Raw genomic sequence first — 121,896 nt, forward strand, 5'->3', positions numbered from 1 at the left:
TGGATGTGGAGGCGTTTTATATTATGCCTCAGGGACAGCTGGACCATTTAATACTGGTTACATAAAAATAAATATCATGACATAATGACAACATGAGGAGTGTTGTCGCCTGTGTCAGTGACTTGATGTCTGTATCAGTTTCGGAAACAAACTTTATGATTGCACATGTGCGCGTGCATGCTTGTGTGTATATGTGCTCACATTTGGCTCCGTGTGTATGCGCATCCATCGGCCTCATAGCTGCAATACAAACCTCAGCAAACTATTTACAGCACAGGCCTCTGCATCTGGACTGGTGCTGTTCTTCATATGGGATTGTGTTATTCTGATCGAGTACAGTAGTCACCATAAGCTATCTAAATTTGATTAGTAATGCAAAAAGACATCTGGGTGTTGAAATCATGTGTCTGCAATAAAAACGCAGATGGTATAGAAATAAACACATTATCCACACTTAAATAGTTCAGTATATCTACTCACCTAGTCCTCCACTGTTGCTCCGAAGCACGTTGTCTCCAATACAGAAAAAGTGGAAAGCGTCTGAGTAGATGAGTGTCTTGGGTCAAACGTGGAAAATGAAACGTGTCCTGTACCTTGAGTGACCTTATGTGATATGCGTTCAACATAACAAAAATCGGAAATGAATGAATAAGTTAAAACAAAAGAAAATAAAGGTGTACATAATATGCTATCGTTAATGTGCTTTACAGGACAAAGAAGAGGGTGAAAAGGAATACCAATTTAAAAATGGTGGCATAAGAGAGTGAGGAAAACAGAACAAGAATGAGGATCAGCAAAATAATGGGCTGAAACATCTTGATGGATCAATGGGAAAGGAAAAGGTGGGAAAGAGGGAGCAAGGGGTAGATTGGAAAAGCAGTGAGAGAAAAGTGCGTGTTAGAGAACAAAGAGATCATAATCATTCAAGTCATGCACCATACATTTATCACCAACAATCTGTCTGCCTCCATTCATTTCCACTCATGTATTTGCCTGAACTCACAGACAGTGGTTCCTCTGCATTTTTGTCCTCCGGCTTGGGAACATCCAGCCGGTCGATGAAGCTCTGCAGCTCCTTCCTGAAGGCTTTCATCTGGGCGTTGATACGGTACAGCAGCTCATGCTCCCTGATCCTGTGAAGCAGAGTGAAGGAGCGTTTTTGCACTATGAGCGACCATTGTTATCCATATTCACCTTTTCCCCCAAAGTATGAGAGTTCCACTTTAAAGGTGCACACCAGGCAAAACTGCCAAAGGTCGATTTAAGTGAGGACTTGTAGCCTCAACTGACAAAAAATGTGGAATAATAATTTGATGGTTGAGTCTTCATAGTTGAGTCATCAGCGGATGTGTTTTGTCAATATGTCCTCACTTAAATCAGCCCAGGGCAATTTTGTGTAGCGTAGCTATGTTTCATTATATCCTCCCTTACTCATGTCTATTGGAGACTTTATGGAGTTTCTCAATCCCTCTGCCTGCATCAGATAAAAGCCTTGTATTCACTACAAGTCATCTTTTTGTGTAATTATGGTTCTTTTTTAATCATCAAAGCCTTTGAGTAAGAACCCAAAAATCACACAAATTGAAATTTTTGAAGGTTTTTAGATTTTTTTTTTTTTTTAGATAACAGCAACAATATATTGAGCGAGAGAGCCAAAGAGGGACCAGTGTCATTTCTGTCATACCTGCCCCCTTCCTCATCTTCATCAAGCCGGGCAAACAGCTCCCCGTTGGTGACGTAGACACGGGCCTCGGCGATAATGGTGCTGGTGTCAGCGATGAGCCTGTCGATGGTCCGGCCCAGCCTCTCTGCCTCGATGCGGATGTCGATCATCTGCTGCCGGTCCTTCAGGCTTCGGGATAAAAAACGGCTGTCCACAGGAGAGTAGAGGGAGCGTGTCGGGGTGAGGCACCGGATGTTCCTGACCTCATCGGAGTCACTCTCACCTCCAATGGGGCCCTCACGCTTGCGGTGGGGTGGGAGGAGGCGAGGGGAGGAGGCCGAGGCCGAGGGCGTGTCGTCATCCCGTCCTCCATCGCTTTCGGCGTCGCTGTCTCGCGGGCTGCCGCGGATCCCCAGGTGGGAGGCCAGGTCATAGCGCTGCATGTTGGAAAGCAGCACACGATTCTCGTACTGAAGCTGCATCACTTTGCCACTCAGCTCATTGATCTGCAGACGCGCCGCCTTCAGCTCCTCCTGGAGGGCCTCCACTTTAGCAGGGTCAGCTCCTCCTGGGTTTGAGTGGAGACAACATTGGAAAGTGGAACACCTCGGCAAATGCCACTTTAAAATGCAGCTCTTGAAGGCTTTGTGAAACTCGTTTGTTATTTGCTACAGATTTATTAAGCTGAACCACAAGATAGATTTCTCTTTCTGTTGGAGGAAGAATAACTCAATACTTGTTAAAGGAATAAAGGTAAACAAACAAACCTCCTCCTCCGTGTCTTGACCCAGCTTCATGGGATCCAGCCTTGTATTTCAGCTTGTTAAGCTCACTAGTCACCTAAATATGAAAATGAATGTTATTTATCATGTGTGTTTAACGCTGTAAAATAGTCTGAGTAGCTATAAGGTTCAGATGAAAATATCTTTTACACAATGCTAATGATGATAACAATATCTGCAGTAGATACACAAGGAAAACAGAGACATAAAATCATAAAATTACATCTTGATTAGCTGTAATTAATGCAGCATTATGTAACCTGATAGTCACATTTAATGTCACACAGCATACTTTATGAATCATGCTGAAAATAGTGAGAGTCTTGTGCAATTTTGCAATTAGAAGGGGAACAACAGTGATAGCTGCCCCAGGCACAGGAATCAAAGGAACTCAGTTTCTGAGTATAATCTAAATAGCATCTACCTTTTTATTCTCCTCCTCCACATCAGCCAAATTCCTGCGGAGAAGCTCTGCCTCGTCCTCCACCAGCTGGAGCTGCTGCCTCAGCTCTGACAGGGCCTCCCCCTGCTCCCTGGACTGATGACCTCCACTGCCAGAACCATCCACGCCTGCTGCCGCCAAGCTAGGAGAGCAGGGGAAAGGAGAACTTGGAATTTGGTTTTTCACCCACGTTTTTTTTTTTTTATTATTTTTTAAACATATGCCAACAATGCCTTTGTATACATGTCAAAGAAAAATCAATTACTATGCCTGACATTAATCTTAATCAAAAGCAGTGTTAGATGTGCTACATTAAAAATGTGTTCACTGTAGTCTTGCACTGTGGTAACAAAAAAAGATACGTCATAATTGTGGTGAGGAAAAGACTCATAGTTCACAGCACATGTAGGCTTTAGTTTGTTGAACCAAGAACAATATAATCAATAGAGGGTTTTTTTTCAGTTTCAGAAAAAAAATACTCACAGTCCTATATAAAAAAAAGTGCCACACGTTACATCAGATCAACAAATATCAAACCCTTGATATCAATGCATTGCCCGTCGAACCAGCACCCTCATCATATTTGCAAGTAATCATGCTCTGGTAATGAGAAGCGGTAATAATGAGATAATGAAAGCAGTTGCAAAGTACCTGTCCTCCCTCATGTCGTCCAGCTCGGCCTTCAGCCCTCTGTTCTCCACCTCCAGCTCCACAATCTTCCTCCCCAGGATGTTGGCCTCCTCCTCCACCAGACGTAAGCGGAGTTTCAGCTCAGACTCGCGGGTGGTGGGAGGCCCGCCGGCCTCCCCTTTAGGCAGAGGGCTGTCCACATCCCCGTAGAAGGAACGGTACTTCTGCAGCTCCTGCTCCAGACGGTCCTTCTCCTTGTCAATCTTGGCCATCTTCTTCCTCATTAAGATGGCTTCCTCTTTGATGAAGGCAAGCTGGCATTTCAGGTCCTCATTTTCCTCCTGTGCAAGGGGAAGAGTGTTTTTGGATGCACCAGTTAACTTCAGCTTTGTAAATAAAGATTATTATTGAGATTATTTGCTCAAGGCCATCATGGGAAAAAAAACACTATTTCAGCCTAGTCAACCCAGTCACCAGAGTGAAATGTTGCCATTTTACAAATACACTGACATGACAACATTTATGAACCAAAATTACATTGCATATCAACATTTACACTTACAGTGAATGTGTTAGAGAATGCATTACATGACTGCGCTATCTAATGTTAGCTACTTTAGCCTCTTTCATTTGCTTCATTAGCTTTGTTAGCCACCAAAGCTACATGGCTAGGAAATGACCATGGTTAAGGTTAGGAAATGGTTCAGTGTCATCATTAACGTTACAAAATGTTAGGTAACATTCTCTAATATAATTACCTAGCTAACACCGGCTAAAAATAAAAACGGCTCGTACTTGAAACGGGACTCAAACCCAGGACTTTGCCCACAGTTGATTGTGCCATCCACCATCCCACCTACATCCTAATGTACTGTTTTTGCTCACTTTATACTATGTTACAAAACTTTAAAAAGTGATAAAGGTTTCTAAACAGTTTGTAGAAAGGTAAAATGCCATTAATTTTTTTCCTAGGAACTGGGCCAGCCCAAATCTTCATCAAGTTTCTGATCAATTGATTTGGGTGCTCAGTATTTTATGAATACTGGTTATCCTTCTGTAACTGTGTCACTGCCTCAGCACCACATCTTGTAAGAGGGTGACAACCAAGTTCTCTTTTCATTTCTAATAATAAATCAAACTGCAATGTGCCTTTTCTTTCATGACAAGGTAGTACGAGTCCAGTGTATTATGTTCAATTTTAATTTGGTATTACGCAAGTATTACGCATCTCTGTCGTGCTTTATAGCTTTCTGATCTGTTTAAATGTTGACTCACCTCAATTGGCGTCTGTGGTGTCTTTCTTTCTGCTTTCTGCCCATCCTTACTTCCTTTTCTTTTCAGTGAGAGCTGCAGGGAAACAGTGGTTACATCATCAGTCCGCTATTTTCTGACAGAAGGCAGTGATATCATGCAGATTTACGGGACAGCGAGAACTCAGGAATGGAAAAACTAGACTGCCTCTGGTGACATATTTAAATGATCACCCAGATTACCAAGTCTGTTGATTTCACAGCCTTCATTTATAGCCTAAAAAAGGATTCATGTATTACCTTTTTACTGAATAATGATATATATGTGTATATGTGTGTGTGTGTGTGTGTGTGTGTGTGTGTGTGTGTGTGTGTGTGTGTGTGTATATATATATATATATATACATACATACATATATACATATATATTTCAAACAAATATCATGATATGATCTATGTTGTAAGCACCTTGCAGGACTTAAAAGATGGGAAAAACCTTAAGAGAGAATATAGTATTGTGTTTACAGCTATGCTATAATAAACTGTTTTTTAACTTTTATCAGAAGTATCATATGCAGAAGTAGAAATAAAAAAAAAGATACAAATGGAAAAACCAACCAAAAAATAGTGTCTTAAAATTAAAGTTTTGTCTTTGAAAATGATTTCCAATGCACACACGTGGGTACACACAAGACATACACAAACACAGAGGCACACACTCCCACCCCCACTCACCTCTTTGGCTTTCTCCAGCTCATTCTGCAGCGCCTGCTTGGTGACCTCCACCTCTATCAGCTGCTGCCTCAGCTTCTCATTCTCCTCCTCTGTCTTTGTCCTCTTCTCCTCCACGTTCTCCAACTCGTGGTGCAAACGCACAGACACATCCTTTGCCACCTGGGAGAGGGATTAGCATGAGAGACAGAGAGATAGATGACAGAGAGAAAGAGAGAGACATAAAGGGACAATTAGGGGGGCATTATCGTATTTATTTCTGTGTAAAAAGTGAAATAGATGTGATGTGCTGTGAATGCAACAACCACCCATTTATCCACCCATGAGGTCATGCTGCTGATGCTGACAGTAGCAATGGTATTGGTAAGAATAATGGTAATAACCTGGTAATGATGAATGACATAAAATTAGATTCTAATAGCAGGAGTGCCTACATTTGAGTTATTCCTCAGTATTTCAACTGATGGATCAAATGCAGGCCTACCAGAATAGAACAGAGATAGGAAGGCTTGGTCACCCCCTATTACCTCACTTCACTCTTTATGTCATGGTCTGCTGTGTAATATGATATGCTCCCACCTTCAGGTCTTGCTCCAGGCTCCTGAGCAGCTCTCCATCCACCTCGCCAGTTTCTGCGAACCTGAGCCTCTTCCTCTCCGCCTTCCTCAGCCGGTACTGGAGGATCCGACAGTTCTTGTTGGCTCTCTCCAGCTCTCTGCGCATGTCCTGCAGCTGGCAGGCATCCTCCTCATAGAAGGTGTCCCGCATCTCATCCATCTCTGCTCGCATCTCTTCGATTTCATTCTAACAAAACACATTCAGAAAATTAGAATGCGTCACCCAAAAAATAATAAATAAAGTTGGGTATATAAAGCCTGCTTACAAGGCAATACGCCTACAATAATAGCATCACTAGCAATTATGCAGCCTGCAGCTAGGCTACAACAGGTGCGACCATGCATGGCGCACAACGGATATCAATAAACACTGTCAGTTTTGGGCTATCATGCCTTTACCTTTAGGTCCTCGTTTTCGTCCTCCAGCTTCTCAATCTCTTCCTGCAGCCTCTGGTCTGGCTGGGGAGTCGGCTGTGGACTACCGGGCTCCGGGGACAGCTCCGGCTCCGAGGACGGCGGGGATGCTGATTTGGCCTGCATCTTTGTCCCTTTCTTCCCCAGGCTCTTATTCAAGTGAAACTGTATCAGCTCGGACTGCAAGCATCCCTCTTTCCAGAAGCCGGGTCCGCAGCCTACTGTGCTTTTGGAGCTCTTCTTGCCGCCGCTTGTCGCCGCGGCGGCCTCTCCTCCTTTTGGGTTTTTGGTCCTCAGTTTGGGGGATTTAGAAGCGCACGGCTGGTCGGAGACGACGCGGCTCTGCTCTGCTCTTGAGGGCGGCGAGGCGTCTGAAACCGAGCGGGAGGAGTCGTCGGATGTCTGGCCGCCGCCCCGCTCCGCCGCCGTCGCCCTGCTCAGCGTCGGGCTTTCAGCACCAGCAGCCTGGACAGCAGCCGCACCTCTCAAGGCTGAAGCCCCGCCGGCCTGCCTGTCTCTGCCTGTAGCTGTGGAGACGGGAGAATGACCTCGGCTACTTCTCCCTCCCCCTCCTCCCCCACCTCCCCCTTGCTTTGACGTGATGGGCTTTGACGAGTTGCTGCCCTTCTGTGAAGCCTTAGATCCGCCGTCTTTGAGGCCGGCCGGAGACGAGGCCCGATGCTGCTGCTGTTTCCGGCTGCTATTGTCTGGCTGCCGCGGCGAGTCGGCAGAGGATGGGTTCATCATGGTGTCATAGGCGATGGCTCAGCTCATCCACAATAACATCCATGCCCTTCCCTTGTAGCCCTGCAGCTGAAACATAATTAGTCTATGTGTCAGTACTGGGGAGGGTGGATAAAGCTCCAAATCACACCAAGAATAGCTACCTCTCTGTTTATCTGCCTGGTCAATTGTGGAACTTTATTGCTTTGGACGGATATCAAAAGCAGGTGCAGGCAGGAACGCATAGCGCATCTTAGATGAGGGATTTTACACAAACGGGGCTAATCACTATGGTGTCACTAGAAGAGACTGAAGGAGGCTACGTGACCACCAGTATGCACGTAGTAATTAGTGATACCTGGTCGGCCATTCAGTCCCGGCTTGATCTGATAATTGTGAGATCAGCTGCAGCTAAGGTAATTACAGGCATTTCACATTTGCAGAAACTGCAGCTTGTGCACAGCAGAGAGGACAGTGGGCAAACGAGAGCGCATAGAAAAGGCAGTGTCATTGGCTGTGAAATCTGAACCGCCAGGCGGCCAATTAAACAGCGCTGCTTGTTCAGTAAGACACAGTCGGGTCTGAGTGGCCTCTCTGGTCCTCAAATAGAACCAAGCTGAAAGAGAAACTGGTTTGGGCTCCAGGATTAGACCGTTTCTTGGAGCTAAAAGTGTCATGTAGGTTTATGAAAGTGAGAATCCGTTCCTGTCAGCCATCACCTTACTCCACTTGTCCAACTTGAACGATGACTCATTAGTCAAACGGATGAAAGGGGTCGGGGAGCCATAAAGTGACGGGAGGGACGCGCACAATATCATCCAGCCTATTTCACAGTTGGCACAGTTGCTTTTGCGCCTTTTCTTTTGTCTATTTGGATGTAGAAGAACGAAGGACAGATTTTCTGTCAACAAAAAAAAATCTCCCAATCACTGCTGATTAACATAAACAATACAAGAAAAATGCACAATTCACAGTAAGCAGATTTATAGGCTGTAGTGTTTTCCTCGTGCAAACTGAGAGAGCAGCAACAGTAAATCAAGCCACGGCGGAGGCCCAACAATGAGCTGAGTGGTGGACCACATTCAGACATTTGTCCTTTATACAGGTTACACTTGCCACATTCAGCCAAGACAGAGCCACGTGGTCAAGGAAAGCGAATAAACACATATAAACTGTGAACCTGAGGATGAATTTCTTACCTTTTCTGGCTGTTTTGTCGGATTCCGAAGGGTAGTGTTGATGGGGAGGCAGAGGGATGCTGACTCCGAGCGCCTCCCGACCACCAGCCAAACTGTTTCAATATTCATGACATTACATCATCGCTGGGGAGGAGGTACTGAACGGAAATGAAGTTGCACGCAGCAGGCTGTTCTCATTGGAAGAACTGTTGGGCAGCATACATGCAGCGGGCTACATACACAGCTCTCTCTCTCTCTCTCTCTCTCTCTCTCTCTCTCTCTCTCTCTCTCTCTCTCTCTCTCTCCCTACCACACACAACAGACACTGTGATCAGCTCTAAATCAACCTTGAATTCACTCTGTTGAATTGACCTTGGAAGCTATTCATGGACTTAAATGACCCCTATATAAAGCATCTGACTTATCATAAATAATGCAATAAGCAGTTCCTGCCAGTAGGACATTATGTCAGGTCATTATGGCTGAGAGCTGCACACACAGTCCTTGTCTGATGAAGGCCACACAGGAAGCATCCTTGCTCTTTTTTTCAAGGGCTGGGTCGTGGACAATTACCTCAGCCTACTGTATCAATCATGAATTCAGATTTTCAGCAGGTCACGCAGGTGCAGTTGGTATGCCTCTACACCCACTCCTTTAGTCTCCATCTGACGCTAAGGCAGTTTGTTATGGATGAGGCAGTTCAAGCACCAGATTTCATCAAATATACCGAAAAAGAGTTTAAATATGTTTTTGTTTTCCTTAGTTTGAAGAATAGTCCCAGGATAAATTTCTATCTGTGGTTTGGTATTCCTTCTTCTCACACTCTCTTGCAAGGAAATATACCCAATCTTGACTTGGAACCTACTTCAATTTTTCAGTCATGGGAGGTTTTATTTAACACCCCGTGGCTCTGTGTTTCAAAACAATCTTCCCCTCACCTAGCGTGCATTTTTTTTTTTTTTTATTGTTACTTGGCTGCTGTCTTCAACCTCCCTCTCTTCCCCTCTTCTCACTCTCTCTCTCTCAGTTCTGTGTTGGTTGCAAAACCCTTCCACGAATGCCCAGAAAGCATTTATCAGAAGGTTTAGTGTTTTTCTTGAGAGAGGGAGCGCTAATGCTGTCAGGGAATGAATAAGAAATTTCATTTGGAATCCTGCCTGGCGACGTATTCCTCCCAGAATGTGGTTTTGTCAGGAGATAGAAGGTTAGAGTAAATTTGGATTTGGAACCAGGTTCCTGTGTGTGTGTTTCCAAACAGAAAGGGTTTCTGAGCACCATGGATTTAGTTTGGAAATAGGCCCAACTCTCCTAGGCTACACATAAACCCAAGGCATCTTCACCTTGGTTGAATTATACTTGAGGTGGACCAGGCACAACTTGCTTGTCATTTGGGGCTTTTAATTCTTGGCTGTGCTCCAGTGGCTGTCTTGTACCTGATTGGATAAATCACACGCACATTTAAAGTTTGGTGACTGTTTGAAATGCATCATACATGAGGCGGATTGTTCTTGCATGTATCATCCCCGTGTGAAGCCAAGCAAAATGACAAGTAGGTTTGTGGGAAACGCCAGGAATGGAAAGCGATGCTGGATGGAAAGCTGGGATTTGCTCTGCTCTGAATGTCTCACGGCACAGATTTCAAATTTGTCAAGGCTTCAGTAGCTCCTCTGCTTTCTGCCTCTGTGCAATCCATTAGCCTCTGTCGGTGCTGGCTTGTATAACACTATATCTTGATCCATCCAAGGACAAGACTGTTCTTCTTTGTAATCACAGTTTAATTGCCAGACAAAATGTTGCAGGGCTAATCAGCCAGCTTTGTTGAGGGGATGTGGTCCATTTTCTCTAAATAGGATCACAGATGTTTGAGGTCTTGCACTGTCTTACGTGCGCGCGCACACACACACACACACACACACACACACACACACACAAGCATATACACATACACACCATTGCCACCACACCACTTCCCCCATCCCCCCTCTCCTTCTGCCCTGGGACCATTCAGTCATTTGTTGTGGCATTACAGTGACAGATGTCTGCGTCTCGGGGGCTCACATGTGCTAGACAAGATCACTCAAATGTCTTGAATGTCTGAGGCAAAAACACAAAAGTGAGAACAAGGAAAAGGAAGAAAGAGAGAAAGAAAGAAAGAAAGAAAGAAAGAAAGAAAGAAAGAAAGAAAGAAAGAAAGAAAGAAAGAAAGAAATGGAAAGAAAAACAACCAGCAGAGGAAAGAGGTGACTGTCATGTGAAAGTGTCACATCCTTATCAGAATAGAAAAATCAGAATAGAAAATTCACACAAGATCCTCATCGCATATCAGTTGAATGAATTGTATAATTTTCATTTTGGAACGTGATTTATTATTGAGCTGTAAAATCTTATTTTTATAACCCATAAAACTCTGACTTTATGTTCAATTTCTCTTAAATAACTTGAAAGTTAGACAAAAATATGTTTCCATATTGTAGGATAATGTCATATCCATATTGTGTATATGCTGGTTGTAGTGCTTCACTGAAGCTCCATCACACTTTCATTGAGTGAAATATTCAAAGCCAAGGTCCCATCGTTTTATGGCTGCTCTATTACATCAAATAGAAAATATCCATATGTTTTGTGCATCATTTTATACACATTTCACTGTAATTCGGCAGGGCGTATTTGGTATCTTTGGAAACCATGGGATCGGCACTATAATTTAAAATAAAGTTCTGTGGGTTTAAGCAATAACAGATTGACCAATGGAAGCGGCAGGACTGAAGATGTTAAAAAATCAAAATATATACCAAAAATAATTGCTGTTTTGAGGAAATGTATTGCATTAAGAGTCATTTCCCCAATACTTAGGGTCGTTTTGATGATTAGTCTGTCATGCGTGAAGATAATGCTGAGGCAAGTAAAACTTTCCACGACAGGCAGAATTTTTCACCTGTGTCATAAAAAAATAAAACATTAAGACTTGATATGAGACTGAATGACTTGTTAAGATGGACAGGTGACGGACAGTCCTCACCACTCTTGTCACCTTTATTTACTAGGTGGTAGAGATTGAGAATGAAGGCCTCTTACTATCACAAACACAATGTGTATGCATCTTTGTGGAAAGCTGAACTGCTCTCACCTCCCACCCCTTCATCAGACACCGTGCTCGCTGTGGTGTGAGCACAGTAAGGGAAGCTACAAGGACGAGCTGCATCAGCACAAGGACGGAACAGGAAAGAAGAAAAAGTGAGAGAAGAGAAAGACAGAGAGAGAGAGAGGCCTGGGTGAACTTGCATCTAAAAATAACAGCACATCCACTTATTTCTCACATTTAAGTCTCTCTCTTTCTGTCTCTGAGCCCGCACACACACACACACACCCTTCCCCAAATCATCAGAGTGACATCATGTCCAGACAGAGGATCCCAGGCGGCGTTCTTGTCATTGTAAAAGATTGGAAGAATAATTTGCAGTGTCATTCCCTGGCCCTCACCCTGAGATTACATTATGTGGTGTTACTTAAAGGTGCATGTGTGCCATTCCAGTGTCAGTAAATCCTCAGCACATTAATGTCGTCATATTAGCATAATTACCATAATCAAGTTAGACCAGCGCAAATAGAGCTACAGATTTTCTCAAAATGGAAAATGAAAGGCTTATAGAGAAATAATTTACATCACATTCCCCTATTCTTCTTCTTCAGCAAAAACAGAAAGGTCCATGCAATAGAAAGCAATGGTTTTATGCAAAATCTTAATTTTGAGGAAAATTCCTTTAATGCCTCAAAAAATTAGGATCCTTGATCGTGTTAAAATCAAATTATGTCTTTTAGGTGAAAAGCTCCTCCAGCTTTTTGCAAGATGACAAGCTGAGCAAAGAGAACCACATCACATCAGATCATTTCATTTTCCCAGCTCAATTATTTGATAATGATATTTCTTTGCACAGTGATGTTTTGTGGATGGGGTAATGCAAAATCATCTTTCTTTGAGTGCTTATACTGACAAGCAGGCAATAGAAAGCATTCTCAAGTTAGTGCTTTGTGAGCTGTTGGTGAATGTAGGTTGTCTCATGAGGCATGAAGAGAGACTCAGCTCTGCAGTCTCAGTTGCTGTGCTCCAGATATCCACTGGGTTTCTGACAAGCAACAAAATCATTACTTTGCTGTGAGTCCGTGGGGGATTTTTCTGAAGGAAGCAGCTCTGCAGCACACAGACACATACAGACACTTATTCAAATAGACACACAGGTGCTGGCACACTCACGGAAATGCTGTGTGGATGCATAGTACACGTACACATGCATACACACACACACACAGACAGGCTATGGCTCGCCTATAGTTTTCATCCTGATAGTGAAAGTAGGAGTTTGGAGGTAAAGAGTAAAAGTCCTTTCGATTCCATTCTGGATAGATAATCGGCATGTTTATTTTTATTTACCAGTTTTTGCCATTTTATTTTCTTTTTACTGACGTTGTGTCCAATATCATATAAAATGTAATAAGGGATAAAGCAAACCATTGTTTATACACTTGCCGCTAACTTGTCCCATCTCCTTTGCCTGTTGCCAGGCGGCCAGCTTTGCATGGCCTGGGTATGAATGGAACATCTCCCTGTTCTTTGTTACAACAGGTCCACCAAGCCACATTAGATACACTGGCCATTAAAAATACTTGGTTAAGGTTAGGAAAAGGTCTTGGTTAAGGTTACGAGGTCAGCTAACATTCTGTAGGCATTAGTAGCTACCTATGCCTAACACTGCTCTCACTTTGATTTGAACTCAGATTGGCTGAATGAAACTTGTGTTGAGTGACTCATCCACCACCTCACTACCTTGGCACCCTCATGACATGGACTTTGTCGCTCCCTTAACACTAAACCATAGTGTCATTATTTACACGACCAAGTCCACTACAGGTCACTACACTTCAGAATGTAACTATAAGTTGTAATAAGCTGCTGTATAAACAAACTATGTTTTATTTTTGGCAAAACTTAAAATCAGTTATCAGCACTCCACACCCAAGCAGCTAAAAGGAAAGCCAACCTCATTACACAGGATCCCACCCCCTTCACAAGTCCTTCCAACTCCTGTCATCAGGCCACTGATATAAAGTCCAATTATTCAAGAAGAACATCTACAAAAACTCATTCATACCCACAGCCATAAACATATTAAATAAAATGAACAATGGACAAAATAACTCTGGCGCACTTGGTCACTTTACACATATCCAGATCTTTTACCTCGTCCGTTTTTATAGTTTTAATTTTATACCTGCTTTTAAGAATCTATACACACTGTGTGTGCTTTCAGAAATCTGTGTTCCATGACTGTTTCTAGTCAGTGTATTGTCTACTGTTTTATATGTTGAGCCACGTCGAAGAAAGGTTTCTGTTAGGACAGACAATAAAGCTTTCTGAATCTGAATCTGAATCTGAATCACTGTACTTTCTGTTTATTGCTGCTCTTCATGTCAGTATGCATCAGAGGATGGATGTGCTCAGTATTGCTTGGCTGTGTTTTGTTGCTTTGTGCTGCTTACATGGATATATGTGCCAAAATCCCATTGCTGTAATACAGTGCTGATGTTTTGCTGTTTCCTGTTGCTCTCTATGGCTTGTGCTCTGTCTTGAGAATTCTGGTTAGCTGCTGTTGCCGTCTTCATGGCGTCTTGTTGTCTCCGCTCAGTATATTTTAGCACTTCATAGGTTTCAAAACATCTCGCCAAAGGACTGCATTTGAAAATTACCCATGTGGCTAACACTGGCACAGTTACAGAGGTGTTGACTAATGTAGCTTGTCATTTGTAAATAAATAATTAAATGATGCTTTTAAATGCTGAGCCATGGAAAAAGCGGTCAATTGTGTCCATTTCTTATAGCATCTTTCTGCAATTTCTATATAATCATATTCAGCTGCAGCTGTCTGCAGCCATCTGGTAAATCATCTGAGAAATCACATTCATAGAGATTTTGTACTGTAGAGACTTGTCTCTCAAACAGAGGAGACAGTGAGAAAAGTGTAGGAACAGTTGGGAGGATGTGGGGACGAAGGGGAGGGTTGTTGATAAGGCTGCACTTCTCTGTTACCCAGTTGTGAAATTATTGCTTTGGGTTGGAGAATAACAGACATCATTCATATAATAGCCCTCTCTGTTATTAGAGGCCTCCCACTTGTAAACTCTGCAGGGGAAATGCACACACACACACACACACACACACACAGTTTTTCTCAATCTCTATTGATTACACAAGCGCATACACAAAACCTTCACTCACTCACATCCACCTCCCCCACCCACACTCCCATATACACACATATGCACTTGTGCGTGCACATGCATGAGCACGTACACACACTCTCACTCGCTAAACGCCTGTTTAATAGTTTATCCTGTCAGGGCAGTATTTCACCGGGACCGCAGCCGATTCAAAAAGAAGAAGCAGGAGGAGGAGGAGGAGGAGGAGGAGGAGGAGGAGGAGGAGGAGGAGGAGCGGGGGGGAAGAGGGGTGGGGAGGTGTCAGACAGCTGCTGTGTACAGTTACCATGGAAACCTTTGTCTAATGTTGTCAGGGCATCAGATAGGAGGTGGGTCTAAGGACTCAGACAGAGATGAGCAGGGTCATGAATTCAATTCAGTTTGAGCTGGAGAGGTTTATTGTTCATATCAAACAGGTTGTCAGGAAATTTAATTTGATAGTTTTTGTTCTTTTTTATACAAGAAACAACATATAACACGAAAATATGACAGACATGACCTCACCCCACCTGATTCACCCTTCGATATTGCTGCAGAGTCTGGTATTTATTTGATGCACGAAAGTAATGGAAGTGGATTGGTGGAGGGATATGAATCTGACTGGTGAAATAAATATGTACCTTGTAGAGGCAGACACAAACTGACCCCCACAGTTGCAGCTCACATTTGGTTTGCCAGCAGCAACAGCAAAGTTTAGCACAGCTCGAGCTTTGGCACGTTTTAAAAACTTCAGCCCATTTCACAAGCAGTCTCTTTTTCCTGGGATCATAATGTAAAACAAATGTTTAGTGTGTTTAAGTCTTGAAGTGGAAATCAGGCTGCTGACATGTGAGTTATATAATCTGACAGAGAACAGCCTGATGATGCTCAGGAGAAAATACTAGTATGCTAAGAATAACACCAACTAAACACAGGTTAGATTTGTGGATAGAGTTGATGATCGGAGATTAGATCACAGATTATAACCCCTACCAAAAAAAAAAAAAAAAAAAAAAAAAAAAACACTTGTGAAAACCACCATGTTAATCAAAAGCACATTCTAACTACTTTTTGGACACACTTTTTGGTTTTCATGAACATTTTTTTCTTGTCGTTCTCTGATATCCTATGTAAACATTTTTACTTCAGTATTTTTCATTTCATAAGTGAAAGTGTTATCCCCATTTTTTTAATTTAACATTTCATCTTCCACTGATGACAATATTTGCCTCTTACATAACACTTATGTTCACACTTCAGTGTTCAGACGCAAGAAAACCAGCAAACATATGAGCTGTGAATTTAAGCACAGGTTTCACATGTGACTTCATTTTTTCAAGGCCACCTCTACGTGACTGTAATAAATCTGCTTACATGAGGAATTCCCCATCATTAGTCAAGTAGCTGCTTGAAAACCCAAGGAACAGCTGATGTGTTTAACGCTCTCATGCTGGGCCATGGCGGCCTCTAGTGGTACTCAGGAGGATAGCAACACTCTGCTGGAAGGCTACAGGATGTGTATTCTGCTGTCAATAATGTCTCCTAAGAACCACAAATCATTAAACCATCCAAGCTATCAGTGAACATCACATATGTCTTGTGCCATGAAGAATGCATACTAATCTATGTCACTGTTCAACTACCATGAAAAACACAGTGTGACTGAAAGGGCAAAATAATGTGACAAGGAAAAAGACAATATTTTACAGGCATTCAGTTTAATTGAGTCTGAAGAGAGTTCAAAGAAGTTATGATATTAAAAAAAGAAAAAAGACAGAAGCAATTTGGACAGATAAATGTCCAAGCATTATAAGCTGGGAACATTCCCATATGCGCAATGTACAAAATATCACAATATATTATGTACAACACAAAAAAGAACACAAATACATAGACAAGCACTTTCACCTAAATGAAAACTCATATTTACATAAAAATAAATAGAAAGAACCGATAAATAACATTGCATTGTTTGACTATAATGACATAAAGCCGGTTTTGCTGATATAGAGCAGACCACTGTTTTATACTCTATATACTGCAGGCAAAGCAAACTTATTCTTCATAGTAACATAGTTACATAAAAGGTCACTATAGACGTTCACCAGCTCTTTTTGGAGTTAAATCAAAGCTCTTATCTTTTAAATTCAAATTTCCCTCAGATAGATTTACATACAAGGCCAGTTCGCGACATGGATTAAACCTGGAAAATAAGACAAAAAAGATATTTTATTCAATGTTGGAAGATATCTCATGTTAAGAAGTAGGCTTAGTTCACGTCGGAAAAAAAAAAACTGGCTAACTTGGTGAATAATTCTGAGTTCTCCTTAATTACAGAAGCGCCCTGAACACAACCACTTCTACTTTGTTCGGCACACAACATTTTTCACCAGCATGTGAGACGAATGACGACGGCAGAGAGGACATAAAAAGACAGTAAACATCTGCAGACAGCTCGGACTAAACTCCCCTGGCTTCTCTGTCAGAGGGGGAACCACTGAGATAAAGCACATCCTTTCAAATTCGTAGATAAAGTGTCCGTTTTGTTCGTTTTTTTAACATTACATACAATCAGAGATATAAAAAAACAGTAATGATTGCATTTATACAGATATAGAAAATCAGGTTTTTAACCCTCTGTGCGCCATTTTTCAATGACACAGTCAGATTTGGGTCACAAAGGATTAGAAATCTGTTATTTTTCTAATCCTACATACATCTCACCATTGGATACTGACATATTTTCCATCTCATTAATATCACGCATACTTGAGGGCTTACTGAATCTCAGAGGTGTGTGGCAGCACTCCTCATGAGTCCATGAGACCGCTTCCTCTTCACATATGACTTAAGAACTGCAGGAGTGTTTATTCAATGTAAACTTAACTGTCACACTCTCTCAACACCAATAATAGCATAAACAAAGAGATAAGAAGGAAAATGACTTGATATATCACCACTTACGCATCCGTAAAAAATAAACGAGCTCAAATATAAATTGACTGATGTGTATGCGTTTGTGTTTGATTGTGTGTGTGTGTGTGTGTGTGTGTGTGTGTGTGTGTGTCATGCTGTGTATTCCTCTCTCAGTACAGCAGTGATCAATAACAAAAGTGGTATTTATTCTCTTTCAAGTGCTTCAGATGCACTGAATTTAGCTTTCCCAGCGTGCCAAATTCTTTGTCTATTTCGTTTTGAGGCTTTAGTTGGAAGCCACTGACGCTATCTGACCCAGATCTACTTTGCACCACAATAAAGAGAAGGAATACTAAGATCTATCCTGAACCAGAAACAGCTGTGTTTTGGGTTCTTTTCTGACAGTAGTCACCTTAGGCGTGACCTTTGACACCTCTTATGAACAGAAAAATCCCCTCTCTCCCCTAAAATCTCTCTCCTTGCGGGCCTGTCTCCATGTGATATCTACAAAAACCCAAATCATGGCTCAAATAAACTCGTTGCACATTAAAACATCCATCCATCCTCTCTCAAATCAAGTCTTTCACGTTTTTGCACTACCAACCTAGAATCCGAAGCAAGGCCTGTCAGCCGTACTTCACCTCTACCGCTCCCTGCCCTCTTCCTCTAATCTCTCTTAGCTCTTCCTTTCCTCTTCCTCCTCCCAGAATTCTCTTGGGGCTTGTCCTCCTTGCTCCCCGTCGCCACCGCCCCGTTGACGGCCTTGCTGAGCCCATTCAGGGTCCCGTTAGAGAGCGCCTTGCCTGGTTTGGAGGAGGAGGAGGCGTCACGTCTGGGCTGCTGGCGGCGGTAGGTCTGGTAGTAGAAGTTGCCGAAGAGGATGATGAAGGTGATGGCGTAGCAGATGAGGGAGTAGTGCATCCAGTGGGGGAAATCACAGTTGACGTAGAGGGACAAAGCCGTGTGGCCGATGGTGATATGGAACTGGATCTGAGAGACAAAGGCACATAATGGGAATTGAATCAAATTCACACACCACCGTGAAGTATCTGTCAACTTAAAGCAGGGCTATATGGGCAAAGGTAAATACTACAATGTCTTTGACCAAATGATATCGATATTGGGATGATGTGGTAGAGATGACTATTGGTGCTTACATGAGATATTGAAGTGTAAGAAATTTTTGATATTTATATTTTACCATCTGGATAATGGTCAAGTACTTCTTCCACCACAAGTACTTTTGGATCTTAGGTCCACACGAGGCCAGGCCATAATACAGATACATCAAGACATGGATGGCCGCGTTCATGTGTGCACCAAAGAATGCTGCGGGAGAAAAAAAACAAACAAACAATCAAATTAGCTCTTTCATGCTTATTGTGATACTAGAATATTGTTTTGTTTGGCATGCACTGGGGGTTGCATATACTGTGCCAATAAGCTTTATATAACAGGTAGCTCTGGAAACAGAGAGAACGGTATCACTGCAAGTTCATTTTTAAAAAGCGAATGGCTAATAATACTGCACACAATGTTACTCACACTGTCCTCCGGCCACCCATTTGATGCCAATCCACCAGAGGGTGAACATGGTGCAGTGGTGGTAGACGTGCAGGAAGCTGACTTGGTTGAATTTTTTCCTCAGGATGAAAAACACTGTGTCCAGGTACTCTATGCCCTTTGAGATGAAATACCACCACAGGGCCCCTGCTACCTATCTCAGGTAGTGGGCAACAGGATGGGGCAGGCAGAGGTGGAGAAAGAGAATAAACACACAGACAGACAAATAGAAAAAAACAATGTATTCGTTTATCTGGATACAGATTTCTTACTCTTTGTAAGATATTACTCCATTCTCTTCTATTCTATCCGATCACACTTTGACCTCAGGATCAGTGGAGCCTGACTGACTCATGGTTTCTGTGTCGGCTGTGTGACTACGTCATGGAGCAACAGGAAGGCAGGTGAAACTGAACACCCTCCATTCACCCTTTTCCAGCTTGCTCTTATTCTGATAACAGTCCCGGCTTGACATGAGTGGCAGCTGATCATGTTGCTAAAACATATCAGGGTCAAGTTTCCCTGGCAGGTTGGCATGAATTTAGCACGGCAGACTATTTTCTTAATGGTTAAGGAGCAAAACATTTAAGCAGACACAGATCCACATTTATCTTTAAAACACTGAGTTTGGAGTGGTGTTCCATTTCCTCCTGGCAGTCACATTTATAGAGGGATCATAGGATCATCAGTTCTTACTGTGTACTGTATATTTGATCCCTAAGAAACTAAATTAAATAACTAGCTAAGTCTAGTCATTCATGGTAGATTTTGTGCATTATTCATAATATGTGTGTGACTGCCTGGAGATGCAGCCTCCTGCGAGCAGCCTCAGCTCCAAACACTCACCCTGACTTCATTGGGGTCGTCTGAATAGTCCACCGGTTGACAAATGTAACTGTAGCCTGCCGCCCGCGCTGCCATAAACAACTGAAAAAAGACAGATCATCACTGAAACACTGCTATAAACTGAGAAAGACAGAAGAGACAGAGTGAGAAAGCACAGGCAGTGGGAAGTATGTACCGTAATAGGGTTAGACAAATCCCACGGGGGAAGAACTGCGGATGCTCATCTAAATGGTTTTTCAGGACCATTTTAGACTGGGAAAACTCTTTCACGCGTTGCAATCACTCACTACAATTATTTCACAGTTGCAACTGGACAAGGGTGCAGTATGTGGCGGTGCAACAGTCACAGTCCTCTTTGCTAAATCTGAATCTTACAGCGGCCTACCTCTTTGCAGATGAAGAAGTTGAGGAAGACCATGCTGAAGTTGTAGACAATGAGGGTCTTGCGGAGCTGGAAGGGCTCCCTGTTCTTCATGTATTTGGGCCCCAGCCACAGAAACAGCAGGTAGGAGGTGCTGATGGCCAGCGTAGGCAGGGGGTTGTCCATCAACGGCCATTTCTCCACACGTTTGTCTGTGGGACAGATGTTCTCATGGCATTACGTAACTCTTCTCAGAGATCGACTGTACCGGCACAGTGTGGCTGCAGTGTCAGTTTATTGTAAACGCAGCGTACATGAGAGCAGGCCTGACGGGTGCTGAGTTTGGGTGACCTCTCGAAGGGGCCATAGGACAAATTCACAGAGTCACCCTTGTTAAATGGCATAAACAGTAGTTTTATAAGCATGGGTCATACAGTATGTAAACAAGGTTTCCCAACACTCACTGAATAAAATATTAGCCCCTCCTGATCCCTCTGTGAGTAGACTGTCAGTGAATCCAGATGAAAACTATAATTTTTTTATTGATTCCACCCGTTAAGCTCAGTTTACTCAGGAGGAGGAAATATGAAAGGGGTAAAGAACCATTTTAAGCCGTAACACAACTAAGTCGTGAGTTGTGTTGGTATATTGAAGAGCGCAATATGTACATGTGCACATTCTTAATGCTATGATACAACTTTGAGTCATCTCATTACAAAATTATGGTGTTAACATCATCTTCACTGGAAGTCATTACTCTAAAGTGAGTATAGGATCATCCTTCAGTGGGAGGGTAACCTTTAGATGTAGGCCAATGCCAACACACAAACATGCACGTACTGTACAAAGACACACACATAACAAAAAACAATGCATTCAGTGACGCATACACAAATACACCAAAAGAAACGAGATTATCACCTGCAATAGTTAAGCTCCACTTGTAGAATTCTATGGTGTCGTTTATTAAATGTGTTACAATCTCCATGGCTGCAGCCGTGACCTGAAAATAAACACAGAGGAGTAAGAATGCCATTGCCATTGAAGTTATTACCTGGCTTTTTTTGTAGCCAGTGAGTCAGTGTTATATCATATTTTTCAAGAGACCAGGGGGGAGCAGTGAGCTGAATCTTTTTAAACTATAATGTAGATATCTTTTAATTTATATTCACTGCTGAAAATGGTTTTAAATGATTAAGAGTGGAGGAGAATGTAGGACTAAGGGGCATAGACCCGTACTGGAGCCAGTGTTAGTGGTCCACAGAGGCCCACAGAAGGCGGGTTATGGGCCTATAGGACACGTAAGCCCCGCAGGGCCATAATAGATTGGCTATAGGCTTCATTGCGCACAAAGGCTGGGAGGACCGGGCAGGAGAGCGCATGTGTCAGCAGATTTTTGGCTAGAGCACGACCACCAGCCGACCTAGTGCTTATCACGGGTGGGATTTCCTTGTGGCCCACTTTACTCACTGAAATAGGTCATCATCTATATGTGCCAGACGGAGGCATAGGATGATAATTACCACAATGCATAGTCAGTCACACAGACAGATTTAATGACACCAAAAAGATGACGCCCCCCTCTTTCCAGCCTGGAGCGGATCAAGTGCTTCTGCAGCATCTGCCATAGTCTGCCATGCGCTCTCCGCATAATCTGCCCTGTGAATAAACCATTCCCCTCCGTTTGAGCACATACTCGGCAGGACCTCATACATTTAGAGGAGACTTCCTCTGATTAGCCTACAATACGGAATTTAATTAATCTGCACGGCGGCTATGCAGTCTGCGGCATGTAGGCTTAGTCTGGCCTTCAACTGCGCTATATGAACAGCCCGATTTTATATTTAATATTTCCAAACCCGATGTGATCTCTCTATATTATTTGTTTAAAAAAAACTATTAGGCCTAGGCTTCAAAAAGAGATTCGGGTTATTATAATTGCCCCCCGCGAGCAAACGCAATATGCCAACACTGGTTTAAGCCTTCTAGTCTATGCCAATGAAGATGCTTATTACCTTACCGTGTCGGTGGATAAAAAAATCCGTCTATAATGACATTCAGTGCAAGGTCATGCAGTGTGCGCTATTCCGTCTCGTAATCGACGGAGCACCTTTTATAAATAAATGAAAAACAGACTGATGGCTCCGTAACGCCTGTGAAATCAACGGGCCGTTAGGATAAACGGCGATGGCATGAATTTCTTATCAAGGCACCATACAGCCTCTGCTGCGCTCCTGGATGAATGAACGCCCCTTCTGGTTCCCCCACAGCGTCAACACACACACAACCAGAGGACTACACTTCCATCAAACCTTCAGAATAAAACGCAAGACAATGGGTTGTTGCTTGTTATTCCGTGTTCAATGCAAAATTGGCGACCAAAATGAAAAACAAATGAGGCCGAAATTATGATAGAATTGCTTTTTTTTTCTTTGTTGTCTCATATGGACAGTTCAGACCTGGAGTGGTGTGCAAACCTCCCACCCTGAAAAGCTGAACATTATAAAAGTAGCTTTGCACAGTCCACATTTCAGTAGATTGCATTGTAGCTGGCATTTTTTAGACTTTACACAGAACTGAACCAGCGATATGGGTATGGTTGCACTAAATCATGTATTTTGCAGCTACACTTTTGCCATATGTCAAATCTTCTGATTCCATAGGGTAATTTAATTTTTTTCTGTAGGTCTCTATCTTGGTACCGTTTTCCGCTGATATTTTGAAGGTAGAAATCCTTGATTTCCGGTCTGTTCTGGCTAAATCAGGGAGATTTCACGCAGCTCTGCTCCTTTGATGCCACTTGACCGACAGGGATGTTGGAGAGATGCTCAGCGCATGCGCAGAGGTACAGATGGACGCAGCAAAAGCGGCAATCCCTGTTCTGTCAAGTCACCCAAAGACGACGAGAGCCAGAACGGAAAATGTCGTTTTTTACCTTCAAAATATTAGCAACGTCAAACGTAAACCCAACATAGTGAAGTCAACAAATCAAAATTATGAGGGAAATAATGAATATGAGGCACAAGCCCATCGCTGTAAATTGGACTTACGGAAAGGACTATTTTGTCTCGTAGTGCAGTGGGTGTCCTGTATGAGGAAAGGTATAAGACTTACCTAATGCAGTTTAATGCACCAGCTCTGCCATAAATTCTACCTTTTAGGAAAGTTCAGTTTTTGTTGACATTGTGGAGAATGTGTCAGTTTAATTCTGTGTTTATTATTGAGGATGTAGTTTGCAGAAGTCCTGTGCTGGACTACATTATATTGAGAGGTGTTTCCAATGTTTTTGTCCCTCCCTATTTATATACAAGAGGGGGACAGAAAAGTAGAAACACCCCTCAATAAAATGCAGTCCAGTACAACAGCAGCACAAACTATGAGCTCAATGCCAAACACAGAACTTAATGAATACCTCTATTGCTATGACACACAGAAAACCTGACCATTATTGGCATCACAAAAGTCAACTTTATGGCAGAACACCTGTATTGGATGGTTTTAGATTGTGCAGGTGGACCTAATAAGGTGGTTATCTTAAACCGTAGAAGTGGCAAAAATATACCCAAGTGTAGGTGATGACTAAGCTACTACCAAAATACTAATTCCAAATATTCTGAACAATAACAACAATAATAAATTACTACTGTTGTTAGTGTTGTTGTCGATGTTTTCATTATTGTTAGCATTATTATTAACTGTATTATTATAAGAGTTATTGTTATTATTAGAAAATAAAATGATAGACAATGGGAGCTCCACCGTCAAGTCAGTTAGATTGATACGTTGCGACGTGTTCATCAATACGGTATTATTTTGAAAGTCGCAACCGGAAATCGTATAGTTTACAGTGAGCGCCTTGACACCCGCGCCTCCGTCGTTACCGGCGTCTGTGCAGCAGCTGTCCGTTACATCCTATACATCGCTTTATTTCTGCTTGTTGTGCCTGCGCCACCCGGGCCGAGCGGAGCGCGTTGCGCAGTCTGGACGCAGCGCTGATATGCAGAGAAAAGCGGAGAGGCGCAGCGGGACTCACTTCTTTGATGGTCGTGAGGTCCCATCGCAGGCCTCCTCTGTGACCACCGAGGCTGTTTCCTCCTAGAAAAATGGCCCGGGTGACGGATCGCTTCGGATGGGGCTTATTTCTCTGATCAGGTGGAGAGTGTCGCTAACAAAATGAAGATCTGGAGCACGGAGCACGTTTTCAGGTTGGTCACGATCACGGTTTTCCCGTGTTGATCAGAGCGGTATTCAGTATGACCAGGCGGCTAAATTGAGTGGGCTCTGTCATTGTACCAAGTTGGGCCTAGGCCGGAGCAGGACGGGACATTCAACTTGGTGAACTCATTTTGAACCGGAGCATGACTGCCTCTATTACAGGCCTGAAAATCCACCTGCTTTCAGATTCATATTATAGGCCTAACGTTTCACCAACTGTACATAACGGTTTCAGAAAATACACCAGACTCACACATAATTATGTCAAGTCATCCCTCTGGTTACAAATTAGGCCACAAACCCCCATTTGATGCATTTTGCAGTTGTTTATGTATTGATTAGTATAACTGTCAGTTACATGGGAATCATAATGGTGATGCGAGTGAAACCTTTTCTTAGAATAGTCGGTTTTGTACTGTCTATTATATGGATCATATCTAGTGAATTAAATTATAGTGAAAGTCAACTCCTTCGCCCCATCAAGAACCACTGAAGTGCACCTGTCAAGTGAAACCGGCTGTAAACGATGATGCACCTGTCACTCATGTCACCTGTCCTCTCCTCTTCAGTCAGGCAGGGGACGTGTAGAAGGAGAGGAGAAAACCTCATTTTTAACGCCTGTGGCAACAAGAGGGGCTGGATTGTGCGAACAGGGCTCCAGTCTGTGCTGAAAGGATGTATTGTACACTGAGTGTGTGCTGTGTCAGAGTCAGGATTTTCAAAAGGTCATTCTTTGTTAATACTGGTGAGACTAGTTTCTAATACTTGTTGTAATTGCGTGTTTAATATCTCCTGGGGATTGGACCGTTCCCAGCAGCCACTACTCCTCCCGGGTGAAACTCACTCACACTTCTCAGATGTGATGCTGCATTGATGCCAGTGTAATGAAAAGGTCGTATCGAGTGTGATGTTACATATAATGGTGCTTGCTGGTCCTTTAGTCAGTCACATATAATTGACAGGAATGTGAACATATGCTGATGTGCAGCTAGGGTGACTATTGACTGATATTTTCTGGGTGACATGTCTTGGACTTTGGAGAACTCAAAAACAGAAGTGCCTCAATATGTGTAATGTGTCATCTGCTGAAAAGATATTTTGACAAATGTGTTCATGTTGTTTCATTTTGCAGTTACCCCTGGGAGACGGTGATCAAGGCTGCGATGAGGAAGTACCCCAACCCCATGAACCCCAACGTGGTGGGGGTCGACGTGTTGGACCGCAGCCTCGACACAGAGGGACGCCTGCACAGCCACCGACTCCTCAGCACAGAGTGGGGCCTGCCAGGCATCGTGCGAGCGGTCAGTTGTCAGCAAACACACATACACACACGTTGACATTACACACACACACGGCAGCATGTGCATACTCATGCATGCAAACTCAAAGACACACAGACATATTAACGTGTGCATACAGACAGCAGCAGTTTCCAAAACTGTGTCCTGGTAAAATGATGGTATTTGCTGGACTTCACTTAATTTCATTCAGTACACAAATATATGATGACTATTCTGGTCAATCGCTGCTATTTTGCCACTTACACTAAAACAAGAAAGAAGTGTTTACCAGATGAGGTTCTGTGATTTCAAGCATATCATACTGAGGGCTGTTGCATGAAAGAGTGTGAGAACCTCTGTGTTAAGGCAATACTAAGGCATACCTACACAGCTACACACACAGCTCAATGCTGTGCACATGCATGCAGTGTGGAGAGACAGTTGTTTCTAAATGCCCAGTTGCAGTTTGAGGCTGTTGTGTGGGACACACAGGCACAATCACATACAAAAATTCTTAAACCAGGGATGCACGATAATATCAGCACGTCATTGGTATCAGCTGATGTTGGCTTCAAAATGAAATATCGGTATCAGTCTGAAAAGTTTTGCTAATATGACGTGCCGATATGTGAAATAGGTCAAATCTGCCCTGGCTGTGGCTGTTGTCAGGATTTTCTCAGGGAGAGAATCACCCAAGCCTGTTTCAGTAGGATGAATCTTACAGTTTTGTTTCAAAGAAAATGTGAATGTGTGAATGTGTCCATTTCTGTATTTTATGTCTGCATCAGATAACATTAGGCATCATAATGTTAATGCCACTACAAGAGAGACTTCATGTTCTCTGCAGTCAGGTGGAAAACACATGTGCATGTGCATATATCAGTATCGGCCAAAAGAGGTGGGAAATATCAGCATGTTGGATATCGGCAAAAATTCCAGCACTGTGCAACCCTAACATGAAGGCACACACAACACATCCAGTGCTGAAATGATAATTCAGTTAATCAATTAGTCAATCAACAGACAATTTGTGGATTGTAACTGCGATAAAGTAAAAATCCCAAACATTTTATAAAGCCAGCGCACCCCTTTCCCTTGCAACAGTGCACTTTGATACACTCATGTCTGACATGCTTTTATTTAAAGTTCAAGGAAATCCAAAAATAGACATTAAATAAGCTCAGTAAATGCATGAGTCAGTGAGTAATCATGTTAAATAATGGTGATCTCAGTGTTGACCAAAATAATCGTGATTGGTGTAATCATCCTGCTTACTTCCCGTGAGCATTTGTCATCATGCTTCACACTTCAAATGATTAACTGAAAAAATGATGAATGGAACAATCAACAATGAACATAATTATTAGTTGCAGCCCTGCACGCATCAGTCAATGAATATTTGGGCTCTTAAGTATTGCTTTTATACACACGCTGTTTCCAAGCAGACTGTTGCTCTGCCCTCAGATCCTGGGGACCAACCAGACGAGGACCTACGTGAAGGAGCACTCCATCGTCGACCCCGAGGAGAAAAAGATGGAGCTGTGCTCAACTAATGTAAGATAACACTCGCCTCAGCAGCCATCATTACTTCAATCAACATTTCTGATCTGAAGTGAAGGGAGCCCTGGGCTTCAGGGTGCCCACGCTCACTGAGCTTCAAGTGCACATGACTTTATTCTTCTAAAGGATTTAAGGGATTAGATATTTTCCAATTAGTGGTGTTTATTACCATCTGTCAACTATTCTGCTGCCAACAATTCATTCACTTTAAGGTGTGATGTCAACATAGTTCACTGTAGTAGCTGTTACTATTGCCATCCAAATAGTGTGCGAGATATTTCCTGTAGATATGACCTGAAAATGCAGAAATCCAAGCTTCTGTCGTCCTCCAGATCACTCTGACCAACCTGGTGTCCGTGGACGAGAGGCTCGTTTATCGCCCGCACCCGGAAAACCCTGACGTGTGAGTACGCTGCGGGATTCACCTCAAGGATCCACGGGATCACAAAGGTTTTGTTGTCACTCTGATAACCAAGTCTTGGATCCTCATGATAGGGGAGGTTCGTTGGGATTCACAGAAAGGAGTGTGTAAAAGTGAAAATGTGAGATTATACAAAAAGATGGGAAAGGGCTGAGACGAGAACTGAGCAATTATCAATGTAATATAGATATCCTGATATGGGACTGGATACTGTCAGATTTTGGATATCTTTATATTGTGATTTGACGAAAGTGTTGTCTTTTCCTCCTTTTAAAGGCTTCATTACAGTAAAGGGATGCAGATTCTTGTAGCTGTTCTGTTATTTGTCTCTGTTTGGTCATGATATTCACATTACTAATGATTGTTTATCAAAACTCTCTGGTGTGTAAAGATTTTGTTAAAGCACCACTACATGATATGAAGCTATTTGGTCAAAGATATTGTGATATTGGGGTTTGTCCATGTCATCCAGCCCCAGCTGAGATGTAAATGAGATGTAAAGGCAAGAGAATGAGGTTGAGCCCGATGCTGCTCTGGGTGTGACAGCAGCACGCAGGACTAGGTGTTGCACACTCGGCTTGCATTATCATGTTTACTCATTTAACAAAGCCTTGTGTCTCCTTGTCCTCTCTCTCTCTCTGCCCCTCTGTGTGTCCAGCACCATCCTGACCCAGGAGGCCATCATTACAGTGAAGGGAGTCAGTCTGAGCAGTTACCTGGAGGGAATGATGGCCAGGAGAATGTCGGCTAACGCAAGGAAGGTAACAAACACCAAAATGTACAATTAGAAACAGTGAATGGATAAACTTATTCCATCTCTCTGATGATTTCTCAGCATGCCCTCTGCCCCCATGTGCAACTGTTGCATGCTAACATGAGGTTAATTCTTCCGTCTGTATTTGAATGCCCGACAGGCACTTTCCAGGGCCAGTTTCCTTGACATACCGTCTCAAAGTCAATATGAGCGATTCATCCATCACATCACTGCTTAGAAATTGTGTCGATTCAACTGCCTCAGTCTTAGAGAAATAAATAGAATGAATCGCTCTGACTTTGGCCTGAATCAAAACAAAACTGAAATATTGAATTTAATTACTCATTATTCCCCTGGAATTTGGACTCTTAGAATTAAATTAATAATGTTTAGGTAATTCTGTTGTCTGATTTTTTTTCACCTTTCAGAAGAAAATGGACTATCTTCCATTTTTGCATGTGATTATTTCATAGATATAAATTTGGACTAAAAATTGAATCTTTGACTCGAATCGTAACTTTACAAACTCGAGTTTGATTGAATCTGCCCACTCACGCAAAGAATAAATCGTTCTTTAATCGAATTGCCTGAACACTGAATCACAAATTGAGCTCACATCCTCAGTTGTCGTGCATGGTTTTCACCTTTGAGGATGGACTGCATGTGTCGTGTGTATTTCTGAAACGACACCACTGGCTTTGACTCATGCTTTGATCTTCTGTTTCCTCTGTGTGGACCTGTAGGGCTGGGATGCTATTGAGTGGATTATTCAGAACTCTGAAAGAGAGAACGTACCGCTGTGTGACATTTACTAACTCTGGTAACTTCTCTTCTCTTGCCTTTGCAACTTTGTCCTTCAGCCTCAGCCGTTAATTATAAGCACGCTGCTCTTTTCTCTCCCGAAACGTAGCGAGCTCAAACTGTTATTTGCCTGTGCGTGTGTCACTTGATGCTCAGCGCTCGTTCTTTTTCCACGTACAGGACTTACAGTTCTATAGCGTCGGCGCTGTCCCCGGCTGCACCTCACACACACGCGGCCGGGGGTCCTCTGCAAACCGGGGTCCCTCTGCAGTTGGTACACACCCTGTCAGAGAGGTTTCGTGGATTTTTCACCCCACGCCGCCTCTCTCGCCTCTGTCTGGGATCAGCTTGGACTACACACACCGGAAGCCTGGACAGCTACAAAACGCCTTCAACACAAAGAGGCCGAATGATGAATAGAAAGCATGAGAAAGAGAAATTAGATGGATTTCTATGTTGTGAACTTGGAGTAGGAGTCAAGGATTTTGGGCCCTGAGCACGGCGGGACTGGGTCACTCTCCTCTCCTTTACTTACCTCCTTGTATTTAACACGGTGTAATGAATTTCGCCAGAAGGTTTAACAGTTAAAAGTCAAGGATGCTACCATCAAGCCCACCACCCATAAGAAGCTCAGCCATCCCTCTGACTATTTCTGAGCATCACGACCCCCTCGCTCTTAATTCCTCGGTTTTTGACTAACGGTTTCGACTCACTGTGTTAAAAGGCGCGCCGGGAAACGTGCGCAGACTGTGGGGAGGGTCTTGATTTCGCAGATGCGACGCACAGACACCCCGTTGGAGCTCGTGAAAAACAAAATGCAGTGCCACTTTGAAAATATGCAGGAAACTTCATAAGAAAAAAAAATGTATTTGAAATGATGGCATCCTCCTACATGGTCTCACACTGTAGACTCCCATAGCAGGGAGTTAACATCATAACGTTACTGGTGCTTATGTGTTTTCTGCAAAAGGGGAACACGGATGATTTATTTGCATGATGATAGTAAAAAAAACAACAATGGTACTAATTTAAAATAGCACACTGTAATGTATAACACTGTTTGATAGTAATTATACACAACCTGATGTAATGTGTACAGTAGTAACTAGGCAATTGAGTAGTCTGCTAGTTAGAGACTAATTGCTGATGCAGCTTTAGACAGGAACTCAGAAAAAAAAAAAGAAAAAATGTGGGAATGTCCCATTAACATTGCCTTCTATGTCTTCTGTTAAGGCAATAATACACTGGCTGTTTTTTAATATGATAGTTGTAGGCAATATTTTAGCTTCATGGGGTTAAAATCAATGTTGATTACAGATTGAGCTTCAGGGATCAAATAATGTCATGCAAAGTGAGGTTGGCTGTAAACGTGGGCGTAACCACCCATTGATATGGCCTTAAGACGATGCCTGTGTATCATTGCCTTGGCAGCGTGTCGCCATGCCTTCGCCACTCATGCACATTCTTCTTCTTCCAAACTGGGGACTCTTTCGTAGAAGCTACCTGTCAGCCCTGAGGAGCAGGGTGGTACTGTATGTGCAATGCTGCAGCGGGAGATGCACCCCATGTCGCCGACAAACCCGTCACGTGCTAACTCATGTTTCTAAGAAAAATGAATAATATTTGTATGACTGATTTATTACATGGTGTCTAACATTTGTTTCTCATGTGCAAAAAAAAAAAAAGAGATTTGCTTTTTTTTAATTTTGTTTTGACTTTAACTGACTACAATTGTCCTACGGGAGGTAGAGTAATTAAAAAATCTTATTTGAGAAAAAACATAGCTGTCAGAACTTCATGTATGTACATATTGTTGTTGTTGTTGACAGTGTAGCACTTGTTGTGTAGCAACCCGACAGTTTGTACAACAGAGGAGTCCGCAGAGTGCAGTCAAGTGTTCTCAGCGCTGCGTTGGAGCGCCGGGCCACAGGAGGCCTAGAGGAGGAACAACAGCAGAGAATACAACAGAACGTCGTCAAACCAAAGCTGCCAATTTGTATTCAGTTCCACTCTCCTTTTAAGAATTCAGTTTGTTTTGGTTTCTTTGGAAAGTGTCACATATTCAAAAAAAAAAAAAAAAAAAAATCAGCACAGGGAAGTAAACTCCCAGAACCAAAAAAAAAAAAAAAAAAAAAATCATCTTTCCTGGAGGGTCTGTTGTGAAATGTTTAATCCGCTGATGCTAAGTGTGAGCAGATGTTTACCGGGTTCAACAGACCCACGGTTCACGTCTGTATTGCGGTTTTTGGGTTGCGCTTTTGGTTCAGTTTGTTTTGTACATTTTTTTTTTATTGGTGAAGCAAGACAAATATAGAATATGTGAGTTAAAGTAGGTAGATGTTACATGACATTACATGCATGTATACAATTCTGCAGTAGGACAGAAGCATTAGATTAACAAGATGGAGTGTAAGGGATGACCTGATGTGGGAATGGCTGTAGGAAAGGAAAACAACTGGACTTTTTTCTTTAACTATAGTTGTAGATTCACCTTCATATCTCTATGTTACATATTCTATAGCTACAGAAGAAGGAAAGGGAGACATGGGAGTGTGCTCTGTAATTTGTCTTATTTGCAAAAGTAGCATTTTTCTTTTTTTTTTTATATATAAAAATATGAAATCAATCAATTATTCTTTCAAAGTCAACAAACACTATTTAAAACAAACATAAAAGTACTTTCAGTATTGTCATTGACTCATCAGCTAAGTATGTGGTTGTGTTGGGCACCCACTGTGTGAGAGCCACAGTGCACTTTCATCTCTCAGTCCAGAGCATGATGAGCACTGACAGCGAGGTAACTCAGGCAGCGGCCCTGGGACGTCCAGCCCTCGCTGCTGACAACTTTGTGGGGTGTGTTGTGTGTATGAACAGTTTGGTTCGACACCCCCAATGTTTACCCATGCCAACATGTACTTTGCCAAGGGGCTTTTCACTGCCCTCTAACAAATACCATCTTGCAGTTCCTCCTTTGTCCAGCAGAGAGCAGCATTTTGCTGTGAACAGACAGAGCGGCAGCCCAGATCCCCTGGAGCTCCAGTTCAGGGCCAGTGAGGAGCATTCGTGCTTTCCCAGGCCAGGAAAACATTTGAATAGTTTTCCGACAGACAACATATTTTTCAGTGCGTTCAAGCAAATAAAATTCAGGAATGTGATTTAAAAATGATAAGAGGTGCCGACAAAAAGGGTTGTTTTCTTTCTAGTTATTTATTTATTCAACAGAACATAGAACAAAATGCATTGCACAGCATGTACATCACCTCGTCACCGTCTAAGCAGTAACAAATGAACGTCTACGTGAAAATTGCACCATTCTACAAATACTTCCATGCCTTTGATACCCAACAGTGCAAGTGTGCCACTTGCCAGAAACCTAATAAATAAGTAAACACATGGTCTGGGTATAAAAAAAAAAAAAAAAAAAAAAAAAAAAAAAAAAAGCATCATGCAGGCGGCCATAGGAAATAAAAAGTTTCAGCTGAGCAGTATCTCTTTGGTTTGAAAGCCCTAGCTGTTGAATACCTTGTCTTGTGGAGGAGCCATTTGTTTAGGATAAAACAGCATCAGATTGTGAAAGAAATCGCAAACAAGTATTAAGCTGTACCGTTTTCAAGTTTCATGATAAGGCACACTATTGTTATATTGCCATATTTCGATTACAATCTTTGGTAATACTGCACTCAGATGCTGTTGGAGCTTCAGCAGCCGCAACAAAAAAACATAAGCACACACAATCAATAAAAAAAAACTTTTCAGTAATATCAAAGTTTTATAAAAGTGTAAAAGAACAAAGCAAAATAGAAAAGACAGGTATGTTAACATATCAGAGAATCACATTACAATTCTGGTGATCAATTTACCCACTCCATTTCTCATGTTCATCATTTTTACTGTGCCGGAGCAACTCAGTTTCCCCTCACCCCGTCCCAGTGGCAAAACAAACACAACAAGATCGCAAACTTTCTCCAGATCCCAAACACACTGCATGTGCACAGGCCTAGAATCGCCTTGATATTAAATGAATCACAATTTCAAACGTTAAACAACTCAAGAGTTTGAAAGGTTTTCCTACTTCCCGTGTCGAAAAGACTAAAAAAAGATTTAAAGCCAAAAATCAAATCAAATTCTGCGATTTAAAAAAAAAACAAAAAAAAAAACAACTCAAGCCTTTTACAGCTGCCCTCAGTGAAGGCCAGCGGTGTGTTTTCAAATTCACGCTAAACCAGGACCAAACCCTCTCCAACAGCTGAGAATGTTCCCTTTGTCCCGCTCCACGTCCCTCCTCCTCCCGTCCACACACCTACTGCTACATGTCCTCCTCTTCCTCCGTCACATTCACTGGCTCTCAACGGCAAATTTCCCAGAGTGCCTCTGGGCTTTTTTGAAAAGAAACTCTATTGCTTTAGTTGTCCCGCTGCCTGACTCCCCCCACCCACACTCACACCGTGCCTAAATATACATCCAAGAATTGATTGTGCTATTAACAAAAACATAGTACATGTCTATGTACAATATGTACAATCAGTTTGTCTGGCAGGGTTTGGGGTAGGGAGTGTTTATACATATATATATGTGTCCATATGTGTGTGTGTGTGTGTGTGTGTGTGTGTGTGTGTATCTGTGTGTGTGTGTGTGTGTGTGCGTTTGCTTAGAAGTTGAACAGGTTGATAAAGTCTTGAGGAGAGAGGGACATCGTGCAGCTCTCGGGGTTGTTGGCGGTGCAGGGATGGTTTGTGTCCTGGGAGCAGAAGCAGAGACAGTGATCAGTGTTAAAGAGCTTTTTTTCTCCCCTGTGTTTTTTCTAATCCCAAGCAAAGCTAAGTCCTTGTTACATATTAGCTTCATCCAGATGCCATTTGAGAGAGAAGCTCTTAAAGGAACACGCCAGTGTTTTGGGAAAAACACGCCTAACTTACCCAGACTGAGACAAGTCGTTAAATACTTAAGGTTTATTTTTTCACTTTGCTGGAGCTAGGCTAACAACTCCCATAGACTTCAAGTCTTTATGCTAAGCTAACACAAAATGCTACCCATGAGAACCGAACCACTGGACATACAGAGGTGAAAATGGCATGAAACATCTTGTCTCAGTGTGGCTAAGTAATAAAAAGAGTATTTTGCCCAACACGTTGGGGTGTTCCTTTCAGCATGCAGGCTCCTGTACCTTCCAGAAGAGGATGTGGCAGTGTGTGCAGAAGTGCAGGGTGTCGCTGTACTGCTCTCTGTGAGGGTAGCAGCGGCTCAGCTTGAAGTACATCTTCTTCCACTCCAGGTGGCCCTTATCTGACACCATCAGGCGCTTTCGGATCTGCGGAGGAGGAAAACAGAGAGAACCAGATGAGACAAGAGAGGACAGACATGATGTCAGATTTTTCCAACACCATTAGATAGAGAAGAGAAAAGAATATCCATAGATATCAACTTTAACGTGCGCTTTCTCAGTTATTTTGCTTGCTCTACAAAGTATTAAAATGACTATCGGATTCAAGGATGGAAATTGAAATTTTTTAATATACAGTAAAACATTGGCACAAGTCAAACTGTGGCAGGATCCTATCCAACCCCCTGAATGTAATGGATAGCACAGCCACATCGTCACAGTGACAGATAACGGGCAGATTGAGATAATCACAGCCTGAGTGACTCTAGTTTACAGGAAAGCTTCAGGATAACTTAGCTCAAAGCACATGACCATCTCGCCACTTTATCAAGTGATTGCTTTTCATTTGCAAGCACTGTGCTGCTTTATCGTGGTGTCGGTATGCACACTATGCCGCCTCCTGTTTTCCAGCGCCGTGTTTTGTTTATCACAGATTCTTGACCTGAATATTGAGTGATTTAAGGACATGCACTCTTTTAGCCGTCTCAAGCATGTGCCATGTAGGTCACCTGACATCAGTGAGACTTGGAGATAGCTTGCGGGCAAAGAGCAAGACAGTTAACCAGGAGCGCATGGACATGTGGGCGTGTTTGTGTTAAGAGACAGAATAAGAGTAAGAAGGTGTGTCCATCCTTCTCTGAATCTGCTGCCTCTCTTTGTCCATCTTGCTGCTGTCTGTATGTATTCAATCATCCGTTTGTCTGTGCATACCTGTCTGTCGGTGAAGTGGTACTGGCAGAGTCTCTTCCAGAGCAGACGGTCCTCAGTGAGGGCGCCCAGGGTGGGACACACCTGGCCCAGGCTGACCAGGTCCCTGCCGTCCGACAGACGCTGCATGATGTTCAGCTGCAGGCTGGCAGGCAGCTCGGTCAGCGTCATGCCTTTAGAGGTGGGCTGTAGGAAAGAGGGACGCACAAAAACTAGTGTCACAAATACAATAAGTTCAACTCCAGTTACTGTGGCTCCATGTGCACTGTTATAATCTGTAATCCCTCCATGCACACACACCTCACCTAAAATGTTCCTCTTATTTTCTCTTATATTTTATTTCTTACATTGTAACTAAACTAAATGTCTTATGAGCAAACTGGACAGCTACACCTCATAGGTCTTTATCTAATGAACACTTACTTTTCTATACTTCTATGCTACTTTTATACTTTGTGGAGAGATATTTTTAAGATAGTAAAATGAGGAGCTGTACTTAAAAGCCTTCAAGAACTTCCTAAAAAAAAGTCTTGTGGCCATCTTCTCGAAGTAGTTCTTAAAACAAAAAACAAAAAAAAAAAAAACCACTTTTGTGAATCGAGCCCCTGGTCCTGTACAATATCCTGGGCAAACTCCTACCCTGTTGATCTGGATGCTGTCCAGCTGCTGCTGCCACTGCAGGATGTTCTCCATGCGGTGAACCCACATGTTGATGTTCCCCACCAGGACGGACTTGCCCATGTCCTGGACGAGGGTGCACAGGGACACGTAGAGCGTCTGCAGCAGCTCCTTGATGGGACGAACGTTCTGCTGGTCGTCCAGGACTGTGGACAAACCACAAGCGGCAGAGGAGATCAGAACAGCGCTACATTTCCAGTAGGTGATGATGAGGACAAAAGGTCACTGACTCAGGTAATTAATTTGCTGGGACTGATTGGTCCTGCTGGCTGGCACCAACAGATTACTTTAAAGTTCAAACCAACACAATCACGAATTCAAGATTAGGTTTTGTTGTTTTTGCTCTCGCCAAAGCCTAAATTCCCAGGCAACACAAGATTAGTAGCAGACAGGCTGAAGAGTGAAATATTTATTATGAATCATTGAAAAGCGTATTATTAAGCCAAATGTTTTGGAGCTGCTTTGCTCTCGCCTTGTGCCGTTCATAATATTTGTCCAATACGTTTCATAACGGCACCTAAACAACCTGAATCTCTGTTTAGCGGAGGGAACATTTGGTTTACACTATCGCTTGCAGAGGGCTCTGGTGACTGTCAGTGTTTTCATGGTGCCATTAAATCACTAAATCCACTCCCCAGCCTGTCTTTAGATGTCGTCAGGGCTCATTTCCTTACCTGCTGGTACAAACAAACATATTTGTTATAGTACATGTGCCAACGAAGCAGGAAGGTTTTATCCATTTTGGAAGACATTACACGGCTATGCTCTACTTGTCTTAAGTACAGCCCCATTGTCTGTGTCTCCTAACGCTCTCGCCGCGCCGCTTATGAGAGAACAAAATCCACATCTGAGTCGGGGCTGCAGAAATGTGGTCAGTGAACTGCGCGTCGTGTATTTGAACTGACAAGAAAAGAAAATAACGTGTCGAAGTCAAAGGCATGAAAGAGTCTGTGTATCTTTGTGTGCGCGAGGGTTTCATGTGCACCGAAGAAAAACAGGCAACGGAAAAATAACATTCTGAGAAACATTAGACAGCAAGGAGCGGGAGAGAGAGAGAGGAGGCCGGCCTCACCTTTCTGTACCACTCTCTCCAGGATATTCATGTAGTTTTTCTGCGCCACTCCGCTGAGCGAGGGGAGCTGGGACTTGGCGATAAGCTCCAGCAGCTAGAGCGGAGAAAGACAGAGACGGGCAGAGAGGAGAAAGGGAAGAAGAAATGTTACATAAATTTCACCCCGTCGGCCTCTGAAAATCTCCGCTCCATTCCTTCATTTATTTGCCGTTTGTAATTCTGCATTCTTAAAAAGGCGCTCGCGTTCCTAACGATAAATGCTGTCTAGAAAAGCACAGGGCATATTTGGAGCCGTTCCACCGGGTCATTATTCTCAACAGAGGCCGGAGGCTGGATCCAAGGAACACATAACAGCATTCTTGGCAGAGTTCGGCCTCTTCAGGGAAGAAGCTACTAGAAAGGTGCTGGAAAACAAGCTCTCAGGTTGTCAACAGCAACGTCGGCATCAACACACTGTTTTAAATCATTTGACTCCTGATCCTTGTGACATTCGAATTATTCCGATCATTTGACTGTCCGTGCGCTTGCGTGCCTGCGTGTGTTTGTGGCCCTTGGCCGGTGGGCAAGCAGCGGGCCCCGGGGTGGCATGTCTGGCATGCAACAACAGAGGCTGTGACATCATGGAGAAACTCAGCTCCCCCTTGCTCAATCCTTGAACCACAGCATGTGACCTTTGTCATCAGCCCAACATCAATACATCAACTCACTGCGGGCTACTTTGTGGGCAAACTGTGGAACGAGCTAAAACCCAAAGAGACACACAGCAGTGTTCTCAGCCCAGATATGAGAATTAACATCTGGAACATACACAGCAGCCGAGAGCACGCACTGCATGTGCTTTCCTTTTTGAACTTTGTGAACTGGTGAAGTTGGTAAGTGGAAAATATATAAACCGACTACTGGAAATCTGCACCGAGGCAAGCATTCAACCAACTCTCAGATAAAAAGATACTGAGCTTTGGTGTGTTTCAATTACCCAACTTTAAAAGCCCAAGAAAATAACCCGTCTCCCTCATCCTCTGCCTCCTTGACCTCCTTACTCATTTCAAAAGTCTTCACTCCTTGTTCCTTTCCATTCTCTCCAGCTCCATCCATCCCTATAACCTAATCCCATACCCTCCTTCTTTTCACAGCCCATGAAGTGCTCCTCTCTTTGTAGAGCAGCAGAGCAGAACAATATGCGTTTCTGTGTCTACTTTTAGCCCCTCGCTGTTACCTAAAGTGCACTTCATAACTTGGCTCGCAGCTCTTGCCTTTGCACTGACACAACAACCGCATTAGAAGTACTACATCTTCTTGTTATTGTGTAATGTCACTGATAAAAACCCGAGATAACTCCAATGTGTGTTTTTTATTCTGAAAATAACCTCTTTTTCTGTGGTCCGAGCACAGAGAGGGCAGCTTGTTGTCTCTCTGCGGGAGAATCTGATCTGTGTAACTGAGACCGAGTTAAATGAACCCGGCAAATGCCATCAGACACAACCGGTAAAGAGTGGTGACCTAGGACACCGTGTCCAGACCAGGCGCTAGTGTTACACAGTCATATTGTTCTTTGGGCTTACCACACTACACTGCACTCATAAGCTGGAGCCTGCACTGAAAGGTCAGCACAAAACTTTTAACAGTGGCAACACATTTGTGCAAAAAGAATAATTCATCTAAGAGATGAAATAGCCCAGAAATGGATGTCTATTCTGATTTTTTCCAGGTACATTAATATACACTATGAGATCAGATTCACCGGGTTTACCCTGGCCTTTATGAGTTTCTGAAAATAGACAAAAGGCAACAAAATAGTTATAAACACCGATACCCTGCAGCTGTGTTGGGCTGCCAAAATGGAAAGGCAATCCGTCCGTCTCCACCTGACCGGGACTTCAGCGGAGAATAGCAGTTTACAATATGAGTGCGACTGTCCAGAGCGGGCGGAAAGAGAAAGGGAGCGCAGTGCAAAAAGAAGACAGAGAGGAAAAAAAGAGAAGAGCAGCTTAGGGAAGAAGAGAGTGAGAAACAGAAGACAGAAGACAGAGAAGGAGGGGGTCTGGGCCTCTGGGGGGGGGGGGGTGGTCGCCTGACTCCCAGGTCTGGTTTCATAAACCCCTGCCGGGCAGTCGCACCTCACTGCACAGCTGTCAGCCCCCTTCACCGTCGCGGCGCAGGAGAACAGAAAACAGCACAGGACTCTGGTTGGCCTATGGCTGACCCCCCCGTCCCCTCCCTCCCCTTCCTCCCCGTAGCCCCCCACCCTCAGTGACCTTTCCCTTTCCCTGCCAAGGCCGCATGGGTGTCTCTGTGTCTGCAGCGGAGCCTCAACTCACATGGGACCACATGTGGAAGCGTTGATGGATAGGTCTTTCGGCTCAGCGCGGCGGAACGGCGGGGATTCCCAATGGGACTAAATATATATGTTCTGCGATGACATCCCATAATGCAATGCCACCGCTTTCCTCTCATAACCTTGGAGATATGTCACATCGACCCGCTCAGGTGGCCACGTTACAGCAGCCATTTTGCATCCCATGCTCGTCAATATTTGACTGAGCGGGGATGCCAAACAGCAGGAATGACAGCAAAGTATGCAGATTAGAGTGTGTCATGACTTTAATATTTACTGTGCGATTCAATTCAGCTCCAAACGTTGTGAATTCTGTATATCATTGGAGAAATGAGAGTGAAACTACCCAAAAAGCACAAACACACACAGTCCTCCTCCACCCCCCACACACAAACGTGCACACACACACACACACACTCCCTGGGTCAATATCATCTCCATTGAGAGCCCCTTGTCTGGAGAGCATTGATAAGAGCCTGGCAGAAGCCTACACACCCTCAGCGTGAACCTTAACCCCTCCTCGACCAGTGACAAAACATCTGCCACTGAGATGGCATGTAACACCCAGAGAGACAGACAAACAAAAAGGGGACGGAAGAGAAAAGAAAGAGGACGAGGACTCACTCTGACGACGTAATTAAATCTTCTTGTGTCCTTGATGGCGCTGCAGAAATCTAAGCGGTTGAAGGCCTCTCCCAGCGTACAATATCCGTGGCGCTGGGGGAATTTAATTATCAGGGTATTAGATTCCAATCCTTGGCTGGGGTGTAGAGTTTTCTCAGCATGTTTACATTAGCAATGACGATATGAAAAGTTGATATGAAACTAAATTAGGATTGCTCGCTCGTTACCTCCTTGGTGCTCCCTTTATGAACGTAAATCCACTTCTCCCTGTGGAAATCTGCAAAAAAAACATTTTTTATTAGTGTCTGCCCTGATTAGGAAGCTGATGTTATATGATATATGCACACATTTGCACACACACACACACACATGCACACATGTATGTATGCACACCGACTGTGAAATGATTTGAAATTCTTCATAAACCATGTTATTATGAGCAGTTATCCTCATGAATGTTACATAATGTATCCTCCAGAAATGACTTAGGATAATATTTCATGTTTTATAACCCCACATATGAAACAACAAAATCTTATCCATTGTTTATTTATATACACATATATAATTCCAATTCTGGGGGCCTTTCAGTGTGACTCACAGGGGACCTTGGTGTTGTTGTTCATGAGGTCCTTTTTCCTCTTCTTGGCAGCCATGTCGTAGTTGAGAGAGAGCAGCAGGTTCTCCTTGTTGAAACACTCCTCCTCCTCCTCGGCTTTGCAGTATCTGGAATAACATAATGAGGAATGTTTTCCTGTCATCACTAAAAGAAAAAAAAAATCACCTGATCATTTCATTTTAGGATGCAGATCCAATCGTCTGCATTTTATTAGAAGTGGATGCCTGAGCGAGGGGCTTATGTGAGCTGGTTCATGTGTGCTCAGAAAACAGTGAGGGTGTCAGATTTCCAACTTTTCCATTCCTTGGCTCTACCTTTGTTCTACATGTGCTTTGCAAAAAAAAAAAAAAAAAAAAAAAAAAAAAGGCCTGACAGTAACGTGCATGGCCAGGTACAGATGATCTGAGCAGGCTGCTGCCCCGCTGACAGTGTTGTCTAATCATTCTGGAAAGTGGACAGACTCAGCAGACGTCTGTTAATCCAGTCACTTGTTGTGTGGTTATTAATAGCTCAGTGATTAGCCTGCAAAGGGAGCGCTGCCCCAGAAAAACAAAGACACGGACAAAGATTTCAGGAGGATGGAAACAAAGTTTAGGTGCGGGCCTGTCGCTGCGTCCCTGCTCACAAATCGCTTCAGCTTTGAACTCCAACATGTTGCACGGACATTCCTCAAACCCCCCCTGTCTCTCTCTGTCTCTGTCTCTGTCTCCGTCTCTGTCTCTGTCTCTGTCTCAGCTCACAAGTGATGGCGCATTCAAGTGTTGCGCAATTTCAAAAGCAGCACGATGGAGACAACCAAAACACATCCGCGCACCACACCACACACACACTACACACACTCCCCGTGGGTGACAAACCTCTCCACGGACACGTTGTTGTTTTTGTCGTCTGCTGTGGTCTTTTTCCATCCCTCCTCGGTTTTAACCCAACTCTGGCCAGGGGACCTCCAATCCTGTCCCAGAAAAGGCATCTTCACTTGATGCTGCTACTCAAACAAGGACCAAAAAAAAGTAATCAGGAGTGAGTGCAAGCTGTCGGTGGCCTGATCAAAGTGCAGGAGTGCTCCTGGCTCGGTTCCCGGTGTGTGTGCCTTGCTCAAACTGCTTTGTCTTGGTTGTGTTTCGGCTCTACTGTTGTCATTGCGCAGCTCTTCTTATATCCTCCAACTCGGAACCCGGAAACACTTGAGGCCCGCCCCCTTTGGAAACTTCCCTGCAACACGTGGCTTTGTTTATCATCTTCAGCGTTGCAAAACTTCTTGGGGACGTGAGCAGGCGATCCCAAACTTTTCATGTCAAGGACCCCCCGGATGGACACGCGACACCGCCGACCCCGCTTTGATAAGGTTTTGAACCGAGAAAGCCCATGTGGAAGCATTTTCGGTGTCGGTGGAGGGTTATGTAACTGTCTTCACCGTGAGAGGGGAGGATACAGCTCTGAAGCGAGGAGTACACGATCAGCCTCATGCACTCCTTATTTTCCCCCCATCCCGTGGCTGAAAGGGCCCCCAGACCCCACTTAGGAAACCACTGGACCCGCTCTGTGTCTCACTGAAATGAGAGCAGTGTAGTGCAGTTTTCATTCCAGCACTGGGCCTGTGAATCCCCTGATTCTTAGTCACTCTTGGTATTATAAATAGATAATCTTGTCCTCAGGATTTCACCAGAGTGTTGGGTTGCTTTGTGCATGTATTTATTTACTCTTGGTTTATCTGGGGTGGAGGGCCAATATTGTTTCTATAAAAAATTATCCATGAAGATGAGACAGCGGTATTTTTGTTTTTCAGTTTATTATTACTTTTATTTTTTGTAGCTGGTGTATTAATTTGTTTATTTTGTTTGATTGTATTTTATCATACATAGATTTTTTTCCTACTGCCTTTTTATCTCTTTTACTGTCTTTATCTTTCAACATCCTGTTGTCCTCTCTGCTGTATTTTGCATCTTTTGTTTCCTTGTTTTTACCTTATCTTGATTTTGCCTTCATATTGTAGTGCTCTCTCTGTTGTCATTTTGCTTTCTGATTATTCTGCTTTGCTCTGTTTTTGCTGGGTTTTTAAAGGTGTTATATGCATAGAGCTTATATATTATGTTTCTTTTGGACCACATTTGTGAGAAAAGATGTAGTGGACCTGGGTCTGCTGAGGCCACTGGGTCAGCTCTTATCAGCTCAATTAAACACGACATGTGTCGACACTTATAGACGCACAGCCCAGGAGGATTTTGGGAAACTCGTCAAGCAAACAAGTTCAAATAAGTTCAAAGTATAATCCTCTTTGTTTATGGTGAAGAGTGCCTTTCTCACATCCATCTGCTTTTTAAAAGGCCAACAAAACCCATTCAGACTCCAAACACCGCATCTGTTGGCTACCAATAAAACGTCTCCATTGAAACCAACACGGATGTAATTACGGGAACTGTGGTGGCTTGTTAGAGTGGGGTGACCAAAGAAATCGAATTCAGTTTCTGTGGAGGGGGGGCCTTTGTGCCTGGATGTGATTTTTTTTTTCCTAGAATGGCAAAGGTATGACTAAATTGATGTGCAATCATTCTCTACAGCCTTTTCTTTGTGTTAGCCGTAACCAACTTACGCCTGACTTTAACCAATAAGCTAAAATGACCACTCGACTCAAAATGTTGAAAAATGACCGTCATCCTTGGGAAAAAAATGACCGTCATCCTTGGAAAAAAAAAAAAAGACTTTCTGAAGGGAAAGAATTGTGTATTGGATTCGTCATTAACAGACAGTAAAGCTGATAACGAAATGCACAACAAGGAAGTACTTCAGTTGTCTTTCACCAGAAACACACTCGTGTCTAATCACTGATCCCTGCCTTAAAGGGCTGAAGTTCACTTCCTGGGAACTGTGTGTATCTGCAGCATGAGAAACATTAATCCTCTGTGTGGATATTTATTCAGTCTCAGGAAACTGCAGTGGTGTGTGTGTGCAGAGCTGTGCATGTGAGTGATGCACTCCTACAGGTCTGTCTGTTGATCTACAGCATGAGGAAGGAAGACAGAGGAAATTCCTCGATCACCATAATTCATGACACGTTGTACTCTGAAAAATATGTCAGCACACGGTGTACACACACACACACACACACACGAGCAACAAGTGTGCACTTCTTCCACAAACCAACAGGCCTTTCTTGCTCCCACTGGGATGCAACCTCTGAGTGTGTTTCCACAGTCTCATCACTGATAGTTCCTGTCTCTTTTCTGGAGGATATTAAGTGTTTTGACCCATCTTGTATATTTAATTTGGTGCCTTTTAGTGAATAATAATGAAAAGAGTATTTGAATGTAGAAGCAAGGTCATAAGCAATATTGTTTTCTCAAAATGATCTATTTAGATCTATTTTAATTGGGGCAACATTCAAATTATGCAACAACTAGGTCGAATTTAATTAACTGAACATCACAATTACACCACCTCTGACTGCTCCCATACCACTGGAGTCCCAACAGGTGCGTTTGCTGCCTCATGTCAGGGGATGTAATGGTCAGCTCTAATGTGAGCAAAAGGTCAAAGGTATTTCACACGCTGCACGTCAGAGAATGCCAATGTATTCATGATGATATAGCGCATTGGTTATTATGTACAGAGGCAGCAGTTACAGATATCACTTTACCTGCAACTGTTCTGCATCAGTCAAGCAGATTTTCCAAACAGTTCCCCATGTGGACGGACAGGCAAAAAACACAAATGTAATTTTAGGAGGTGTGCAAGCTTGTTAGAGTGGGGTGGGGGTGGCACCTCTGTGCCTGGAGGGAATTTTTTTTTTCCAAGGATAGCGAAGGGATGAAATAATTGACTTACATTAATTCTCTTACCTTTCTCTAATGTTAGCCCTAACCAGTTTATGCCTCACCATAACTTTAATCCAAACATTAACCTAACACTAACCTTAACCATTTAGCCAAAATTAACACCCAAAATGTGGAAAATTTTCCCAAGACTGGTTAAGTCTTGGGAAAAAATCTAGCTGCCTGGAGGGGAGGAACTGGGCCTTGGATTCGTCATTAACAGACGGTAACAATGATGATGAAGTGCACAATGAGGAAATACTGCAAGATCTTCCCAATTATTCCCCGAGCGGATGGACAGCAGCAGCAGGGCGGCAAGCATCTAAAAAGCGGAACTTCCTCAGATGCTGCATCTTCCCGACTGAGAGTTAATTGGTGTGTGAACGGCAGGATTAGATGGCAGTGTGTAAGATGCTGTGGTTCCCTGGAGTCTGTTTAAGTCTATTTCCAGAGTAGGCCAGACTAAAACATGACTTGGAAAGTCCCAACAAGTGCTTGGTCAGTTGGCAACTGACGGACTGACTGAGTGGGCGGCGATGACCTCAAGCTCAAAACAGTTTATGTTCAATTCTTTAATGAGTCACGGCTCACATGGCATCAGAGGTACTGTGTTTAGTGAGAGGCAGCAGGGACGGTGAGGAGGCTCTCTCTCTCTCAGCTTCGGGTGAATCTCATCAAGATGATGCACGCTGAATGTAAACACTGAAGTCTTAGTTGTTGTATTTGATGTAATTCATAATGAAAAAAGATAAGCGTTCATAATATTTTGAGTTGCTTTAGTGCTGAGTGATGACAAATGTATTTCTAGGTGAAAAAAGCAAACAAACACAAAAAGCATATTGTTACCCAAAGTGACTTTTCCTACTTCTGCCAAGAGTTGTGTTTGATGCATGAACAGTGACTAATGACAAAGAGGAAGTTCCTAGTTGGAGTGTGTGATCATGTTTTGAATAGGAAAAATGTAAACAACACAGAGATTTAGATTTAGGCATGTGTAAACATTACTAAGAAACTTAACAGAAGACATTTGAAGGGTTGTTTTTGACTCTCTCCCTCCCTCTCTCTCTCTCCCTCCCTCTCTCTCTCTCTCTCCCTCCCTCTCTCTCTCTCTTTCTCTCTCTCTCTCTCTCTCTCTCTCTCTCTCTCTCTCTCTCTCTCTCTCTCTCTCTCTCTCCTTTCTCCATCCCTGTTTTTGTTGTGATGATGTTATGGTCAGACGAGACAGCTGCTCAGTCCTGCTTGACCCTCAAAAATCCATAATCACACACACACACACACACACACACACTAGCTCACAGACACACACACCTGTTGCTGTTCCTCGTGGATGAGTTTCATCACTCGCTCAGATTCTCTGTTGTGAAACCCTGGTCATCAATTTGTACTCTCTCTCTCTCTCTCTCTCTCTCTCTCTCTCTCTCTCTCTCTCTCTCTCTCTCTCTCTCTCTCTCTCTCTCTCTCTCTCTCTCTCTCGCTCTCTCTCTCTCTCTCTCCCTCTCTCTCTCTCTCTCTCCCTCCCTCTAGTCTACCAACCAGCACAGCAACACACTGGGCCACATGCTTCACGTGGTGTAACATTTGCCCTCTTGTTTGTTTCTCAAAATAACATCAGATCACCTATAGTTTTTCCAGTCCCCCACCTTTTTTTCCCCCACTCCACCCACTGTCCCCTAGACTCCATTTGCTGGCAGTAAGCAGTTGGAACAACGTTTGGCCCAGTGACCTTTGGGTTTCAAAGTAATGCAGGAGGGGTCACATGCAATATCCTCTGATCACATTATGTTTACTCTGCGTTAAATAGCAGACATTGTTCTCTGAAAGCCATCGAGGAGTGAAATTATGTAATAAATTCAAATGTTGCTTATCCTGTCAAGATTTAAAGGAGAATGATCGCCTTTGCACAGTGATAAGCATCTCTTTTTATCAATAATATTTCTCATTTTCAGAGAAATCCTCAACATTCGGTTGTTTTCCATGCATACTGCTTGACAAAATCACTGATGGGACGTTCGGGACGCTGTCCTGCTGGCAGGTTGGGAAGGGGATGTGCCACCTGCTGGCTGCAGGGTGAGTAATTCTGGCTCACAGTCAGTGTCATGTGATGCTGTTTCTCTGTCTCCCATTTTCCCTGTTTGTCTCCACTGTGTGTTTTCTAAACGAGCAAGAAATTAACAAGAAAACAAAACCTCAGCTCGCTGAAATGCTTTTGGACCACTCACGGATCCTCTTTCACTTGCGCTGATGACTTGGATGTGCAACAGGTGGAGCAAAGCAACAAGGACAAGCTGTTTCGACATGTTACTGCTGGATTTTCGCCGTTCTCTGTAAAATGATACCCATTATGTGATATCCCCTGTGCCTCCCTGCCTGTGCAGAGCCCAGGAAGCTGTCTGGGCATGTAGAGCCCATGTGTGGCCAGGAACGTGACTGAGGACATATAGACACGCAGGAAACATGTGCTGCTCAGATTGCATGCTTTCAACTGAGCAAGCACCTTTAGACCGCACAAAGACAGATAGATAGATAGATAGATGGTTTGACCTTTTTATTAATAATGTTAAAAAAAATAGCTTGACAGCAATACTGAAAATGCAAGCTAGACACAGCTGTACAAACAGGTCAGTAAACAAAATTTTACAAATGTATAAACCAATTTTACATCAAATACAAAAGACTGTTGTGTAAATCTGTTGCAACAGCAAATATGCATACACAGCTCATAATGTGGGACAGCCACACACACCATTAGCTTCATGTAACAAAGCATTCATGTATTAAATAAATCACCCTTCAGATGAAGGCATAAACCGTCAACTGCACACAAATTTTCTAGTATATTCATGAAATAAGTGATCAGTGTTTGAAATAATCCCATCAGCATCATACAGCAAAATAAAGGAATGTTTTGATTGCCCCCCTCCCCCATAATAACCATTGAATCATGCTGTCAAACACAATTATAGTATATTAGCAATGCCACTCACATGCATTGTCTATTTTTAGTTAATTATTTCAACTAAGAAGCATGTTTTGATCATGTCAGCAGTATGTTTTTACAGCTGCATGAAAAAAGGCTGCAATCTCACCATCATTGTGCTTACAGAGTACCAACTCAGTGACCTACAAGTTCATTAGCAAGAGCAACAGGTTCAGATCTGTATCTAAACAGCTGAGCATAGCTTTGACTCAGACCAAACAACACACAGCCCTGGAATTTAAACTTGACAAGTGAAATCTCATGATTTAGAGCAGGCTAAAATTTCACTTCACAATGGAGGATCATCCTATTTTTAGCCTGAGAATAGGACGTTCATCCATTGTGAAGGCAGACAGGTGTAGAATGTGTTTGGTATCGTGCGGCAGGGTCACTTGTTTTCATGAGTTCCAGTGTAAACAAAATCAATATCAAAACCAAAAACAGGAAAGTGCAGTTTCTGTGAAGGTATTAAAATAACTCAAGTATCACTGTTTGAAGCATCACACCTTTATATGAGCATGTGACTTAGCTGAGGTGTACTTGATTTGTCAGGGGCATGGAAGCAGAGCCATCACTAACCCTAAGTGGGAATAATCTTTCTATCTACAGTTAACACATCCTCTGCTCCATTTTCAGACCATAAAATGTCATTTTGTCAAAACAAAGATTCAAGGTCTTCATTTGAGGTGCTAGTCAGCTCAGATTTTGCCCATGTTCTGTGAGACACATGTCAGAGTCAAGGAGCCGTGGTCAAACAGTTTGTATGGCAAAGTTCCTTTGGATGTCCAAGTGTCTGTCTTTGGGTCATAGCTCTCAAAACTGTCCGAGTCCTCGATGACATCATGGCCGTTGACGTAACGCCCTCCGGTGATGTATAGCTTGTTGTTGAGAACGGTGGCAGAATGGTGCATCCTCCTCTCCTTTAGGTTGGCACACTTGATGAACCGGTTGGCCTTGGTGTCATATGCAATCATTCTCCTGGTGTATCCTGTAACAGGGAAAGAAGAAACGAGACCACCGACAACTATGAGAGGGCTGGCCACGTGTGGCTCAAGGAGCTGAGAGCAGTAATGAAACACCAGAGTTTTATTTCATCTACGGCCAAAACTACCAAATTAAAGGAAAGAGAATATGCTTGAATATGGTTCTTTTTTTCAAAATTATCGACTGTTTGTGTTGACATTGGTGGTTTTTGGTACACCTTAACTGAAACCTGAACCCATTTAACAAAACGGTTATTAAATCATGTTAAACAGTCAGTTGGCTGGCTATACAATGTACAACACACTGATGCAAAGCCTTTTTTCTTTCAAGCTGTTGCATGAATGCAAGAATATGTTTAAATCACTCTGCACATATGAACATGCAGTCTAGATGCCTTGCACCTATGAATTCTTCTGTTGTACAATGAATCATACAATTGCAATGGTTCACTTCAGTTTTATTAGTTTTAACTAACTATAACTACCTCCAATAATGTAGATTTTGTTGTCAAGGACTGCAGCTGGTGCAGATACGTTCTTCACCGTCCTGTTCTCCATCTTAGACCACAGGTTCCTGGCAATGTGATATACCTAGAAAAGAGAGAGAGATGGAGAGAGGAAACAGGTCAAATGAAAGCGAGTGAGTGAGTAGATTGATGAACGGATAAAGCAGAGTTTAAATGAATGCATGGATGAAAGATGAGCAGGACATTGTATTTTACCTGTATTATTCTGACCGGGTTCTGCATGGCATCTTCTCCTCCAAACATGTAGATCCTCTGGTCAGTAGCAGCCACTGCTGGATGCAGCACAGCCTCAGGCATGGGTGCCATAGACTCCCATTGGTTGAACATACTGTTGTACCTGTTAGTGGTGTTAAGTTAGGTGTATTAAAAATGTTAAATGTTCTCAAATAGATGAATTTCCTACACTGAATGTACAAAATACAATGGAAACTGAGCTGCAGCCCTATTTATGCCATGCTCATTTCAGTTATCTAAAAGGTTCAAACTCTTGGTGTGAGCTGTTTGCTTCTTTTTATCTACATTTCCTCCCTTAATCAGTTCAATTCAGTTCAATTGTATTTGTATAGTGTCAAATCATAACAAAAATTATCTCAAGGGACCCAACAGATTTTGTCTCATCTCATGAATCAAAAACTCCCCCATGAGTACATACAGCAACAGTAGAAAGGAAAAAAACCTTTTTAACAAAGAAAAACCTTGAGCAGAACCCGGTTCTGGGTGGGCAGCCATCTGCCTCAAGTCAAGAGTAAGTTATGAATGGTATCAATTCAATGACACAAATCAATAGCTGAATTCACACTAGCTCTTTTCACCTTGATGAAAAGAGCTAGTGTCCTGAATATTTTGTACATTCAGTGCTGGGTTTTTTTGTTTACTGCTTCCCTGCATTTTTTATATTTATCAGCACTGTAGCTAACAAATTTTCCTATTCGGGGATAAAAAACAAATCAACAAAAATTCCTAGAATTCCATCTCACCTCTCCACACTGCCACAGACCCGCCTGTCAGGCCCAAGGCCACCTAAGACAAAGATAAAGTGAAGGTAGGAGACACTCTGGTGGGCGAAACGTGGTTCCAGCATGGGCTCTGCCGTCCTCCACTGGTTGGTCTTGAGAGAGAGGGTGTAGACAGTCCGGTTGACCCGGTTGGTGCTTGTGGCCAGGCCTCCGAGAACATAGAGGACACTGTGGAGGCAGACATAAGAGGCTTTGTACAGACGGATGGGCAGCTTGGCTAGCCACTGCCACTTCTGTCTCTTCTCATCAAAGAGTAAGGCCTCCCGCGAAGTCTGCTCATTGTTTTTCCTCCCACCCAGAACCACCAACATGTCATTGTAGGTGTAGCGCCTCGGTGCAACCCAAAGAGGTTTGAAGTCAGCTGCTGTGTCGCCAATGCATTTTGTGCTGACAGAGAACATGAGGCGTCGGACAGAGTCAATGAGCTCAGTGCATAGGGTGGAGGACTGGATCAGAGGGTCATTGGCGATGAACTGGAAGAGGAAGGTGGGGTGGATGTAGCGCAGACGAACTTTCTTGAAAAGGTCACCTATGGTGCCGCGCCTTGATAGAGGGTCGTGGTGGATCCAAGCAACAAGTGTCTCAAAGACTTGCTCTTCCTCCGCACAGAGGCTATCGTCTTCAAGATATCCCATGAGCTCTGGTAAAGAAAGCTCACACAGATCCTCAGATGCTGACACATCGGAGAAGCTCTTCATGGCCATCTCCTTGGCCTTGGCTCTCAAACTGTTACAGTGCAGGATCTCAGAGAGTCTTATCATGCTCAAACAGTTGTCTGGGCTCAGCTGCTCCTGAAGGAAATGTGAACAGGCCTCGAAAATGCGACCAAATTGCAACATGGATGCTGCCTGCATCAAAGGCAGCACGATCTCCATGCTGATACTAATGAGTCCCGTGTAAACATAGTCAATGATGCTGCTCAGAATGGTCGATGTGACGCCCTTCAAGTCAATCTTTGTCTGTTGTCTCTCTATGAAGTTGTTGCAGAACATGGCTCTGAAGTAGGGGCTGCTGGAGACCAGGACATTACGGTGGCATGGGATCTCCGTGTTGTCCGAGCACAGGAACACATCAGTCAGGACATTCTCCTGTCTCAGTCTGTTGAGCTGCAGGAGTAAGTTAGAGGACTGCTCCTTGTCCTTGTAGTGGAAGACCTCGACTGCTGGTTGGTCCATGCTGAAAAAGGAGATGAAATCCTGTTATTGTCATGCGTGATTTTTAAAGTCCGCTGCATAAATGTATCACTGACAGTTGTAATTTGTGTTTGTTCCCCACAATCAAAGATCAGAGAAGGGACCCTGGATTGGGTTCTGTGCGTTAGTCCACACATTCGTCCATCAGTCGTGTAATTTCTGAGGCTCCAGTGGGCTGTTTTGGACAAAACTTGAGGAAATGGTGAATGGAAACTGTCTGGCCCACCACAGCACTAACAGCAGGCCAAAAAGTCCCCAGGCTTCAAGCAGCAATGTCTCAGACCCCATAAATCACACACTCTAAAAAAAAAAAATTACACCCAGAGCAATTTGTATCAGTTGTGGGGGACGTTATGGTCACTGTTGACAAGTTTCTCATATTTTCAGAACATACTCAGGCTTTCTTGTAGTCAGTGGTATATATATGTGTGTGTATATATATATATATATATATATATATATATATGTAAGAAGAATAGCAGTATTTCTCATCTCCATAGATTTTTAAGATGGGACAATTTCCATCGAACTGTCGTAGCATTCACCTATACCACACAATTTCTAATCCAAGACTTTTTAATTTTGATTTTGCACTTATAAGAAAGGTAAGATGTCAGCTGCCATTTGAGGACTTTGCCATTGACTAGCAGACACTTTGTGTACGGACGGCAGCCATGAAATCATGTGCCCTTGAACAGTTGCAGCAGCAGTGCATTTTAGAGCAAGAATACCAAGAAGCAGTTTCCCAAACATATCTCAGAGTTAAGATTATCTTAAATCCTTTGTATACCGACGACTAAAGATGTGAGCGGCATTAAAACAATTTCGGTAAACAAGCTGTTATCGATGCAAGGCCAAAGCCCACAGAAAGCATCTTAGAATAATCTTTACTCATACTGATTAGGATCAACGGTAAGGACCATGAGTATGAGCATAAAATATTACTTTGACTCACTGAGGAATAAGGAAGAAGAATGTTTCTGTGTAGACTAAGAATAAGAATACTAATCTGGGGATATTAGCGAAGTCAAATGCCCAAATAAATTCAAATGCCTTTTATAGCCACACAGTCAGGCTGCTGGAATTCGTTTCAGTACAGGGGATGCTTGGCCATAAATTTTACCATAAACTCAGGCATACAAATGAAACTTCTGGCATACCAGCCAGGTTCTCGCCCTTACCCTTAGACATTTCATAAGCAGGGCCCGTGTCTGTCAGATCGCTTTGAACACATGATGACTTCCCACAGCCTAAGCGGATCACAGCAGAAACACCTGCATAACTATTTTCTGTTATCATGATGCTTCTGGTGTGTGGTGGTGTTTCATGTCGAGCCTCAAACAACTGCTTTTGTTGTTGTTGTTGTTGCTGGTGGCGTTGCTTTATTCAAACAGGACAAACGCAACTGCAAGCCTTGGGAAGACTACATTTTAAACACATGGCATGGCATAAATATGATTATACCAATCTGTTGCCATAAATGAATGAATGAATGAACATAGAATACTACAAAGAATGCATTTTTTCAGATGACTGGACAGGATACAAAATATAGCTGTGAAGCAAAAACAGATAAAGCTTAAGTATAATCAATAAGTGATTTTTTTCCCCCACAGCGATGTCAAATTATTTCAAAGTCACACCAATATCAGGCATCAGACAAAACAACCCTGGAAGCCCTTTGTGCAAAGTTGCGCTGTACAGAACGTCTCTTACCTTTTTCCTCTTCTCTCTTTTTATATGTTTTCTCGGTGTCCTATTCTGTGGTGGAAGCAAAATCTCAGCAGCAAATGAGACGGCTTGACATTTTCCTGTTCTTCTTCTTGTCTCTCGTGTGGATGCTGTGTGACTGCCGTGTTCCAAAGGGGGCCGTCTCTTTGTAGGAGCGTGTGGTGTGCTGTTTGTTGTTATGGTCTCTTTCCACGAGGCCTCTGTGTACATTCCTGCCCTAAAAATAGGGCCTCTCTTTGGCAACACCGCAGCAGACTTACATGTGACTCTGAATGCTTTCTCAGTATCTGTCTGACTCTATCAATCTCTGTCTTCCCTTCAACTTTTCTCTCCTTTTCCCTCTCTCTCTCTCTCTCAATCTCCGTCCTGCTCTTATATTTCCATTTACCGACTCCCATTTTCTCCACTGTGGTTTTCTCTCCTTTCCTTTCTCCAGCTCATATTCTCACTGGCTCCCATCATCTCCCTCATTGCTCTCTCTCTCTCTCTCCGTCTGCCACAGGCTGTAGCGTGATTACAGCAGTAAAAACAGCACTGATACTTGATGAGAGTAATCTTGCCCTGTGCTCACACTGGCTGGCCTTATTTAACACATGGATGAAAACAGGATAAAAACAGGATTGAGTTACTGTGGTAGCAAAGTAAACAGAGATAAGTGAGGATGTCTGCACATGAGGAAATGGAACAGCTGGATGTGAAACACACAGGATATTACAACAAACCATTATATTTGAATCACCATCATCATCAAAAGTCAAATTTTTATATTTACATCTCATCACAGGCTTGCAAGGCGATCTCAGGCCTACAGGGTGAATGGGCAAAGATCTTATTATGTCCATGTGATGAGCTGCTAAATATTTATGTCAGTGGTGTTATATACAGACAGGGAGGGTATTCATCTGTGGTGTGAAGAAACATGCTCTATCCAAATTTAATCACAGACCAACAGTCATCGCATGTGTGTATACCTGTTTTCTATCATGGACGTGCTTCTTAAGCTTGTTGCCAAGGATCTCTGTGTTGTTACTTCATGTCCCTTCCAATAGAAATAGCCAGTTCTCTAAAATCAGCTTTCATGGAGCAGATCCAAAAGGTCGCAATAGGACTGTTTGCCAGGTCCACACTGACAAAAACATGCAAAGTTTGTCGGGTTCTTTGAAAAATGAAGGTGCACAAAAGCTGCAGACTACAATGCAGCTTCCAGTCATGCCGTTCAGGATGTAGTACAACCTTTAGTTGTATTCATGGTTGTTCATAGAGCTTTGGCACATCAGACTTGAATAGTTTAGCAGAGCACAAGAGTTCAGTCTGTGGGATCAACACAATGTCTGTGCTCAGTGCTGTCATACTGAGCAGACTGCACAGGAAAGTCTCCAGCTTAGTCCCTGAACTGGCTGTGCTTTCTAGCCAGCTGATGTCAACAATGTGTGGCAGTTATAGTTTATATGCTACACCACTGCACACACAAGTATACAAGCCTCTGAAATTGCCCCAAACCTATGCATGAGGCATGGATGTCTCATAATAATAAGGGCACGTAAAGGCGAACTGAAAACTAAGAGGGTGAAGCGTCTATCCAATAAACTCAAAACTAAACAGCACCCTCTAGTGTTCATGTCTACACACAATTCTGCATGGACAAGCAAATGGACAGGCAATTGTGTGTTCAGTGGTCAATGGTTTGGATTTGGCAATACAAGTCAACTTGACCCAAAGCTCATGCATGGTTTTGTGCACATGTGGGACAATGCTGGTTGTAAATTATTATTAAAGAAAAGGGCACATGGGGTTATCAAATAACCAGGAGGTTGACAATAAAAGGGCATCTGCAATTCTAGATCTTTATAGTTAAAGCCTAACACAAAGGAACCCATTTGCTACAGGAGGCTGACTCTCCCCACTGAAGGTGTAGCTGTGATGGCGTCCTTTAAAGTTAGGCATTTTGTCTGCAATCGGTATTCCTTCACCTTGACAAAAAAAACACTCATTATTGTCTGCCTTGGGCAACAACGTGCTTTGGCACACTATTTGGAGCAGAGCATTTTCATGCAGCAGCATTACTGTTGCCACCCACCCCATGGGATTGTGTCTTCATATCACCAAATGATTATCTTCTCATAAGCACATGGTCTAATAGAGCTTATACCCAGGGGATTTAGATCCCACTGATTAGAAGTGTGTGTGTGTGTGTGTGTGTGTGTGTGTGTGTGTGTGTACATGCATGTGTGTCTCCATGCACACGACTGAGTGCTAAGACTCAGCAAATTCAATTTGAAGGGCAGACAGCTCTCCTTGGTCAAATAAAAGACTATTTGACAGAAACGCAGACATTGTTTACACAGAACCTATTTTCTTACAAAGGACTATTCTGGACGTGACTGAATTTGATTGCACTCCAGCACTCAGCACATGACTCTATATATTATTTCATTTCATATGGAGCCGCCAGTTGTACCACTCTTGACCTACAATCACAGCCAGTGCGAACATTCTCCAAAAGGTTTCGCACTGCAAAGGCTAAAAGCCTCAACGGCCCTCGCTTCGAAGCGAAGATAATATTTGCAATGAATAGAGAAAAAGGGAGCATTCAGCCCTACAAGCGTGGATAATGATTCCCTTTCATCTGCGTTTGCTCAATTAAGGTCCTGTATGTTTGTTTTTTTAAAATAAATTTCAAAGTGAATTAGACCCTTTGTGTTAATGGTATTACACGATCCATCGGGGCATGGTGTTGAAAAGCACTACGCCTTGTACATTATTTATGGTATAGTGTGATTTTTTTTTTGCCTGGAGATTGTGTACCCCAGCTGGTTACACCTAAAAAAAAAAAAAAAAAAAAAAAAAAAAAAAGCTTTCAAACCACATGAAAACCTGGTATCTTTTCTGTTTGACTCAGCACGGTGTTGGTTCAGGAGCATGTTTCTTTCCCCCAACTCCAACTTTCTTCCCGAATCTCTTCCCTGTTGTTCTATGATACATCTTCGCCTTGGCCTGAAGTATACTGCTTTGTCACTTTGTCATTTCTGTTTAGAGAGCGTGCATGGGCACTGGGGCCCTGATTCCACGCTTGGCTAAGCTCACAGAGATGTAGGGCCCCAGCTAGCTTTGCCTCCACTGCAGAGTCAAACAGGGCTACAGCCAGGATTGACTTATTACGTGCACCACTGATTTTGTCATGAATGAAAAAGACTGTGTCTCACTGCTAACAAAGATGGATTCCTCACTGAGCTGTGGAGTGTCAGATTAAAGCCTACCCAGGTTAGTGTCAAATTGTGCTTTTGATCCACTGTTGTAAACACTTGGAGCTGAGCTTGTCTCTAAAATGTCCTCTAGGTCCACTTGTCGAAAAGTGACTTAAGATGACATGGCCTATTTTCTGCACAGCAAAAACTGCAGTGTCAATAAGTGTTGATTTTTTAGCTGCAAATATTTGACAAATGCTCTGGGCAGCTGTTCTAATCTATCTAAAAGTAATAAATTAACTCTAGTGGAAGTGGAAACATGAACAGGGTGCTGATTTTTACACTCTGAGTTAAATTGAAACAGACAATTTTGCAGCAGGAGCATCGGATCACAGCCCATTAAACTTTCAAACATCAATTCAGGTGAGACATACAAAGACAGAGCCCAATATACAGAGGGTGTCTTCAAATAAAGCGAGCATGGATGTTGTATATAGATAATAAATGAATTAAAGTGTGGGGTTGTTGATTAGATAGAAAACAAATGAAAATTAGAAATCAAATGTCATTTTAATGTCTCTTTAACACAGAGTACATGGTCATTGTATCCACTAGGTGTCAGACCAACATTATGCAAATTTCAGAGTGCTCAAAGCTGACTTTGTCCCCTGTGACTTCCAACAATCAAGGCTAGACTCACAGTGTCGCGAAAAACATAAACTGGTGAAATGACAGTTGTTCCCCAACAGCTGTTTATAAGCAGCATTCCAATAAGAAAGAAATGAATCTATTAATTTATTTTAGATATCATCTAACAGGTATTTACTACAGCAAATGCGCACATAATGTCTGAGATGGAAAACGGCCATTTACTCCGGCACAGATAGCCAAAACAATTGAGGCAGTGAGCGAGGATCATCTGATATCCTCTTCAGTCGATCTGCCATGGGGTATTATTCCCAGGCCAAGCTGCGCTGAGAACTGTAATCTAGCTTTGATGGAGAGACATCCATGCGCAAATCAACAAAGAGAGCGCAGGAGAAAGAGAAAGAGAGAGGGAGGGAGGGGTAAGATGGGTTGAGGTAGAGTGGGAATGGTTTCTGTGTGTGTGTGTGTGTGTGTGTGTGTGTGTGTGTAATTGTGTGTGTGCATAGACACACATATGCTCAACCGGGGATGAGGTCTTAAAGGGCTTACTGTTAGCTGCTTAAAATTCTTCTGATGTAACTAACACAAGTAGCACATGCTATTTGGAAACAAAAAAGTGCTTTGTAGAAAGAAATGCAAGGAGGGGGATGTTAATGCTGTGTGTTTACGCATTTTGCCCGTACTGTTACCCTCCCAGGCATCTTCACTGCTCAGCTGTTGGCATGGAGGTCAGTCAATCAGCACTGCTGTGCAGCATGGCAGACACAGGAGTCAGCCACACTGCTTCCCTGTGAGCGTGTGTGTGTGTGCGTGTGCGTACGAACACACACACGTATGAACATGTGTGTGCCGACACATGTTCAGTATGTGTTGCTTCGTGTACGTATAGGAGGGAAGGGTGAGGTGTGTGCGAGTTTGTGTGTTTGTGTGTGAGCATGTATTGATATTCCACCTGCAGCAGAGGCTGAAGCCAATGTCTTTAAAGTGTCAGCCCTCAGCAGCCAGCAAGGTGTACCAGTGGTACAGAAATGAGAGGGAGGACGGGGTGAGATAGAAGTATAGACAGAGAGAGAAAGAAAGAAGCCATGAGAGACAGGACAGATACAAAGGCAAAGAGAGATGAAGAGACAGAGACACAGAGAGAGAGAGAGAGAGAGAGAGAGAGAGAGAGAGAGAGGCAAAGAGAGAAGAGAGAGGGAGAGAGAACACGCCAGCAGGTTTTCTGGGGGTGAAATAACTCATTGGTCTTTAAAGGCCTCTGTGCCTCTCGTTCTGCAGACAGGCAGACAGGCAGGGAAACAGATGGACATGGAGGGAGTGGGGGGATTCAGGCACAGACAGTGAAAATGTCAGGTTTCAAAACAGAGCAAACGAGTGGTTATGGGGGCTGCGCGGGGCAGCCACGTCATGTAGACAACAACCATGAACAAACAGTGCCGACATGTGTGATAAGGTTAAAAACAAACAGTGTGGTCAGCTGGGGAAGATCCCAGGGGAGGAAACACTGATGTTCCCCTGGTGGGACTTAGGAGTTTATAATAACTATATAGTGCTTTATTATTTATTAAATTTATGTATTATTTTATATCTCATTAATCCAAGCATGTGTATTGGTATTTTTCTAATCTCCTTCAGTGCTAATCTTATAGTAACTATATGGTATTTGGCTTTGATATTTGTAATTTGAGTAATGTACCTTTTAAATGTAATGATTTGACTACATGGTGTGTGTGTGTGTGTGTGTGTGTGTGTGTGGAGAGAGTGAGAGAGAGAGAGTTAGAGAGAGAGAAAGAGATTTTATTTTTTATTTTTTCCCTTAAGGATGTATGAGTGAAAGCGGTTATATTGATTTGCTGGTAGTTACAGGTATTTGTCTTTGTTTCATCATGCATGATAAGCTAAGGATGTAAAATGTGTTTATCTATTTATGAGTTTACCGAGACCTTTTGTTTTATTTTTTAATCCATTATTGCAACCCCATAGCATTCCTAATATTCTTATAGCTCACATTAAAGCCTAGTTAACAGTTTTGCAACGATTTTGTGTATTTCATTGTATATTTACATCAACTGCAAAAATCATTAATCAGTTAATCTACTATTGATCCTTAAGCTCTAATTTCTCTGGGAGAAGTGGAAAAATATACAAGTGGGTTTTTTATTATTTTACTTCCCCAACTCAAATCGATATTTCTTGAATTAAACGGCATTTTTATAGCAGTGGATGGACCTGCTTTGTTTTTGTCAAGATAGTGACAAATAACACCACCATGCAAACAAGTGACATTTATCTAATTCCGCCGTGTTTTGATAGAAACGAGATTATGAGAGAATATGTGAACACATGACAAATTAAGGTGAATAATTTCTTGTAGCGTATGAGTCCGGCAATCATTTTTCTGTGGAGGCTCACACATGATGTTGATAAATGGCAGTGGTCGTGATTGGCTTAACCGGGGGGAAGCGCGCTGTCGCTTTAAATGACAACACCTCCCAGTCACTGGAGCCTGGGCGAGTTTTCGCTGCAACAAGCGCCGAGACTCACTAGTGAGTGTGAGCCCAGCAAACCACACCAAACCAAAGCACACAGGAAGGAGGAGGCTACCAACACCCCGATCCTGTTTGTACTGTCTCTCTTTGTCCCTCGGATTTGAGCACAGTCAGGAATAATTTACAGAGCTGCTGTGGAAAAACTGCAGGTGAGTCTGTCTGCTGCCAGTTTAGTTCCATGTGAGGTTCCTCTTGAGCTAATAAAAAAGAATTACAATAATCCTAAAGTAAATTTTAGCGTTATGCAAGCATCGCGGGGAAAGTGTAGAAGCTCTGTGGTTTTATAATGATTTCATAAAAGCTATACATGCCATGAAGTACGACGGGGTAGCTATAAACTCGCAGAGCACCGCAGACACGCTGTAGTAAGATTGTGGTTATTTTTATGAGGGAAATCGATGCAATGAGTCAACAGGTGCGTGGTACAGCAGCCGAGTCAAACTACATTCCCAATAGGTACACACCTGTTGGGAATGTAGTTTGACTCGGTGAAACATGGCTCCAGGCGCGCTTTCAAGTCACTATGTGGACTGCTGTGTTTTTTTGTCTTTAGGTCAGCACATCGGAGGCTCATCTTGAGGCTGCACACGCTTGGACATGGATTATTGGTGCCCGTCTCCGTCGCTCTGGATTTAGTTAAGTTGAGGTGTTGCGCGTCCGTCGTCTGCTCCCGGTTGAAGTGAGTGCCTCGAGAAACAGGTGGATCCTGTTTTGTGTGTATTTTTCACCCGCTGTATCCACCGTGCACCTTTATGGGGAACCAGGTGGAGAAACTGACGCACATAAGTTACGCCGAGGTGCCGACCTCGGATCCGAATGGGTTCGACCCGGACTGCGACGACGACGGGCCGCGGATCGGCGTGTCTTACATTTTCTCCAATGACGACGACGACGAGCAGGACGACCATTTGGACCACTTTCCGCCGGGCAACCAGCTGACAAGCCAAGACGAGAAGCCCTTTGACCAGCAGGACGAGCTGGAATGCGCGGTTTACTACCGAGACGAGTGCGTGTACGAGAGGAACACCGGAGCCGCGGATATGCGCACCACGCACACGGCGGAAAGTCTCCTGAACAAGTGCAGACCCGGTGATCTGGTGGAGTTTGTGGCCACAGGACAGTATCCGCACTGGGCTGTTTACGTCGGGGACTTTCAGGTGGTTCACTTGCACCGGGCTGAGATAAAGAACAACTTTCTCACTGATGTCAGCCAGGGCAAAAAAGGCAGGATAGTGAACGGGCTGTACCGGTACCGTGCGCTCCCACCGGAGGTGATTGTGCGCAACGCCTTGGACCAGGTCGGCGCCAGAGACAGAGAGCTGTACTGGAGGAACTCTGAGTGCTTCGCCGCCTGGTGCCGCTACGGCAAACGGGAGTTCAAAATCGGTGGTGAGATAAGGATTGGCAAGCAGCCGTACAGGCTGAAATTACTCTTCACCGAAAAGAAGAGCCATGTCCTGGAGTTTCAGAGCCTGGAGGACGTGATCATGGAAAAGAGGAGAAACGATCAGATTGGCAAAGATGCCGTGATGCAAGAGCTCGCCAGCCACCTCAACACACCCCATGAAATCAAAGATGAGCATTTTGTGAACTGATTGATTGACGTGAGACGGTGAGAGTTTGAGATGGTGGATGTGCTCAACATGATTGCACAATTTAGTGCGTAAAAAAAATCCAAGCATGTGTATTGGATGGAGAGCATTTAGGCCTCACATCAATCCGTGAAGTGTTTTGACTGTGAGCTGAGGTGCATGTGACACTGCAAAACAGTCTTCACCTTAACAAGTCATCTTTTTTTTTTAATGAATGAGAAAAGGTCTGTTAATGGGTATGTGTGTGGCGGGGGGAGGGAGGGGGCACTAGTTTTTCAGTTTCACTGTTTTCATGTGTTTTCTAGAAATTGTTGAAAAAAACCTTTAAAAAAAAAAAGCAGATCAGTGTAGCAGGGTTAAAGAAAGTAGACTTGGTTCAAAAAAGCTCTTGAAACGAGTTGATTTGCATCAAAACAAGTGAAACCTACTTCACTCTAATGGCTCTTTTTTATTTCTAAGAATAATCTTTTCCTATGAATACATTAGATGACTTGTTATGATGGACACGTTTGCAGTCAAGCTGCATCTACAGACTAAACATTTAGGGACGAAGTCTGACTTTAATTGCCCACAATTAACCTTATCTAATGAATCTTTGCACAGAGGAGCAGAGCCTCTCCATCGTACTCTTTGCCTGATGAGGGTGCTGAAAATGCTTGCTCCTGTTCAACTCAGGTGTTGGAGACCAATACAGAGTGAAAAAAGACAGCTACCGCTTTTATTGTTGTCAGTCAATCTTCAATATTCCCTTCTACCGCTTTATCTTCAATCATCACAAAGCTTTACCCACTCTTGACTGTATTGTGGACGACGTTCACAACGGCAACTGTGCACTTTTATTGATTCATGGGTTTCAACAATTTATTTTTTGGAAAAAGTTGTTTGTATGAAGGAATATGGAAATAAATATATATATTTGAGCATTTTCCCCCCTTTTTAGTAAAGGTTTTTTATTGTCTAAATCTAAAACACAAGAATTAAGGCAATTATTCTTAAGAAAAATGCAAAGCTTATATTCAGGTGCAGTTTAGCCAACCATAACACCATCACTGTTACATTTTGCAATTTTCAGAGGGAAAGTAGAGCCAAAGTAGCTACACCTCCATCATTCTAATCCCAGTTAACACGCTGGAGGAACCAGTGTTGTACCTGTTCAGCTCGTTCTGTTCTCTGTTTTTTGTTTATCTGCTGAGGGACGTCAGCTGCCCAGCAGTCAAAACTGTTAACCCTGCTAGTTTGATCAAAATATTTACCTCGGAGCAGCTCCTCGAAACCAGTTACAACTTTGTTACAAGTTGCGTTCCCACCACACTGGACATTTTGTTTTGTTTACACCTCTGGCGACCCAAGATAAGCCGTATTTTGAAAGCTTAGCCACAAGCTTAAAACATTGTACACCCATATCCTGCTTCCCTTCCGTCCCTTGGAATTACAGCTTTCATTAATTTTAGGGGAAAGGTGTGTTTATATTTGTTTAGACCCCCAAACAGAGTCAACTTAAACCCAGCCAAAACAGACTGGAGTTTCTATGAAAGACATTATAAAAATGGAAAGAGATAGAAAGTTACAACTAATATATGACTGACACTGCTGTGGCGGGATGGTATTGAAAATAGAATAGCAATGAAAGAAAATAGGTCATGATATTACATATACATACAAAATGTGAGTTTGGAGAGCTGTGGCATACATAAGATGGTTTAAATGATGCCATCTGGTCAAGGTCACGAAATGGAGGAAATCCATCATGGGATATGATTTGTGATTAGTGTGAAAGAAGTATTGACTTTTGGAGCAGATAAAGTTCACAGTCGACTCCTGCAGAGGCTTTATTGGTAATCAAAAGAGGCCAGTGAAGTTGCCTTTTAATGTGAGTAAATCCTTTTTTTGTCCCTTGTCTTGTGTTTCAGAGCAAGTTGAGGATCATGCTCTTGCCTAGCCAGTATGTAGATGAGGTACTTCTCCTGTTTATTTTTTGATGGTTCTATTTGCATGGCGCTAATGCAGTAGTCATTTTGCTGCAGGTAACGTCCCACTGGACCCAAGGCAGGATCATCAGCAGTGCTACCAAATAGAAAAGCTGCTGGACACATTTGCATTTCTTCAATTCTCTGTGGCCTAGCGCACTGATCAAATATGAATAGTGCGTGCACGCCAGTATGTGTGTATGTGCGTGATGCATATTTATGAAAAACAATCAGTTTTTTTTTTTTTTTCAGCAGCAACACAATCCAAGCAGTATTTGCAGATACACACAGTGTCGGAGCAGCTGCCAGTGGAGTTGTGTAACAGCGAGTATTACCCACATTCTCATCATGTATGATAATGCTGAAATAGAATTACAGTGACATCACGTTACATCGAATTAGATTAACCATCCGCACATGGACATTTGCCTCGCTCTGGTCTCTGCATACATATTACACCATGCACCGTGGAGGGCGCATACAGAGCCAACACAAGAAAGACCAGTGGGTTTTTGGGGTCTAAGAAAAGGCTAGTGAGTCATCAACGGAAGGGGATTTCAATATTTATTTTTTCATTGTTTGACTTAGAAAATCAAACACCATTTTGTGCAGGAAAAAAGGGGGTCAAGGAAAAGCCTTGGAGAGTCCAGATCCAGCAGCTTGTAATGACAGCCGTTGCGAGTCGTTTTGCCTCCCCGGCTGAATCAAACCAAATGCACGAAATGGCCACCAGTGGGATCTGTCACATCAAATTAGATGTGAACAGTGAGAGTGATCAGTTTTAAAATAACCAACTGGAAAGCGTCCCTTTTTTAACATCAGATCACACATACACACACACACACTCTCTCTCACACAAAAGGGAAGCTTGTAGTTTGTCATGTTGGCTCATCAAGCCAGTGTTTTGGCCAATGGTGGTGGGTCTGACTTGTTTTCATTGGAGGATTGGAGGGGAGCCCATGCCCTTCTGGCAATCTGGCCACATTACAGATCCTGGGGACAAGCCAGAGCGCCAATCAAACCCACCCTATGTTTACAAAAATGTCATTACCTACAAACTTCCACTTCCCACACATAAACATGTCTAAACTTTGAAAGAATGCGCTCACAAGGAGATTCTATCTGACAGGCCTACAGGAAGTGGGAGTGTGTTTTAAACATAACCTAAAGCCATTAGAAGATTGTTATCCTGCCTGGGACAGATATCCACTGCGTAGCTGGAAGACGGTGCATTGCTCAGGATGGTTGGAGGACATTTGACAATTTGAGGTTATGTGCTAGACACGTTGACAATTTAGTGTTTGAATCCCACCCCTGGGCTTGTTGTAGAGCACGATGTTTATGCCACTTGATCTTTTGTGACCCGAGCCGCGTCTCCGTGCCGCTGCAGGGAGGTCGCCGATAGATATGGATCCTCTGCAGCCAGTGAAGGAGGGGATTTATTAATGGCTGTTGGGAGGAAGTGTGTGTTTGCAAGATAAGATAGTAAGACAGATTACTGTGATTACGCCACCTTTTGTTTAGCGTTGCCACGATGAAAGTTTAAATGAGTTTTTGATCTTAAAATTTGCCAATATTCACCCTGTTTGATATAGTGGGTGATACTTTTTTTTTTTTTTTTTTTTTTTTGGGAAAACGAGGTCACAAGCCTAATCACCGCAATCACCGCTGAGGTTTGCATCTCTGTGTTGTGCTGTGCTTTCTTCTCTTTTACAGGGATGGGGTTGAGGTAAAGTGTTAAACTAGGAATTTGCCTCTTCACCTTTAAGATCATTTGCCACAGCCAAGGGGACTCGGTACAATGGGGTTTTGTTTATCAGGCCATTTTCGCCACCCACTCAGCTGAATCATGTTTATGTTAGTGTTTAGGAAGACAGTTCTATTTCCTGTGAATTAGAGAGGGTGTAATGGAATTCCAAAAACCCCTTGTAACTCCAAAATTAAGTACACTGCTTTCATTACCAATCATCGATCCACACTGCTCTGACTCATAGCTTTCTTTGCATTTCTTTCTAAACTTGTAGCTCAGCCCAGTCCCCCAACATGAAGATAATAAGCACCAGTTTGGCACTGTGTTTACTGTTCTGCGTGTCCCAGACTGGACTTCCGCCGCAGTCCTTTTTTGCCCTGACATGGGATGACGGCTTGTTTTATCAGCCACACAATGGCAAAGTCCATTGCCGTTCCCTTCCCAGTCCCATGGAGTTCCAAGGTTGGCTTTTCATTTCAAAGCAACGCTCCCATACCCTAGTTTTAAAGAGTTTGTGCCTCGCCAGCTACTTTTTGTCACTGCAAAACAATTGAATTTAGTTTGTATGCTCCTGCTGTGTAGAACACATACAGGCAGGCAACGCAACCAGTGTTCCCTTCTCTCCTTTGTGGTTTCTTTCACTTTCCCTGACAATTGTGGTATTGTAGGACCGAGCAGAGGGGTTGTGGAGGTAAAGCCATTGTTAAAAACTTAAACTCGGGAATTGCTACACTCAGAAATGATCAGTTCGAGGAAATCAAGAGGAAATATGAAGAAATAAGAATACCACTGTATATCCGTGAACTTCTCTCCCTTTCTCCTTCACTTTAAAATGTTCACCTTTTTTGAAATGCGCTGTGCGCCTGGAGCAAGTCGGGCTTGGTGGAGATACAAGGCAAGATTTGACTACAAGTGTTCCTATATTGCACAGTTACACCACTTTAAGATAGCATACATAAGAATAGCTTTGCAGAGAGTATGTAAGAATATCTTTCGGTGCGAGCACTGTGTCTGGAGGACAGGCATAAATCAGAAGAGGACAGCACTTCACAATGGAATCAGGCCCTAGTCTAGTTTGAGCTGTCATGCTCAGTCAACCAGGGCTGTGTCTGGTTTACATAAGCGCAGCCAGACAACAAGGAAGTGCCAAAATAAACCTTGACAATAAACTGACCCTGTTTCTTTGGTCAGTGCTGAATGAATGAATGAGGGAGAGACAGACAGGCGCAGGAGGCATGAGCTCTGACCTGACAGAGGCAAGAGCAGAAATCCTAAACAGCAGCGATTATTAAAACGGCAATAAGCTAACAACTCGCATAAACCCTCATATCTCTTATACTTTTGATGTGACAGAATTGCTGCCTCAAAGCCCTGTGCCCTGTTTGTCACTTCAATCATTTATGGCTCGCTGACTCGATGACGATCAACCGTTGCCTTATCCTGACTCATCTCAGGATTTCCTGCCCTGCATCTTCAGCTGTACTAAATAACTATTAGCATGTGGGTCACCAGAGGGTCAACATTACAAAATAGCGATTTTAAGTCACTACAATTACACCAATTATGCAGTTGCAGGCCTTCTTATCTGGGAGAGGTTACATAAGAGAAGAAATTGTTCTTTTACTCTTCCAGCCTTGCGCTTTCACTCAGTTTCTCCTTTTCAATCCCTCAGTATCTCTGTGTCTTCATTCTTCATACACACCCCCCTCTTGAGTCCTTCACTGTAAAATAAGTAGAATTCAATGAAAACCATATATTCTTTAGAGGTTGTACAGTGGGCCTCACAGGAATTCACCAAAAAAAACGGATGTTCATCGAGTCAGTAAATCTATGAATAACCCATACAATCCATAAATCAGCTGCTGAACATTTCAGTCCAGTAAAAAAAAAAATGACTAAAATAGGAGATGCACGGTTTTCGGGGGGAAAAGTTGCCATTTCACGTGTTGAGAATGATGCACCTGTGACAGTGATAGTGATAATCCCCTGAGACTCTTTTTGGTAATTAATATAGCATTCCCTCACAGCTACCTGTCTTCTAAAACAATTCTCGCAGATCTCAGGGAATCACATTAACGCTCTTCAAGATCTTTTTTTTTTTTTTTTTCCCTCGCTCTCATTTTTTAATTTTCATTCCCTGTTGCTTCTCCTGTGCCCTGTCAGGGTAATTGTCAGGGACACCACTGTGCCTCCTGTGCTCCCTTTCTGAAAATAAATCAGGCAGCCCATTATGATGTTCTTATGGTGTCGCTTTCCTCCTGTCGCCTCCTTCCATACTTATTGCCATCCTAATTTTGTGCAGTTTTACCTGACGCCTGATGATGCCCATGACCCAACCATTTTCTCCAATCAAGCATTTCTAGAACCCCCCCTCCCGACACTGACCCCTCCCGTTTTGTCTTAACCATTGCCTCGTCTTGCCTTATGAATTGCAGATTTTAAACGACTGCATCTGTGACAGCTATCAGTGCAGGAGCACAGGAGGAAATGCAGACTCCCCCACACCCATGCAAAAAAAAAAAAACCTGAGTAAATACCGGTACAAACACTTAGCAATGCTTGCACATGGGCCCCCTGTGGCCTTGCTCTACCAGTGGCTTAACAGAAGCAGGCTAACAATGATGAGAAATGACCTTACAAAAGAAGGAGTGTTTGCTGAGGCTTTAAAAAGAGCCACACAGCGGCTCCAGTCTCTCTCATATAGTTATGTAATGTGTCATAGTTATGAGTTGCTTACGTTCCTGTGACATTTAAATGCAGATTTTTCACATGGTTTCTTTTTACCTGCACGATCATATCTGTACCTTTCTCCACTTGGCATTGATTTTTTTTTTTCCTCTCTCTCTCTCTCTCTCTCTCCATTGAATAGCATTGCCAGAGAAAGCAAAAATCTCTACACTGTTTGCTGTATATGTGAATACTAACCACTGGCCTGTCATCTGATGAGGCTTAAACTTGCAGGTACAATGTGCTGTGCTCAGATTGTGACTGATATCAGCATGCCGTTGTGAAAAGGTTATGCCCTGAGTGACATTTACGCTGTGTGTGTGTGTGTGTGTGTGGGAGGTATACATTTGTGTTTGTGTACGACAGAGTTTAAAAAAGCAGCGAGTGACACATGAAAACACAGCTTCCACTTTGTGCGCGTCTGTGTCTCTGTGAGTGTGTGTGTGTAGGTGTGCATCTGTGCTGTGCAAACAGAGCAGGACGAACTGACTAATAGTGATGCAGCCTGCAGGGAAAGTACACATGCACGCCGCTCATAAGCACAGGTTGGTGGGAGGCCACACCATCGCAGAGTTGTACTACTCATATTCATTAGACTCATATTAAACCTTTGATAGCTCCTTTCACGGCAGCGCTGGTATCACCTTTCCAACCTTGTTCTCATCACAACCCCTCATCACGGCACCTCTCCTTAGCCACCCGCCAACAGGAGGGAGCCGTCTGGGTTGTCCTGATTTACTATTCCCCCTCCCACTGGTAAGCATCCCATCATCCTTTGTGGGTGTCCACTAAGGAGGCAGGTGTGCTCAGTAGCAACCTGGACGTCCTGCTGGCTCATTCAAAGATATGGAAATTGGAGTGTTGGTGTTTGTGTGTGCATGTGTGTATGTGTGTGCGTGTGAAGGACAAAAGCATCTGTATGTGCGTGTGATTGTGCATTCCTGGGAGTTTTGTGTGTGTGTGTGTGTGTGTTTATGCACATTATTGTGTGTCTGTGTGTGATATGGAAATCGGGGGGTAGCAAAGGTCTGGCCCTGCAGGCTACATGTTGGCTGCTGATAATGAGGGACTGTTGATACTAATGGAGGCAAAGCCAATTTAGTCTCACTCAGCGGCAGTCTGATATAACCACATCGACCAGATCGACGAGAACTCCAGGACGAGCTTTTGTGCATCAGCATTTAAAATATTGAGATTGCACAGTCTAGACAGCCTTTGGGAAAAAAAAATTGCATCGAGAGAGAGAGGTCGGAATTGACAATCAAATCAGTGTAATGCTGCTGTTTCATGAAGGGAGAGGTTTTGGAGAAAGGTCGCAGCCCAAGATGGCAGCGAGTTATTCCACTCCAGCACCGTGTCCGCTCCGTGAAATGGGCCATGATGTTTTTATCTGGAACAGCGCGGTTGCTTCTGCAGACTTGTCACGCAGCAACACATCTTAGCAGAGTAATTGTGGTATACTGGAGATAGATCACCCTCCCCTGTGTACTGCAGTTTATTGCTGTATAATTATGAGACTAATTACAAAGATGTATTACAAACCCCCCCACATGCAGGCATGTGTATGTACACACAAACACACAGACACATAATCACACACACACACATACACAGCAATCAGAAATACTGTAGCCTATGATTAAAATCTCAATATGCTCAGTGTAAATCGCAGGCAGTAATGATTATACCGCTGCCTTCATGAGCTACATTAGGTGGTGTTGTCTCTGAAGCAATGCTAACACCTCATTTTAAAGTTTGGGGTTGAGATTTATGGTCAGCCAAGTTTTTGATGTCGCTCTCAACAAAGTGCGCTGACAACACATAAAAGCAATTAGGCTGCATTCAAAATTCTACATCTGCCATAAGTGCTTTTGAATCAAAACTTTCAAAAAAGAACTCCCACGCAATATTCCCTGCAATTAAAAAAAAAAAAAAACTCTCTTATTGGTATTGCAGTGTTACAGTTATGAGACCTCCCTCGGGTAAAGTAAGTTCCAGCCAAGTTTTTTTTTTTTTTTTTCCGTCTCCTACGCACCTGTCACCAAGCATACCGCGATGAGCTGTGCAGCCTAAACAAGCTTTTTAAGGAGTACAGAAACACAATAATTGAAACAAGGCTCCACTGTGTAACATCAATCAGGAAACAATAAGTACAGTAAATGAATACAGCTTCAACATACAGAGCTGTTTTTTTTTGTCTCTTTCCTCAGGCATACAGAGCAGATCACACACTCATTGTTTTTCTTACATGTTCAAGGGAGAAAAAAGGATCCGCTATGCACATACACACTCATACACACTCATACACACACAGACACACACACACACACACACACACACACACACACAGCCTTCCTGTGTATCTCTAAGGAAAACTAAGGACAATAGTGGGATATTGTGCTCAAGGTGTGGCTTCTCTGACACAGTTGGAAGACACGAGAGGTGTGTGTGTGTTTGCACACAGTGGGAGAAGGGGCAGCAAAATAACCAAAGTGAAAGCCTTGGCTGGAGGAAGTTTTGATGACCCATGGTGATTGATTTTGGAGGAACAATCAATCCTCAGGCTTCCATGTTGCACCACCTCTTTTTCAACACACCAGTCCAATAGGATGAATTACCAGTTCTAGATTTAAAAAAAGAAAAATGTACTCAGATCCACTATAGATGCAAAATCGTGTTCATAAAGATTCATAACAAGGTTTAAATTTTAACCGAAGCTCACAAAACAGCATTCAGACCCCTCAGCAAAACTATTTGTGCCCTTGATCGCTCACTGTGAACACCAGTGATACAATGAGTAGTGACTCTTTCATGATAAAGACCTCATCAGTGGTATGTGGTTTGGCAAGGAGGAGGAAGAGGAGGAGGAGGAGGACAACTCCAAGTTCCTAAGCAGTATTCAGACTTATCTCTCCCTGCCTCCCTTTCCAGGATATCCCATTTGCTCAGAAGCAATATCATTATCATGGAATGGGCCGGGGGTATTTTTAAGCTTACAGATCGTGCTGATAGTTGGCAGACTTTTGGTTCTGTGTGTGGCGTTTCCCAAAATCATATTAGCCCTGCGAGTTCATCTCATCTTTGGTGTATTGCGAATTACTGGAACAGAGGTTATCTCAGTGTCGGCCCCGGCACTGGTTATCTGGACACTCTGGCGGTGGCTGCGCCTATCTGAAGGCAGTGTGTTTATGACAAAGCACTCTCAGCTATTTCCATTTTGTAAAACAAGACGCAGCCCCGTGGCCCGTCAAATCAACACACGGCAGGTTTCCGAGCGCCGAATCTGATGCACATCCCACCACACCCACACATCAGAATGAATACAATCTTGTTATCCCGGTGTCGTCGCACAAAGGCATACAAATACATGTTTGTCATTTTCGCCACGACTTCGGGATGAATAATTCAGGCCTAATCTTCAGAAAGTTGCATGAATTGAACATATGCCAGTCAGCGCCAGCCATCTCTGTCTGCTGCGCGGTGTGTTATGTTAAACACCCAACACGCCGACGGTTTGCCTGCCTCTCATTGAGTTTTAATGTATGTGTGCAGAATATATGATCATTAAAAGTCTGAGGGGTGGTTTGGGGAGGAGGGGAGGGGGGGAGTTGGGGGGTCAGGTTGAATAAAAGAAAAAAGGCATCTCCCTACCCGTCCTCTCTCTCCCATTTCTCTCTGTCTCTGCCTGTCTGTCCATTCATTAATGATATCTATAGCCCTTTAAGCCCTTCATGAGTGTTGGTGGAGTGTCGGGAAGCTCTCTAATCCTCCCGTTGCTCTTTATTCTGCCCGTGACGCTCATCCCCTCTGTGTCAGATCCTGAACCCCTGCTAATCCCCTGGTGGCAGTTCGCGCAGGGCCCCAGCTGTCGGCTCCCATGCTGTGCCGCCTCTCGCCCGGCTAATTTGTGGCCCTGCTTGGGATGCTATTGATGTCACCCTAGCCCATCTAGCCCAATAACTTTTCCCACTCTCTCACTCTCTCCCACTGCTTGCGTTGCCTGTGTCCTCCGCTCTCTCTCACTCTCTCTCTCTCTCTCTCTCTCTCTCTCTCTCTCTCTCTCTCTCTCTCTCTCTCTCCGTCGCTTTGCACTCCCTGTCCTCTCTTTCTCCTGGCTGATGATGAAACTCCAAGCTAGCACCAAGTGAATGCTTTTGTTCCCTGTGTTCCATTAAGAGTCAATCTCCTTTCCTCGGCGCCCGTACATTACAAATCTGCCACGGAATCCATCCCTCTCCGCGCTCCTAATACTGGTGAAGGGACGTGTAGCGGATGAGGTGGGAATGAATGCAGCGGAGAGGGCAATTCGTACTAAGCAGTCGCGAGCGCATGGGCTAAGCGTTTGAATGATGGCACATTAAGAGTCCTCAAGTTCAATTAGGAGTGCTTAACAATGCATCAGTATGCAGGCCGGCTCTCTCCGACTTATTTTAATGAGAGGAAGGAAAGCAGAGGAAAGGGAAGGAGAGGGTGGGGAGGGGTGAGAGTAACGATTAGTGGTGTTTTCTTTCTTCTTAAGCTCCTCGGTGCGGCTCAATGGAGCAGTTGCCTGGAGAGGGATTTTGGACACCTTGGCATCGGCCACCCAGTCCCAAAGCCACCCGCCTGGCACTCTGTGGCCAAGAGGGAGAGTGGACGCAGAGGAGCGCCCCAAGTGCACAGTATCACTGTGGGTGTTTCTGCTTTAATAAAAAAGTAGGTTGTTTGTGGCTCAGCTGATGTAATATTATATTCGCCAATCTTTCTAGAACAACATGATCGGGAGGAGCCAGAGGATTCTTCTGGTGCCTGAGTGATCTTGAATGATCTCCCTGACAACCTGGCCAGCCTCTGTCATCACATTTTCCTCAGGAGTGTATCGATTTAACCCACTGCACCAGTCCAGTGGTTTTCAAACTTATGTTCCGGACCCCCAAGTTTACTTTCAATCGTCTGCAGACCCCCAGTCAAAATGATTTTGCCCGCTAAGGACCCTCATATAAAGAGATATTTTGGTTTGTGTTATGCACTGAATGCCTTCTGATGCCTTCCACAAGCATTTAAATGCAAGAAATCTGACATCGAGCCAGCATCACTGATATGACCTTTCAATGTATCATTTTGATAATTTCATATACAGTTTTCCTGACATTTCAACTGTTGGGGTAATTTTCAGTTTTTTTCTTTTTTTCAATAACTTTAAAATTTATTCTCTATTTTTCTCTCCCACACACACATTACTAGAATTCCAGTAATTTGCTAAGAGCCCTTTCTCTCATGTTTTTCGAAAGTTAAGTGAAATTGTACATGTTTCAAAGTGTTAAATTGTTTAGGTGTCATACTTTAACAATGAAAAATTGTGATGAGATTACACCAGAAAAAAAGTTAAAATGATCTCTGAAAATATTTTTTGCATTCTACACTGTTCTAGTGAATTTAATTACAGCGAAATTACACAATTCCTCATTATGCTAAGGAACCCCTTGAAGTGCCTCAAGGAGCCCTGGGGGTCCCCATCCCCCAGCCACTCTTTGAAAACCACTGAAACAGACCATATCAACCACAGCAGGAACAAGCAATTTGATCAAGTATTGATGCCATAACTCAACTAAAGTCCTGTAATGAGAATTTCATTGGAACAGTAACCATAATGTGATTACTGAAACAAAAAATGTAATCACTTACATTACCTTGTTACAGGGGGAAGTAATCTAATTACAGTAATCTGAGCAAAACAAATCCAATTACTTGCAGCACTTCTTGTATTGCAACTTTTTTATCCTTCCCAGGAACTGTCTAGCTATATCTCTGTAGCCTTCAATGCATCAGACCTCCTGGAATATGATGTTTTTAATTGTGTGTGGTCCCTGACATAAACTAAATGTAAATGTAAATGTAAATGTAAATCTATATATATATATATATATATATATATATATATATATATATATATATATATATATATATATATATATATATTTATTACTTTGAATAGCTTCATGTGATCATGAATCACTTTGAAATCTAAAGAATACAATGATGATGATTTTGGATGATTTATAGTATCCAATGAATACAAAAAATGCCGCATCTTAATATTTAATAAGAAGAAGCATTTTGTCATCACAAAACACCATTTCCCAAGGCTTACACTTGGGTGGCCAGGTGCATAGTCTGTTTGAGAGGTCAGAGTGACACCACAACCAACATAGATGGTGCTGAAAATTTGTGGATGTAAGTCCTTCCCCTACATCCCCCTTGTACTCTCTTAGATTCTAGGGGAGACTGGGGTAAGATGAGCCATTTTTCATAATATGAAAAATGATTGCCTTGATGTAGTGATCCTAAATATTATTTAGGATCACTACATCAAGGCAATCATAGTTTTGTCACTAACTAATATATCTGCATATATTTCAGGATGTTGTGCATCTCTTCAAACAAACAGAATGAGTGTAAACATAACTGTTTCCATAATATAGCATTTCCAAAAAAAGTGGTCTCGTGGCACAACTTACCCTGTGTATGGGGTAAGTTGAGCATAGGAGCGGGGTAAGTTGAGCATAGGAGCGGGGTAAGTTGAGCCGTATCCCTACTCACCCCCCATCTTCCTCCCCACCTCCATCCCACCCCTCCCTCACCTTCTCCCTCCCTAAATAACAATCACTTCTTCACATTCATATGTATTTTTTTTTTTATTAAACACAATTCAGCAGGTACAATAAACAGCTGTTTTAACATGCTTTAAAATGCGCTTCGGAAGAGAAAATTAACAGCTGTGTTTTTGGAAAGAAAACACTAGAACACTAGTTTCTTGGTGTCCTTGCTGACAGTAAGGTCAGTTATGAGCATATGAATGTAACACATTTGGTGGCAACGGCCACACTGGCCGTGGCCCCATGCCCCCATGCCCACCGGGGGCATGGGGGCATGGGGGAGGGTTAATATTTATTTAATATTTTAGACATATAGGCTACAGCCAAAATACACTTACCCTGTACACTTAATAAGTAATTGATATTTATTATTTTATTTATTATTTAATATTTAAGACATTTAGGCTACAGCCAAAATACACTTATTAAGTGTATGGGCCTCCGGCTCAACTTACCCCTGGCCAAATGGCTCAACTTACCCCAGAGCTACCATTTTGACTTTTTTAGTCCCCACAGCTAAAATGGTGCACTTTTATGCTAGGTTTATGACCTCATGTTGTAGCTCATAGATACCACAATTGATGTATAAAACAAATTTAAAATGATCTATTTTGGTCTTAACACAATTCTCATGAAACTGATGATAGACTAAATTCACTTTTAAGAGTAAAAAATGTTTTTTTTTGGAAATAAATGTCTAACCACTTTACCCATGTGGTTCTTACCTTCACAGACTCCATGAAATGATGCCTTCCTCCTAAACATTTGGTCACATGATCAATATTTTTTATCGTTTCCTAGCAACAGGGGGTGGCTCAACTTACCCTTTGGCTCAACTTACCCCAGTCTCCCCTACCTCCACAGAAAAAAAGTCGCCATAATTCTGGCACATTAGCAGAAACTGTGTAAGGGAATTAAACTAGAAAACAACAACTCAGTACACCAACCTCAAGGTAAAACAATTTAATCTTCCTTTAAACTTGAACAAAATACAAACAGCACTGTAGAACGGGTGATGTTTGTGTGGTACGTTACAGTGCATACTGTTTTACATGTGCAGCTTCGATGACGGTGTGGCGCTTGCCCTGTCTGCCTGCAGCCATGGTGGTGGCGATGCTCGGCTTGGACACCAGCAGCAGACGGCTGGTCTGACTGGTGTGGTCAGGCGTCTCCTTACTGACAGAGAAGCTGTTGACATGCTGCTGCAGCAGGGCCTGCAGCTGCTGCCTCTCTGCCATCAGGAGCTTCTTGTCTTGCTTCAGATTTTGAACATCCAGCACAACCTTGTTGTGGCGCTGCCAGAAACGCTCCAGGTCTGCATAGTTCTGCATATCCTGAAGCAGGGACACACAGTTTAAACTGATGAACATCTAAAAACATGCTCTCAATCAAACTTCACTTCAGGTAGAGAGTTGGGAATAGGTGGTGCAATAGAGGCTTGGGAAAATGTCTCTGAAATTGTAATTTTAAAAAAATTAACCCCCTCCAAAAGATATAAACCTGAGGAGGTTGTTACTGCATATTGCATGATGCCAAGGCCTCACAGCGGATCTTGCTCCATTAAGGTAGGGAATCACTGGAGCGGTATTTTATCTCTTGATTTTTAAATCACAGCAAAGTCCAGTCTTAAAAACAGACAGATATGGTTTCGTCTACAGATTCATTCTTGAGAGTTCCACTTGAGCTGATGTTTTGGTTATTTCTACTCTAATTATAACCTGTACCAAGAAAAGATGCAGAAGGAAAGTCTACAAGTAGAAAAGGACAGAGAGCGAAAGACCAAAGGGAACATATAGATGAATATTAATCTGTGTGAACAATGAATGAGATTATTCTACTGTGCCATCTCTATTTGGTGATCCCAGTGAGACAGAGTAGGCCTAACAGGTAATTCCCTTCTTGCTAGGCTTACTCTCTTATTTGTTTTGTGTCTATCTAGCTGTTGGGTTACTCTAGCTTTGTTTGATGAAAATCCTGGGAATATTAGCCCCTGTACACCCAATACTCTGGTGCCACCCATGTTGTTGGGCTGTATAGCTGCCAGGATGTGATGTGAGTCCACATGGTGGTGAAACGCCCTCACTACAGTGTAGGTCCTTGTGCACCCCTGGGCTGCTAATCCACAGCGCTGCAGCACTGTATTTGTATCTTTCCATTCATTTCCATCAATAAGCCTACAGGAAACTTCTGCATAATAACATTCTGCCAGACAAAAAGACTTTTCACAATGTATTATTATTATTGAGTCTAATATATAATTATATTATTGAGTATTATTTTCACAAATAACTGAAATTACAGGGGAAAAAGTTTCCAGGATTTTAAACAAGTTACCTGGATTTTTTTATATTGTTATAATCCTCTTTGTTGGCATTGGTTTATGTGCTAAATGCTTATTTCGGGAGCTGTTTTGCTATGGGAGAGCATGGTGAGACATAAGTACAGTATTGTGGATGAGCAGCCCATGGGAGCACAGAGCACCTAATGAGGATATTTCACCACCATGTAGACTCAAATCACGCCCATGGAACTATACAAACCAACATGCTAACAAAGGTCGGTTTTGATTTAACCTCTTCACTACTGCTGCACCCATTATTGGGTGCCACGGAACTAACGCTGGTGGAGATCCCAAGGTTTCCAGGTATATCAAGAATGGCCTTCTGAATTACAACAGGAAATGGGTATAAAATGATGCATAAAACATTTATATATTTTCTATTTGATGTAAACCTGTAGCCATAAAACAATGGCATCTTGGATTTGAATATTTTACTGAATGTAATTATGATGTACCTTCAATAGAGTGTTGCAACCAGCAGATACACAATATGGATGTTATATGTCCCATGATATGGAAAACTTTGAAGCTACTTAAGGGGAAATGTAAGGAAAAATTAGAGTTCAAGAGGCTGCGTTACATGTACATGACACGTTTGGAGCAGCAGAATTCCTTAGTACCTTTGCCAGTTCCTCAGACGGAAGCTCAAGTGCTCTCTGACCGACCTGGCTCTGTTCCTCTGCAGTCAGAGAGGAAGTGAAGAATGGCAAAACTTTTTCATGCTGACTTTCCAGCTTCCGGCACATTTCAGCAAGACGCAGAATTTTCTCTCCCTGGATCAGAGACAGCAAAGAGTGCATGAACGTTACACAAATGGACACAAATAGAAATGGATGCAGAGACAAAATGCTGCAGAATGTGGCTGTCAGTGTTGGGCAGGTAAACACCTTGGCAATGATGCTCTGCAGTCTCTTGGTAGCAGCAGTGCTTCTGGTGCAGAGCTCGGCAAGCCGTCTCCTGGCTGCCAAATGATTTTGAGTTATCTGAGTTTGGAGCTGCCGGGTCCCCTGAGCTATCTCATCCCTGCGGGCTGCCAGCCCACCAGCCAACACCTCAGCCTCCCTCTGACCAAAGCCCAGCTTTGCCCTCATATCGCAGACCAAGTCCTGAGGAGGCACAGCACATTAATCCTGTTAACACAGTTCGTCCAAAGTCTATAGGCATTTAAAGGCAAACCATGTCCATTGTTTGCTGTGAGACAGAGAAAAAGAGTACAATATAGTCCTTTGGCCTTCAATGACAGTTCTGAGCACTTGCTAAACAGTAAAATAGATGGCGGTCAATCAGGCTAAATACTATAAAATGATCACTACATTTGATTCCTAATATCTACCAGTTACTGGACTGTTACATTCATTGCCCAGTATTTAGAATGATGCCATATATTAATGAAATGATTTACATGCAGTTCAATGGCTGTAAAATTAGTGAAATTTCAGAGGATTTCCACTAGGATTGAGGCCACTGGGTGCTGACTGGCTGCATAATCAGAGAGAAAAAAAACTTGCCTGGTCACGGGCAGACATCTCCTTGAAAGTGGTGTGGCGTTCCTCGGCCTTCTTGTCGTATTTGGACAGAATCTCCTCGGCCTGACGCCACAAGGCCTCAGCCTCGTCCTGCCACCGGGCCTGCAGCGCCGGCTTCTCCTCATTGCTCTGACCAGAGACACAACATCCAGAGTCAGAGCAGGCAATCAGGTTTCTTCAGAGAGCTGACAGATAAAGAGCTCAGCCCCACTATGAAGAACCTGTTTATAATTACACAATATGAGTTTCTTGTCTTACTGACATTCTTGTAATAACAAAATGAATGTTGGCCCAGGGCGGTCATGCCAACAAACCAATCATATTTGACTGGCTGTTGTGATGTCACAAGATTGCATCTTTGTTTGAAAAGTGGCCTTTCCCAAACGTGTAGTAGTACAGCAGCCCTCGAGATCATACAGAAAAAGCTAGGACAAATTAATTTTTTCAAGTCCTGCAGCGATAATTATTTTTCAGGGAATATATACACCAGGAGAGGTTTTCAGCTACAACACTGACACTGACTGAAATTTTTCTGAAGTTCTTGGCTAATTACCGAGGTAGCAGCTAGCATGATGAGCCTGGGAAAACTTTACAATGACATCCTGAACCAATGTCACTTGAAAAAAAAACATTTCATTAATTAAACAATATCCCACGAGGGGGAGTGACGTTACCCCCTTTACAGTAGACCCTGCAAACCTAAGCTGACATGAAGGTAAGACCCATATTGATATCTGTTGGTTAAAATGTGAACGGCACGTTGTTTATCAGACAGTGAAATGCGATTTTTTTTCTCCAATTAATTAGTTATGAAAAGAAATTAAAATGACTTTGTGCACAGGTGAGAACTTTGAGCAACATTCACCGCTGACTGGCTTGGAAGTTAACAAAACTGGCCACTAGCTAAGGTCATGACACCAGTACCGCCGGTGTCAATACAAAGAGTTTTGACTTGATGCAACTAAGTTTCATACAGCTTTCCAGTTAATTGCATGGAGTGATACACAGCGTAACTCGCCAGAAACTTTGCATCAAACAACCAAGCTGTATGAAAGGTTTCAAGTGCAATATCAGCCTAAGTCCTGGCCTGTCGTTTCACATTTATAACTTGGAATGTGGGATATCCCCAAGCCTTACAGGCGATTCATGCTCCTCTTAAGGGTTTGTGGTTTTTACAGAACGGAGAGTGCACTTGGTCTCCATGCACATCAGTCCGGTCATGGTTCTTGCCGTCCAAGCAGCTTCAGTGAATGGAGTCTGAGCTGTTGCCACAGTGCTGCTGTGCTGCTCACTGCTGCCATTTGTTTTAGAGCAATGACTCAGCCGGTCACTGTAACGCAGACGCTGCAACACTGTGTGTGGTCCAGAGACTCTGCACTGAAACCCTTTGTGGACCAAAACTGAAGGGCTACATTAGGAGCAGGGCTGAAGTTAGACAAGGATCAAGGTTAGGCTAGGACTGACGTTAGACCTGGATTGAGGCTAGAACAGGGCTGAGGTTAGACAGGACTGAAGTTAGACCAGTGCTCAGATTAGATCTGGACTAAGGTTAGACAAGGGCTAAGGTTAGACCTGGACTAAAGTTAGACCAGGGCTGAGGTTAGACCTGGACTAAGGTTAGACCAGGGCTGAGGTTAGATCTGGACTAATGTTAGACCAAGATTGAGATTAGACCTGGATTAAAGTTAGACCAAGGCAGAGGTTAGACAGAACAGAAGTTAGGCCAGGGCTCAGATTAGACCTGGACTAAGGTTAGACGAGGGCTGAGGTTAGGGCAAAGGAATGCCAGTGGAAAAAAGGTACCCTGTTTTTGATGCCGTCACAGGAGCTCTGGTACTCCTCCTGAGCCTCGGTTTCCAGCGCGCTGTGTTGCTGCTGCATGGCACAGCACACATCTTGCAGGTACTCACACTGCTGCTGCTGTAGCGCCACCTGCTGCTCCCTGAGAAACACACACAAAGAGCAGAGGGGAGCATGTGGATTGCAGCGGGGCTTTGCAAACTTCAGAGAAAAAAAGAAAATTTGGTTTGTCAGATTTATTGTGCCTTTCAGATTTCTTGCATCTGATGCCTTTCACAAACATTTAACCCTTGGACCCCTGAGCAAATTTACTTGATTTCTTTCAAAACCATGAAAAAAACATGATGAGCAAACTTACAAAAATCACCAGAACAAGAAATTAGTAAAAATAAAAATGACAAAAACACAGTCTTACATTTAGAAACAACAAAATCACCAGAAGGGCTGCATTCAGACATCTTTCACAAATATTTAGATATTTAATTGACAATCCCTTGGAAGCCCCTAAAGGACCCCTTGGGGTCCTCAGACCCCACTTTGAAAAGCACTGGACTGGTGCAGCATATATTGTCCCTCACAGTGTCAGTAGACAAGACACACCCACCTGTCAGAGTTGAAGTCTTTGCTCAGCTGCTGCAGGCTGCTGCTCCACTGCTGCTGCAGCTCTGCCAGCCGGTGCTGATGCAGGGCCTGCAGACGCTCCAAACACTGCAGGTGAGAGCGCCGCGCCCGCATCGCCTGCTCATCCGCCTCGCTCAGGTCCTTCACCAGACACTGCCACACACAGACATGCAGTCACATCTTGAGATTCGATAATACATGTAAAACACACAAACTCTTATCATAAGCAGTGGCTTCAGAGGGTCCTGTCACCTTAATGATGCTGTCCTTGCAGTCGAGCGTGCGCTCAAAGCTCTGCCTGAGCTCAGCAACATCTCTTTGAAGCTCGACCGATTTAGTCTGACGGAGAATAGAACGCCACCCCTGGTTCACCTTCAACAGGTTGACCACAGTGTTCCTCTCCTCCTTCTGCAGCTTGTCCTGTGACATAGGAACAAACACTTATGAGCTTCTGACGCTCTAAAGTGTTCAATAAGAAGAAAATACGACCGCACACTGTGACTCTGCAGAATCAAACCGGCATTTCACGAGGCCGGCCAGCTTCATCAGGCTGTTTGACATTTTTTATCAGCTGTGTTTAGTCACCTCTTCACAGCCCCAATCACACCCGCCAAAAAAAGACATATTTAAAATATTTACAGACAACAGCTTATTAAACATCAACCCATTAACCATCATAGAATCAGACCTAGACAAGTGGGTAAATTGTGATTATAGGGAACGTTTATATTCAAGCCAGAGTACAGTACAGCAATTTGATCCACAGACAGTGGTCACAAATAAAAACAGATACATTCAATGCGGGCATGCAAGGAAAACTGTACACATGTACGCTACATGAGGAGGAAATATGGAATAGTTACTGTTAAACTGTGAGGCATACAGGATTCATTATTTAAGAACGCTTCGTCCTTATGACCTTTCCGAATAAACATAACTTACCCAGTTGTCTAGGTGAGGGGTTCTCAAACTTCATAACATTTAAATCATGTCAAATATATGTATAATTGACCACACTGTTTAGACTACACTGTTTAGTAGACCTTGTAACCTATTTTCTGTAAATGTCGTGAGTGTGTCTTGTAAAACTCTCTTGTAAAACTTGTAAAACTGTTGTGATTAGTGTGTGTGGCCGGGGCTGATGGCTGACTGAACAGCTGACTGAACACAGATTATTAAAAATATATAAATAAATAAATAAGAAGCCAATCAGCCGGCCTGCAGTTTGATTAAAACACTGCACTGAGTCACAGAGTGTGTGGTCATCGTTATTTCTCCTGACAGAGCAGAAGGTATGGGCTGGTGCTCGGGATTTTCTCTTTATATCGCAGTAATTAATGTGCACGCCAGGTCTGACTTACCTTGAGGAACTTATTCAGCATCTCCTCCTTCCTCCTGGCCTGCTCCTCCTCTGCCTGGGCCCTCTGCTGCAGGAGGAGCAGCCTCTCCTCCTCCGTCAGCCGGGACACTTTACCTCCTCCACCTTTCTTAGCTGCTTTCTTCGGCATGACTTTGGTTTATTGAAATCCACACCCCTCAGTGACAGATTCAACCTGAAATGGAGGCATGTATTAGGCGTTTAAAATGCTTCACACATGCTCAAAACCTATAGTTCAGCTCTAGATACCAAAAGTATGCATACAGCCAATATAGTCTTGTTTTCTGTATTGATACTGGCATTGAATGCATTGATACCAAAAAGAAATAAATAAAATGCAATTTAAAAAAAAGAAAGAATAAGACCCAACAGGACACAACGCGGAGTGATCTCCATGTTGAGGTAGCTGATGTGGCTGAAGCCCTGGCTGCTGCTGCTGCTGCTGCTGTTTCACTGTCCATGCCCTCAGTCTGGAGCACAGACACACGTTTTATTACCTATGTGCAGATGAAAATCGAGGTCTCCTGACGGCGTTTTGCTGCTTCGTGTTTGTTTGAGCTTGGTTTTCAGTCTCCTAGCAACAACTCACAACAAGGTCCGCTCCCTTAGCACGCCGGCGTACGCCTGCCGTGCGCCGTGTGGGCGGAGTTTGACCGTTTAAAAGCTGATCCCGACACCTGCACGCTGACTGGCACAGGCCTGCGCAGTGAGGAGAGTGAGCAGGCAGCTGTGTGGCAGGCATTCAGCGATTTTGAGCCACGGAGATATATCTATATATCTGTATGCATCTATATACATGCATATAGATATAATGAAATATAAAATCTTGACATTCACTCAGTGTGTGAGCTGAGCACTGACAGCCCCCCTGGTGTAAATATAACAGTGTTACAGTCAGGTACATAGAGGTCCTAGCTGCTTTCTTTGATTTTTAAATACTACTTTTATTCATTGTAACTCATACAGCAGTGATCGGTGGCGTATCTAGAAATTTTTACTTGGGGTGGCATAGAGTTTTGTCCGGGTGGCTGGCATTTTCCCCATCATCTTTGACTGAAAGAGAGAGACTATTACTGCAGGATTAGTGCAGCACTTTACGAATTTTCAGCTATAAACTATTGCATATGACAGCTGCTTATTTTACTGCTCTGCTCAAACCCAACAGCCTGATCCAGTCACAGTCCTTTTAGCTCACTGTGATGGCTCTTGCATGCAATTCACCGCTCGTATGAGTCTATTTATTTAACAAAGAAACTACAGCAGTTGTCTAATAACCACAATATTAGATATCAGATGTCAGCTGTCAGTTGCTCGCAGCTTGGCAGAAGCAGAATCACCCGCATGTGACAGATAATCAGCTGTTAGTTTGACAACAAAATAATACACATAAAGTGACAGGACTCCAATGATGTGGTAATAAGTAACACAGGGCTCTTGACCAATCAGATTGCTTGAATGGAAACCTCTGTTGTGTAATATTGTTCGAGGACCGCTGGCAGTCACGGGCCCTTATAATCAACCTAACTCCCCCGTCTTTGCTGGACAAAGTAGCACAATTATGGTTTAATAAGGCTTTATTTAATCCTGGCTGCATTCTCCTTACAGGTGGTGTAAGACAACAAGCCAGTCCAGAATACAATGGATTATAAAGAGCTTGCAGCCATGGAGAAAAGAAACAGAGTGAGGGACAAGGGGCGAGAGATGAATGATGTCCAATGAGGAGAGACTTCACAAGCAGAGGGAATTGCAATCAAAGTGAAACAGAGACAGATCAGAGGAAAAAAAAAGATGAAGACAGAGATAGAGAAAGGCCAAACAAATGATAGCAGTGAAAATCAGAGTTTGAGCTCCTTGCGGCGGCGTTGTGAGATGGGATGTGGAGCTGACCCCGTTCCCAACTTCTCCTCTTGGCGTGGCCTCATTGATGTGACATGCATTACCATCACGGTTCAGTCTTTGGCCCCGCCGTCCCTTCGTTTTCATCTCTCCACTGCCAGTCATGATCACAGCCTCTCCCTAACAAGCAGGACCAACACAATGAGCTGCTCTCTCTCTCTCTCTCTCTCTCTCTCTCTCTCTCTCTCTCTCTCTCTCTCTCACTCTCTGCTGTACCCTCATCCCCTACTCAGGGCCTACTGTCACAGAAATAAATAAGAAAAATAAGTCGGTAAGAATCTTCCAAGAGTCCCTCTCTCTCTCTGTCTCTCTCACTCTCTCTCCGTGGATTTTTTTGTGCTGTTTCTCCACTCTTCAGCAAGGCTGCAGGATTATCTTGGTGGCAGTCAGGCTATTCGAGGTCAGGATGAGCATTTACAGGTCTGGCACACGCTGACAGATCAGGGCGAAAAAGAGCATTCGCAAAGTGGCACAAATCAAATTAGTGTGGCTCCAGCTTGTAGAAAGTGTGAACCCTGATACAGGTGTCGTCACTTTCAGATGACATTCTGTTGATATTAATACCGCTGATGAAAGGAGGCAGATAAGGAGGTGGACATTCTTCAAGGTCATGTTAGGTCGACATGTGGTTGATCCGCAATTCCACAACATTCTCTGACTAGTGTTTTCTGGAAGGACCATACCAATGATTTTTGCAATGATCTTCAGCATGGACAATATATACTTTAGAAATGCCATATCATTTTTCCTACATGTTATCCAGCCATTGGTTTCCATTCATTCCACTACAATATGAAAATGAACTTTCAGAGACTTCAGACTTTTCTCACACTTGTGTTCCATCACCATAATAAAGTCCTCCACATTAGTTTTCCTAAAAGCAGCAGCACTGTTGTGTTTTGAGCACTTGTGAGCGAAACGGCCTCTGCCAGAAAATAGTCCCAGGGAAACATTTGCTTTACACAGAAAATGATCAGCTCTGTAGTTTATGAATGTCAATGGCTGTGTCCGAAATCACTCACTCACTCACTACTCCCTACTCACTATATAGGGAATTCAATGTAGTGGACTATATAGTGAACTCAATAGCGGACCGTTTCGGACACTACGTTGCTCGTTGTTTGGCGCTGTTCCGCAATGCATGACGGGATATATTGCCTGGTTAGTGACCATTGGATGTCCACTACATTTCGCGGTGGATTGTGGGATACATTCAGTGGACTATATAGTGAACATTAATAATCACTAAACATTCGGACACCCCTACAAAATGGCGCAATCACTATATAGTGCACTATATAGTGGTTAGGGAGTGATTTCGGACACAGCCCATGACTTTGTTAGCTGCAGAAGCAGAACATTATAAGGTGGCTGTTTAAACCACAAATACAAATTTGAAAATGGAGGGATTTTGATTGTATGTTGTGAAACCTTTACCACTGCATGTTTTGTAAAATGGTTTGTTGTAATGTAAAATGAGGGTAAGTTGAAGTATAAATGGGCCAAACATTCAAAATCAGTGGTGTGGTCCTTTAATGTGTACAACTTCAGACAAACCATCAAACTCCAGATGGTGTTAAGTGCATACAACTGTTCTTGCACAGTAACTGCACAAGCTACATACAGCTGTGCATGAGTAGATCAGAACAATGCAGGTTCTGGGAACACGAGCGTCATTTATTTTTACACTGCATTCACATTAAACTTCAAGCCATCACTCCTGGACAGAATTGACTGCTTTGTTTGCTGTCATTTGGAGGAGGAAAATATATTTTAACCACACCCCAGTTTGTCATTACTAGCAAGTACCATGTAGCTGTTTCTGTTTGACAACCAAAAGCAACAGTCCGTATGATCACAGTCGGAAAGAAAACAGATGGAGAAGCAGAAATAGGGAGCGAGTGATGTGAGCAAACACTTAGACACAGATGGATAGAAAGACAGCAGGACAGGCTGACAGACTGAGACAGAGAATGGGAGAGAAAATTACATAAAGAGAGTTGCGACCTTGTAAGAAAACTTGTACTTCCTATCTACCTCAACCTCTTTCATCACACAAAATAGGTGCAGCAGAGCACACCAAAGTGCAGAAAACAGCACCAGCAACACAAACACACCTCAAGCTAACCACACCCCAAGTAAACCCCCACATTTGTGTCTCACAGAGCTGAAATGGAATTGTAAGGGCTGAATTTGAAAGTGCATTGAGAGTTGAATTTTTACCTCTGTCGTGAAACTCAAAGCTTTACATTCAGCTGCAAATCTGGGGATACTTCAAACCTCCAGTTCAAATTGAGTTGCTTTATAGGCTGAGTCAGTTCAAGCATCAACAATTCAGATTCAGTCTCTGCGGGCACTAATCTCTGCCCACATGCCACTGAGTGACCCTAGTGACACAGCCATGACAGTCTGCTGTCACCATGACTCTCCTGTCAAATGTTAACAAGCAGCTACAACCAATATAAGCACCATCCAGAAATAAACAGTCTTGCCTTATGTCTTTGAAACATGCAGCTATTTATTATATATACTGTGGGCAATTTAAATTTAACAAGGGTTTGGCTTGGAGGCAAATAGTTCTTGTCTTCACATTTTACCTGAAATACACAGTTAAAAAAGGCAAATGTGTGAATTTACTATAAAATGTAGCTCGACCAGGGTTGTAGAGTAATTTCAAATCAATCATTGCAATTATGATAACCTCCAAAATCCAGACAATTACAGGTATCTAAAAGACAGATACCTTTTTGTGCTTTGTAATGCATCTGTTATGATGTGAATTATCCTGATGTAGCAAACACCAACAACACCATACTCCAAAGACATTAAACAAATGTTAAAAACTTCCTGCAAATGCTATTTGACCCAGGTCGGTCAGCAAGTGGAACAACATCCGCATGTGTTACAGGCTGACATTTTTTGGGGATTACTGCGGGATACTCCCGCGGGATTACCACGAAATGGGAGTCAGTTTCACTATTGATCATGTGACTGGGATGGGACAGGGGAAAAAAGTCAGTGGGAGTGAGCATTGGTCAATTGGTCAGTTTTTATATATAAATATGCAGTTCTAATTAGAGTATTTTTGTGGAAGTGGGATGGGGCAAGAGTGAAAATCATCTCCCATGTCCCCCTTTGGCCTGTATCCTGCTTCAAACTAGACCCTGGTCACAGGCTCTGTTAATAATTAGGATCCTAATTTGCTATGATTATGCATTTGTCACGGTCAGACATATATACAATATATTTAGCATATGAGCACGACCAACTTTAGGGCATCCAGAGTAGTGTGGTGCTAACGTCAGTGACATTTAATTTGCCTGAAGTGAGTACAGTGACAAAGAGGTGATAGATTTCCTTCTAGCGACAGTCGTCTGCCCTGTGCAGTTCATTATGAAATGTAATAGAGAGGAAATCATAGAGGACAGTCCCCAGCATAGTGTGTGATGCATTTTATGGCCGTTTTTTGCTATGCTGGAGACATTTGAGAAATTCTTGCTTTATGCTATTGTTGCACATACCATTGACTCCTGAATGAAGGTATTATGTGCACCAGAGTTCACACAAAGTTTGCAGGAGAGATTATGGAGGAGCTTGAGAGCTGCACTGGGCTAATTCCTCAATAACAGTGAGCCAAATGGGTGTTGATGGCATGTGTGGGAGCAAACCATATCTGTGTGCGTGTGTGTGTGTCTGTTTAGTACCAGATATGTGATCCACATTCCAATATGACAGCTTCCTCCTTGCCTTGTGCTGTCTGTAAATCATATCAGTAATAGCTACATACCAACAGCATTGTGCAAGCCCATATGCCTACCATGAGAGCTAGTGAGAGAAAAGTTTCGGTTCCAAAGCAATTACGAGGTGAATTGTGAGCTGTGGGTTTGTAGATTCAGCACTGGAATGAGATAAGCATTTATGTGCAACTGATAAAATATTAATTTGACAGAAGTCCCATCAAAAAAGCCAGAACACATCTTGCACCCTGCACGTAAACACACCGCTAACATCTGATCTAACTGAAACGAATACCAACTACGGTGTTTCTTTAATTTATTTATGTGAATGACACAGATCTTTCTCAGCAGAGCTCCAATAACGCATGGAGTGTCTCATCACTGCAGAAGAAAAACCCTGGGGCAGGGTTATATCCAGGATTTCTGGGGGGGGATCTCCAGTGGGACGCTAGCAGGTTGATTTGCATCGCCCCCCTCCAGGCACTTTCATCCAGGCCCGGCGCCGCAGCGCACGTGGCAGAACAGTAGCCAGCACTGTTGCCTGGACAACCGATGGCCGGATTACAGGTTGGGGTGGTGGTGGGTTAGGAAGAAAGAGTGAGAGCGAGAGAGAGAAAGAGAGAGAGAGAGAGAGTTAGACTCAGGTTGCCCTGCCACAAACTGCAGCCTTTCACAACAAAAGGCCCACCTTGAGCTGAATTGAGAAAATTAGTCACAGCATGGGAGTGTAGCCCACAAGTTCTCTTACTGGAAATGAATGCTGCCTTTTGGGATGTGACTTCATGCTATTGTTGGCTCTTTACTCTCTTACTTCAACCTAGGCAAGCTGGCAACACATCCTCGTTCATATTAACAGAACATTCCTGAATTTAGATATAAAACAGGATGAAATGTCATCCGCAGAAACAGCAGTGAGGAGACAGCCTAGTTACTAGAGTGTGAAAGTCACATCCGTGTATGCACGCACAGTATAATGACAGTACAATCACAGTTGCCTTCACATTTGGGCTAGTGCATCAGTGACCTTGCAGCCTCATGCCACTGTAAAGATAATAAGAAGCAGCTCTGATCTGGGGTCAGCCTTGAACCTACCTACTGGTGTTAAGTGTCACTGAAAAGAGAGAAGTGAAGTATGTAAGAAGAACCCCAAGCAGACGTGCAAATATAGACCCCAACTCCAAAAATAGCACACAGGTCTGCTTACTGCAGAGTATTCCCCTAAATCCAGTCAGTCACTTCCTCTCATCCCTGTTAGACGAGGGCACCCAACCTTTAGGATATGGCACGCTCAAATCTCACGGCTCAAGGGTAAAAAATTGTTTCAACTGCTGCTGCATATTAAAGAATAGCTATTTTCTGTGAGCGTGGCTATTCACGATCAGAGGCTCCACAGAGGCACATACTTTAGGCTGGCAGCACTGGGCTGTAGCTCGAATGTGTGTTGCCATCTGACTGACTTATTGTTTTTAATAATGTCCACCCCTAGTGCTCACATTTGTTCATATTTCACATGGGAGCCGGTGGGGAGTCACAGCGTGGCTCTGTTTTTCTGCTTGCCCTGAATTAAGAGCGACAAAGGTCATAATTTGTGGGAGCAAAGGGGAGGCCAGCCTCATTCATGATAAAGGCCTAAGCATACCCCAGGATCACTAGTGAAAGGGAAACCCCTGTGGTATATGAATGTTTACAGCTGCATGTGGAAAAGCAGGCCCACTGTACATCAGATTGTCTTCGGTAACTACAGAGCTCATCTGAAAATTCAAATCTGCTAGATATTTAGTGAACATTTTAAGTACTCAGGAGTGTTCATATAATACAAATCTCAAAACTATTAACTGAGATTTTTAGTTTCTATTTCTAGCGCAATATTATTGGTAGGTTACAGTTTAAAGTCCCCCTTCAGTCAGTTATTAAGCCCCTAAAAATAATCTCTGTTCATCAGCATTACATATTTAGAAGTTCTTCTCAATGAAAATACATCCCTTAGTGCCTTAAATGTATCTCTAAATCTTGCCCTCATTAAATATGCACAGATCTATGAATATGCAAATGGTCTCTGCCCACCTCCCCTCCTGCTCGCTCACCGGCTCGTGACCAGAGCTCTGTTCACAGGACCGATCTCAGATTTTAGGGGCGTGCACAGACACCTCCACCCTCAGGAGAGGATTGTGAAAGCACCTCTCTACTGACAGATACACATCAGTATAGTCAAGGTCACACATTTGACCAGACATAAACATAAGAAAAACATTTTTGAGTGGAGGGGCACTAATTTTTCGGATACAGGAGCAAAGAACTGCAACACTAATACCATCGTGCGCAACTGAAGGCTTTACTATCGATGCCATAGATAGCCTCAGACACCTATAAGCAGGGAATTGTGTCAATACATAGAGATAAAAGTCTCAGTCCCCACAGCTCTTGTCTGTGATGCCAGGAAACATGTTTCCAGAAATGTCCTTGTGTTTGAAGAAAGTTTGCAGCCTCTTCCTTTGATTTGATCTGACAGGAAGTCGCCCAGTAACCCTGAACAGGATGGATATGTAAACCAAATGTTTGTCACAGATAGGCCTCTTTTCCAGGGCACAGCGAAGGCCAGGGCTAACTCACCATGTTGATGGCACAAAATCTTAAGTGCTATTCGTTATCCAAAACTGTTCCCCAGTCAACAAATTTCGCCAGAGATGTTGTTTTGAAATTTACGGAGATAAATAATGAATGAGCCCTGCTTATCTGGGCTGTTCTTGGTCACTCAGTCCTCACTTACAGTCTCAGAGGTCAGAAGGAAATAGACCAGAGTGCAAATGGGGCAAATCTGTAAATGTAGGTCCACTGATACAGTTCACTGAGCTCATTAGACCCAATGAAACATACTAGAAGTCCTGCAGCCACAGAGGCTGATGCAGAAATCACTGACAATAACCCCAAACAGAAGAACAGAACATTGTTAAGGGGAACATTTGTGTTTTTGCATTTCAATGATAAAACAAATATTATTTCAGTTTTTTACCTCTGCAAATTGTGTTTATGCTATTATCAAATTTAAAGATATAAGTGCTATTTGCGTGCTGAAAGTGAGCCAGTGCATTAGCTGTAACAACCTCCTGCAGTCATTCCAGGAGAGATATACATGTCCAAAAACAGATTTAGGTCGAAAAAGTACTTTCGCAAGTAGGAGGTATGCATCATTCATTGGCATGCTTGTTTCATACAGGCTTTTATCAGTGTTTAGGAGATTAGCTTTTGATGTTCCTCTTAAATGAAGCCATGCACAGGCACCAAACAGGAGCGGCTTGACAAAACACACCCTCCTTAGACAAGGTCACAAGACCCGTCTTGAGCTGCTCTATCTGTGACTGAAGTGCATTCCAATACTGTGTACTCAATTGCATCTGTGTTTACAGATGCAATTGAGGACAATGAGGGGGAGTGAAGGGAGGGAGAGCTGAGGAATGAGGAGGTAGAGCAGACAAAAAATAAGAGGATAACAGGCTGGGAGCAGGAGAACAGGCTGTGAAGACAGGAAGAAGCGGCTATGAGAAGAACAGTGATGTGGTGTCTCTAAAGAGAGCGAGAGGGGAAAGTTGAGTGATAAAAGGAAGAAGAGTGAGGAGAAACGCCTCTGTGGCCACACTGACATAAACCAATGACCAGTTGGACGATAATCCCTGTAAAAACCACTGGCCAGCTCCCAACCTAAATACAGCAATACTCAATAATGAGTTTGAAATGTACAAGCTTCTATCTGAAAATTTTAATGGTTTCTTCATGCTTGTGTGGTTTTATTATATTCTTAGAGCCACTCTGTGTAGAAAATATATATCATTCTCAAATGAATATTGATGGCTTAGTATAATGACAGTAGAAAAATGGGACCATCTATATATTATTCTAACCCTAACCCTAATTTTTCTAGCTTAATGCTGTTGTAAGTAAAATATTCACCAGCTTAATGTAGGAAAAGATAGTATTAAGGGAGATTTCAGCTGAGTACGACTCGGTTTCCCATCCAGTCCCAAGCTTATATGTTTTAGTGCAGAGCGATCAAAATCTACCCGTCAGCCCTGGCCTGACAGAGGCTAGCTAATGTAGCATGAAAGGCCAGTAATAATAGTGCGTGAGCCAGAAAATAGGGCATTTTTTTTTTAAGATTTTTTTTTTTTTTGGCATGTCTGCTTTATTTGATAGTCACAGTAGAGAGAGACAAGAAAGGCAGGGGAGAGAGAGAGAGGGGACGACATGCAGCAAATGGCCTGAGGTCGGATTCAAACCCAGGACGCTGCGATCAGGACGCAGCCTGGACACGTGGTGTGTGCTCGTATCAGGTGAGCTACTGGGGCGCCCCCTGCCTGTGGTACTTTAAAGCCACAGGATTAAGACCCTGCTGCCTTTAACCCTCATTGTTTGGATGGCTGGCCGATGAGCCTTTCAGAGGCTGTAGACGCTCAGTCTAATATAATAACTTGACACACAGAGCTGAGCTGCATCTCAAATCAATCTCCAGGTTCCCAGCTTTCAGATAATGTTTAACACTTCTATGCATCTGCTGCTGACCTTTTATTTCCCCCTGCAGCTCCCCGCCCCCCTCGCTAAAATGGGTCTAAGAAAGGGCCGGTCTGGTAAGGGGGTAAAAGCTATATATGTTGTATTATGTATTCTCCCCCAGTAGCTTTCAGAAACAGATGAAAAAAATAATAATGTGAAGCTTGACAGAGAACAAGCGTTCCTAAAACTGTAGCCACCTTTGTAAGCCTGGAGCTGAAGAGCGACTGTGACAAACAGCAGTGAAAAGGATATAAAATTAAAGGTTTCAATGTGTCAAACTGTTCATGCAGTGTAATTCAAGGTAGCTTTTGAGTGAAGTATTCCTTTAATGGCAATATCACTTTGCTTTTTCATGACAAAACAACAGAGGATAAGATAGGATTTGGGGTTTAATCCGGGCTAATCGGTGGTTTAACAAACCCAGCATTAGACAGCCAAGAATTTTTTTTCCACTTATTTTATTCCCCCTTTTATAATTTGATTATTCTCTAGTATGTGGATGTAATATCGGAAAAAAACTGCCTAGTCGTTACTGTCCTAATGTCTCTTCAAAATGTTAATTTTGTATCACAGCAAGAGGCAGTGAGACAGACGAACAAAACAACATGTCCAGCACAAAAGGAAGACAAGGGAGAAGTGGACAGTGATTACTGAGGATGGAGAGAGAGAATCAGGCGAGGTGAGCCTGGTGCAAGCCTGCTGCTCAGAATTTGATGTCACTAGTTAAGATGTTTTTGCCTGTAGTTCATGTGCCCACCCAAACCTTAGTTACGCCACTCTTTTGTCTAGGCTCCACCGTTTGAGGCCCTTTTTACTTTAGCTTTGTGTCCTGGCCATCCACGTGATCATGTCTGCTGGACGGCCCTGACCTCTTTAACTCACCCTCGCCCACTTTACAACGACAACGTTGAGAGTCAAATCCACTGTTTCCATCATAAAAACATCACTTTTTTCTTTACTTTCTTTACCTTTTTCAACCAGTGGCTGACAGCTAACACTGGCTCAGTGGAATATATGCTATCTTGTGTGTGTGCGTGCAATTTGTGTGTGTACAAGGTTTGTACAGATGACAACAACTAGTGGTCAAAATTGCATACTGCGCCTTTTTCAACAAGGTGGAGTCGTGGATAAAAGTTAGATGCAAATACATTGGACAAAGAGTATTACAAAAATATGTGCAGAGCATTTCTTACTTTAGGGGCAAGTAACAGTGGCCAAACATATGACCTGTTGATCAGTTTTTATAGAAATATTGGAAATTGTTTCAGTATCTCAATATTCATAAAGTACATTAATTCATTTTCCAAACTGCTTATCCTCACAAGGGTCGCAGGGGTTGCTGGAGCCTATCCCAGCGCTCATTGGGCGGAAGGCAGGGGAAACACCCAGGACAAGTCACCAGTCTATTCATAAAGTTTTAAAATGAAATCAGATGTGATGTAAGATTTCTTTTCTAGTCAGTAACATTGTAATTGCAAAGACTCATGATGTAACTAAAGGATTAGGGGTTTAACACTTGCAGTAGTGGGACACAGTAGTGGGGCAGTTTATGGGGGGAGGGCAGGAGGTCTGGGGAAAATTGTTACATTAGCATTAAAATAGCATGTAACTTCTGTTATGACTTTCTGGGATAGCAACATGAAATTTTGTTTACAAAAGAACTGAAAAATACCAATCAAAATGCAATCTCACATTCCGTACGGTGCTTCTGTGTGTTCTTTCAAACAGAAAACGCTACAGTAAAATTGATTTGTTCGATGCAGTCAAATCTTAATGTGTTTCATAACTAAGCTGATAATGAATGTTTTAAAATTAAGCCTCGGTGAGTTTCTCTCCGAAACTGCAGTGACCTCAGTGTAAACACACAGAACCCAGACTGGCCTTACAGAATTATAAGCCTCAGCCTTTGTTTGATCCAATTAACAATCTTGCAAAATAACAAAATCATTCGACTTTATGTCTTGCATTCAAAGTATCATGTGGCTGCAGGCCTTGCTGAGCTATAAAGCCAATTTTCACAACATAACACATTTGCCAGCTGGAATGTGAAATCTTTCAAAACTGCACTCTACCGTGATAAACCTTTATAATTCCAAGCTCATCATTTATAGAGTGGAGGATTTAATCCATAAAATGCGTTCATACAAATGTTAAACAATGACATTTTGTTTGTCTCTTACTCACAATGCCCTCCTTTCACTAAAATCAGTCATTCATTATTTGCAATTTCATACTTCAAATAACCCAGCGAGAAGGGAAATTGTTTTCTCACTTTGGAGATGGGGGTCATAAAGGCCACGGCAAAGTTTCCTTGACAAAACTGCTTTGGAAACAGCACGGAGGCCACAATCCTTTTTGCTGGGGGAAGTCAAAACTGTTTTGATTCAGCGCCGAAAGTAATAGAAGGAAAGCATGACACCTGGATCAAGGTAGGATTTCAAGGTGTCAGTCCTGTATGAGGCCCATATATTTTCAGCGCAGGCCCGGGTGTGCCCCGCCTGGGATGGGGTGAAGGGTATAGCACCAGTGAGAAAGACGAAAAGCCAAATCCAGCGCTCCCGTTTTTGGAAGCTATACGTAAAATCCTCTGTGGACACGAGAGATATTGGGGCTTACAGTATCTCCGGCAGCCACTGTACCTGCTTCGTGGAAATACTGAGCGGATGAATGTGAATTAGAGATCAAACATAGCCACGGATGGGAAGAAAATAAACATCCATGGAGAGCTGATTACAGTTGAATTTGGCACTGTATGTCCATGCTGTGATTGATTTCCTCAAGATATTTACAGCACTGCAACTCTCTACGGGACAGCTTAATGGCTCTGTCTGCGATACATGTGGAAGCTAAGTAAGTGTGTGTGTGTGTGTGTGTGTGTCCTTCCCAGAAATTGTTGTTGCAAAATTACCTGCGACACAGCCATGTTGTGCAGAAAACATGATTTGATTTGTCAAATGGCAAAAACCTAATTGGTAATGACCGCGAGCGGGGGAAATGAATGACTCGACATTTTTGAGATCATTTGCTGCCAGTTAATATCTTCATTGCCAACGTGCTCTTAGTGCCGTGTGACGTGGACTTTGGGGGGAGAGGACAATCAACCAATTTCTGTCCAGTGCAAGGTTATTAAAAGATTAGCTTCACCTAGTTTCGTTTTAGAAGCCGTTTGTTTGTTTCTGTTTTGAACAAAGGGCCTTCAGAGTGAGAGGAGGCAGGGAGGGATTTAATCACAAATACGCATTCCCACAGATTTCATACAATGGTTTGTTTAGTTCTCATTCACATTTTTTTAAAAGGTAGTTTAGCTATTATCTCAGGCATCATAATTCAAATTTTTCCACTGTGAAGTCTTTTTTCTTGAATGGAGGTTTCACAGCCTACATCAACATTTAGTCAGTGGTGCCATCAATCCATAAAATTCCTTTTTTTTTTTTTTTTGTGTGTGTGGGTAGGGGAGTAAAGAGTGCAGTTCTAGGATCATTAACCAAAGATCAGCTCAGATCAGCTCCCCCTGGATTTAAGAAACCCAGTGAACCCAAGGCTGCACTCCTGACAATCCCTCAGGGTACAAGTGAAGTGAAGTGTGATCCAGAGGTGTGAATTTAAATTGATTTTTCCAGTCAACTCCTTCAGCAAATTCTGCTCAGCGCTGGCTGTGCAGGCCACTGTGATTCACTGTCCTCACACGCAGAGGCTGCTCTCTTGTGGCTCTCTAAACTCACTGCACCATCATACGGGGGGGAGCGGATTTCACCCACATCAAGTATCCACCGTCCCACTCACACATACAAGTTCTACTAATCACATGGAAGTCCCATTTTTATGCAAAACCATCCAGAGCTTTTATTAACATTGAGTAAGTCTGAAGTCCGCAAAACACAAAGTGGCTCCAGCTGAACAAAGTCAGTATTTCAAAACTTGCATTTTCATTTAAACTGGACAGCACAATTTGCCTTTTGATTACAAAAATCTCGTTCTCTCTCTGTTTCAACAACAAAAATGTGTAGATACACATATATCTATATACATAATAATCATAATAATCAACACTTGACAGAAACTGCTGCCAAAACTGTTTGCTCTCTTAAAATACAAGTAACTAGGCAAGTGCAAACTGATAAGGGGCTTTATGCCTTATGGTGATCCAGTCCTGAGGGACACGGCGTGCTACGTCCTGTTGCCCTGTCTCTTTTGGCTCTGGATCTTTCTCCTCAGCATCTGGTCAGGAACCAGGTCTGCCTTGACCACGTCTCCATTCTCACAGCCCACCACAGGACAGCTACAAACAGAGAGAGAGACAAGGCGGCTTAAAAACTTTTATGGCTGTTGCAAATACACACAACTCAGTACGTGAAAGATGAAAACATTTGTAAAGACTGTTCAAAAGGAGTGCTCCAAATTAAACACAGCAAGCGACAAAAAATATTTGTGTATTTGTACAAAATGCAAAATAAAGGGTCAGTAAGTTCCAGAAAACGCTGCACGGCTTTGAGCAGAAAGCAGAAAGAATAGAATATCTATAGATAAGGCTAGAGCGGACATTTCATTAAAATCAATGTGTTTCAATATTTTTAGTAATAAAAGTGGCTGGGCTCAACGGGCTAGGCACATAAAACTAAAGTCCTGTATTTGTTCTGACTTGATGGAGCCTCTGCTGCCTCAATCACTACCGATGACTCTGCACAATGGGCAGTTTAAATCAAGCAATCTACAGAATCAAAGGCACACTAAATCATGCTGATGATTTCCATTTATCATGGCTTAACTTTTTTTTTTTTGATTGCTATGACAACTTGTACAGTAACCATGGAGATACGTAGCAACCTTTAGTGCTTTCCCCTGTTCTTATACCTATATATGCATGGCTAATACAAGCTTGAGGAACTGGCACTGGATTACTTTAACATCTCTGACAATTCTTCATTGTCGCATGGAAACTACACATTGAAACTGCTTTCAGCTAAAAGTATCTGCCATGCTGCTAGTTTATTCTGTATTTTTTCCTGACTTATATAGTGCGTTCGAAAGTACTTTTGGAGATTCTGTTACACTGTAAGGAACTTTCAAAGCACCCACGGTTAAGACAATAAGCAGGTTTCCTTGACAACGACGTAGACCAGTACTGGGATTTCTTCTGTTTTCCTCTAGGACCAGCCCAACTTAATTTGATTCAAACATCAAAGATATATAATAAAGAAAATGTGAATCAAGGCAGAGTGCTGGTCCCACACCAGCCCAATGAGTTGTTTACTGCCGCAGTAAACATGACTCAACTCCCTAACAGTCCACCAAGGGAGTGTGCTTTACCGGCATTTCTTTTTCTGGCTGTGTCTTTTTTTGATCAGGCTCAGTATGGCTTCTTCATCATAATGGTGGTTGCACTTCTTATTCTTCATCGGATTCACCATTTCCACCTTGAATATAGAAGCATAGCGGTGCATTAGATATGATATAACAACCAAAACCAAGACCAAAAGCAGAATTCGCTGCTACTACTTCAGTTTTGGATAATATCAAAACAAATCAAGCAAGATGACTCTCAGAAAGCAATAGAAAATGAGAAAAGGAGATTAAAAGGAATCTGAAAGCCTGAGATTAAAGGGGATTAAAAAAAATGACACCATCAGCCTGAAGTAGCCTACCTGTGTAAGCGGGCAGGTGAGGTTGACTTGGGTCTGTGTGACAGCAATGTCCTCATCAACCTCCTCCATGTTCTCTGCTGACTCTGGGTTGGCTGAAAACACAACACACTGTAATTTCCAAAAATTTCCTGACACAGTGATAGATGTTTGACCACATCTACACCTTGTTGCAATGTTTTCAAAGAATAGAAGGATTTCCATTTCTGCCTTGACGCAAATCAAATGCAGCATTCAAAACCCATTCTGCTATAGGAACTTTAGGTGATATTTTCCATTTCTCGCTGGCTATTCATTCATGACACACAAAAGACTGGCATACAATCACTACATATCAGAAGATCTCATATAAACACATCTGTCAGTACTTTTTTATCGTATCTGTCAGAAGCTAATCCAACGCAATTTTTGGGGAATGCTTTTGAGGTGCATTGGGACTGCAAATGAGTGTTTTCACTTTCACATCTGACATTGATCCATGTGTGGGTAGCCAAATAAACAATGATGTAACAGGGACAAAAAAGCAAAACATAATGGATAGAGGGTCATGGGCAAACACAAATAGTTAACAAAGGGAGATATGTGAATAAAATAAGCTAGATACCCTAAAAAAAAATACACAACTGCACATCGGTGGGTTGCAAGTTCCTCAGCTAAGCACAGCCACTGCTAATGCCTGCTGAGAGTCCTGAACAGAAGACAGGAATGTAGCAGTGCATTAATCCAGCCTTCTTTCTGCCTTTGCAGGCCTCACCTTGGTTGAGGGAGTCCCTGATGCTGTCCTTGAAGGCCAGGACCTTGGGGTGGTTCTGCAGATCTGAATCGGAGAGCCGTGCTATTCTCTCTGTGAACCTTTCCTTCACTCTGGCTGCCAGGCTGAACATGGCCTCCGGGGGCTGCTGGTTAACCTGCAGGAATTGGAAGGTGGTTGTGTTATTTCCTTGACTGTGAGAATCGGAGTCGACCTTATCGGTGGTTTCCCTGGTGTTCAACCAGCCTTGGGCACAGCGCTGATATTTAGTTGTGCTGTGCAGGGACACTCAGGTGCCAATTTGAGATGTGAAAAAGCACTGAAAGCATCTTCACGTCTGAGCGGAGACAGAATAGAATATCTGGAGACACGGCTGGATCTGACATGTCTTTAAAAAATCTATGTGTTTTAATACTGTTAGCAATAAAATCAGTTAGGTGTAATGGGTTAGGCAGTATGGCTGAATGATATATCATTATCAAGATATTAATATCTCAAAGGGCAGCAATATGGACAACATCAAATTTAGGGTTAGCCTAGGACAGTGATTAGTGTGTTTTTGATTAAGAAAAGTGTTTTGTGAAGTAAATGCATTTTCTATATCCAGTTGGCATAATAATGCTGGGTTTTTTTTTTTTTTTTTTTTTATGAATGCTCAGTTTTCACTGTTGAAACAATTAAAATATTGTTGAAGCAGAGGGTGCAGCAAAATATTTGATTTTTTAAATACTTTGTGAAGTAAATGCATTTTCTACTTCATTTTGGTATTATTATGCTGTTTGAACTTGAAATTATAGCTACTGTCTTCTGCTTAATTTTCAGTGTTGCACGTACTAAAATTCAGTGACCACCAATAAGATTATTTTGAGAAGCTCCTGTGCAGCGGGTGGCTCGATTTACTTATTCCTTCGCAGGAGAGGCAGAGAGTTTTCCGGGCCTCACCTCTGCAGTGACCTGCTGCACCGTGTCCACAAAGAAGTTGATCTCGGTGTCCTGCCTGGCGCACTCCCGGATCATGGCCTCCATCTGCCTCAGGGCACTGTCATCGTCCCCCTCTGTGAACAACACAGCAGCTGCAGCAGTGAGCCGACACACACGCGCGCGCGCGCACGCACACAGAACAACAGCTCCACACACTTCAGCAGGGACAGAGCAGCACGTTCACCTCACAGACAGAAACAGGACAGACTGACACAGCAACACCAAATGTACCCCGAGCCTCCGCCAGGTCCATCGCCACATCTGTCACGATGTCCATTGCCGTCCCAAAATCTGCCTGACATGACTTGAGGCTGGACACCGCCGCGTTGACGGCACCGAAAGACATTTCTGACGGCAGAGATCTTCCGACGAGGAGCAAAAAACTCAGGCTGTTTCCCTGACTTGCTGGCTAACTTCCTCTATGCTAACTGTGGTGAAGCTAATGCATGTGGAACCGCAGTGTCTCTATTTCTCCACGTCCGCTTGGTTTAGTGATGATAAATGCGAAAGCAGCTATAAAAAAAACTATACAAGAATAAAAACGATACCCGGGAAAACTTACAACCGCCAACACACTTGGACTTCCGGGTCACTTTTTCCAAAATAAAAGCCCCGAGCTTTTAGCTAGGAGATACTTCCCTATTTTAACTTTTCAATAAAAAAAAAAAATAAATAATAATAAAATGACAACCACATCCAAAAGTACAGTTTGCAATGAAGAAAATGTCGAAATAAATCAGAGGGCACATAAAGTCATAGTGGCAGTTGTCAGTATGCTCCACTAAAAGAAAAAAAAATCTCTCACAACTGAGAATGTGAATTTCTAGCTAAAAGAAGAGAGAAACAACGGAATATAAACATTTATATTTATTATGAATTTCTTTAGGCAATGGCACAATGGTAAACAAAGTTGGCAAGTCAAATTATAGGCAATTTTAACAGTTGTCTCTTCTAACTATGTACAGTGTAATATTAGCGCATTAAGACATTAATGGTCAAAACAATGATGTGTAAGTAAATAACTGAACAGTCAATATGAGCATACACTGCTGATGAAAAGGCTTCATCCAGGTCTTCACAGTATCGTTCTGAACTCATCAAAGATGAAACTGGGTACATGAGCTTCGGCCACCTTCAGAATAAAGATCAAACAGACAACAACTTAAATCTACACACACGATAAATATGAAAAAAAAAAAAAAAAAATCACAACAGCAGTGCCACATTTTTATCTCTTTCTTACATTAGAAATACATTAAACCACATGAACAGACAGTGATTTGAGGTGAGGAGATGTGGTATCCTTCTTGTTTATACTCATGTGTAATGCCTTTTATTTTTGTGGATATTAGGCAGAATGGCCAGGAATCCACTCCCACCATCTCCCTTGTTACTGTTAAATTTATTTCATTTTCAAAGCATCACTAAGTGTGCCGCAGTTGGTCAGTACTCGTCCAGAGCTAGTGTGAATGTGGTCTCACCTTGCGCGACAGCTTAGTGTACTTTACATAGTCTTCCAGGAACATGAGAGCTCCCACCACATCAGAGGGCATGTCAGGGATCTTCTGACTACAGAGGAATCAGATGTAAGTTTGAAAATGATTCACACTACTATTCACACCAAGTAAATTCTACACAAATCAAAGTAATCAGATCTGTGTGGTTTTTTTTTTTTTACCTGGTGCACTGTTCCATGACAGAGCGGATGAACTGACCGATGAGAGCCAGGAACTGCTCCGTGTATCTGGAGTGGAACTGCTTCAGCAGGGTGAGCAGGCCAAGGACGAGGGGAGGCCAGTCCACCGGGTCTGCAGCTTTCCTGCACGTCATACCTGCAGAAACACAAGACATCAGGAGGCTGGTGATGGGAATGTGGTTGCAGCCTTACAGAGGACACTGCACATTAAAGGAAGCCCACTCTCACATACTCTTACTGTTACATAACATAAATATATCATATCCAATGCATTTCCACAGTTATTTTGCTTCTTCATCTACTTGTATTTCAGTCAGGTCCTACCTCTCCCAGAAAAATTTTCAACAACCTCTGGAGCCAAATTCATTTTTTAAAACGTACTAAATAAATAAGTAAAAGTGAGACCTAAACAATATCATCTCGCGCTGATGCTTGGCACCATAAGAGGTACAGGAGCTGATATTTGTAAGTGGACAGTAAAATCAGGTACAAATCAGCCCAACCCCCACACTTACAAGGAGAAACAAAAAGGGGGTAAAGGAATTTTCAACAAGTCTTTACAGGGTTACTGCATACTTTTTGTAATCAAATTTATTGCGTTTGAAGATATTTTTAAGAGTTCCACAGAGAAAATGTAATACTGTTTCCAGAGCAAAACAAATGCACATTAGGGCACATTAGAGCGGATTCATGTTTGAAATCAATTTCACAATATTAGTAGGGATATTTTTCTGCATAATTTTGTATCCTCATATAACAATCATATGTAAAATCACAAAAAGTAAGAGTCGGCTATAGTTAGTCCTCCCCATTAAGACACATACATATTACAGTATGTCTACTTTCCATCCCTTTAACAGTCCATTAAATCTGTCAACTCCAGCTAGGCAGTCACCAAATTAAAAGTCTGCTCCTCTCCTTCAAGTTACATGTTGGCCATTGCAGCTCTGCCCTACAAACATTATTATCTAGATTCTAGTAACGATTATAAATAATAGAGGGCTTTGTGTGTCCTCTGAATCCCCCTGGCCAACTGCCTTCAGCTGAGCATCATCTGTACTGTTTTGTCCATATTTAAATTATTGAACCTACCATAATTAGATAGGCTTTTTTTTAAGACATTTTATGACCTTAAATTCTAAAAATCTTATTTAGGACTTTTTCAGGATCTGTGGGAAGTAAGAAGTAACTCTGATGCTGCGATGGATAAAAAGAAAACTATGTCATGGAACACTGATTTGACGAGTCACATCTGCACAACTCAGTCGCTCATCAGCAAGAGGCATACTGCAGATGCCGGAAAGAAAAAAATACCTACCCTGGTTTTTGCTGTACTGTAGTTTAGGCAGCTGAGCTATAATAAACAGGAAGTTGATGATGGGGAAGTATGGCAGGCGCTTGGTGGTGATGTAGATCTATGAGGTGCATAAACAGAAATTTGTCCAGAGAGTTACAGCCATACACACCAGAGAACACACAAGAGAGTTTACAGCAGATGAAATAGGAAATTGGATGAGGAATAAAACTGTGTGTGTCTGTGTGTGACAAGGTCCATGACTCCAAACCTTGTTGAGCGGGTTGTGGATACCGGCAGCCTCCAGGTAGGCAGTGATCTCATACAGGAGGGTGTTGTCCTCTTTAGGGTAGGGCAGAGACGGATCCTGGTAGTGGGCCTCAATGTCTGCCAGCAGAGACCTGGCAAGATCACAGTTAGTCAGTGAGGAAACAGCGTAAATGACAGATAGAGTCTGAGGGGGGAGCAAAATCAGATTCAGTCCAATAATTATGAATCAGCTAATGGTTATACATAAAATTAACATAATTTGGAAATGTGCCCTGTTTCCTCCCGAATGTACTGTAATCAGCAGCAGCCTTGTCATAAATCTGCTAATATATTTGGCAACCACACTACCAGTTATTAAGCAATTATCTGCCTCTTTGATTTCACTTGCATGTACCAAATCAGCATAGAAATTTAGAGGCCCAGAAATGTAGGCAACATTTTGAGGCAATATAGATATCAGTGACAACACAGATAACAATACATGTATACATTTGGTTTTTACTGCCCTGTGCTTTCAGTTTTGTTACTGTTGTGTTTGTTAATCCCTATCATGCATCAGGTAATACTGCCACACCTAAACTGACACAGAGATTTCAGTGGCAGAGTGTGTAACATAATGTAACGAAATGACAGAGATGTGTGTGAGGTAGTGTGTGTTTTATGGTGATTTGCACTCAAAGTGAGACCAGACTGACTTGTTGAGGTTCTCCAGGGCAGCGGCCAGGTGTTTGGAGTCAAACTTGCAGGAGTAGTTCAGCTCATTAGCAATCTGCTGTCTGAGAATCTGCATCTGACCCACCTACAACAAACATGTGCATTAGTTTAGGGTGTCTTGTCTTGATTTGAAAACAGGGAACAGAGAGAGGGTGAATCACATGCAACAAAGACTGTGAACTGGATTTTAACTCACAGTGTTGTCAGTGATGTTTCTTGGCTATGAGCAAGCATAAGAGAACAATTTGGACTAGTACCTTCATGATTGCCTCCAAGTACGCCCCCCAGATCTTCTGGGTTTTGGCCACAGCACTGGCATACACTTTGCTGGCATTAACTAAGGCAGAAAAACAACTTTAAAAAAATGAATTTTTCTATATGAATGAAAAGACGCTGGTGGGATTTCCTGGACGGTTACCTACCCACAATGCCCTGGACTGGGTTGGCAGCAGTAAGCATTGCCTTGAAGACGTCCACCACAGCTTTGTCCCTCAGGATGGTCTTCTGAAGCATCGTCAGGAAGTTCTGATGGGAGAAAACAGTTTGCTTGGAAGGTAAACACACTCAGTTAAACACACTGCAGGTACATGCTACACACATCATCAATATGTGATGAAAGCGAGGGCAACAACAAAGTAGCACCAAGTTCTGCTTGAAACCAAGTTGACTAGTTGTTGTACAGATGAGGCTGTCTGTGTTTTGTAATGGATGGAAATGGGACATGACAACGAGGACCTGAGGATACAGCTTTACTTGTTAAGCCCCATGATGCTAATGTGAACAGGGACAATGTAATGTCCCATTGTCTACATTTGGCCAGTTATCTCTGGACATAAGATAAACACGCAATCAAACTACAAAAATTACCCAGAAATTTTTTTTGTTTTAAAAAAAAAAAAAAAAAAACATTAAAAAATAACCATTGAAGGGTTGATTTTTTTTTTTCGGATCTTAACAGCCATTTTTTGAACAAGCCACTATGATGTATGAAGCAATCAATATGATATTGTTTGTGTTTCTGGTGGCTCCAGCATGGAAACAGAGACAAGTAAATTTTTTAAAGATGCTTACACACATACACCAGTCTTGATGGCTGTTATAAATGTGGTTGATGCAGAACTATGTTCTGAAGATTTGTTTGTATCTGGCAGACTAATGACCTGCAGCTCCTTGACAATCATGAAGCAGAGCAGACGGTCCAGTCCGTTGAGGCCGAAGGTCCCCAGGGTGTCCTGGATCTCAGAGAACAGCCTGTTGTTGGTCACCTCCTGATGGCTCTTCATGTCATACCAGGTATTCATCTGGTCGATGTAGCATGTCACCCTGGGGATGTTCAGGATGAGTAATGTTTGAAAAGAGGCTTGTAGGCACTGCAACATTTGACAGACTATAATGACCAAAGTCGACATCTCAACCAAGGTTGCTATAAGGAAAACAAATTACCCACTTTACCCCTGTGTTGTAAATCTTCATGATAGCTTATTTATCACAGCATGGACTAAACTTCTTACATTAAAATTTTACTTTATATGCCCATTCCAATGATTTGTGACCTAAAAAACAAACTCAAAAAAAAAAAAAAAAAAAAAAAAAAAAACCCACACAAAATCATGCTTTTATTTACCATGCCAATACCCATATCTGGCAATCTGCATTGTCCATAAAGCAATACCTGTCTGTGAATCAAATATCACTCACAGGATAACTAAGTCTGGAGTGAAAATGAACTGAACGTCCCTCAAACTCAAATTCAGCTCAACAGTTTTACATGCGAAGAGGCATACTTGGGATCAGTGATTCGGAGGATCTCTCTGCAGAGGCGGCCAATGAAGGTGGCAGACTCATCCACAGAGGGAAACTTGGGGATGGGGATGTGGGTGGACTGGTACACACTCTGCCAGTCCTGGATCTGGATGGACGGAAGGAAAGAAGCACTCAATCAATCAATGACAGAATGATCAACGGGCACTTTTAAAGGTCTAAGGATTTGATAGCAGCAAAAGAACAGTAAATACTGGGTTGTGGGTAAATACTAGTAATAACAAAAATGCTTTAAAAAAAAAAAAACATCAACTTACTGTTTCTATCAACAGTAGAAGAAAAAAATGAAGGACAGAACAAAAAAAATAAACAATAAAAAAATAGCTGATAAATGATAAAAAAAGATTGAAAAAAAAATACTTTATCTGAAGTGTTCACAAGGCTGACATAACACTGTCATTACCATTTCATGACAGCTGTAATAAACATTAATATTTGTGACTGAGTGCTATTTGGTCAATTATGTCACTTTTCCTGCAAAGTCAACATTGCCTGGGAAGTCACTGTCATGGTAATGTGACATTAGCCAAGGTTATGACAGTTGACATAAGTGGTCTCTCATGTCACTTTCAATGAAGATCTGATGTTTGGCACGTCATGTTTATGACAGGTTAAGATTACCAACTACCAAGGCACCACAACATGTCATAAACATGACACAGCAGGAATACTTACAGTTATTTGGTAGTGTTGCAGTACCTGACAGTCTTGTGAACACCCCTTCGAATAAAGTGTTACCCAAAAGTGCAACTGAATCTCAAAATATATTCTTAAATTATAACTCATTTTGACAGACAGGAGACAGGAGTGATTTGAACTGAACATACTGATTTAATGAAAGTACTCCTATCTTTATCGAAACGACAGCTCATTCTGCTTTTATCAAATCATTTCAGTCTTCATCAGTGTGCTCACGTGTCAGGGCATTTATCATTCGACTTGTGAAAAAGGATCAACAAGTGGGAAATTCAAATGATCCCTGCTAATCTCATTATGTCGAGTCTGACCTTGGTCCTGAGGAAGCTGTTGCACTCCTGCTCCACGTTGTAGTTAATGATGCGTGACACCTCCTCCTGCCAAATCTTGAGGCCATAGATACTGACGTAGTCCTGGATGTACTCAAATGACCTGTAGAAACCGTCCATGGTGGCTGCCATCTCCTTCAGCTTGGGCATCAACTCACTGGGCTGAGGCACAGGGAGAGTTATTTTCATTTAATTCCAGTTTTTAATTAGTGTTTTTTCTGATTCATTTCACAGGGAAAGTGGACATCGATTCAGATTATTTTAAACGTGCCACAGTGAGCCAACACAAATGTGTTACAATTACTATTATGTGTGAAATTGTAAATTGTTTATTTATGACGTGGGGCAAGGAAATCATGAGAAAAATGAGATGATTCAAGGGCATTTATGATTTTACTTCATTAGTATGGAAAGAGATTGGCATCAGCAGAGGATGCATTTTAATGGCAGAATTTTAATCTCACACTGAACTGCTGAATAAAAAAGATTTGTTGAATAAATTAATTTGAAACACTTAACCTGTTAAGTAAAATTGGAAAATGACTATGATGGCTTCATTAACAGTGAATTTAAAATTCAGTTTTCATAATTCAGATCAATTATTTATTATAATTATTATTCATTAATTACTTTGGGTGTTAAAGGGTGTTAACAGTGTACTAACACTCTAAGCAAACCACTATTTATGCGGTGCTGTTGCTCAGCTACCACCGTTTGCTTATACTGGACTGAAAGACTTGAGTGTCTGAGAGAAAAAAAAATGTGTTCCTGGGCCTCTACATGACACATCAAGAGCATGTCATCAATAACCCCTCTCCTGATAGCACAAAGCGAAGTGGAAAGCACTGTGACTCTGACTTCCATGGTGACTAATACCACTGACTAATAGCTAAAATATTGCATTTCCTGTGGAATGTTTGCACCATTGATTTTACTATTAATCCCGTAATTGGCTTTCTAGTAAACAGCTATATCATCTCACACATTTCTGGACAGCTAATGCACAACTGCTAAATCAAGATGAAGAATGGATTAACTGGATTTATTCACAACTGCGTCCTAAAATGCTGTAAATGTACAAAATATGAACAGGGATTAAACTGAAAATGTGACATTTTAAGTGATACAGTGTTCTATAATCTTTTCTGTAGGAAACAGAGTGATGAACGAATGTGATGATGAATCAAAGATACTGCAGAGGTCTGACATCTGACCTTAGCCTTGGGATTGAAGATCAATCCTTTGTGCAGAGCATAAGCCACTCTCTTCACCAGCTCTTTCCTGATGCCATCCTCGAGAAGCTGCTTAGGATCCACCTGAAGTATCACAGTGTGAGTCACACATCCATTACCGTGGCAAACACACAGGATCTGACAGGACATCACTTTCTTGAACCTCAATGCAGACTGATACTTTATGCTTGCTTAAAAATCTTGTCTGTATGTTAGCACAAAAGCGCAACTGAGTAAGTGACCATCCAATGATGATAGGATATTTTCTAATGCATTTTCTTACAGTAAAGAATAAACTAGGGCTGCAACTAACAAAGATTTTTGTTGATTAATCTGTTGATTATTTGCTCTATTAACTGGTTTATCATTTTGACTATAAAATGTTTAAAAATGTAAAAAATGCCTATTACAAGTTCCCACAGCCCATTCTGGTGTCATCAGATTGTTTCCTTATGGTGACCAGCAGACTAAAAAACCTCAAAGTTTTCGTTTTGGAACAATATAAATGAAGAAAATGTGTAACTCTTAACATTTGTGAAGTGTTTTTACTTGATAAACAACCAAAACGATTAATCAGTTATCAAAACTATATTATTATAGCATCTACCTTGATGATCCCAACCAGAGTGGTTTTCATCATCAGGATCCCCTCAGTGAAAATGGAGATGGCATGGGTGAGTTTAGCCACCTGTAATAATGGGAAGCAGAAAGAAGATGTGATGTTTGACCATCAAGACACCAGACGCAACTCACAAAATCCTATCTATCTAAAGCAAAGGATTGGTAAATAGGAGGTTAAAAACAAATCTATGTAGAGTCACCAGCAGAAAATGTATTGGAATGGTATTAATTTGAATTTGTCACTGAACCACTGAAGAAGAAAAAAATTTATTCAGAGAGTGAATTTTCAAGGCATCGTTGGAAACTGAATATAATGGCTTGAAATTGGTGTATTACTATCATTGCATTTAACTGTTTGCTGTAACTTCAAATTAATTCTTGTTCATTCAGACTCAGCTCTCTGATACACAAATAAGAAGACTTTCAAAAAGCAAACAAAGAAAGACTTAATCCAACCATCTCAGAGCATATTGGACCCACTATCAGTAGTTTCTGCTAGCCACGTTTTGGTTGGAACTCTCTACAAAACATTGCACCAAGAGCAACGGTGCGAGGTCTCGATATGGCCACAGTGGATTGTGCCAGTATGTTATTAAGTGTTGGATTTAATCTTTGCTCATTCACTTCTCATAAGTCCCCAGATGTGTGGCTCAACAAGCTCAATCTAAACAGAGAAACAGAAACACGTTAAATTCGGTTACATTCAATGATAATGGCATTAAATTTCAAGCCGAGGTGTTCAATTTTTAAGCGTGCCTTACAAATTCAATTTTGTTGCTAACACAAATCTTCATCAATACCATTCTTTCCGTAAACCCATCTACATGTAAGCTAAGGTGCATGACCAGGCAATTTGTTGCTTGGTCTGACTACTTCCTACTCAGTACAGAGTTGAGCTGATGTGAAAACAGGAGAATGTCAGGACTTTTTTTGCAAAAACTGAGGGATAATTTCTCCTTTCCAAAATGGAAAAGATAACCACAAGTTGCTTTACTTCATAGCGAGCCCCCAGCTGGGAGTAGTCCTTAAGCTTGTCCTTGTCCAGCCGCGTGGGCACCTCCATGATGTCATGGATCTGCAGCTTGATGATCTTGGCCAGAGAGGTGAACATGCTCTCTGGGATGATCTGCAGCACCTGGAAATGAAAAGGAAAAATGACCTCAGCGGGGCACAAATATCAGCCTGTGTTTGAGGGATTTTGAGATGGCAACGTGTCTGTTACATCATGTAAAAGATGAAGAATCTTGTATCCAGCCAGTGGGAGCAAATTGTTCAACACAAAGAGAAGCAGCATATGGCATACCATATTAGAAGGTAATAGCATCTTCGGGTATGTATCGACTAAGTACTTCTTTTTGGCTACAAGTGCTCAGCAGATGCTAGTACAAGCAAAAGACATGTCTCCAGCTGTTGTGCAACCACTTAACAGTAATTTTCAGTGTGCAGAGCTCATTTGCTAAAACTGATAAGGGTTTAAACCATGTTCTAGTGTATCGGTGCTACAAGAAATGTGAACGAGTGTGTCTTCTTTACTGTAAGCCATTAGAAACAGAGCCTATAAAGGCAGATCCCAGGAGGAAGCATAACCTTCACATACCTTTCTAACATAAGCTACCAACTCTCCAGAGTAGAACTGGGAAACACTCAGCAGGTCTGGACTGTTCGCCTGGTTGATTCTTAGCAAAGGAAGGTCCAAGGCAGATGCCAGCTGCTCACATAATTTAAAAAAGACAGCATTCAGCAATTTTCACCCATTACATTTATTCAAACCAAAAAAGTTTTAAGAATTTAGCACCATGACAGTCAGAGATAGTGTTTGTTGAGTGTGTGCATGTGTGTGTGTGTGTGTGTGTTATAACCTTCAGAAACGTTGCTCTGAGTTTGGTGACCATGGAGGGGTTAACTCTGATGCTCTCCTGCATTATGGATGTGAAACTGCAGATAGAGCAGAAGTCAGAGAAAGAGCACAAAAACTGCACTTGAGGAAAAGCTGTGAAAAGCTGGCAAAACAACGAAATAACAACAGGACTGCTCTGAATTAAATAAAAAGCCAAACTAACTCCAGCACTTTGGTATTCTTGTCTGCTTACAAAATAAATAGCTGACACTGCAAGCCAATCAGACTGTCTCACACCTGTCTTTGGCTGACCAAGCGAAAGACAGCCCTGCTGCTATCGGCATGCTAATGAGGAGCCTCTAAGAGAAAAAAGTTATGACTCAGTGTGAATTAGAGCCGGTGACATTATACGGAACATGCCCACCAGTTAATTAGTAATGCAGAAATCATGTAACTGAAATGTGTGATTGATGGTAAATTGCAAAATTAATTAATAATGTATTACTTTTGATTAATACTGGTTAAATTTGGGCTGTCTGATGGTTAATTTACTGTGTATGAACTATAAAAAATGGGAGTTATAAATCACCCTGGAATAGTACATTTTTGATTAATTAATGTGATTGGTGGAGTTATTAATTTACTGGGTGACTGATAGATGGATTTACTCTCTTTTCTAAGACTTGTGTACAGCCTTAATGTTTCCTGGCTTGTACCTGTCAATGATCTGCCATGCATAGGACAGGTCTCCTACTATCTGCATCGTAATGAGGACTTCCTCTTTGATATTTATGGTGCGAATCATCTGGTGGAGGAACTTCCTTGTGTCAGCCAGGAACTGACAGACCTGCAGGTTCGACTCAAGCTGGTGGAACTCCTGGACCTGCACATGAAGAGAGAAACATTTGATGTCCGTACAGCTGTACAATGCCACCTGATGTATGTGGACAAGGATGAAGCAAAAGGGCATTGAGTGTTAGCCAGTTTAGCTCTAGCCAATGGGACAAACTCGACTTACATTTTTTACAGAGACCATACTTATGTAATTTCTAATGTTACAACAGTGCGGGTGGAAAGGCTGGAGAAAACGAGGGCAGAAGACATGACATGCAACAGATATCATAAGCCATGCGTGCCTTGGTCCAGTGAGCCACTAAGCCATCCCTTGTGTGTATTCTGGTATGTCTGCTATTTATTTCATTTCATGAAAGTCAAATTTTCCCGTTTAATGGGCCACTGTGTTGCATAAATTCTGCTTAGCAGGGCTCCAGATGGAAAATGAAATGGTCGCCAATGCGCCTAACTTTTTTTTATTTTAAGACATACACAACAGCAAGCTTTAATTTTCGACTCCCTCATCTCCTGCGTCTGCCTGTCTTGCTGCACTATCCTGCTCTTCCCACAGTGACTGAAGCATACAGGGACGCACAGAAGCAACTAGCAACCTCTAAAAGATTGGAACAGATTAACAAACCGTTTCATTGCGTAGTATAATTTCAACAATGTTAAGTTTATTAACAGTGTTGAATTAAGCATTTTCAGTCATATTTTTGAAGTTTATGAAATTTTGCCCAGTGTCTTGACAAGTAATGGGCGTTATATAGTAACCTAAATTCTTAACTAATTTACATCAAGGAAGTTTGACAACTGACAGGAAAACGAAATAGCCAGCAGAGGTGGGAGTCTTGATTGTCATGATTCAATGTCATGATTCAATTCAATTTTGATTTTTGGGGGCCACAAATCAATTCAAAATTGATTCTCGATTAAAAAAAAAAAAAAAAAACAAATTAGAGGAGTTAAATTCAGGCTACTACTCCAGTGCACTGTGCACTCAAACAGGGTCTGAGTCTATTGTATGTGTAGACTGCCACTTACAGACATACAATCAAATGTAAACCTTGAATAAATGACTAAATTTACAGTTCTGAAACTTCATTCTAAACAATCTTTTGGCTCTCAGTATTAATGTAGTCTAGATTTGAGCAATGTAACTACAGTGGTTTTTGATCTAGACCTGGAATTTGTGATCTGATTCAAAATAGTTGAAGATAAGAAACACGATTCTTTCACGAATTAGTTTTTCGCACCACCCCTAATAGCCAAACAAAAAAAAAATCTTGACTTTTTGTCACTCCTTGCCTTAGTCATATAACCCTGCCTCCTCTACATGAGATGTAGACGATACCGAGACTGACTCGATCAGAGAAAGTTCTCAGGTACAGCTGTCCCAGCTGGACTCAGTCATTGCCAGATCATAGCAAAGTGAAGCTAATTGAGTCTCCGGTGCCTGCGGCTCCCCTGCCTTCAAGGCACTTTAAATAAGCTTGGCTACCGGAGCTTCCCTGGTTACATTATGAAAAGGGCCAAATGCACTGCACCTTTTCACAAGCAGGCATTAGACATTTGCAGTATTTATTATTCTACTGTTGTTATTACGTATAAGACAAGAGAGAGGAAAGAGAGAGAAATTATTCCTCTGAGGTAATAATGTCAAACCAATCAATTCAAAGTTTAACAAATTAAATCTTTCTTCAGTCAGTGTTGTTAAACATGTGTATCAATGTCATTATCTTAGAATGGCAACACTGATAGAGCATTGTCACAATTTAATGTGAATTAGCTAAACTAAGCTGACACTTTCTTATGCTCCTCACCTCGACAAGGGCCTGTATGAGCTGGACTGTCTTCCTCCCAGCAGCTGTCGAGTCTTCATAGTTTAGAGACTCAATCTGCTTAGAGATTTCCCTGAACCAGGCCTGTAAGTTCTCTGTGGAGAGTAAAATAGCAATACAATGATATGGCAATATAGTGATAGGAAAAGGAAGTGTGTTTACATATGTACTATTACACAAGCAGTGGTTGGACACAATGTCAGCATGCTTTATGACTGCTATACTTTCATTCAGCCCCTCTGTGCATGTCAATCCCTTATGTATTTTCCATTACGTTTCCAAGTCTTACCTTTTTTCTCCTGGCAGCGTCAAGCTCAAACTCATAAATATGAGCATTTGTGACTCAAGACTGCAATAAGTCATGAGGCAAGTTGTTGCTGTAACCAGCTGTTGTGGCTGTCAATGGGTATGGCAGATTGCCCTTCAGACAGAGCCACGTCCTTTCTGTCTCCATGTTCCTTTGTGTTATAGATCATGACAGCGTAACTCACCATTTTTCTCCACCCTGGTGAGGGGTTTGACCCCAGAGAAGACCTCAGCCAGCTCAGTCATTCTCTCTGATCCCTCTTTCTTGTAGCTCTCCCATTTGATCTGCTTCTCTGACAGCATCTGCTTGAACATCTGGAAGAGGGACAGCGCAGATGTAGAGTCGATGAGGAAGGATCAGTCAAATGAGTTGTGTAATCAGAACATTAAATTTGTGTCCTTTTCTAATGATGGACTAGTAAGCCATATGCTGTTCCACAGTATGCCAGCAGACAAGAGCGGACACACCTCACAAACACTGCACTTTGGAATTACTTTGACAATGATTCTAGTTTCCAGCAGGTGTCTAGAGGCAGACATGTGTTCCCCTGCTTCTGCAATCACATGTGTGAATCCACTGGCTTGTGAACAAATCCCAAATGAGCTTCTGTGCTGTGCCTCCCGTTCTCTGTTTCCCAATCCACTCCTAAAATCCAGTCATGTTTAAAAGCAGCTTGAAAAAAAAAAAACATTCCTTAGTTCATGTTCTCATTTTTGTTAAAATTCCTACACTAATAATGGCTTGCTGTTAATTCTGTATAAAACAGCTGAATATTTTAGCTGCAGCTACAGAATGATGGTGTGCCTCAATACACATTCCACCAGTGATGAGAGCCTCTCACTTCTTTGAGTGTGAACTCAAACTGAGCGGTGTCCAGAAGTAGCTGGAACAGGATCTTAGGGTTGTACTTGGAGTCATTGATCACTTGCTCTTTGATCTGACGCAGTCGTTTGTTGTTGGGGTCATAGGCTGTAAAACAGAAGATGAGTCATGATGACAAATTATCAAACAACATGTTTTCATTACTGGCATGGTCTTCTAAAGGCAATAACCACTGAGCTGGAAATGCAGGCTTATAATTGGAGTGCTAGGTCAATACACCATATGCCCTTCCAGTGAGTTTGGAAGAAGAGGACACAGTTCAAGATTACTGAGCACAGTCAGATCTGAATTTCAGACTGTTTCCAGACATTTTTGTGGGGGAAACCAAAAAATGAGTCCTTAAAAAGTTATTGACAGGTGAAAGAAAACATCACAAACATCACCGTATACCTGTCCAGCTTGTCTTCTTAAGGTGGAAATCTGCCTAATAGTCTCACCTGAGTCTGCAGTGTGCAACATCAGCCAGCGGATGGCGACATTGCAGTCCCGCAGGCAGTTGAGCAGTTTGGGAATGTTGTCGAGGACAATCTCCTCCCTGAGGAAGCCTTCCTTCAGCAGCTGCTGCACCTGAGGCTTCAGGCTCTCCATGCTAGCTGCATACCGACTTGCCTAACAGGTGGGAAAGGGGTATGACAACAAATACAGAAAAAATATATTTTATGAGGGTCACATTCACCAGTCGAGTAATTTTAACTGCCATTTTTAATGATTTACCCTTTATGAACTAATTAGCAGTTACGCATGCTAAGGGAACATTCACACAGGACCAGGCATTGCAGCAGTGCACACAGGTTTGTGCAAAGGTGTGGGCGCGTCACCACACAGCCTCTGTCCACTGTCTGCCTGCTCACACTGGCTACACGACTGGCCACCTCAGCACCATGTGGGATTCTGTTGCAGCAAAAGTTGATTCTGGCTCAACCTCTTGCCAGACGCCACAGTGTATTTTTTGCAGAACACACCTATTGTACGCACTGCCACAGCCAAAACACAGTATTCCCAGTAAAGGAATGAGATTCCTCGTATTTTTGTCATAATGCCTGATCCTGTTTGAATGCGGCCTAAAAAGTGAAATAAGTCTTTCTGAAGGGACTGTGATACACATTCTTTCAGTCTGTACAGTGAAGATAAACAAAATTGGCACAGCAAGTTGCCCATTTCTCCAGAAATTTAGTTCAGCTCCTGGGAAACCACTAACAAACAGGACTTTGTTTCACTTTGGATGCTGATCAGTCTCACTGGATACTGCGTGGACACAGCTATCAGTAACTGAGGTCAAATAGCTGGGAATTGTTTTGCTGAAAAAAAAAAATTCTTGCTAAAACGGAAAACATCTGAAATGCATTTAGACCATCTGATGCTAAAACTTTGATCACTGAAACGGTAACACATGAATCCTAAAACTGAATCTGGAGGCTCCTGGTTCATGATACCTGCTCTTTGATGTTGGCTGAGTCCAGGGTGTAGTTGAGAGCCGTTTTGGCAGCTTTGTAGGGTTCCCAGGCCTCCACCAGGTTCACCGTGATCCCCATGTAGATACTGATAACCTGCAGAACACATCATTAAGTTGGACTCTATTATTATTCTAGTATAGAGGAATTAGACTAATAGAAACAAACACATATAATGGAAACAAACACATAGAAGCAATGGTAAATCCCAGTGTATTCAAAGTGCCTCACCCAGTTGTCAGGGAAGTATTTGTCCACTATCTCCCTCATCTTGGCCTGCTGGGTGTGCAGGATGGAGGGAGTGAAGTACAGGCAGACATACAGCATGGCTGCCTGGTTAGCGAGCGCTGTGCTCCTGTGCTCTGGCAGTGGGTAGGCAGATACCTGGTGGACAGGAGGAGAAATGTGCTTTTTAAACATTTGTGGGTGTATTCTGGTGGCTCAGCAGGCAAAGGCTGTATAGACACAATGTTCTGTGTTTGATCTGTCCTGTCTCCCATTTAAACTGTCCAATTAAAGTAAAATGCAATATCTATAGATATATGTTTCTCTGTATTGAGCTTCAATAGCTTCAGTGGGATAAAAAAAAAAAAAGAAACGCAAAATAATTTATCATGCAAACAAATGCAAATATGGAAAAACATACAATACATATTTGAATGATTCCAAATATTTACATTTTACATTTCTTTAAACATATCCATTGCAAGATAAAACAAATGAGCAGATTTTTTTTCACAAATTCAAAATTTATTCAACCACTGCATTTCCCACATCTTGTCATATGTCTTAAAATGTTTACAAATACAGTCTAGGACAGTAAATATTATGTAGGCCATCATGGGCTCAGAAGCCCCGTTTATACCTGGCATAGAAAATGAGCCTTGGCTAGCTATCCTATTGTGTCTAACCTAGGGCTGCACAATTAATCGAATTTTAATCGTGATCACGATTTTGGCTGCCACGATTAAATGTGCCTGATCGTCGGCGATATTTACATTTAAAATGCGGCTCTGCTGCATATCTAATCAAGCACTTTCTCAGCCAGTAGTCAGCCAACCACCAGGGGGCGAACACATGGTTAGGGCTTCATTAAGCTGCCTAAATAACAAGCGAGCGCACCCTGCAGCGGTGTACTGTATTCAAGCACGGAACGGAGCGATCACACTAGTCAAATAATTTTATTTTTTTATTATTAAGCATTTATTCTTATTTACAGTTTCATTTTGCACTGAAAACTGTTAATATATTGTTTGTTTAAAAGTAGTGCAATAAAAATACAGATGCTTTCCCTAACATGATGAATAATCGTGATGAATAATCGTGATTACAATATTGATCAAAATTATCGTGATTAGCATTTTGGCCATAATCGTGCAGCCCTAGTCTAACCAAATAAAAATGAAAGTAAAGACACCCAAGAAGCATTTGAAATCTGCTATATTAAAAAAAGAGCTAACAGTTCTGTTGAGAATAAAAATGAGGGTCCACTGGAGAGGACAAAAGCTTTCATTTCATTTGTTCAGGAGTGGCCAAGAGCCAGTTTAAAGGTACCTTCAACCAGCAGCATCTCACCTGGTTGTAGATGTCATCTGAGCGCAGTCTCCCGATGACCATGCTGATAAAGGTCGCGCTGATGGGAACCCTCTGGAAGTAGCTCTCTGGGTAGTTGGCTGGTCGTTTGGCTCCAGGCTGGCTGGAGTAGCCGGTGCTACGCAGGAGCTTGCAGATGTCATCCAGGTTGGAGTCAGCTGAGGAACGGGCAGCACTGGACAAGACAAAGTGAAAGAATATGCCATGTTTCAAAAAGAAGAATACATTTCATATGCTTTAAATCACTGCAAACAACGGACAGTGCAAGACAATGTGTGACGGAGAATGTATCAACAACAACTGAATTCGGTTTGGACACTTACACAAGTGAGGATGTAAATCATACTAATGTACTTTAATTTCCTGGTATTAACATAGAATTTGCACAACTACCCAAAATAAAAGAAATTTTCTTACCCCAAGTGCAGAGTTTTGCTAGGAACTATTTCCTACCGAAGAACGCCGTCAAACTATCTGTCCGCCCCCAGTGAGTATAAATTAGAGGCAGATGGATAAAGTTTGTAACTGCACAAAATAGTTCTCAATAAAACTCTTCACTCCCAAGGCCAGTGAATTTTCCTGGGTATTTGTGTTTTGTTAAGAGTTATTGCTGTTGAGTTTTAACACATAATTTTTGACAGTTTGAGCTCTAAAAAACAACCAGCCCCACTGTGTTCTGGGAGACAGGGAAGACCACAGCGGTAAGTAAGTAGGTCAAGTAAGTAAGTGTCTTTTTTGTATTTTGAGTGAAATGTTCCTTTACACTCGCTAAAATGACAAAATAAGTTCTAAATGACTGACATTATGTTAGCCTTTATATTCTGCGGTGTTTAAAACCAAGGTCCAACAGTAGTGGTCAAGGTTTCTATTTCAGTTCTCAGTGCTTGTGTGTGTGTGTGTGTGTGTGTGTGTGTGTGTGTGTTTCAGTGCACAACAAAATCATGTGATAAAATCATATGACTACAAACTGATAAGATGTTCACATGCCGTTTCATTGTGAGTGTGTTTAGATGACATTTCCGAACACGACACAGGACTCATGGGGAAATATTAAGTTGTGTTCTTTAACAAGAAAAAAGATCTTGCACATCTTTGCTTACTTGCCCTTACAACAAGCTAATGCATGAACAAGTTAAGTGAGTGAGTCAACTTTGCAATGAGAGTGTCGTCTAGTGAATGAGTCAATTACAGGTGAATAAAGTGTGTGAGTCAGTAAGGGAAGGTTTCTGTGTATGTGGCTGCATGAGTCACAAGCCTACCTGTATCTATAGTAGGAAACTAGCATCCTCTCTCTGACCTCCCCCTCAATCTTCTGGTCTATAACCAGCAGCATGACTCCATACAGGTACAGAGCCTCACACTACGGAAGAAAACACAACATTTGAAAATGAATGCATAATTAAAGCCAGTTCAGTTGCATAGTGTATAATCAAAAGGGCTGGGTAATGCATGAAATATAATCTGCTGCAAATGATATTAACTCATCAGAAACAAATTTATAAAGGAGGTCATGTTGATCTATTCCTGTATTGGTACAAAAATAAAAACTGTTTTGTGTGTGTGTGTGTGTGTGTGTGTGTGTCTGTCTGTTTATGTACTCACTAAGAGCTGCTTTCCATCCTCATTGAGAAGCACAGTCTCCAGGGTCTGCTGAATATAAACACCCTCATGTAGGTCATCCAAATATCTGCAGAGAGGAAGAAATCCTATCAGATCCTCTTGTGATAAAGAGTCCCTGTCAAGTTTTGCGGACTGAATATCCTCTTTCTGCAGGCTGGATACCATCTTGGTAAAGGCAGACATGGCAATGACAAAGTAACAGAGGTTAAACAAACCGAGGGAAAGAGCATGTCATGGAGGGGAGATGAAAGGAAAGATGAGCTGTATCTTGAACATAAAAGTGAGCCTTAGAGCAGCAGCACATCAACACAGAGTCAGGAATTGGGCTGTGATCACTTTTAAGTTCAGTCCATTCTAGATGGAAACAGAAATTGTAGTTGGGTGTGTATGGGGCAACCTTGTGACAAAACCTTGTTGAATTTTACATGCTGGATGGACTGAGTGAAAGTGAAGTGCACCCATATCTCACCTGTTAAGGTCCACGATGTATTTGTGGACACTTTCGAAAGCCAGATAGAACCGTGACAGGATCTCAATGTTGTTCTCTCTGAATTCTTCATCCAAGTCCTGAAGCTCTGGTTTGGCTTCCAGCTTCCCCTCATAGTACTCTGGACCCTGGAGAGGAGGCAACATGTCAACGCTGCAGCAAGTGCAATCTACCTTTCTGAACATGTGTGCGTGGCTACTGTCAAAAAAGGGACAAGCAGTAGAGCTTTTCCACTCCCAAAGTCAAAAGCAGCATTCAGTCCCACCAAGATGCACCACAGGCCACAGGACATCATTCCTTCCTGTGGCCATCAGACTTTTTAACACCTCCCGTGGAGGGTCAGATAGCCTGAGTTAACGGACTACATAACTGCACACTGTTTCACTGTTCATTTAACCATTTACCTGTGCAATACTTTATACCTGTAGGACGTGACAACGATTAAACAGTGCAATATCCCTCTCTAAATAGGTACATTTTTTTACATTTGCTAAATTTCTTATATCTGCATTTATTGTTGTAGGATTAATCGACATATTTATACACAATGCACATGCTTTTTTTTTTTTTTTAACAAATTTATAGTGCACATATTTTTATATTTCTTATTTCTTTTCCTATTTCTTAGAATTTAATTATTCTCTTGAGAATTTGGGTAACTGCAACTGACCCAATTTCCCCTCGGGGATTAATAAAGTATGATTCTGATTTAGTGTGATCAGTTATGGAGCACTTACTCAGAGAGGTCAAAATGTGCCATAATGTTTCATTTTGTCCTGCACGGTGGGAAACCTTACAGCAGCTCTACACTGCCAAAATCAAACATGCAGTGATGTCAGTGTTTATCCAGGTGGAAAAAGAAATTATCTCCACCCAGAACTAAATAAACAATGTGGCATGACTGCATGGTAAATGAGCATGCGTCATACGCCTACTTTCATGGGCATTAGGTCAATATACACAATCACAAAATAAAGTGATGATTTTTGCATGAAGCGTTGCCCTGGCTGTAAAACCTGTAGTGCACCTGTGCAGTGTCAGTGCACCCCAATCTGCTGTTTGTTAAATTTGTGAAGGAGAGCCAAAATGAGTCACAGCTCTGACTAGCATTTCAGACTGGGCTTCGGCCCCAGGGTGAGGCTGTGACCAGCTGCCTAAACAGCTTTTGGAGCTCCTGCCCTGCTCTAATCAGTACCTTGAAGTAGCTGAAGTCACAGATGATGTCTCCATATTTCTGCTGGTCGCTCTTGTCCTTGAGCCTGAACACTGCTGGGATGAACTCAGAGAGGCGCAGCAGCTCGGCGATGATGGCATTTCCTCTGGACACTATCCTGAGGACAGCCTGGCCACACAGGTTGTTCTCAGCTAGGAAGTCCAACATAGCGGCAGCAGGAGGAAGAGGAGGAGGAGGAGGAGAAGGAAGATGATGCAGGAACAAGTCCCACCTTGATCCTGTGATTCTGCGATTGAGTTACTACCTGAACACTCCTGTTACATGAAGAAAAACGAGATGATTAGGAGTTTGATTACATACACTGATTTGCTTTTCGAGAGTTTCAATTTCCCACCAGGCATGAATCCACCCAGCTGAAGTGTCCTTGAGCAAGACACTAAACCTCGAGCAGCTGCAGGGCTGCTGTTCTGCAATAAGCTAGCTGCGCCTGACCTCTGACCTTCCTGTACATAAAAAGAACTTCCCTACAGGAAACAATTGCGTAGGACATTTCTATTATTAAACAGTAATGATATTTCACATCCGCTGAGTAAGACTGCCTGTGTGCTAAATGGGAAAACTACCCGACAAGAGATGATATATTTAAACTTAACGGTGCAGCTAGGCTATAACTGATTTTAAACCTCACAAGGCTTAGTGTAGTCATTTTAAGGCTCCTAATATAGATAATGTGCTCCGTGACATTTTAAGACTTTATCGGCACCTACACACAGAGAGAGAGAGAAAAATAGCCCTTCGTTAAACTTGTGCCTCTTCATTGCTAGGCTAATATGAAGTTAAAAGTTAACGTTAGCATAGCAGCAAACCTGCTAGCTGCTCTCATTAGCCCTGATGCTAACTCCACATTCAAGGCTGCCGACAGCAACGCACGAGACACCTCGAGACATATCAAGATTTATATTAACTTCTGAATACCAGTTTAAATACCACTGAGTTTGCTACAAAGACAGTACAAATTACATACCGATGTGGATTTTCTTCTCTTCAATTCATGTTTACTTCCTCATGACAAACCACATGACTGTGCTGCTGGATGGGCTTGATTTTGCTCACTGAGCGCGCCGGAGGTGGGCGGTTCACACTGCTTGACAGGTGATATGACGGTAGCATATCCTTGAGTAAGAGCAGAGATTTTTTTTCATGTGGCAAAAGATAAAAGAGAGAGAGTTGTGGTGGTTAATGAAAAGGTGGGTTAACCTTTTCCTTGACCTTGGTCAGTGATTAGACTGTGACAGAGCAAACAATCAACAGCACAAAAAAAAATATTATTATTATATTTTCAGTAATCCATTATTTTCTGTTTTTGTGTTTATTGTTTTCCCCAAAATATCCTGATATCATTTCCATCTGTCTGATACTAGGCTACCCACTATGATGTGCAGCCTCCTATGAAGATAAACCATACAGATTAACGTCGGCAAAAAAGATGGATACACAATATTCCACAAAAATAAAGGTGGGTAAATTGAATTAAAGTGGGTTAACCCTCCACTGCATCCCAACTTGGAAAATCAAGCGGATCAGGAAAGCTTTCTGTAGGGGGCGACAGAGATCCACCAATATTCCCTCAGTATATCCACACTGGCACTTCAGTACACCAAGGCCCAGTGAGAATAGATTTCTGGCTCCATAAGGATAAAGTGATTTGGAGGGAGTGAGGGTGAGAATCAGCCTGAAATTAAATTAAACGAAACTATTATGGTGTGGAAACTCTTGGAAAATAAATTCTGCATGTTCCCTCTTGCCTCAACCTAGCAAATATGCCCTTTAACATCCTTTCCTTTGAAGTCTTTGAAGGGACTTGCTGGACTGTTGGATAGGCAACCAATCATCATCAA

The 121,896-nt window shown here is 42.5% G+C and overlaps 9 protein-coding genes and 1 long non-coding RNA gene across 15 annotated transcripts; 3 read left to right on the forward strand and 7 right to left on the reverse strand.

Annotated features, from left to right (window-relative positions):
- Positions 1–514: 514 nt before the first annotated feature.
- On the reverse strand, positions 515–7,274 carry mtcl3 (MTCL family member 3). The gene is made up of 10 exons (XM_030072933.1): positions 6,516–7,274; positions 6,079–6,303; positions 5,503–5,661; positions 4,793–4,864; positions 3,539–3,858; positions 2,870–3,029; positions 2,431–2,503; positions 1,685–2,231; positions 1,004–1,133; positions 515–815 (listed from the first exon to the last, which is right to left on the reverse strand). The coding sequence occupies exons 1-10, from the start codon at positions 7,272–7,274 to the stop codon at positions 705–707; spliced, it is 2,556 nt and encodes an 851-aa protein (XP_029928793.1). The 3' UTR covers positions 515–704.
- A 9,089-nt stretch (positions 7,275–16,363) lies between these two features.
- elovl4a (ELOVL fatty acid elongase 4a) lies at positions 16,364–22,604 on the reverse strand. The gene is made up of 7 exons (XM_030072910.1): positions 22,369–22,604; positions 21,270–21,351; positions 20,373–20,560; positions 19,988–20,068; positions 19,124–19,295; positions 18,780–18,907; positions 16,364–18,568 (listed from the first exon to the last, which is right to left on the reverse strand). The coding sequence occupies exons 2-7, from the start codon at positions 21,334–21,336 to the stop codon at positions 18,245–18,247; spliced, it is 960 nt and encodes a 319-aa protein (XP_029928770.1). The 5' UTR covers positions 21,337–21,351; positions 22,369–22,604; the 3' UTR covers positions 16,364–18,244.
- A 1,605-nt stretch (positions 22,605–24,209) lies between these two features.
- Positions 24,210–31,152, forward strand: prelid3a (PRELI domain containing 3A). The gene is made up of 7 exons (XM_030071685.1): positions 24,210–24,553; positions 25,696–25,864; positions 27,308–27,397; positions 27,736–27,806; positions 28,483–28,585; positions 29,322–29,398; positions 29,560–31,152. The coding sequence occupies exons 1-6, from the start codon at positions 24,522–24,524 to the stop codon at positions 29,391–29,393; spliced, it is 537 nt and encodes a 178-aa protein (XP_029927545.1). The 5' UTR covers positions 24,210–24,521; the 3' UTR covers positions 29,394–29,398; positions 29,560–31,152.
- Positions 31,153–32,567: 1,415 nt separating this feature from the next.
- fbxo32 (F-box protein 32) lies at positions 32,568–41,932 on the reverse strand. Of its 3 annotated transcripts, none has more exons than XM_030071684.1 (10): positions 41,653–41,932; positions 40,778–40,902; positions 40,404–40,453; positions 40,177–40,269; positions 37,218–37,311; positions 36,107–36,291; positions 35,471–35,653; positions 34,544–34,687; positions 34,024–34,117; positions 32,568–33,983 (listed from the first exon to the last, which is right to left on the reverse strand). In XM_030071684.1, exons 1-9 carry the CDS (start codon positions 41,763–41,765, stop codon positions 34,028–34,030), a joined length of 1,077 nt encoding a protein of 358 aa, XP_029927544.1. In that variant the 5' UTR covers positions 41,766–41,932; the 3' UTR covers positions 32,568–33,983; positions 34,024–34,027. The 3 variants fall into 3 exon arrangements, with proteins under 3 accessions (XP_029927544.1, XP_029927543.1, XP_029927542.1); XM_030071683.1 differs by having other exon boundaries at positions 32,568–33,951; positions 33,996–34,117; XM_030071682.1 differs by having other exon boundaries at positions 32,568–34,117.
- Positions 41,933–41,984: 52 nt separating this feature from the next.
- Positions 41,985–48,682, forward strand: LOC115373343 (uncharacterized). The gene is made up of 3 exons (XR_003929527.1): positions 41,985–42,140; positions 46,551–46,671; positions 48,579–48,682. It is a non-coding gene; the product is annotated as an uncharacterized LOC115373343 (long non-coding RNA).
- On the reverse strand, positions 47,311–53,304 carry klhl38b (kelch-like family member 38b). Its single transcript, XM_030071681.1, has 5 exons — positions 53,017–53,304; positions 50,069–51,283; positions 49,287–49,428; positions 49,050–49,155; positions 47,311–48,569 (listed from the first exon to the last, which is right to left on the reverse strand). The coding sequence occupies exons 2-5, from the start codon at positions 51,280–51,282 to the stop codon at positions 48,280–48,282; spliced, it is 1,752 nt and encodes a 583-aa protein (XP_029927541.1). The 5' UTR covers position 51,283; positions 53,017–53,304; the 3' UTR covers positions 47,311–48,279.
- Positions 53,305–59,335: 6,031 nt separating this feature from the next.
- Positions 59,336–72,144, forward strand: lratd2b (LRAT domain containing 2b). Of its 2 annotated transcripts, XR_003929569.1 has the most exons (4): positions 59,336–59,562; positions 59,967–61,025; positions 62,916–62,960; positions 71,969–72,144. XR_003929569.1 is itself a non-coding variant. In XM_030072490.1 (2 exons), exon 2 carries the CDS (start codon positions 60,166–60,168, stop codon positions 61,006–61,008), a length of 843 nt encoding a protein of 280 aa, XP_029928350.1. In that variant the 5' UTR covers positions 59,338–59,562; positions 59,967–60,165; the 3' UTR covers positions 61,009–61,930. The 2 variants fall into 2 exon arrangements, 1 of the variants encoding a protein (XP_029928350.1); XM_030072490.1 differs by lacking the exons at positions 62,916–62,960; positions 71,969–72,144 and having other exon boundaries at positions 59,338–59,562; positions 59,967–61,930.
- Positions 72,145–75,038: 2,894 nt separating this feature from the next.
- Positions 75,039–82,379, reverse strand: drc2 (dynein regulatory complex subunit 2). 2 transcript variants are annotated; one of them, XM_030071596.1, is made up of 9 exons: positions 82,248–82,379; positions 81,734–81,925; positions 80,625–80,792; positions 80,356–80,525; positions 79,755–79,893; positions 77,934–78,080; positions 77,313–77,531; positions 77,046–77,198; positions 75,039–75,418 (listed from the first exon to the last, which is right to left on the reverse strand). In XM_030071596.1, exons 2-9 carry the CDS (start codon positions 81,878–81,880, stop codon positions 75,116–75,118), a joined length of 1,446 nt encoding a protein of 481 aa, XP_029927456.1. In that variant the 5' UTR covers positions 81,881–81,925; positions 82,248–82,379; the 3' UTR covers positions 75,039–75,115. The 2 variants fall into 2 exon arrangements, with proteins under 2 accessions (XP_029927456.1, XP_029927457.1); XM_030071597.1 differs by lacking the exon at positions 82,248–82,379 and having other exon boundaries at positions 81,734–81,957.
- Positions 82,380–95,751: 13,372 nt separating this feature from the next.
- nsmce2 (NSE2 SUMO ligase component of SMC5/6 complex) lies at positions 95,752–99,899 on the reverse strand. Its single transcript, XM_030072283.1, has 6 exons — positions 99,531–99,899; positions 99,261–99,373; positions 98,322–98,475; positions 97,571–97,662; positions 97,236–97,342; positions 95,752–96,207 (listed from the first exon to the last, which is right to left on the reverse strand). Exons 1-6 carry the CDS (start codon positions 99,643–99,645, stop codon positions 96,096–96,098), a joined length of 693 nt encoding a protein of 230 aa, XP_029928143.1. The 5' UTR covers positions 99,646–99,899; the 3' UTR covers positions 95,752–96,095.
- A 252-nt stretch (positions 99,900–100,151) lies between these two features.
- Positions 100,152–121,107, reverse strand: washc5 (WASH complex subunit 5). Of its 2 annotated transcripts, none has more exons than XM_030072281.1 (29): positions 121,023–121,107; positions 120,020–120,312; positions 118,807–118,952; positions 118,320–118,404; positions 117,977–118,077; positions 116,700–116,892; positions 115,356–115,508; positions 115,107–115,220; positions 114,111–114,282; positions 113,633–113,760; positions 112,976–113,105; positions 112,467–112,579; positions 110,526–110,692; positions 109,832–109,907; positions 109,570–109,680; positions 108,967–109,107; positions 107,959–108,039; positions 107,334–107,435; positions 106,102–106,281; positions 105,058–105,182; positions 104,434–104,596; positions 103,696–103,798; positions 103,531–103,610; positions 103,255–103,358; positions 102,561–102,690; positions 102,314–102,410; positions 100,978–101,131; positions 100,781–100,868; positions 100,152–100,431 (listed from the first exon to the last, which is right to left on the reverse strand). In XM_030072281.1, exons 2-29 carry the CDS (start codon positions 120,203–120,205, stop codon positions 100,375–100,377), a joined length of 3,480 nt encoding a protein of 1,159 aa, XP_029928141.1. In that variant the 5' UTR covers positions 120,206–120,312; positions 121,023–121,107; the 3' UTR covers positions 100,152–100,374. The 2 variants fall into 2 exon arrangements, with proteins under 2 accessions (XP_029928141.1, XP_029928142.1); XM_030072282.1 differs by lacking the exon at positions 121,023–121,107 and adding an exon at positions 120,865–120,982.
- Positions 121,108–121,896: the final 789 nt, after the last annotated feature.

This window comes from Myripristis murdjan, chromosome 16 (assembly GCF_902150065.1).
Source record: "Myripristis murdjan chromosome 16, fMyrMur1.1, whole genome shotgun sequence".
Taxonomy (NCBI): domain Eukaryota; kingdom Metazoa; phylum Chordata; class Actinopteri; order Holocentriformes; family Holocentridae; genus Myripristis; species Myripristis murdjan.

Excerpts from the sequence above, each read along its gene's own strand:
- klhl38b (XM_030071681.1), bottom strand. The coding sequence starts at position 51,282 with ATGGACCAACCAGCAGTCGAGGTCTTCCACTACAAGGACAAGGAGCAG. Across the intron at positions 49,429-50,068 it reads GTCTGTGGCAGTGTGGAGAG|GTACAACAGTATGTTCAACC; the intron begins GTGAGATGGAAT and ends CACCACTAACAG. Across the intron at positions 49,156-49,286 it reads ACCCGGTCAGAATAATACAG|GTATATCACATTGCCAGGAA; the intron begins GTAAAATACAAT and ends TCTCTTTTCTAG.
- washc5 (XM_030072281.1), bottom strand. The coding sequence starts at position 120,205 with ATGTTGGACTTCCTAGCTGAGAACAACCTGTGTGGCCAGGCTGTCCTC. Across the intron at positions 103,359-103,530 it reads ACTTGGAGGCAATCATGAAG|GTGGGTCAGATGCAGATTCT; the intron begins GTACTAGTCCAA and ends TGTTTGTTGTAG. Across the intron at positions 102,691-103,254 it reads GCCCTGGAGAACCTCAACAA|GTCTCTGCTGGCAGACATTG; the intron begins GTCAGTCTGGTC and ends TGATCTTGCCAG.
- elovl4a (XM_030072910.1), bottom strand. The coding sequence starts at position 21,336 with ATGGAGATTGTAACACATTTAATAAACGACACCATAGAATTCTACAAG. Across the intron at positions 20,561-21,269 it reads GTGGAGCTTAACTATTGCAG|ACAAACGTGTGGAGAAATGG; the intron begins GTGATAATCTCG and ends TCTGTCCCACAG. Across the intron at positions 19,296-19,987 it reads ACGACCCCAATGAAGTCAGG|GTAGCAGGGGCCCTGTGGTG; the intron begins GTGAGTGTTTGG and ends TACCTGAGATAG.
- fbxo32 (XM_030071684.1), bottom strand. The coding sequence starts at position 41,765 with ATGCCTTTTCTGGGACAGGATTGGAGGTCCCCTGGCCAGAGTTGGGTT. Across the intron at positions 40,454-40,777 it reads CAACAACACCAAGGTCCCCT|ATTTCCACAGGGAGAAGTGG; the intron begins GTGAGTCACACT and ends TTTTTTTTGCAG. Across the intron at positions 37,312-40,176 it reads GATTTAATTACGTCGTCAGA|CTGCTGGAGCTTATCGCCAA; the intron begins GTGAGTCCTCGT and ends TCTCCGCTCTAG.
- mtcl3 (XM_030072933.1), bottom strand. The coding sequence starts at position 7,274 with ATGAACCCATCCTCTGCCGACTCGCCGCGGCAGCCAGACAATAGCAGC. Across the intron at positions 2,504-2,869 it reads TGGAGGAGGAGAATAAAAAG|GTGACTAGTGAGCTTAACAA; the intron begins GTAGATGCTATT and ends TTTCATATTTAG. Across the intron at positions 816-1,003 it reads ATGCAGAGGAACCACTGTCT|ATGTTTCAGCCCATTATTTT; the intron begins GTGAGTTCAGGC and ends TGATCCATCAAG.
- nsmce2 (XM_030072283.1), bottom strand. The coding sequence starts at position 99,645 with ATGTCTTTCGGTGCCGTCAACGCGGCGGTGTCCAGCCTCAAGTCATGT. Across the intron at positions 97,343-97,570 it reads TCACCTGCCCGCTTACACAG|GTGGAAATGGTGAATCCGAT; the intron begins GTAGGCTACTTC and ends TCTATATTCAAG. Across the intron at positions 96,208-97,235 it reads AGCCAGAAAAAGAAATGCCG|CTGTCCTGTGGTGGGCTGTG; the intron begins GTAAAGCACACT and ends CTCTGTTTGTAG.
- lratd2b (XM_030072490.1), top strand. The coding sequence starts at position 60,166 with ATGGGGAACCAGGTGGAGAAACTGACGCACATAAGTTACGCCGAGGTG.
- prelid3a (XM_030071685.1), top strand. The coding sequence starts at position 24,522 with ATGAAGATCTGGAGCACGGAGCACGTTTTCAG. Across the intron at positions 27,807-28,482 it reads CACCCGGAAAACCCTGACGT|CACCATCCTGACCCAGGAGG; the intron begins GTGAGTACGCTG and ends CTGTGTGTCCAG. Across the intron at positions 28,586-29,321 it reads TGTCGGCTAACGCAAGGAAG|GGCTGGGATGCTATTGAGTG; the intron begins GTAACAAACACC and ends GTGGACCTGTAG.
- drc2 (XM_030071596.1), bottom strand. The coding sequence starts at position 81,880 with ATGCCGAAGAAAGCAGCTAAGAAAGGTGGAGGAGGTAAAGTGTCCCGG. Across the intron at positions 80,793-81,733 it reads TGCTGAATAAGTTCCTCAAG|GACAAGCTGCAGAAGGAGGA; the intron begins GTAAGTCAGACC and ends CCTATGTCACAG. Across the intron at positions 77,199-77,312 it reads TGCAGAGCATCATTGCCAAG|GGAGAGAAAATTCTGCGTCT; the intron begins GTGTTTACCTGC and ends TCTCTGATCCAG.